Source organism: Rhopilema esculentum, chromosome 16 (assembly GCF_057945365.1).
Source record: "Rhopilema esculentum isolate cy_ngs chromosome 16, ASM5794536v1, whole genome shotgun sequence".
NCBI lineage: Eukaryota > Metazoa > Cnidaria > Scyphozoa > Rhizostomeae > Rhizostomatidae > Rhopilema > Rhopilema esculentum.
The window spans coordinates 15665787-15804350 of NC_142830.1; the positions used below are offsets into that span (position 1 = coordinate 15665787).

A 138564-nucleotide genomic window follows, 5' to 3' on the forward strand; every position below is an offset into this window, starting at 1 on the left:
GTAGCCTTGCTATTTCCTGATAAATAAGCTAGGGATTTTTAACTTTATACTGTAAAATTGATATTATATAGGCTAAATTAGAATCAAACTCTGTTTTTATTCAGTAATATTAAACTGAGATTTACCAATGAAATATCAATTTTGAGGATATTTACCAATTTATTGTGTCACAAAAATCAACAATTTTGATCACCTGGCAAGCCGACTGATTCTGAGACGGGAACTGGCGTGCAACAATTCAATCGACCATGTTGGCTTTCTAATTGATAGCGGTTGACTGAAGCTTCCACAAAGTAGGAGACAGTGCCCAATTTAGGTTGATATAATTAGAAATTATGACCTAATTGTTATGTTGACAAATTATAGATTTTTATCAGGTGGTTAACTGTTAGGTAGCCTCCGAACATAGCTTGGTTTAAAGTGATTCTTGAAGCCTTTGACAGGGGATGCTTCGCCGATTGTCTTTGAATTGGTCAAATAGGTTTTGCCTAGCCACTGTGTTAAAACTGAGAGAATCGTGAAGCTCTAGTTACTGTGGTACGTATTCTCGATGCTTTGTTGCTTTTTTCAGAGAACTTTGAGTCTTTTTGCTGTCAAATTATCGTACTAAAAGCATTGTTGTCAGTCTATAACAGGTTTCCTAAGAATGCAATCATAGCCCTTCGTTTATAAACAAAATATAATTCAGATTTTGCCCTGTTTGTTGGTAAATTGTAAATGTTACTGCCAGAGTGGCTATCCATAGACGGTATTTGAGATATTTTGAAAACATTACAAAAATCCAATTTAAATTGAGGAAAACCTTTTTTAACTACACATTTGATTTGAGAAATTTTTCCGTTACGTGATAATTGCATTGATACCTATAGTTAAAACAATAGATCGATCACAAGACAAACCTACGACCTTTGCGGTGTTTACATTAGGAAGTTAGGAGGTCTTGCCACGTCCCAGTCCATTGGCTAATAGCTGAGATCCAACATTTCTTTCACAATGTTATATCCTAGGCTCATAACATAGCATGCCGAAGTTCCCTTCTTAGCTGAAAAGTGTGGCATGCGTTTTTATACCTTGATGAACAATTTTACGGGTGTATTTAAAAAAGGGGCCTTATGCTCCAGCACCAGAAGCAGTCTCCTTAGGCTGCGTTTGCACTGGCAGGCCTCGCGTTCCCACGGACCGTACCCAAATGTGTCTACTTACGAATTAGATCCCCATTGGAACCGTACTCGTGAAAACAGGAGGAACAGTTGCGAGTGGGTACGGATTAGAAACGAGACATTGAAATATTAAAACGAAGGCTTAACAGGGAACGGTGCTTGGCGCCAGTTCTCTTCTTTTATCAAAAAGGTATCTAGGCCCATATGGCCTTTAACCTTATTACAGCAACAACAACAACATTTCCATTGTCCGTATTGCAGCAAAAATGGACCACAGCGCCAGATTGCGCTTTAAGCATTATAGTAATAGTATAAAGAAGTGGGTGGCTCCAAATAAGCTACAGGACATCAAATTGTGGTGCCACCATAGAGAAGAATGTCCTTGGTACAATTCTACAATTGCATTGTTATGTCTTATATCCAACCTCCATGAGATCAAGCGAATCAACCTGTTACACAGAATTTCAAATCATAGAATTTTGATAAGCAATAGTAAATTGCCAATGTAGACTGGGATGTGTGAATAAAGAAAAGGTCACGATAGCAGTCTGCTCGACGGATTTCAAGGAGTTCTTGCGGCGAAAAATCGATGAAAATGTAGCCAATAAGAAACGCCAAAATGCAACGAGAATGCACAAGAAAAATACACGTAAATTAGCGAAGGCTAATATTTCGCCCTGGCATAAGGGGCTTCATCAGAGCAAGACTACAAGGACTCTGGGTTCCAGAGCAAAAAGGGTTTTTAATGGGATGCGCCGAATCTTGGTTTGGGCTTACACTGTGCAACCCACCCCAAGAAGGTGTATCTTGGTGATAATATATAGAAAACAAAGAATTAAAAAAGGTTAAATGATTGCCAAGAATGAATTTTTCTTGGTAACTACAAAAAAGAGGCAAAAAGTGTTACAAACCAAAGTGCTTAATAGGTCTCCTAGCTTGTTAAATAATGCAACAGAGGTCGCATCGAGCAAAGTAAAGAGGGCATCAAGAAAAAATCAAATTTTTAATGAAAAATTTCGAAACAAATACTGATTTTTAGCCTTTTACATTGCTATGATTTTTCAATAAGGTTGTTTTGTTGAATTCTTTGTCTATTTTATAAAGTCGGATTATGCTTTACCTGAAAAATGGACCACAATCCTATTTTGGACCTTTTCTTACATTACTTTCTTACATTAAGCCTATGGCTCTAGCTTACAATGTGCTCCTCATAGCTCTTCATTCACCAAAATATCATTGTATATTGTTTGACAAAATCTTAAAATGAATTCTCAACATTTTTTGTTTGAATCAGTATAGAAAATCTATAATAAGACAAATTGTATCATAAAAATCCAAGTATATATCTGCAAATTAAAGAAAAAAATATAAAGCATAACCACAAAATAGCAAGTTTTTATGCAAAACAGGCAAAAGCGGGAAGGGAGAATGATGGGGTTAAGACACGCCCCCAAAATGCTTCTTTTAGATACTTCATTTTCAAAAAAGCTTTGATCATCAGTTTAAAAATAAAACGATGGGATGTAATGCAGATCATTTGTGAAATGCGGGCATAATACTACGTACAAATTCGTCACCACAATGTTGGTTGTTTATTATGGACTTTATTGCAAACATCAACCCATTATATCATTTGTTTTGTTTTTTCATTGCAAAAGAATTTCTGTTTGCCTTGTTTTTTTTGCATTGCTTTATGTCATATAGATTCATTTGTACAGTTTATTCAGCAGACTGGTGTGCATTCATTTTTGTCACATTGCAGATGGGGATAGGGCTTAACACAAAGATTATGTCAAAAATGGGGTGGGGTGGCCAAAGAAGTACGAGTGCAAACAAGGGAGAGAGGGAGTCAAAAGTATTAGAAATTCTGCGTATGTCTTTTGTGAAAGATCCCTGTATTAAAACTGATCTTTAAGTACTCGAGTGATGAAGAATTTCTATTTGATCCTTCGTTTTGTTAGCTTTCTCTTGAACGTATGCCTGTTGATTCCAAGGTAAATTTGAATTATTGATCAGTTATGGTGCTGGCTGAAGACTCTGGTTAGAAAAATTTTGCATCATTAAGAAACCCTGCATCAGTTGTTTCCGACGCTTTCAAATGATCCATCAAATTTTTCTCAATCAGCAATCCATTGCCTTTCGCTTGTTTTTCTTCCTGCATATGATGAAGCTGTTGTTCATTGAATCCTAATTGCTTGATTGTCCTGGCATTTATCTTTTCTGTCAACTTTTCCATAAATTTATTGTCTTTTTTCTTCACTTTCTGTTGTATCATCCTCAGCATTTTCAACGTTTATTTCCTTGGAAACAATGATGGCAGGATCTGTATCACAGTCTCCCTTTTCTATATCGACACTCGCAGTATTCATGATACAAGTTGTGAACAACCCTGCCACCTCCACACTACCTTAAACTGTTGATAGCTCTACTAACGCTTGTTTGGATTCTTGGAGCCTTGAGTTTATTCTGCTTTTCCAGCAAACTTCCTTCGCATTTTTTTATCTTGGAGAATCTTTTTTGTTGGCCTCTCAAACTGGGTACCGTTCTAGAAACAGTGCAGTCAAGTCTAAGTGAATTTAAAAATCCTTTGATTTTGAGTCCGGTTTGCGGACTTTTTCAGATGTTTAATGAAACGTTTGGATTCTAGGGTCTTTGCTTTGACCATTTCTTCCTTAAAAATCTTAAAGAACTGGCATTAAGCTCCATAACACCTTTGCTTTGCTTAACTTTTCTGATTATCTCCAAACATAAGCTAGAATATTTCATTGATTGATGCAGCTCTTTGACAAAAACTTGTTAAAGCATCAGTTATTTACCTAGCTCTTTAGACTTAACGTAACCCAACGAAACAACTTTTAAAAAAAAGATACAGCGTGTACAGGGTATCAAAATACGTAGCCTCCCTTTATTCGAGATTTTTCAGGAATTGATGACATTTGAATTAACTTGACGCCTGCCATTTAAAAGTACATTATATCGTCATTCATACGTTAGCCAGATTGGGCACTTTTATTGAATCATATACACTATCAGGACAAAAGTATTGCAACACCTGTGAAGGCGATTAATGGCGGATCACGCAACAAATTTGTTGTTGTCTGATTAAGCTATTGTTGAATCAGTCAATGGCGCGCAAATGAGACTGCAAATTCCATGAAGCGTAAATTTGAATATTCCATTTTTCAAAATTTTAACCCTATCCAGACTAGGCTTTTTGAAACTTTCGGGAGACTAGGGGGGGACACAAAGTGCCCCCCTCCGTAATTTCTTTGTCCCTCTAGCTAGGACAATGAACTTTGTTTGGATGGTACTCTTATCTATTCTTCAAATTTTAGTACTATTGTTTAATTTTTAAGTCACGTGGTTTAACGATGACGTCATCATAATGGTTGCCGGGTGGAGCAAAAATTATGAAAATTTTAGAAAATCTTAAAATATTCATAAATTCCAAAGCATCGGGCTAAGATTTTGAAATAAGCAAATATGATGCATTTTCTAATAGAAACAATCAGAATGACACAATTTTAATGTTATTTCTCAAAATTATTAACGTTCCAACACAAGAACTCAACATATTTTGTATTTGGCTATAGTTCTTTCTATATAACTAAATGATAGATACAACCAAATGTCATGTTTAACTTCATTTTTAATGCCTTAGCAGACAAATTAATCTAAATTTGCAGTTGTCTAAATATGTCAAAAAATGTGTGCGCATGCGCAGCAGAAAAATCATAGAAAAGGATGTTGAATTTATATTTTCTGGTCAGAATCATGAAAAAGGGCACAAATTAATGCCTAGATACTAATTTTCATGAATATATCTACTTTTGTTGCGAATCCGTGGCAGATGAAACTTTTTTCTACTTGACTTGTTTTGAAAACGCCCCTACACAACCCCCTGATTAACAAAAAAAATATTATCTTTTTATATGAACATGTGTCAGACAGTTTAAAACTAAAAGTCAGGAGGTCTGAGGGGTATTGCTTTGAAACTCATGAAGTTATTTAAGAAAAACCAACTAGGGGGCACTTTGAGCCCCCCTAGTCTGGATAGGGTTAAACAAGGAATTGAAGTAACTTTTAAGTAAAAAAAATTTTGTGGAGGTGCTTCTGGTTATATAAAATGCGGAAACTTACTCTGGAAATGGTGCACAAAATTTGTTGATTAAATGCACTGGAATTCTCCTTATTTCTTCATAAAATCTCTAAGTCAGTTTTTGTTTGGACCTTAGAGAACCTGGTGGATTTTAAATCAGATCATTTTCGTTGGCAAAAATAAATTTTCGTTTATTTTAAGATTAGGTCTTTGTGATTGCCGAGGAAAGACATAGAGTTTGCAGATTTTCAGGCAAATTTGTATCAAAATGGTCTAGTAAGGGGGATGTGTTGCTCTTTATGAAAAAGGCTGGCTTTCTGATTTCTCTAGCATTGATTTGTTTCCGTCCACCAAAGATACCTTTTTGCATCACGTAAACTCGCACGTCGCTTCTTGGTGATTTACCAATTGATACGGGCCTAACTGTATCCAAAGAATAACCCAAGTTGAGTTGGAAAATTTCGGTGCTAGAGAAGTCGGGAATAATGACTTCATTTGTTGTTTCCTGATTTCTCAATATTTTGCTATCATTTACTTTAAAAAAATTCGAAAGATTTAGAAGTAAAAGACCAGTTACACAAAGTTTTATCACAACAACTACAATCCTGGTCAACAATAGCTGAGAAATTTGAACAAAAAGGAATTCGCGTGCTATATCTTCATATTATATGCGCTGGTGACCTAAACCCCCTTCCCCCCGGGGTCAATGTTGGTTAAGATAGTTACGGAATAAGTGGGGATCACTACATCGGTTACCAATCCAATCACAACATTGATTCGAGGGGAAGGGAGCGGGTGATCTGTAAGTAGCTTCCTTCTTTGCAAGTGTCTCAGCATTTTTGGCCAGGATCGTAGCTCCTTATCCTATCGATATATTTACATTTACCACTGCAGATATTTTTTCTTTTAACTGTAAAATTTCTTACGTAAATACTGTAATTCTGAGTATTTCGAAATCCTCAATAAATTTCAAAGAGTTTGACTATTGGTCTAGCATGTTTATTTTCTCTTTTACGGGGAGTAATTCAGCATGAAGATATAAGTTTGGAAGGCAATTTTTTATGCCATTTTCATTTGGATGTTGCAACACTTTTGTCTATTTCTTCATATCGATACATTTGTTTATACATATCGATACATATAGTTAAATATATAATTATCGGTCTAAATCTTATCAAAATTGGAAAATACTTCTCTAGTTGTAAGGCCTTGTAAGCTTCATGTCTTGCTTCTATCTCAACTTGTTCCCTCTTGGTATTCCCTTCTCTTTCACCGCAAATGCCTCACTTGCTTTTCTCTATTATTGTGGTGTTTCGTATTCTCCCTCATTTGTTTCACTTAGGCTGTCGGTTGCGTTTTTGTCCCATGTCAAGGGCCTTTCTATATTCGAATCCTGCATTCTATATTCGATAACTGACAGACCTCGATTAAGCTCATCCAAATTGGCCCTATGCATCTTCTTCCTTTCTTCTTCTTTTTTTCCAACTTATTGCATTTGCCCGAAAGCTTAATGGGTCTGACACGGATGGCCTCATCGGCAACAAGGAATGCAGGGTTCGCCATTTCGTGATTTTCATCGAATATTTGGTATGCATGTCCTTGCTCTTTCAACTGTGGTTTGTGGGAATAGGGCCAAACAATCTATAACTTCCTAAGAAAACAGCAATTCCAAGCAAAATGCGCACTAAAAAGCGCAGTTGTCAACGTCGTACTCGAATTTGTATTTGAACCGGATCTAAACCTCTCTATTATTCCAGTCTCTGTACTTGCAAGTCATAGAACTTATGTCATAGAACAAGTTATAGAACGTATTGGAATGCTGCAGAAATCAATCCATCTTTTAAATTTCTTTCATTTAAACATCACTTCTTCCTTTTAAAAGTACAACTATGGTGCCTTGCTGAATATCTTGGGTAAAGTTTTCTTTATATCTAGTCTAGAAACATTATTTTTTTTCTTCTATCCTGATTTCTTTTGAGCATTCTTTTTATTTTTATTTCAATTTTGTTATCAAAAACTCCATTGTCAAATGCATGTTTCCTTTTCCATGGAATCAACTGTCTTTTCGTTTGGTCAATTTGTTCCTTTACTAACAAGGAAAAAACAAGAAAAAGCCAAGGAATTTGTAAATGATTTAAATTTTTTAAAAAAGAACTTGTATGAAGATAATGTAATAAAGAAATAAAAGTAGATAATGTATGTGATGTATGTTATGGTACTACCTTGATGATACTGCTTGTGCAGTATTGGTTACTTTTGGTTCATTTTGTAGTTGAAGCAATCAACATATTGCTAAAACATGTTGTTGCAAAAGATAATTTCCATTCCTCCCCCTCTGCTTCTCCACCCTTTGTTGATAGCATTATTGTAAATTTTCTGTTTGGGAACGTATGTCTGTATAAATCGTTATAAGTTTGGAAGGTATTCTAATGATACATCTGTGTATCTCTCCATAATCTTTAGTTTTACCAACGTTTTTCGATCTTGTCGATGGAATCTTAAATTTTGTGGGTTTTCTGAGATCGATTCTCAATAATTATCCAACATTCATAAATTGAAATAATATACAACGATTTTGGTTTAAGGAGTGTCGATCGAAATGCACTGTCTTTTATCTGCTTTCTAGAATAAAATATGTTTTTATGAAAACAGCGTTATGCTCTTTCATTGTTTTGTAGAATGTTAGCCAGAGATCGCTTACATGATAAAATCATAGCTTTTCCTGACTTTAAAAACATATTTTGGCATGGGGTTGTATTGTAATAGTAAAAAACTTGATAGGTTTCTATTCAAGCAAGCGATTATGCAAGAGTTTTTTCTGTCAAAACCACTAGATTATTCAAATCTTTTGAGAATCTTCACTTTTATATCAGTTTTCTAGAGCTAATCAAAAATAGCAACCATTATATAATCAGCAATTCAAGAGGTATGCTCTGCCCTCACTTCTTGTTTAGATGATGTTTCGAACACAGCAATGTATTATAATTTTCGTTATATTCAGTAGCACCAACCCGTTTGAGTAAGGAAAGAAGAGAAGGAAAAGTCTTCTGGAAAAGAATCGTTACTATTTATTTTATTGTGTCAGCTCTTTAACCTTTTCCATACCAAAATTACCTGAAACCTGTATCATATCTTGTACAATGTCTTGCTTTAATTTTCATTCTCTTGCTCATAGCACATCTTGCTTCATTTTTTCATTTGATCATATTCATCCACAATAACCATTCAGTTCTATAAAAGTATATTGCAATAAAAAGTTACAATTTCTATCTAATTATACATGCCAAAAGTACATGCCCTAAGAACATCATTAGAATTAATCTAAAAACTGATTTTCCATGGATTCATACATCTAGTGTCTGTTAGCTCAAAAGGTGATTTTGAAGCTTTTGTTTGAATTATAAAATGGATTTGGTATCTCTAATAGATTGGGGGATACTATTTCAATCTTTTGGACCTGTGTACCAGAAACTTTTTTTGTATGTTCTAAGTTTAGTCTTTAGTTTTTTGTATGTTCTAAGTTATGACGGACCTTTTTATGAACCTATTTTGTATGCTTTCAGGACAAAGCTGATTGACAATTTTGTAGGTTAAAGGTCATCAATTGATTTACTTTCAGGGAGTTCTTATTCCAAGCATCCTTAACTCTCGCAAAATCTTGCTCATCGCATTGCCAGCCCTGTTCTCTTTATTTTCAGCATTTTCCATCTTTCATCTGATTTTCGGGCGAATTGATTATGATATTTCTTTTTTACACATTCTCTCGACCTGTAGAATTTTTTACCCAACCCCTCGACTTGAAATTCACATGCGCCTTGAAATCATCCTTGCCAACCAAAAAAATTGTAATATGATTTCCTCATCTCACGGGCAACAAAATTTCTCCTCCCGGGCCAGATTGTAGGTTGTAGGTTGCCCACTCCCGGCCAAATAAAGACATTAATCACAGGTGCAATGAATTCAATCAACACTGAACAAATGATATTTGCTCATTAATATTCTGGGTAACGTTAGAAACTAGGAGAGACATATGTCTAATGGCCAATATGACCCTCCAAAGCTTGAAACTTTGCTTTGTATGCTTTTAAAAATCTAGCATAAAGACCCTATTATCCTCTGCGTTTCAAACGTAGTTGAAAGGCCATTGCAATTCTAAACCTCTAGCTAACATTGAAACGTTTAATAAGTTTGGTTGTGCTGGTCATTTATAATTACTCAATACAGTCTATGACGCTTAATAATAAGGAAATTTTCAAGATAAATCAATCTTTTCTCATATGAAAAGGTTTTGAGGTGTTTTATGGATATGAATTGTAAAAAACTGGCTATCATCGAATCTTGCAAATACAATCGTCTTTCAGGGAACAAGAAATTTGAACCCAAGAACTATCGACTCGTATGTGAAGAAATGTGAATGATTTTATTCAACAACTGCAGCAATTTCACTGCTTGGCCAAGTAAATTTGTGCCTAAGCATTTGTTAAGGCCGCACACTGCTACAAAAGAGTTCTTTCGCAATTTTTCCAGTCTCCCTTATCCTCTTTGCAATTGTTGATTGTCATTTTGTTTTTTTTCTATGGTGCGACGAACCAACATTTGTTGGCTTTTCAAAATCTTGTCGCATATGCACATGCGCAGTTAAATTCAAAGTCATTTTTTTCACGTTGCACAATATTACATGTGGTAGAAACATTGGTGACACTTATAGGAATAAGCCAATCTCAAATATAAAAGATGAAGAAAATTTAGTGAAAAATGAAATTCAAGAGAAAATTGGGGATGAAACTTTGGTGTTTTAATGATGCAATTATGATATACATTAGTTTTAATTAAGTGCTTTAAACGGCCATAAAATGTAGATTTTACCTTCGCCTTAATGCGCGTGCCCGAAGGATGCACTCTCTCATTGGCTCAGACAAATGAATAGAATAATACCCGTAAAGAATAGACCTGTCTCCCCAACAATTTCAAACCTCACTTTAAAATGTTTCTCGTGATTCGTGTCCTGTAGAAGCACTGCAAGTCAACAAACGAACAAATAGGACTTTATTATTAACAAAATGTGTAATCAATCCTCCCTCTTTCAAGAGAAATCCTTTGACAGATTTCTTTATCCTTTTAAAAAAGAAAGGATTATTTCTAATGCATTTATTCTAATCTCAAGCAATCAAATCGCTCAATTGATACTCCACAGGCAAATCGTTTCTTAAAAGTCATGCTTTCAGTATTCTGTTTTTCAATTTGTTTAGTTGCTTAAAGCTCTTTAGATCTGAGGTTCACCTACTTAATAAGGCTGCAAGTATTGGTCCCGCTTCTCAATAACTCTTTATTCTCTTTGCTCTCAAGAAAGCAGCAGCAGCTGCATAAGTTGCTAAACGTTAGTTACTGAAATTTGAGCAAAATAACAACAACCTATGTATTTCCTTTTTTCCCACCTCTGTCAATAAATCTAATCTATAGGTGCGGTTGAGATGAATATTCCTTCCTGACAGCTGAAGCATTGCTTAGATTATCACGTATTTTATCAAGTAAGCTCCGTCATCTGGAATCTTTGTTAAACGCGTACGTTGGACTTCATCATTCGATATGACGAACTTAAATATTCAAGTTGACGCTCTGTTTGTTACAACTTTAAATCTTTGATAACATGAAAAATCATGTCATTGGAAAATATAAGGAATGTTAGCGAACTGACGAGAAAGTAGCATCGGAATCTTGTGCGACAAAATGATCGATAATCATGTGAAAGAAAAAAGTCTTTGAGAATCCTGTATGGTTTAATGACTATTTTCTCTGGTTTATTTTCTCTGGCGGAAACTGTTTAAAAACTGTTTTCTCTGGCAGAAGACAGAAAAACAACTTCATGGAAGCTATATTTTCATATTTGTTGCTGAGTAACACACAAATGCTAACTTAAGAGGATCAATAAAACCGGCTTTTCTTTGGCTTAACGGGTTGTCCCATCATCTGTTAAAAATACTGCTATCATGTGTAAAAAAAGTGTTGTGAAAACTGTAATGATAGTGTTATTAGTTGCAAGGCAAAACAAATTTGGTGGTCCTGGATGCAGCTCTTTCTACTAATTCCACTTAGCTAGATAACAAATCTGCAAACATTGGCTTTTGGAGTAAATACTGACCGGCAAACAAAAACATGCTTCAGTGACACAGTAATGAGTTTTTCAAGATACTTTTGCACAAGATTTCGTAGTATTATATGCAAAGATCCATCAAATGAATATTTTTTTGCATGAAAGTATTATAGATGTAAATAGTCAGTATTTACTCAGGCCGATAAATTCAATGTGCTAAAACATACTAACGAACAGGAAAATATGCTTTAGTTAATATACCGCATAGAAAGTTTTGCACTTGATACCATCGCAAGAATGTGTTATCGTTTGTCTTGCATTTTTACTGGAACTGTAATTGTTCAATAGGAAAGAAAAATAAACAGATTTGTAAGTTGTTTTTGACGAAAATAAATACCTTTATTGCAAGTTTATGAATTCCGTTCAAATTAATATTTTTTTTGCTTACTCAAATTCTATTTTGGCAATAGAGTGATGCTTCAAATGATCTTAGCATGCCAAAGTGCCATAGCAACTTTCATTTTATGTCTGGTTTTACAAAATGAAAGAAACGTCTAGAAATTACAGAAAGGTTATCTTTTCAAACTACAATAGTCGGTGCTCCTCTGTTTGGAGGAAATCTGCTCGGCTCGTTCAAAATCACCTTCTTGACAAGAATATGGCGAGGTTCTGTCGTATAGTGTGTCGTATATGGCGAGGTTCTGTCGTATAGTGTGTCGTATATGGCGAGGTTCTGTCGTATAGTGTGTCGTATATGGCGAGGTTCTGTCGTATAGTGTGTCGTATATGGCGAGGTTCTGTGCATTGTCTAAACAGACTTTCAGTTTGTTTCAGAACTGTTGAGAAGGAGCTGTTTTACATTTGCTAACTCCCAATACTCTTAAGAACAAAAACCAAGTAAAATTCAAAAAGGAAATTAGCATGCTTTTGCCGGAAAAAGTTCTTTTCCCCAAAGAGAAAAGAAAGTGTCACGAGAATGGCCCTCTGTGCAGAAGGTAATATATATCTCTCATCGATTAGCTTCCTTTACAAAAAGCGATCTAGTTGCAAAGAAATCCCGAAACGGCCCCGTCCCTCTATAACCACTTGACCCTGCCTAGTACGGATAACAAGTTATTGTGATATTCCGCGATTTGACGTCCCCTTTCATGTATATTAATAAGATATCCTCTGTGTTGGATAATGTTTTCTGTTTACCAGAAGAAGCTTTCCATGGTCTAAGTAAATGAAGGAGCCCTGTCTTGTAAAAGTAAACAGGTTTTTGAGGACCATTGTCTTTCCAAAATATAGCGATTGTGACCCAGGATTTCCAAGGAACTATATTATTTATATTGAAAAAGCTTCGCCACGTGGAAATAGAATAAATCTTTACTGGCCCTTCAAGTTCTTCCTTTCTCTAAAGGCTTTGAAAAATTTCCCTCGTTACAAAAAAAATTATTGTCTAATAGAAAATATTCTACAGCATGTTACTCCGCGAATCCTTGATAATAACACCTTGGATAAGTTGACAGAAGCTACTCAAATCTTGAAGCTAAACATGAATTTTAATTTGATCTATGAAATAGGTTCAGATTTTACTCTTATGTTACTTTATGTTAACAAGAAAGCTAATGGATCAAAACGACAGTCCTGGAATTGTAACGAGAATAGAGAGGTTGGCCCGAAAAATCAACACCATACCACACCTCGTTTTTTTCACAAGATAACATCAGTGGGTGCATCTCAAGCTCACAACCTTGCCATTTAGCTGCACTTTTTTGAATTTAAGTCTGCACATATCGCCACAGAGTGATATCGTTCGTGAATAGCAGATTCAAATCATTTCTGTTTTATATTCCATATGTTTATTACTGCCAATTCTTATAAGATACCTCTTCGAGAATAGATTCGTGCATATACTTTGATTACTGATTAATAATTCCCTATTTCAAACGCCCCTTAATACGTTTCGTTTGTATGGCTGTTTCTTTTTTCGGTCAAAAGGCAGGGTTAGGATTTATGGGCAGGTACTGTCATTTGTTTAGACAAATAATGTTTGCACGTCTGTGTCTATATGAATGTTTCTTTGGTTTAAGTTTTGTTCCTTCTAATTCTTTGCTCTTTTCATCATTTTTACTCCTCTAATGCTGGAGTATCTAGCTCAATGCCAGAGACTCTGGGAATCTGCTTTTGCAACATCAGGAGATTTCAACACACAACATAACATTTCCCCTTTTGACAATTTAGAGCCAGTGTCAATCTTATGATGTCAGGGGTTTACTACAATTAGAAAATACTTTTTCTATTGATTGTTTTTAAATTTTTCAAAATTTTCAATAAAGATGTTATGTGCATGTTTCATTGGGTTATTGACGTAATACTAATAAAGAACGACTACGGCCAAGTCTTTCAATAAAAGTGCTAGAAAAAATGAATTTAAATTGGCGCCGTATAAAATAGAGGCAAAACATGTTTTCTTTCTCCTTTCCTTTTCATAGCAGTAATTTTCTTGTAATTTTATAAACTTTGATAGGTTTTCGTCTGTCTTTTGCTAGATCTTGCCCTCCTCCATCAACGCTTCCTTATCAAAATTACTGATATGGTCTCCGCACAGAGACAAAAACACCATTACTCGATGGGTTTGCGTTTCTGTGCTGTCACGAAGAGCAAAGTGAATGAAATGGAACATGCTTATTCAGATCACTCATGTAAATAATCGCATTGAGCATCGAAGTTGATTGTTAAAGCGTTCCCGGGTGTTTTCAGCTCCCTAACCATGCATTTGTGGTCCCAAAAGCATATTTTCTTTCCACCCTAGCTATGGCAGTTCTTATATTGGAAGTTTGTGATGAAAACAAAGTCTTATACTTGGAATGACATACAACCATCCACGTGGTTCAACTTGTTTTGTTTTGCTCTAGCGCACAGAATTAAAAACAACTTCTTTTGTTGTTGGCTCAAAACATAGAGGCTTCACGCTTTTGTGCTTCGGTTTTTATGTACGATTATGGTTTTCATTACTTAATTATCCTTGTGTTTTGATGCTTATGCACGTTGTGCGTTTGTCGTTGCAGCGAAATAACCTCGAATGCAAACTCCTAGCAGCGTCGATGCACTGAAGCAGCTCTTTGCAAGTTTATATTTGCAAGTATGGTACCAACTATCACGTCATGTCTAGTGTACGTCTTTTTTATCTTGGTTCTTCTCGTTGACCACAATATTGGACAGCGTATCAATATACGGTATGAGGCCCAAGTCAAGATTTTGTCAGAGACTGAAAGAGCATCCCTGGGCACTGCAAAGGCTCTGCGAACACAAATCTGGAAAAATAGGAGGCGAGCAAAGTTTGGAGGCGAACTTGATTTTACAACTGAATATTTTCTTCGTGCAAGTAAGTAAACCAGATATTTTTTCAGCTTCCTTTTCTATCTGGTTTTAAATTAACCTTGTCCTTGTTAGTTTCGAAAGTAGTAGGAAACATCCAACATTTTTATGGTTTGGATAGTTTTTTTTCAAATATTAAAAGCGTTTGAGTCTAGTGGCCTACAATCCATACTTTGACAACAAATTTCATGCAACATTGATCTTGCACAATACCAAAAGATAAACTACTCATTTTATATTGGCGGCAAGAGCAATGCACTTTTTTATATAACTAGGAATGGTATGAGTCGTGCAGTAGATCCAGCAATGCACGCATTTTATGTTCGAGACCGTCCTTAAAAACTGACCTCTAAAGCTGAAAATTTAAGAAACAATGGTACGAATCACCCTCAACTTCACGAAACTCCTTTAAAAAGATTAAATTAACAGTGGGATGAAATGATTCTTTGGGAAAGTTTCATACTTATTTTGTGGTTCAGCTGACATGAATAATTGAAAGAAGAAGTTCATTGCGATTGATTTGGTGTTTATTTTTATATTATACCACGTATATGGTTTCCTAAAAATTTTTAGGCAAAAAACTTTTAAAATAGATTCATATAAACTAGTTTCAAGAGTCTTCATCACGAGAGTTTTAAATGGAGTGTTGCGGTCACAAAAACAAAAGATCGAAGAATCACTTCTTTCTTTATTGTCAGTCTGCATCGGACTTACGTCATGTGTCTACGCAGCTTCATAATAAACATGAAGTCATCGTCAGAGGATTTCCCCATCTTTAAGTGGATCAAGTGACCTTCGAGAAACTGCTCGTCTTTCCTAATTTAGTGAAAGGACACATTCACATTGTTGGCTTTTTGAAAATGATTGGTAGCAAAATTTGGCAGAGAAATAATTGCTATTTAAATTAGCATGATTTTTTAAATGGTTATGTTTTCCGACACATTGCAGTACGGGCGTATTATCGACACGAAGTTATTCTGCTTTGTTTTAATCAATGAAAAAGAAATACCCACTTTAAATTGTCCAGTGTCTTTTGTCTGACCACATCAGGAAGTAACCAATTTACGACCATAATTTTAAGAAATTACTTCCTTTAGAAAGATTGATGACCTAGACTAACAAGATACTAAATAATTGAATGCGACCATAATGAATTTGTTTGAACGTTTAAGTGGTCATAAAAGTCGCATGATACCTTTTCATCATGATGTCATACTATAAATTAAACAAGTGAGCTTTGCTTCAAAAGTAAGCTACTTTTTAAAATGTTTTGAAAAACAGAGTTGGAAGCAGAGGGAATCAAGACTAGCTGAGTACCCCATTTATTGACCACACCCATCTTGAACCCATAAAAAATGAGGACGGTTTTAAAGTTTATTTTTCTCGGCCGGAGAAAGGTTGAAAACTTTTCTGGACTCTATCTATGTATACCAAATATATAGTTAAAAGTTGAAAAAACACTTCAACGTTTGAATCATAACTACAAAAGCATCGGACTTTTATAGTTATGATAGCATCGGACGGCTGATCAGATCGATTTCGATTTTCGAACTGGCAAAAAAGCCACCGTTACAAAAAATGCTGCTTGAGAAAGTTGCTTGTCCAAAAATTTTGCAATAGATAAAAAGTACCAATAAAAGGATTTTTCAGGAGTCTGAAGGGAGTGGCCGAAAAAATTTGTTTTTGTCCACCCCAGTTTTTTCGAGCTGGCAACGCCACTGGGTCTGTATTGAAATTTTTTAGTCTTCTTGTATTGAAAAAATTTCACACCAACAATGCTACACGCATTAAACAGCCATCAATTAATGAAACTTCAAATCTATTTGTATTATTTTTACAGAAAGCAATTTCCAAGCGCTTCTCGTAACTCACTTTTTGATTATCATATAGCTTCCATGTTTAGGTTTAAAAGCCTATAGAAATATTATGGTTGAAACATCAACAATAGTTTTCAAAAATTTCATGGAGAATTTTGAAAAGTCTTTCTAAATTTTTGGCATAAAATGTCTTCGAAATTTCGAAGTTTCTCCCAATACGTTTTGAACATAATTGTAGGTATTTTATTAATATTTAGGTGAAGAAATGAAATTATGGTGAAGGTCAAGTTGAAAAATACTCGTGTAAAAGTATTTTAAAATGGGCACAGTTCATGTTCTGATTGACACCCATGAGGGCTGGACAGGACTGCAATGTTCAGTAATTTTGAAATTTACACAATTTTATGTGACAAATTTACACAATTTAATCGACCCATTTTTTGGTTTGGCCATGCCAAAATTTCCTCGACGCTATCTTTTGATTGATTTATAAAATCCATGGATGGTTTCATTGCAAAAATATTCAAGATTTTCCACTACAGTTGCACAAATCTAGTAACATTTCATCGAATCATTTTTGAAAAAATATGCATTTCACTTGTTTATCATCTCCTCCTTTTTCAATGTTTATCTTTATTTTTGTGTAACCGAAGTAGAGATTAATTTTCATAAAGATCTTCTTCGCTCCAACCTTGCTTGGGAATCAAGCTATTTCTATTTATGAAGAAGCTATCTTTTAAAGTTTTTACTTTTTAAATACCGGATGAAAATAAGCCCGAATGTCCTCTATTGCATTCTGCGAACTGGTAATAACATTGTGGTTGTAAAATGCCTGCCGCAAACACTTTCTGCCAGAAGCGGCTTTAACATCGAAAAAGAATCAAAAATGTTTCGAAAAGAAACTGTTTCGCGATATTGATGGATGCCAAAACGTACCTTCCGGCTGTGTTTGCATGAAAATGAAAATTCTGTTGGCTTATAGACATGAATTGAATAATACATCTCTCCATAACAAACATTTGTATAAAGGTTCTCTTTAAAAGTTTCGAGAAATGGATTCTAGCCCTAAATACGAGCTCGATTAACTTCATGGTTATACTCATATAACTTCGCTATAGGCACAATTATTCTCAAGAGATGCCAAAAAAATTGTTGGAATTTGAATTTGTAATGGGTGGGCACCGCTTTTGGAATAAAGTGAGACTTCCTTCATCTTATATTGCTGGAAGATCCGACCTTTTATCACTTCAGTGAAACATCTTTCCTTTTGTAAATAATTTGCTAAACACACGCCTTTACACGTCACATGACAATGGCCTGTTTTTTAAAATTTGAAAGGTCCAGGTTAACGCATAGCGATATCAGATTCGTTTCTCAACAAAGAATAACAAATTTGAAAATTATTTATTATGCGGTCACCCATCATTTTGAAATATTATATAAATATTTAACTACCTCATTTGCGAAGGCCAATTTTGCAAGGTTACGTAAATTCACTTTGGATAAGCTAATCCCTTCTTGTAGAAGTGTTATACAAAAGCTATAAATGCACATTTGTGATTCATTGATACTTCTTCCCCTTGAAATGTTAAGAGAATTGCTGAGTAATTTTCAATCATTCAATTTTTTTATCTATGGTTGTACTCGCTGGTAATGGAAGTTGTTTGTGCTTGCTAATAATTGACATTGGCACTTAACACTAAAAAATATCATGATTGGTTTAATTGAAATGATATAAATGCAAATCCCTCTAAATTTCAAGCTATCTCAATCGGCAGCAAAGATAAATGCATAAGTGACTTATAAAATAAAGAAAAACGTTTCTTTTCTTGATGTTCAGATCGATGCAAATTGAAAGTTCGATGCTCATATCGAGAAGGTCTGTGAAAAACAGCTAAAAGTTAAATTATCTAAAAAGTATAGCAATATTTATTGGCGAGAAGGAAAAAAAGATAACTATGAATTCATTTATACTATCCCACTTCAATTATTGACTTTTATACAGTTTTGTCTTGTTTTTACGACAATGCCACGCTATTCACTGTGAATCATACTTCTTTTGTTTAAAACCCTGCGCGCAGTTATAAGCATTTGACATGCATAAGTACAGCGAATCCAAAAATAACTTAGGCCAAATTGATCAGAGCACGCGCGCAAGAAAGGAATTGAAAACTGCTCACGTGAAATCACTGCGCGCTGCTCTAGCATTTCACCGATTTGCAGAAAGGCGTAGCCTGTTCACGTGCTTTTCTCTGTGCGCAATTTGATTGGTCAACCGCTCGTGATCGAGTGGCTGTAAGCCATTTGCCTGTAAGTGATTTGTTTAGTAATCTAGAATTCTGATGATTTCGTTAAACTATACACCTTTTTTATATCCGCGCGCTAAGTTTGCATAAAGAGACTGGTGTGAGAAATAGATGGAAAAGTCGTAAAGAGTCTATGTTTATATAAGGATACTTGCGAAAGAAGCTCTTGGGAAATAATCGTCACTTTGATATCAAATTTGAATGATGGCATAAAACTTGAAAATGTACGCAAAAGGGGAAGCAGAAGCTTAATTGCAGTCGAATCGATAAAGGCATATGCCAGTGAATAACTTTTGAAGGAAAGGGATTGGAAAGTCGAATGATGACAAAATGAAATTATCTTTGTCAAGCGTTACCCGAAAGATAAAGATTTAGAATACGTTGATAGGGACTGAACGAGGCTCCGGAGTGAAAGCGTATCGGATTCACCCGTTTACATGAGGTGGAATGTGTTACTGGACGTATCGTGTCACTTTTCATACTACTTTCACAGCGGTGTGATTTCATTTCGCAAAAGCGGTACAGGACATATCGGATTGATGCGAAGCTGTGTAAACGCAACCCCTATCCAATATGAAAAGTAATTCGATACGTAAGTAATCCGGCATCGTGTAAACTCAGCCTCGGATCTTGGTTTCTCACAATATTAAATTATTCGCTGCAAAATTTTTCGATTTCAATTAATCCTTCAATCCGTTTTGTAATTTTTGCGTAATTTGATATGTCAGTTTGAACCAACTTTTTTATCTTTGAAGACGGTAACATAACTGGAGGATGCCGAAAGCAACGTGTCTCAAGGTTCATAGGAAACAAAGACAGGAATTGCACGAGCGCAAAGCCAGTCCGCTATTCTAGGTGTGGTGGGTTTTGCCTTCCAAAATTCAGACTGACACAGCTACTTTTCGGTAGAGACTACAACAGGGTACTTCAAAAAGCAAAGCATCGCTGGCGTTGTGTTGCAGACTCGTATCGATACAAGAAAGTCCGTGTTATATGTCCAGATGATGGTTCTGTAGTCCGATATAAAGTTAAGATCATAAACTCATGTGTTTGTAAGGAATTCAAAAAGCAGCACAACGAGGGAAAGACGCCAGATGAAACATTGGAATATACCAAAAGATTGCAACAACAAAATGGCTAATTGTTTGTATTTCTTCTTAAGGAAAGAAAGACCCAGAGCAAATTTGCAATGCGGAAGAGCAAGCAACTACAAGCCCTTACAATATTGTTCACCCGCTTATGGCAAAAAGAATTCCATTCTTTTTCCTATTGGAACATACTTTTACCAGGTTACTGTCCAAGGGATCTTGTATTAACGTCTTCAACAGCAATATGATAAGAAATCATAGAAGGAGATAAAATTGTAAAAGAGGGAACGAGAACTCAACTGAATATAGTTGCCACTGTTTTATTTGATTATGCTTATATTCTTTTATTTATGAGGTATCAATGACTTACCAAGACAACGTCTTTACTGTTGCTTTTTGGCTTTAAATATAAAATGAAAAAGGAATGTGAAGCAGCTACAGATTTACACTTTTAGGAACCGAACATCTCGCTTCAAAGTAGGGATGAAGAGAAGAAAGGAAAGGACAAATCCAAACAACTTCCCTTTTCAGGCAGACTCTGCCTAGAAAGAAAACCTTATGTTTTCAAATTTCCTGTAGTAAGGGAGATAATAGGTCACCTTGAGGTGAGCAGGCCCCCAGAAAAGCATAGGATTTCACGCTTTGCTGTTTATGATCAATATTTAAATTCAGCCTACAAGTTTCTTGACTAAACAAGTTAGCCTAAATAAAGAACATTTCATTTCCAGAAGCGTTAACTGTTGCCAAATGTTATATTACAAAATTAAGAGGCCCATCTCAGTTTTTCAGAAGGCCTTACGGATCCGTCGGTGGACATTCTTATACTTAAGTCGTGTGATCAAATTTTGTCCCTTGTTTTTAGAATTATAAGAACATTGTTTGTATTCAGCATGGTGTTTGAAAACTGGTACATATTCATTAGAAAGGAAAGGTCAGCTTTATATCTCATGCATTCGTGTAGGAAGATGTATCCTTGTGGGGAAGTTTGCACATGCTTTAAACGGCCATGAGCAAACTGGAACAAGAAAGTTTGCCTGTATTAGCAATAAAATGAATGTATTGTAGTAGTTGAGTTGAGTTGCTCTTATTCACCTAACGGCAGTTGTGTATATATTTAGAGTCAGAATAAACATATTTATGACGTAGTTTTGTAAACACACGTCATTTACCCACTTTTGTGTTAAAAACTCTTTAAATTTTCAATTGATGTGTGATAATTTCAGGGTATTTACCTAACCTTTTTATTTTGAAGCAGCTGCTATAGACAATGCCAAGATACATACAGTAAATATTGCTACCCTAGAGCAATCTAACAGCAAGCCAAGACCTTTCTATGCTTTCATAATCCCTTTCAGGTTAGTTGCAACAGACAAATCTAAAGAATTGTAAACATATGGTTGGCCCGAACCAGTTGCGTTTAGGCGAAAATGTATATTTGTATTTATTCATGTAATTACATTTATTTGTAAAAAGTTAGTTGCAAAATTTACGCCGTCTCGCTATTGAAACTAATAGAGAAGGACCATTCGTCATTTCTTTACTGTTTTCATGTTTCAATGCGTTAGTGACATATAGTTAAAAGGATGAAGGATTTGTTTCTGTGCTAGATTGAATTAACTACCTTATCAGTGATATGGCACAAAACTGTGTGGTGGCATGAACAAAAAGTCGATAAACATCCACATGGTCCGAGAGAAGAAAAGGCTTTAGAAATGTCTAACTTCTTTATCTTTATGGCCACATTCGTTTTTGTAACGAGAGTCAACGCCATGAGATAAGCAAACAAGGTTGAGAAAAATAGGTTCGTTAAAAATCATATGATGTTTACAAGAAATATAATACATCAATATCTTTAACCCTATCCAGACTAGGGGGGGGCACAAAGTGCCCCCCTGGTTGGTTTTTCTTTCATAATTTCAGGAGTTTCAAAGCAATACCCCTCAGACCTCCTGACTTTTAGTTTTAACCTATCTGACACATGTTCATATAAAAAGATAATTTTTTTATTATTAATCAGGGGGTTGTGTAGGGGCGTTTTCAAAACTAGTCAAGTAAAAAATAGTTCAATCCGCCACGGATTCGCAACAAAAGTAGATATATTGATGAAAATTAGTATCTAGGCATAAATTTGTGCTCTTTTCATGATTCTGACCAGAAAATTCAAATTCAACATCCTTTTCTATGATTTTTCTGCTGCGCATGCGCACGCATTTGTTGACAGATTTATAGGTATTACTTTAATAAAACTGCCAGTTTAGAATAATTTGTCTGCTAAGGCACTAAAAATGAACTCAAACATGACATTTGGTTGTATCGATCATTTAGTTATATAGAAAATACTATAGCCAAATACAAAATATGTTGAGTTCTTTTGTTGGGAACGTTAATAATTTTGAGAAGTAGCATTAAAATTGTGGCAATCTTCTTGTTTCTATTAGAAAATGCATCAAATTTGCTTATTTTAATATCTTAGCCCGATGCTTTGGAATTAATGATTATTTTAAGATTTTCTAAAATTTTCTAAATTTTTGCTTCACCCGGCCACCATTATGATGACGTCATCGTAAAACCACGTGACTTAAAAATTGAACAATAATACTAAAATGTGGAGAAAAGATAGGAGTACCATCAAAACAAAGTTTATTGTCCTAGCTAGAGGGACAAAGAAATTACGGAGGGGGGGCACTTTGTGCCCCCCCCTAGTCTCCCGAAAGTTTCAAAAAGCCTAGTCTGGATAGGGTTAAGGCAAAGCAGAACGAAATAGCCCTAAATATGATCTGATGCTAACAAAGTACCTGAATACACTATTTTATGATATATCTAGCTTTTAAACTTTCAAGTAATGGCAACCTTTTAAATAAAAGAATAAAATTGTTGCTCAGGCCCAATTGGACTGTATAAAAGATTCAATACCAGGTCGTGTTTACCTGTTTTCAAAGGCTTTCTTATACTCTTGCAATTCTTTGCTCGTCAAAGTAGTGAAAAAAATTCTCTAGCTATTGGTTGTATTCAAAAAAGACGTTATTAAGAGTTTGCAAAGCAATCTTTATCTATTTTTTTACTATCAATAATTGAATTAAGTGTTATATCATACCTTTGATCAATCCGTTAACAACTACTCTGATTTCTATCTGCTTTTTGCAATAGCAAAGACAAGTTTTAATATGGTTTTTTACATCAATAATTGTGTTTAAAAAGATAAGGCAAGCAGTTAAATAGAATCTAGATGCAATTTTCCTCTAGTGTGAAATCCGATTTACTTTGCGTTCTTGTTTTGACATAAAATACAACAAATACACAGCACGACACAAAGATAAGTCTTTAAACAGGTTATGGATTAATGGTTGGTACACCTTCGAAAAATACAAGCCACAGGTCGCTGATGCATCTTCGAAAAATTAAAAAGCTACCAGTTTTTATCGCTTTTAAAGGAGCCTCTGCTTTATTTGACAAATGTGTAAAAAACAGGCACTGTTTGTGTCTATTTCTAAATCATTAACTTTAATTTAAACGTAAATGACGGATTTTTCCACCAATCCCTCAGAAAAATTGGCAGTAATCTTGAAAAAATTTTTCTTTTTGGACTAATACAGCAGTCATTGCAGTTTAATCGGAAAGTTCAGTTTTGCTCTTGTTTTTGTTTGTCAGCTTACATCAGATTGCGAAGAATATAACTTGGAAACTTGAGAAAAATAAAAAATCATGAGAAAGATTTTGGTTTTCGAATAATGGTCAAACACAAATTTGAAAACAGAAAGAATGTTTATAAGTTTTCTGTTTTTAATCCTGAATGTAAAAATATATGTTGGAGATTTGAAATTTGAAAGTGGCATTGAAAAAAGTAGGCAACTTGTTGGACAACTATACCGGCCGTAAGTAAAAAGCAACCAGTTTTTATTTACAATTGGCATCGGCATGAAGAAGATTCTCAGTCAAATTGACTGTCTTTGAAACGTCTAGACGGCTGGTAAAATATTTGGGTATCAAATGATGTATTCCCCTCGATTTAGGTATCAAATTATGGTATCGAATGATAGATTTTGCATGTTGGACTAAAGCCCAAAGCCCATTTTTCAGTTAGCGAGACTCTATTTTCCAATGTTTTACAAAGAAATCAACCTCTCTGGCCTTGAAGACGAGATTCTTTTCGATTTAACTCGATCTCGAAAAATTGAGAAATTTAACAAAATATATTAATTTATTCTCATCAAATGGTAGTATATAAATCTTTGAAAGTTATGCAGCATAACTTTGAAATAAGTAAACTCGGCACCTTCTAGCCTAATGAATGTGTGGCTCCTGCCTCTATGCTACAGTTACAAGTCAATTACAAAATATATAATGCAAGTACAGGCAATTATGATCAGGTATTGAATATGTGCTTAAAACCGTAGACTTGTACGAAAGATATCTGATAACATATCTTGAACAAATGGATTCTGAGAGATACTGCTGCCATCCGTTTTGCGCAAATTAGTGATTTTGCAGATTGATAGGCTACTTCTGTGTGAGCAACTGTGCATAGACATGGTGAAAAGGATAAAGAAGTTTTTAAGAAAACGCACATTCTCTATTCCAGGACAAATGTTTGAATAAAAGTTGGATTACTTTAGTAGTTAGTTGTAAATTTGAAATCATTTTTTTTTTAAAACAACCCGTTTAACTTTTCATTAAGTTTTACTACAGAAGGCTCTAACACGAGGGCATCAATTCCTAACAAATTCTGCATACTTTTTTTAAAGAAGTGGTCAATAGTTTGCCTTCAGTTAGCCGTAACTTATTTTTGGTTCAACTCCTCGTTTTAACGTAAGCAAGATACCTATGAGTTTTTTGTTGAATTGAAAAATACAATATTTTTGCCACGGACAGGAGGACGTTCCGAAAATATTGTCCTCTTTAATACTTAGAGCAGTTTTTACTATTAAGGGATAGTTGATGGCCCAACGAAAAAAAACTTTTTCAAGAGAGGCAACACAAGGAATATGCACATATAACGTAATCAAAAGTCGGCAATATTTAAAAAAGCCCCTTTTCCCTAAAAGATTATTTAACAAGCGTTAACAAATAACCATAATGATAGTAAAGGTTTGTGCAAATCCTCTCTCCCCCCCCCCCCCTCTCTCTATTATGACGTAGTATCATGATATTATTTTCATGATAATAAATCCCGCGAGACTTGATTGCAACAGGCGAACGCCATTTTTGCTGTTTGAATCGAAACGGTTGTTACCTTCGTTGCGATTTTTTGATCGATTTAATAAAAAAAGCTTCAATGGTTTGGGCTTAGACGAAGAGTATGAAATAGACCAAGGATTAATTTAAGGTGCAGTGATGACCAATTTGTGCAGCGATGAATCAAAAATGTGCAGTGATGAATTGAAAAATGTGCAGTGATGAATTTCTTCACTTTTCACGTTTAAAATACTCAAAATACTACTGATTACACTACTGAGACAAATGAATACCAACTATCATCGAGAATCAATTGAGATTATGGAATCAAGCTACGTGTGGAGCTCAACTAAAACCAATATACAGTTAAAAATAATAATAATATACAGTTAGTCACAAATGCACTTCATAATGCCTTTGAATTTGAAATCCCTATGCTAGTTATACGACGTGGCAAAACTCAGCCAACTCAGTATGAGTTTGCGCATCGATATAACGATGTTTCAAGTAGAGGCATCAATGCTTGCTGTTAGGTTTCATTATTATAACCAAATAAATTATATCTTTATGTATCTCAGGCATGCTGCCACTTGGGGGCTGGGGGGCTAAAGCCCCCCTTTTTCAGAGATAAAAATTGTTTAACCCTCTTTTTTCTTATTTTTGAAAACGAAGTATGAAATAAAAAGAGAATAAACTGCTTATATGATGTTTGATTTTCTTTTATCTTTTTACTAACTTGTTCAGCTATATTTCTATTATTTTTCTATGATTTGCATCAATTCAGTAGATAACATTCTAGTTTCTATATTATTGCAATGTCTACATTTTTGAAGTGTAAACCTGGCCTACTGAAAATACTCGAGACAAAGAAGGTGCATATTTCTGTTCAGGAAGTAAAATTCTCTCAATCAATACAACAGCTTTTTGTTATTCACATCGACGTGCACTCTGAACCAAAGAGTTTTTGCGCATGATTCCTCCCCTCCCAAATTTTTCCTAAAAATCAATAATCGATGTTTTTCTGAGAATCGTCGAATTGTTTTATCTGAGCGGTAAAGTAAATTGTTAAATTTTAGTCTGGGAGATGCATTTTTAGCCGTTCTAGAAGGCCCAATTTGAAAAATTTTGGAAGTCCTCATATATCACTAAACTTCATTCTTAGCCGCCCCAAAACAACGTGGTTTGAAACGGAGAATGGAGGAGAGATACGGAGGTGTTGATCAGTTACCGCCGGTCTGCTATTCAGCGAGCGAATTTCGATTAGACATTCAGTTTAGTCTTACTCCAAGTCTATTTCGAGCTTGAGAGAGGAGTATTTGTTTCCCTCCCGTGGACTTTCACTCCCCCCCCCCCCGCCATCCATCTCCTTCGCAGAAGTATAAACAAACTATAAAATATAATAAAAAACCGTTCCAAATGGAACCGTTCTATTTTCTCTCGTGTAAACAAGGTCTAAAAGGCAAGGCAAAACTTTGAAAATTTTTGCACACGGCCTAAGTGTTCACCTAAAATAGACATTCGACGTGAAACATCACGACCTGATTCGAGGCGCTAAGTAAGAAACAAGTTAGCGAAAGCGAAATCGACTCAAAACTACATGAAACATACCTTTCCTTAAACTTTTCAGCAATTTGAAGTGTAAAACTACAAACTTCGAACATCCTTTCAACTAGCAACAAGCTCCGAGGAAACCCAAATTTGAAAACTTGCACAAACTATCTCCCTAAATAACGTCTGCCAGGCTGATCGCAATAAGTTGTACTTAACATGTTTTTATGGGTCTGGATGTGATTTTTTTGTTTTGTGCGAATTTATGAAACGACCCTCTATCGTGCTCCATACTGAAGCTTTTTAACAGCGATCTCGAATGTCTATCTCTCTGAATAACGTCTGCCAGGCTGATCGAAATAGGATGAAACTTGGTAGGGTAACTAGAAATAATGTACTTAACATGTATTTTAGGGTCTGGTTGCGATTTTTTGTTTTGTGCGAATTTCTCAAACGACCCTCTATCGAGCTCCATATGTAGATTTTGCAGGACCGCTTTTTTATAAGACAAATAAGAGTATGAGTAAGTGTTATATTGCATTATTCTCCTGCAGTATAACTAGGGCAGTTCATCTAGAACTTGTTCATGATTTAGGTACGGCTACGTTTATATGTTGTTTACGTAGGTTTTGTGCTCGACGCGGCACACCATCAACGATTGTTTCGGATAACGCGAAAACGTTCAAGGCAACAGCCAGATTTCTTAAAAAACTTAAAAGGAACAACGAAATAAGAAATTTCTTAGAAAATAAACGGATTCGTTGGTTATTCAACTTAAAGAGGTCACCATGGTGGGAAGGACATTTTGAGCGAATGGTAGGGCAGGTAGAAAGGTGTTTAAGAGAGGTAATAGGCAATGCCAAATCGTCATTTGATGAATTAAATACAGTCCTCTCAGAAATCGAAAACACCTTGAATTGTAGACCATTGACCTACGACTATGATGAACCGGGGGTAGAAGTTTTAACCCAATCTCACTTGATTTTTGGACGTCGCGTATCTTCATTATCTGAAGGTATAAATTATCAAGTAAATAATGATGATATGGATGAAGATTCACCTTTGAGTAAACGATTTTGCTATTTAACACGCAAGTTAAGTCATTTTTGTAATAGGTGGCACAAGGAATATTTAGTTGGACTTTGAGAAGCGCAAAAATCAGACAGGAAAGGCGCACAAAAGATTGGTAAAAGAGACATTGTCTTAGTACATGACGACAATTTAAAACGTGGCATGTGGAAGACAGCACTTGTGGAGGAGCTCATTATCGGAAAAGACGGCGTGACAAGGGGTGCAAGGGTAAGAAAGCCAGGGAAAGGTGAACCTGAATTTGTAGACCAGTACAAAAACTTTATCCTTTAGAGATTTTAAGAGACAAGGCTGTGGATGCAAGAAAGGACGGTGAGAAAAGTGAAAGGTGTGAGGAGGTGCAGGAGCAAGCGCAGCGTCCGCGGAGAGCCGCAGCTAGGGATGCGCAATGGAAGACGCGCCTCATGCTGGACATTTACTGATTCAAGGAGGGGGAAAAGTTGGGAATCCGCCATTTTGCATATAGCACGTGTATTTTTAAAATTAGTTAATTGATTTGGTCGGATTCTTTATTAGTCATGCAAGTATTTTCTTCTTGTTGTTTTAGAGTGGCATTTGCGCCGAAACCTCGCTTTAGGCTGAATCTGTCGAGGTTGTAGGAAATAGTTATACCACGCCCGCTGATTAAGTTAGTATGGTTATCCAGAATAAACACCTGACTAACATATATGCAAGTTGATTGGTAGTTATAATTAAAAGTTCGTGACTCAAAACTAATTAGCAACATAAGTAAACGTATATATTCTATAAATTTATAAGAAAAAGTAGAGTGTTCGACGTAGGAGTCGTCGTAGTGTTGTAATCGTTTAAGATTTGAAAAAGACGGAGATGTAAACCAAATAGTTGCCTTTTCTTGGATTCATATTTCTGCTCTTGGGTTCTCTAATCTGATACCAGCGAGATTGGATGTTTTCCTCACAATAACACGGTAGAAAACTTTTAACCTTAAGTTTACTCTAACCTTTAACTATGCTCTAACGTAACATTGGACAGTAAACTCCTACTCCTAAGTAGTAGCAGTTCTTCTTGACTGGAACCCTTTTGTTCATTCTCTAGGTTTTTTTCTTGATGGTTTATTATCCCCAAGCTAATTTTATCTATTTTTATAGCTATTGATATTTTCTCTGAACCAGATTGTTTAAATCCAGTAGAAATAAGCCAGTATTTTCTAAAAGGGGCATTTTTCGGTGTTCTAGAGGGCGTGGCCTCAAAAAATTTCGGTCACGCCCTTTTCAGCCCTCCCACATTTAGACTGGTGCGCGGTCCATGGATTCACCTGAATAAAACTGTCAGATACTGAAGGAAGGCTTTTTTAGATAACAGAACACAGTTAGATTTGATTCTTACAACATTACACAAAATGTCTAAATTGTTTTGCTCTGATATATGGCAAGATAAATACACTTTCGATGACCCTTCCCTAATTCCTTACTTAAAACTATTGTACTTACAAGTACAAATAGTGTTGTTTTTACAAATAAAAAAAATGCCCCCTAGTCAATATTAATGCTACACCTCATTTCTTTTAAATTCATTATTCTTAATTTGGCAAAACAGTATATAATCAGAAAAAAAGAGTTCTTCTCTGTAACAATCTCAATACTCGCATCTCACACAACATCAATAACAAAAAAAGCCATTATAAGATAAAGAAGACAGCACTAATTTCATGCTTCATTGTATCTCAAACTTGCATTGCATGTCTCTAACGAGCAACAACAATGAAGCATGTGTGTTTCTTCTACTAACAACAAGTTCTAGAAACATTCATTCTGTATATTGCAAGCTACATATTGTGGAAATTTAGCATGTAAGTCCACTAGCCAATATCAAAGCATGTAATACTTTGGGCTTGCCAATTATCAGCAGAGTAACAAAATGATATTAGAACCACGCAGTTTGTTTCATTGTTTTTCTTGAAATATAAGCGTTGCCTGCCTTATCGTCAGGCGCCGTAGGCCTAGTTCGTGCATGTCATATCCTCGTTGACATAGGCCTAAATATATGTGTTAGCAAACATAGTTCACAACAGGAAGAGTCTGCTCCACTACCAACTTTTATTTTGCTGCATCAATTCTTTAAAACCACGAAACTGTTGCTTTTCCTTATTTCTCTGCTGCTATATTTCTTGCAGGGTAACATTTCACGAAATCCCTTTCCTCGTGAACTAGCAGCATATTTCCTCTTCAGTCTCACTTTTTGAACACGAACAGGGAAACGATGCGATCAAGGTCATGGTCATGCCATTCCAAAAGTGCATGACTAAAACATAATAATCATCATGTTTTCAGGGCTCTTCCTATAGACCAATTCGACTTACGGCCTCATTTTGAAAAATTCTTCAAATTATTTTGTACAAAATGTTTGACCTCAGATTCGGATTGCGAGCAATGATTTTAGTATACTTGGAAGATTTCATTATGATATTGCTCGCGATATTGATTTTATGACGACAAAAAGATAAAAAGTTATAAGGGATTTGACCGTGATTTGCGACTAGGGGGGTAAAGTTTTGTTGTATAGCTATCATTACGTCATTGGACGACAAGATTACGAGAGATTGCACCACGAAGTGCAACTCGAAGAAAAACCTTATGATTGGACAAATAGTAACAAAAACCATTTTCGTATAACTAGGTTAGGAGAAATTTTCAAAACGAGGCCGTAAGTCGAATTGGTGTATTGCTTCGCATGGTTTTGCATGACAAAACATAGGGTTTTAGTCATGCACATTTGAAATTGGAATCCCTGTGATAATTGCATGACTAAATTGGAAACCCTAGAGCTTTATAGAGTTTCAAATGTAGAAATCCTATGTTTGCGCCCACGGAGTTACATATAAGTACGCAAAGAACCGGTGAGAAAAGAGTTGATTGGCTAGCTCCGTTCGTGACAATTCTAATTTACGAACCCACCGGTGCTCGGAATAGCATGGAACAATTGGATTGCATTGGAAGATGATATTGTCATCCGCAGTCTAATTGGTCAGCACTTTCATTCTACCAGAATTTCGTTCCGGTGAATATGCCACGATTGTAAACATTAACGCAACAAAAGAAAATTCTTTGGATAAAAGGATATTTTTCATGCAAAATAGATGAAAACATCGAATCAGTAGAAATCTTTAGCTTTTTTCGGAAACACGCACAGGAACAGGTACAAGAAACAGTACTTTGAAAATCTGACCGGTGCTCAAGCACCCTTTGCACCCCCTGGATCCGCCACTCTTGGTGACAAAAATATCCCCTTTATCTGCCAACATGACAATGCTTCTCCACATGCTGCAAGATACACCATGATTTTTCTCCAACTCTGTGAGATCCAGCGACTCAGATGGCCATCCCAAAGTCCAGATCTGAATCCCTTTGAAAACGTGTGGGGTTTTATAAAACGCAAATTGAAGGATAATCCTCCTAGAAATACGGCTGAACTCATCAAAAAAATATTTGAAATATGGGAAAATCAGTACATCAAACGCTTGTACCAATCAATTCTAGCCAGACGTGCTGCTGTGAAGAAATGCCGTGGCTATATGACCAAGTACTGAAAGATATTTCTGCTTATATGCACGTTTAAGAACTGTTGAAATGTTATGATTGTTTTACAATCGATCGGTGGCATCTACATGCAAATATTTTTCCCAACTGAGAGGAAACACGTTGTATTTCTTTTTTTTCGAAAATATTTGTTTCTCAAGAACGAATTTGTGAAAAATTACACTGTTTCATTGGTCAATTTAAACTTGACTTCTTACCACCTGACTTTCCTGCGCTTTGTGATTTGACATCAGTTGATTTGCGTTACGTTGTGGGGAATTTCAATTTTTTGAACGCTGCGTAGTAGCTTTATGTTTTTGGTTCTGTTGCTAGTGATTGATGTTTGATGAGAGAGACGGGAAGAACAAACGCTGAGACGTGACTTGTATGTACTTTGAGAGATGCGATTTAAGACCGTTTTAATTCTACTTATTGCTGCTACTTACCTGCTTATTATCATCTGTACTGTTGACTACATTTACCGAATTATTACCTTCATCGACTTGTGTGTTTATCTTTGCGAAGTTGGCTAGGCCTATCGCCGTTCAATTTAGTTAACAGCATTTACTGGAAAATATTGTGGGAATCAACAAAATTCACCACAACGTTTCTATCGCAATGGCTTCTAATTTGAATAAAAAACAAGAACAGCTGAAAAGAGCAGAAGTTTTGCAACATTTTAATGTCTCTGTTTATTTTGGAAGGGTTTTTCAAAAAACTATATTAAACTATATTTTCAAAAAACTAAGTTAAAAAGTGGTTTCGTTTTCGTCTGAAAGCGCAATCGATCTTCGAACTGTCCGGGTACTTTTTCGTGAGGGGAGTGTAACAGCGATCTCGAATGTCAATCTCCCTAAATAACGTCTGCCAGGCTGATCCTTTTATAAGGCTTCAGTATGGGGGTCAAATCTGGAACTTTACCCCAGGAATTCAAAACGTCAAGTGGCCTTAAAAAACATCTGAGATACGTTGTTTTAAGACATTCTGCAAAGTTTCCTTAGATTTTGTTCAGAACTCAAAGAGATTTTTAGTTACAAACACCAGTTTTTAGCCTTTTTTGAGGCTTCAGTATAGGGGTCAAATCTGGAACTTTACCCCAGAATGTCAAAACATCAGGAGACTTTCAAAAACACCTGAGATAAGTTGTTTTCAGACATTCTTTTAATTCAATTCAATGATAATAAATTCAAGCTTTTAATTACAGGCTACATGATTAAATATACTTATTATGCTGCATGCACAAAATTACATTAAGAGAAAATTAGAAAAAAACTCCAATATTAAGAAAAAATTTTCTGGATAAAGGTTAAGGTTAACAAATAACAAGTATTAATAAAGATTAAGTAAATTTTCCTCAAATTTCATTCAAAACTCTAGGATATTTTCGGTTACAAACACTCGTGTTTTTCTATACCGAAACTGTGGCGCGAGTGCTGTGGAAATTCGCATCTGTTTCTTAATAAAATTGCAATAGAATTGGAAAATATTTCAAGTGAGAATAGCTTGATAATGTATATGTTTACTTGCCTTTCATGTTTCTCCGATGGTGAGCTGTTTCTCTAGAAAAAGAGTTTTGTTTGCAAATGTGTGAAAGTTTTGGGATTATCTAATTGTTCAGTTCTGGGCCAAGTGTTTTCACAGACACATTGAAGATGTTTTTTAGAGAACCGAGAGACTCACCTTGAATTCTTTGTTTACTGAAACAAACTTTGATATTGAGGTTTTGATTTTGTGCAATGTTTAATTCTGTTACGGTTCTAATTTTCCTACATCGTACCAAAATTTTCCGAATGTGTAAATGGGAATGTGAATGTCTAATCGAATGTCTAATTGAATGTCGCATTGTAAATTGCAGACCCTAGCCGTGTTGGCTCCAATCAGCTGATTTATGTGAAGCGGATAGATTGCAGGCAGGTTTCAAGAGTAAAAGCGAATGAATGTTTGAGGATAATCAGAAAAAATAGGTTTACGGATTACATTATTAATATTTCAATTCTTTCATGGGAGTATTAATTTATTATTGTAAGCACTGTGCCAGGATTTTTCTAAAATTGTACAATTTTAATAGCTTTCCGATTGTTCAATTTTTTGTTTGTCTGCCTGTTTTTGCTTGTTCACTGGGTAGATTGAAGTTTGCCAATTTTGCATTGACCTGAAACTCATAGCTACATTATATCCAACTTTCCAAACTACATTTTTTACTATGTAAAATCCTTTTTATGTTTAGAATAAAAAAAGTCCACTGGAAGTGCTTATCATGTACCAGAAATAGCACTGGATTTGCCTGCAGTTGATGCCAGAGAACTTGGTGAAGATGAATCTGAGATTGATGGTTCTACTGAACATGAAGATAGTGGAAATTAAGAGGCACATTTGAAAGGGTATTGTGGAGGCAACCCCTAAAAGCCTATTCCAGCTCACAATGTTGCAGAAACTGGGCCAGTTATTGTCTGGGGAAAAGGACAAGAGCCGAACAAATCTCTGGACTTTTCTCTTCTGTTCTTTCCTTTCCAGCTAATGCAAACTATTGTGAATAATTAAAACTTGTATGCTGTTCATGGTGAAGGGATTGGCAAAAGACATGCGTCACTTTGCATGCAAGTGACAACACAAAAAGACCCACAAGGTCCATGTTTGCCTGTGTTGAGTGTGGCATTCCTCTGTGTATTGATGAAAGGGATTGCTTCCTTTTCTTTCATTCTGCAGAATTCAGCAAATACAAGGAACAATACTTGGAGCATTGTCGTCATAGTTGACTTTTTATTTCTTGACACTTATTTTATATCTTTAATTGATATTTGCTATAACAGGGGTTTATGACTATCTGTGAACTGTTATCATTAACATGTGGTTAACATTTTTAACAGAAGAAACTTTGTGCTTTTTAGATTTTAAAATTTTTGAAAAGCTTCGAATCTTTCTGCTTTTTGTTGACCTTCGTGTTATTTCAACTAATGAGTGCTATAAATGGTTACAAAAAATTGTTGATTATTTTCCTTCCTGGAAGTTAGAAAATGGATGCTTAGAAATTTGAAAATGAAATCAAAAAAGGGTATCTCAAACACATTCCAAGGTAATTTAAAAAATAGAAATAAATTCAATTAATTGAAAAGTTAAAATATGCTAATTAAAGGCCAATTGTCAATAATTGGCTTGAAATATTCTAGAGTGCTAACCAATATTTGATAGTTGTATCAATGTAGGGCTCTGAAATTTCAGTCTCTAGACTGTATCTTTCAATTTTTAAAAATTTTCAGAAGAGAACCCAAATTTGCATATATAGGCTTACCTTAAGGAAGCTAACAATCAGCTGTCCAACCCCCTCCACTACCGTAAACTAGAATCTGATGGAATACAGCTGCTATCCACCCAGATCACAACGTTCTTAACACATCTACTAGGTCAGAATCTTCTCACACAACAATGTTATGAGTTCCTTGAACCAAGCCCCCACCCCCGCACCCCCGAATTCTACCTTTTATCAAAAATACACAAACCAAAGATTAACGACCTCATACCGGGCAGACCAATAATCTCGGGGTGTGGCTCACCCACTGAGAAACTCTCCAAATTTCTGGACCATTTTTTAAAACCGATTGTTAAAACTATACCCTCATACATCAAGGACACCAACCATTTTCTCCAAATTATATTTAGAGAGAGACATAATTTTCCACCAGGTATCATCCTGTGTACCCTGGATGTTAAATCCCTCTATACTAATATACCACTGGATGAGGGTATTCTACACTGCATGATGGCGTTAATTGATTTTCATGCCACTGGACTACCTCTACCAGCCACACACCTACAACAAATGTTTGAGTTTATATTAAAAGGGAATTATTTCTCCTTCAATGGACAGCCATATCTACAGACACATGGCACTGCCATGGGTACCCCTTTTGCCCCAAACTTTGCAAACATTTTTATGTCTGTTATTGAACAATATATCCTCTCCACAGCCCCCGAGGGGAAGAAACCTCTACTCTGGAAACGATTTATCGATGATATATTCATGATATGGCAATATGATGAAGCTTCCCTCACTGAATTCCTTGCCCATACCAACAATGTGCACAACACGATTAAATTTGAAGCACAACAATCTAGAGCAAAAATAAATTTCCTTGACACCACAATTTATCTTAATAACAACAGTGGTCTCCTGGAAAGCACCCTATTCGTGAAACCCACTGATATATGCACCCTTTTACATGCTAAATCTTTCCACCCACCTTCGTGTAAAAAAAGTGTTATTTACAGCCAAGCACTTCGCTTCAGACGTTTGATCACAGACAACAATGAACTCCACAAACACCTCAAAGCACTCCAAAAAAACCTAATCATAAGAGGTTATGAATCTCAAGATATCACCACCGAATTTAGTAAACTGACATATGTCACCCAATACGAGCTCCTCTTCCCAGGAAACCCCGCCAACAATGAAACCACCCCTCAGCACCTCAACTTCGAGCCCCCTCCACCAAAACCACAAGTCCTACCTTTTGTTGTCCCATTCGACATAAAAACTATAAATATAGGTTCCGTCCTTACTAAACATTGGCACTTGATCTCAGCTGATGCTTATCTTAAACAAATATGGAATGACACCAGACCGGTTCTAGCCCTCACCAGAAGGCCTAACCTCAAGGATCGATTGGTACACTCTAAAATAGGCCATCAATACAAAGCCGCTTCTCGAAGCATCATGCGCCCTTAAAATTTACAATGTGTAAATATTACACTACCCTGGGTACCAGACTCACTATCTATAAAATAAAATAGAGAGTGTGCTGATATTAACCAATCAGAAGCGAGTGTACAGATTTCTGTACGTTCAAAGGTCACAGCGAAACAATAAACTTAGCTCTGGTGTAAAACATTGAACTACGGTGGCCCACAGGTGCCACGGCAAAACTTTCTTTCTCACGGCAAAACTTACTTTCTTACGGCAAAACTTACTTTCTCACGGCAAAACTTACTTTCTCACGGCAAAACTTTCTTTGAATTTAATTTATTAGTTAAATTAAACTTATTTTGAAAATTTGATCTCGTGACATTGGATTCTCGTCGTCGTATTGCTTTGTTCCTTTTGCTTTTCTAACATAGGCGTAGTAGACAAGGGTCTGGGGAGATAAGGGGGCTGTAGCGGCAACTGTAGTTTCTCAACATTGAAACGTTTTCAAAAAAGCGATAATCAGGCAGAAATCTACCATGATTCAGTCGGGCAAAATTTTTATAAACAATGGATGTTGTTTGTTGGGCAACCACTTTTTTCTCCCCTTATATTATGCCCATGCTTATTATTTCATTTCTTTATTCATTGTTTTTACTATTATTCAAAAAATTAAGTACCTAGCCATCAACCTACCCTGTGAGTAATACGATATGATATGATAATAAACACAATACCCAATTTATAGGTTTTTTACAAGCCACAATCGAGCGTGCCAAGTGCACGTACGAAATTTTTTTGCACGAATTTTATGTGCACGCCAATTTTCAACGAATTGATCTTTTTCACTGCTTTCAAAACAAAGGAATCAAAGACCTTGCATGCGGTACTGTTTCGTTGAGGTAGGCATATAGGCCTAGCCTAGCCCAACCTAGATAAATTCTAGAACATTTCTGGGCTGTCTTTCTGCAAGAATTATCAAGAGAAGATGTAGATATTCGCAAATTCTGCGAAGTTTAAAACGTCTAAAGCATTGATTAGATCTAAGTATCACGTACACAACAACACGTAAAGAAAGTTTTGCAGTGAGAAAGAAAGTTTTGCCGTGAGAAAGAAAGTTTTGCCGTGAGAAAGAAAGTTTTGCCGTGAGAAAGAAAGTTTTGCCGTGAGAAAGAAAGTTTTGCCGTGAGAAAGAAAGTTTTGCCGTGAAAAAGAAAGTTTTGCCGTGAGAAAGTAAGTTTTGCCGTGGCACCTGTGGGCCACCGTATTGAACAGAACACAACATAAATAAGTGCTAGCGACTGTAACGATTTAGTTTGAAGATGCGGCGCGTTAAAACTGTACTCAAAGAATATTTTCCGCATGTTGTGGAACTTAACACAGAACAACATTGAAAGCCTTGTTTGTAGAGAGAAGAGACACCTTCGCCATATTGCCAACTGGCTTTGGAAAGTCTCTGATATTTCAGGCAGTGCCTCTCATTGCAAAGAAATTAGGCCTTGTAGTGAAATGCAGTAAATAAGAAACACCGCAAGGCGCCGAGAACAAACAACAACTAACACAAGTAAATCAGTTATGGCTAATATTTCCCCCGGCATACGGGGCTTCGCTTGTCATATTGGCCATATTTGCTGTGGTGAACTTCCAACGTGATGATTCTAACCGCCGCGGTGTCCAAGCGCGCTGCCTGCACAGTGAGGAAGTAGACTGAAAGTACACACAATTCATGTGGAAAATTACAAAAGACTTATTTTAAGTTGTATGCGAAATTTAACAATGATTAACATTTAATAACTGCATTGTGCTAACTTTAATTTCATGCTTCGCATATGCTTTTTGCTGCCAAGACGTTTTACACCTGATTTGATTGGAATCTTGAGGCAGAAAAGTCTGTTATCACTGTATTTATAATGTCAACTTTACAGAACTATATAAAATACATTGGCTGTAAGATTTCCCAAAACTCCTCTGACTACTGAGTATCTTTGTTATTTATCCGACAGTCTTGTTTCACAGGCCTAGTCTGTTAAATAGACTTCAGTTCTTTCAAGTAAGTTCACCAGAACGAGAATGGGGCGCACTAGACCAGACTCTCTATTATTTTATATAGTGAGTCTGGTACCCAGGGTAATATTACACTAGAGGCACAGTTACACCTAAGGTACGGCATTCACTGATTATTAATTTTCATTTTTATTTGCGTATATATTTATTTTGCAACCGTGATCCTGGACGCAGGATTGCGAGGGGCGCCCACGAGAAACGGACATACCGAATTAAAGCCCCGAAATGTCCCTCGTGGGTTTCTGGCTGATGAGTTGCTTTTTTATCATTTTCTGCCCACTTACAAGCTTATTGTTTAAAACATATATGGGCACACACAACCACCCCCCATCGGGGTTTGAGGCTGTGACCAGGTGGTAGTGACTACTCCTTATCTCCTTTTTTCTCATTTTTCTATTTTGGATTTTATACTTTTATTCACATATTGGTTTTTTAGTTTTTACCTTCTATACCTATAAAAACAATGAAAGGGTTAAGATTAATATAGCTTAACTTAAAGGTGAAGCTAAACTTTTTATACAAACGTACTTTGGACAGTTGATGATTGTAATCAATTTTAGTTCTCTGCGAAGATTAGTTGCCTTTTGAAAGTTTTCATGTTTTTCCAAATAAAATAATTTGGCGCAAATGGCGCACCGGACAATTTCACGGTTTCCTGGTGGGCCAGTCCGCTTCTACGTCTGACACTCCTCCGAGCATAAAACGTCAGAATAAGGGTCCGAAAGAACACGATATAAAATATATATATACAGTTGTGGATCGAAATAGGCCAATCAGAAAAACGCAAGCACAAGACCGGTATAGTTGACCAATTAGTGCCGCGAGCCTAAAGAAAAATTACCACTGGAGTCCAAGAGAAAAAGAAATCTTTCTGTATACACAATGGCGGCTTTTTCGTTTGTATGTAGATCGATTCCAAAACTGCTAGATGGAAGGACGACCGGGCTCTGCCAATTATCCGAAACATGTCGTCATTATAGAGTTTTGCACAATCTGGGTTATCTAAAAGATGTTGACCGATGGCAGAATCACTTATTTTAGCAATGTTTCTAGACCTACAAGATCGAGGAGGCTGTTCTCTTTGAGGGGCAGTTTTGTTTCTTATGTTAGAAGGATTTCTTTGAGCGCGTAAATAAATAAAAAACAGAACTTTTTTGGTTGGTAGGAACATTTGGTTGGTATAAAAATATGTAACAAAATTGGGTAACTACATAATTTTTCATCATGTTTTTTCAGACCCTTATTATGACGTTTCATGCTCTGAGGAGTGTCAGACGAAAAAGCTTTTAGCCTATATGTTGGTTTTTTACAACTAGGTATATTTTTGCTATGGCTACCTAACATGCTACAATATTCATATAATATAAAATAATTGGAATAGAATCATGAATATTACTTTCATGGAAATTTAATGTAAATTAAAAATTTATTTGTTAGAAATTCTGATTGCAATATTATCAACCTTAGAAATGCCGAAACTGACTTGCTAGTGCCATTCATGAAAACCAGTAATGGACAGAAAGCGTTCGCCAAGCAAGGTCCCTCTTTATCTTCTTTTAAAAACAAGATAAAGGGTTTGTTGTAAATTTTTTGTAAATAGTTGGAGAAAAATTATTTATAATTGTAATTAGTTTCCTTTTCCCGTTATTAATTTCAGTAGATTTTTTAATTTGTAAAGTTTTTGGCACGGCCCCCTGAAAATCAGTCATGACTGACGGGGCTACCGTGCATAAATAATTTTAAAATGAAATGAAAACTGTTTGAATGAAGCAAGGAACTAAAGAACACAACTTTATAGACAGCCTTTATTGTCTTCCAAAGAGCGATAATTTTCAAAACATTATCCATTTTTGGAATAAGAGTTAACTTTGAGGTTATCTTTGAAATAAATTAACCTATAGGTCTCAGAAAATTTTTCTCATTCTTCAAAAGGGGCGCCAGATTTGCTTCAACTCAGTTAGAGAGAAGTAGCTGCCCCTAGTTGCCCCCCTTGAATCTGCCACTGCAACTGTTTTTGCTAATTGAACGGGAATGGACTACAGGGTTTATTTTATAGTCTCTAGCTAGAGGTACGAGACTGTCCCATAATATGTTTTAGACGCTTTAGAAAGTAGGTCAGCCTTCTCTGACAAAAAAAGTTGTTTACTTTTGTCATAGCTACCTCTACACCGACCGAGCGACAAAGTAGACTTGTAAAAAATATCCTGGTCTCCCTTTAAAGCGATTATCACTTCCCCAATAATTTGTTGACTGCTTGGCGATTGTGTTAAAACGAGTCATGCTCAATCCTCTTCCTCCTATCAACATAATGCTCTAGAGTAGATAGATAATAACATAGTAATTCAACTGAATTTAACGTTAATGAAAAATATATATCTTTCAATTTTAGACAACTTCTGATATCTTATGCCTGTAGTATATCTGCAGGCAGGAATTCGCTTCAATTTACGCTTTATGTATCATTTTGATCAAATCTTTCTAAATTATACTAAGCTAGGTTTTATTTCATTTCAATTGTTCAGTTATTTTAATATTCATCTCCAGCATCCTCCTCGCCGCCCTCGGCGTCAGCAGAATCAACTCCAACCTCTTCATAATCTTTCTCAAGCGCCGCAAGATCCTCTCTTGCTTCTGAGAACTCGCCTTCTTCCATTCCCTCTCCAACATACCAATGCACAAAAGCTCGTTTCGCATACATGAGGTCAAATTTATGATCAAGCCTTGCCCATGCCTCGGCAATTGCTGTTGTGTTGCTGAGCATGCACACTGCTCGCTGGACTTTTGCCAAATCTCCACCTGGAACAACTGTTGGTGGCTGGTAATTAATACCAACCTTAAAACCAGTTGGACACCAATCCACAAACTGAATCGTACGTTTTGTTTTTATTGTTGCGATTGCCGAGTTGACGTCTTTCGGTACTACATCTCCCCTGTACAGTAAGCAACAGGCCATGTACTTACCATGTCGAGGATCACACTTCACCATTTGGTTGCAAGGCTCAAAGCAAGCACTTGTGATTTCTGCCACGGTCAGCTGTTCGTGGTATGCCTTCTCAGCTGATATGACTGGTGCATAGGTTGCAAGAGGAAAGTGAATACGAGGATATGGCACAAGATTAGTTTGGAATTCAGTAAGGTCGACATTAAGAGCACCGTCGAAGCGAAGTGATGCCGTGATAGATGACACAATTTGGCCAATTAGACGGTTAAGATTGGTGTACGTAGGTCGGTCAATATCCAAGTTGCGTCGGCAAATGTCGTAGATAGCCTCGTTATCAACCATAAAAGCGCAGTCAGAGTGTTCCAGTGTGGTGTGTGTCGTAAGGACAGAATTGTACGGCTCAACGACAGCTGTAGACACTTGTGGAGCTGGGTAGATAGAAAACTCGAGCTTTGATTTCTTGCCATAATCTACAGAAAGACGCTCCATCAAAAGAGAAGTGAATCCAGAACCAGTTCCACCTCCGAATGAGTGAAAGATGAGAAAACCTTGGAGCCCAGTGCACTGGTCAGACAGTTTTCGTACTCGGTCCAAAACGAGGTCAACCATTTCCTTGCCAACTGTGTAATGTCCTCTTGCATAATTATTGGCAGCATCCTCTTTGCCACTGATAAGCTGCTCAGGGTGAAAAAGTTGACGATAAGTTCCAGTCCTAACTTCATCTACAATGAAAATAATAGATGCTTGTTGGTAGCACTGATCCAGAATTTTTTTTGAAAAAGGAGAACTTACATGCCCTGCAAAATAGCCAATTTTTTCAATTGTTCAGGAGTGAATATGGGTTTTAATTTCTGCAAAAGCAAATATTAATACAACATTATGTAATTACTGTTATAACGCTATTGCTAATTCAGTAAGCGAATTTCCTATGAATATGTTTTGCAGTATGCTTTCCGTGAGTGAAAACACAGATATCTGAAGAATCTTTCAATTTAAGACAACAGAGACACATCTCAAAATTTATGGGTTTGATCACTTTTGCAAACAAAACACATACGAAATTAGTTACTCATAGATTATATTGTGTGTTTTTTTAATTCGTTGGTTTGAACTAGCTTTAATATAAGATATCGAACAACTGTAAGTGCAGAAAGAAGGACACTTCCAGCGGGTAAAGTAAGCTTTCAAGGTGTTACTTTCAAATGGAAAGTAATTTTTGTTTCTTCCATGTTGGAATACTTTTTTAATTACCAAATAATTTTATAATTTTGGAATAATGTTGCCAAAAATAATTTTTTAGATTAATTGAGAAAATATCCATGATTCTCTAAGGACGACACAAATAAGAAATCTGATAGTAGCAGTAAATAAATGGAACAGATAAGATGATATCAACCCTATCAACAACATTTTGTTAAGTCTAAAAGATGGCATCCATAGCTCAAGAAAGCAGAAAAAGCTTTGGATAAGGTTTTGCTTTACCCCAAGCCTTCAACTGACAATCGAATATAAAAGAGTAAAACAAGGATTTGCAACATAGAAATTTATTGACATAGAAAAGAAAAACTCAATTCAGATTTTGAAGTAAAGCTTTAGTAAGGCTCACGATGTGGATTGTTTAAAACAATTTTGCTGGTGGACTACCCTGGGTACCAGACTCACTATATAAAATAATAGAGAGTCTGGTCTAGTGCGGCCCATTCTCGTTCTGGTGAACTTACTTGAAAGAACTGAAGTCTATTTAACAGACTAGGCCTGTGAAACAAGACTGTCGGATAAATAACAAAGATACTCAGTAGTCAGAGGATTTTTGGGAAATCTTACAGCTTATGTATTTTATATAGTTCTGTAAAGTTGACATTATAAATACAGTGATAACAGACTTTTCTGCCTCAAGATTCCAATCAAATCAGGTGTAAAACGCCTTGGCAGCAAAAAGCATATGCGAAGCATGAAATTAAAGTTAGCACAATGCAGTTATTAAATGTTAATCATTGTTAAATTTCGCATACAACTTAAAACAAGTCTTTTGTAATTTTCCACATAAATTGTGTGTACTTTCAGCAAATATGGCCAATATGACAAGCGAAGCCCCGTATGCCGGGGGAAATATTAGCCATAACTGATTTACTTGTGTTTGTTGTTGTTTGTTCTCGGCGCCTTGCGGTGTTTCTTATTTACTGCATTTCACTACAAGGCCTAATTTCTTTGTAATGAGAGGCACTGCCTGAAAAATCAGAGACTTTCCAAAGCCAGTTGGCAATATGGCGAAGGTGTCTCTTCTCTCTACAAACAAGGCTTTCAATGTTGTTCTGTGTTAAGTTCCACAACATGCCGAAAATATTCTTTGAGTACAGTTTTAACAGCATCTTCAAACTAAATCGTTACAGTCGCTAGCATTTATTTATGTTATGTTCTGTTCAATGTTTTACACCAGAGCTAAGTTTATTGTTTCGCTGTGACCTTTGAACGTACAGAAATCTGTACACTCACTCCTGATTGGTTAATATCAGCACACCAGAACGAGAATGGGGCGCACTAGACCAGACTCTCTATTTTATTTTATAGATAGTGAGTCTGGTACCCAGGGTACTGGTGGACATGAATGCGTTGAAAGATTTAAACATGTAGAGAAATTAACACAATCAATGAATAAATCAGTCAATCAATCAGTCAGTCAGTTAGTCAGTCAGTCAGTCATACCCATCACAGTCAGTCAGTCAATCATACCAATCAGTCAATCAATCAATCAATCAATCAATCAATCAATCAATCAATCAATCAATCAATCAATCAATCAATCAATCAATCAATCAATCAATCAATCAATCAATCAATCAATCAATCAATCAATCAATCAACAACTTCATTAATGTGTCTAAGAATATTTAGCTTAGAAGCTAAATGGGAACACAACTTTTATATCTTTTTGTCAATAAACTCGTTTAGTTGTTGCCTTCTATCAACAGACGATTCCAATCATTGTAATCAGAAATTGGTTAAAAGTTATGCTATTGTATACAACTGTCTTGTTAATTCATCTTAAAATTCTAAAACACAAATTACTATAGAATTAACAATATGAATAGTAAGAATCTCAATCTCAACCTGGCAGAGCATGCGCTGTATGTTTTTTCAATTATCAAAAAGAGGCTTAATTTTTCAGCCAGGTGGATATACATTTGCCAACAAATCTTTCGTGAGAATACCACAAAAGCTAGAATGTCCCCCACTTATCACAAAGGAATTGCGTGTCAACTCTTTATAAGATCTAAGTTTTATGAAGACATGTAAATCAAATCTTTAATACCTAGCATTATGTAAAAAAGTATATCCTTGAAAGAGGCATCCATTGCATAGGGTGGGGTCCAATTAAAGTCCCTTGTCCCGCTTTCATGATTACCGCTGCTAAAGCCACCGTTAACCTATTACTCTTCGGTAGAATTAGACATCCACTGGAAATGATTCGGACTTGGATAAGGACTTGTGCAGCTCCTAATTTTGAATTTTTAGAACTATCCCCTGATGTTTTTTTACCCAAAACAGATACCCCCTTTTACCATACAAATCTAATTTCGCAAATTTGGAATGCCTGATTTTAGTTTGCCAACATTTTCACACGATGAGCGTTAAAGCAATTTCTTAAGGACCTTCTTTATGGTAAAAATCCATCCAGATACACTATGTTACGACGATGAAGCCAAAATAGCTTTAACTAATTGTTAGCAAGCATCAAACAAATAGTTAGTAGCAGATCATCGCCCTTTCCTTTCCTTGGTAAAATAGAGGTAGAATACGAGATTTGCTCATAAACACAAGTCTTGCAGATATTGGAAAATTTAAGATATAGATGAAATTGCAGTAGAGATGTATGTTGGCACACATGGAGCTCAATGAAGTTTTGCCTTGTGGGATTTCAAAAAAGTGGAGCGAAGTCAACATAAGAAGTGGATGCTTTTAAGGACGAAAGTGACATAAAGGAAAAGTTTCCTTTTTCTCTTGCACATCTCATTTTCCTATGTCTCCAATTCATTTAAGGCGCTCGATTGATTCACTAAGTATTTGAATATAGGTGCATCAAATAAAACTTCAAGGTCTCTCCTTTAGTGAAAATCCTTACCTACTACAGTTGGCTCTAAGTCAATGAATACTGCTCTAGGAACATGTTTCCCGGCACCCGTCTCGCTGAAAAATGTATTGAAAGAGTCATCGCCTCCTCCTATTGACTTATCACTTGGCATCTGACCATCAGGTTGGATTCCATGCTCCAAGCAATATAATTCCCAGCATGCATTGCCGCATTGAACACCAGCTTGACCAACATGAATTGAAATACACTCCCTCTGTTGGAACATAGTTCAATAAAGATGATTTCAGACGATAGAAAAAAATCTAAGATCTCTTTATAGAAAATCTTTCATTTTATATCTTCATTGAGTCCTTTTATAGGTTCTATAACGCTATGATATAATTATTTTTTGAATAAATAAGATCCAGTTTTTAATTCAGTTCCAGACATTGCTACACGTGAGAGTAGTTTTTAGCTGAAGGCGGGACAGAAAAATGGTTAGAAATCTTTAGAGCTTCTAAGCTGGAAATATTTTCTTGGTAAAATCTTTGAGAAAAGTCTCAAAACCCCTAAAGCAAAACAGCTGTTATTGGAAAGCTTAAGCTTTTCTCGGTCAACGCACCCGTTTCAACCATTCTAAAGTTAAATTTTTCATAAGGTATTTTTCACAGTATATACAGTAAAAGACAACACAATTGAACTGCATAAATTTTTGTAATGTGAGCAAGACCAACAATAGAAATTAAACCAGAAAAATAGATGAACTAACGTTAATTGTACAAATCGAATCAGTTTAACCAGGTTTGTCTTGTCAATGACCATTTCATTAGAAATTTGTTAGAGGCAACTTTTAAAGGACATGAAGATACTGTCATTTACAGCCAAATTCTTAATACAAAGCACGCGCCTTTTAAACTTTTGTTAGTTCTCAGCATGAGCAAACAAAACGTCCTATGACACAAACTGCTCCGTAGTTTTTCTATTGACCAAAAACAAGGCTTCTTGTCACTTAAAATTAAACCAAGAGAGTCAAAAAATCAAACCAATTAAACCAAGAAAGTCACATTTTCAGCTGTTCTATTAAAAGCCGCCATGTGATATTTGAACAACGTTTTGGGCGTTTCCTTACGTATCAGTAATTTAATATGTTTAAATAGAAAACATTAATGTTTCTAATTTTCCAACATGTCTGTATTCTTTAAGTAGAGGTATCTTATGTTTATCGAGAGGTTACTTTGCACTTTCTATTTTTTCATGTTTCGTTGGTCAATAGCTTGTATGCCGTATCGCTGATTCAATCAGACTATAATCTATGCATTTTTAATGAGCAGCTGTAGTCTTATCCACGTTGCCTACCACACCTTGAAAAAATTTGCCTCCGAAAATATTGAAGATTCCGCCTGTCCTTGAAGATGCACTGTTTTTCTTTCTAAAATCATTTAATCACCTGACATCAAGGATATCATCTTCACAAACGTTTTTACTTCTAACATAAAATTAAGAAGTACTTTGTATGTCATGCCTTGATACTAAATAAGCAGTGGAAGCATACTAATAAAAATCCAAGACTCTCTAAGCCAATTCAACATGCTCAAAAAGATTTTCTAAGTGCACAATAATAAATTCATTGATACAGAAACAGGAAAATACAATAATTTCATTTAGGGCGTATCATCTCAATTCTTTCAATATCAAAATAATTTTGACACTTTGCTAACATTTGATTTTAGAAGAAAAGTCAGTTGAACTAATATCAATATTTAGCAGATAAATATAATTTCATATTGTTATATGGTTAATAACGAAACCATGTTCAAACCTTTCTTTCACTCTGAAAATTGGATTAAAAATAGAAAGAAAGATATCGAATATGAAAGAGACAAAATGCGTCAAGTAAAAGTGCTAAAGAAATTGTTTCCCCTTACCATTTTGATTTAGTTTTCAATCTTCGGCTACAATAGCGCTGCTTTAGGTCTAAAAAAGGCGTGTGACGATCCCTTCCAAGACTCCAAATAAACTATAAGTTGTACTGTTCACTGTATAAAGCCATACGTTTGAAAGGCCTCTCAATTCTTTAGAGCTTATCTATGTTTTGATTGGTCAGTTTGTAAATGATGACTCTTGCATCGACCAATCAAATTATGGAGGTAACTCCTACAATATTCTATATCCATAATTTAAGGGATTTAACTCACTAAAATCCACCTGCTGTTTAAAATTGACCTCATTTTGAATGGATATTTGATCCATCTCAACGTCCATCTGTTCCTTTGAAAATGATTGAGCTCAAAGAAAAAGCAATATTTGAGACCCTGAATAATTTATCGATCGTTGGATTCTGCAATAAGAATTTAGAACAGCCTTGTTTGCATGCACTTCGATTCTCTTCATGGGGCTTTCTGATACGACAGAGCTTGGAATAACTAGCAATAACAGACCCCGAGGCAACTTTCAGTCCGTGTGCAGAGGAGACTGGCACTCGCTTAGAAAATCGAATTCCACATATTATAAAAGTTGATATGAGTATTGCAAAAATATAATCCATTCGTAGCGAAGAATCATTGTAGACTTTGGCTTTTTTGAGCTGGAATCGATCTCAATAAATTTGGCAGTTCATCAGTTTTGTATACTATTATAGTAAAGTAACTAAATTTCTACAGTTCTAGATACTTATTAAACAGTCTGCAAATGTTTGTTAAACTGTCAACAGTGTTCAAATAGTTTTGAAATGTTTGCCAATTTGTCGATGATATGATATGTCGATGTTTGAATTGAAAGTTGAAAATTTCTGGGTTAGGCCGCCTTGAGATGGTCTGCGCGCAGGCTACCTTAAGATTGATCGCAACCTATTATTCAGTTTACTGAATAGTTTCTCACCGGACAACTTAATATCATCACCACATTTTAGGCCATAAACAGTGTCGAAAAATTATCACAAATAAGTTATACAGCTACAGATTTTGAAAACACACGGTATACAACGCTTACATGAGACTTTCATCTGTTAAAAGGAATATACTAAATTCATTTTTCTTGCCTGTCCATCATTTTGATCTACACGGTCCAATTGTAAACAGCACAGTATAACAGGCACCGCGGTGATGGGGGGCTGGGACCTATAGCCTTTCTGAATATCGCTTTTGGCATTAAACAAATTCTGAACACTCAAAAAATCGTGGAACTTGGACGGCACTTCAATCGATCAAAGAAAGACTAAAAAATATATCAAACAATCGCAAAGATGGTCGAGGTGTCACTTATTTCTATGACAGGTGGCACACGAATGAATTTGCAACACAGTGAATTTTTACCACAGAAGACACACCAAGTATGTTATATCCTAAGGAACTTTTTTAGAAGGGTTGCAGAAGAAGTACGCTATAATCGAAGTTGTAAACGAGTATGTTTTAAGCGGGGAACAATCTTTATGTTAAGAACGGACTTTTTGCCGGGGCCGATTACACCAGTACGCTAGCAAACTGCAGCTCACCTTCAAAATTTCTTTTAATGAGGAGTAGGCCCGGTAGATATATTTCCTTTGTGTCTGTCCGAATATTGGACGATAAGGTCAATGCAAACTGAAACTTGCAATGTCTCGCTCCAATATTAACAAAACCACCCCCCCCCCTTTAGCTTGGATGTCCTTTGTGAATGGTCCCCCTACAACCTCTCTCTGTATAATGAAACCCGAATATAAAGAACTCTCCCCTTATTACAAACTTAATTCTAGGTCCCTTTATCATAATTGCCCTCGATGTAACGAACTTTTTTATAAAATTTTCATCTGTTTAATCATAGCTGATATTATTTCTGTATAATAAAAAGTTTTCACTTATTTCCAGTGTTCATTTATCACTTTCTCTTGGGGAAGATCACTTTTGTAATCGGAAAAATGCTGATGATACATTTAAAGCGCTGGCTCATAGAGCATGAGATGAAAGTTTGATTGCGTCAGAAATATCTGCAAACGAATACATTGACACTGATGAATACCTTCATACATATCATACATTGAAAACGAATGGAGACAATATTTTACTGAGTAGCCCATATGATGGATGAGGACAAATAAGAATGAGAAGTAATCAAAGACATCACCCAAAATAAAGGAGGAACACAAAGATTTTTATTTTCATTGATCAACTAGTAGTAATATTTGAATTCAGCTTTGTGTAAAATGTGCACAGAAGTTGGAAATTGCCGAAACAAGCCCATCGAAGGATTTTCACCCGTGAGCTGCGAAAAGACCTAGAAGAACGTTTTATTCGGTTCTTTTCAGATTTCGCTATATCGGGATCCCACTGAATCAGAAAACGTGACTGGTTTTTCATGCAAATCGAAAACATCAATAGCTGCATGAAATTATTCTTAAGGCAGGCATCCAAAAGCTCAAAGCTTCAAAATCAACTGCTTCAAAACCTTGACAATCTCAGTCTTTGCCACTTATGCCACTCTCACTGTAATCGAATGTGACTGGTGCAGGTAAAACACTTCTGATAAGCGGGCTTAACATATAGTACTATAGTATGAAAAAGTTTATTACTTGCGGTAAATTTTTTTTTAAAAAACCTTATTGGTCTCAAACTTGTGCAGCACTGGTTGCAAAGTCAGAGATTCACTCAAATTCAATTGTAATTAACAACACATGCAACCACAAAAAGTATTGACTGTTCAAGTCTGCTGAACTTACCATTTCATATTTACTTTAGAATTTCAGAATATTTTCCCTGAAAGTTTCCAAATATAGAAAACGAAACTGTACCTATGAAGTAGAGCATATGTGGCTAGTTTTTGGCGTATGTCTATCACTGGTATGTGTTAACGAATTTGATATATAACGTTTTTAGCTGCACCCTTCTTTGACACTTTGCTAGGCATTATAGATAGAATCAAACAGAATGGAGAAATAGACACATAATTTTATGCATTGCGCAGGGCCGCGCGAGAAACTTCGGAGACCCTGGAGAAAAAGCAAAATACGAGGCTCTTTGCTTTTGCGTCCAAATCCTTTAGAGTAGCTTAAATTCATTCATTCATAGAAAATGTTTTACTTTTTCTAAATATAAATTTGTTACTTTGAATAAACTCCATTTTAAAACGGAATTTATTACTTTATCAGGTTCCTTAGACCTCGAGACTCTTGGGCGATTTTCCCCCTTGCCCCCCCCCCTCTCGGCGGCCCTGGCATTGAGTATGTTCAAGTTTGTCCATCAGCATTTGATTCTAGAAAAAGATTTTTCACACAGATTTTTCATTGATTTTCTTGCGGAGAAAACGCAATCAAATCACCTTTGCAATGGTTCCCTATCAAAGTGAACCCAAACTCTTAAACAGAGCAATGCTGGAGGATATTTCACATAACGAAAAAGATATTGATGAAATACCGCTAGGAAGTTTCGAATTAAGGTTGGCAAAAAGAGCTCCTGTTAATAACGGTAGATTTTTTTTGAATGACGAGAAATCTTTGAATATCCAATCCAAGATGCCTGCAATGCAGTCAATTTAATTGCAAAAAAAGAAAGTTTTTGGTTAGTGGCGTGCTAGGGATGAGATCGAACCGGGAAAAAAGGTCAAAAGGGCGCCTCTTACTTAGCTATCTTCAAATTTTCCTTTAAAGTTTTGGAAAGGTGCAGAAAAGTAAAAGAGCTCGGAAGCACGCAGTATCTTTCAAATGAGAGGTGGTAGAGAATTTTGAAATAGAGTGTGTTATTCTTTGTAATATCTAACAGAATTTTTGAGTATCGTTAACAAATTTGCCTAATTGAAAAAAATTACCTGAAATTCTTTAGTTGCTGACACCATCCCGCCGCAAAACATTATGTCGATTCACAACATCTACTTTCATAATGATATGAGAACTTCCAATCTTCCTACCTTAATTTTTTAAGGGTGTCCCAACAAATTCTCCCCAGATGTCACGTGATCGATGACATAAATTTAAACGGTCAGGAAAAATGAAAATCGTCAAATTTGAAAACAAATAACATTAAGTGAAATCGCATAAAAAATTGAACAAAAAATGCTCAACATGTATTCTAAAATCAACAAGTTAAAAGCTACCACTTATCAAGTCTCTCGAATTTTCATGCTTCTAGTTTGTTGGAGAATGCACTTTTTGAAACAATTTTCAAGAAAACTTTCTCTAGAATGAATATCTACAGACTGAAAGCTATTTGATGGTTTTACCAACTTTCTGGTGTCGTTGTTTGATGTTTTAGTATAATGAGGTTCAAGGTCAAATTCTGATACGCTTGGCATGTTTTGGAGGCACGGCCATTTGTTTTTATTTTGTTGTATGTGCTGATCAAACGTTCAACGTCTGCAGAATGTGGCTTAGCTGCTACGATCCTTGCGAGGGCTTTTCGAATTGCCATGTACTCATCATAGCTAACATAAAAAACCCCATTCCACAATTTTGTATTTCCAAGACCACATTTTGAATTTCCAAGACCACCAAATTTGGGAAAACCACACTAAAATAGGCCCTGGAACAACATGCCCTTCAAAATTCAAACCACTTTTGTGAAGACATTAGGCTTCATTCCATGGTTAAAACTCAATCAAACAAAACTTCAAATCATTGGCAATACTTTTCATTTTAGTTTTGGGAAAAATGTATTTTTAAAATATCAAAAAAGACAATTTTTCATTGGACAGTCTCGGAAGCAGACTTAATTTTTCAAAAATCTTATAGCCCCTGCTCTTATTAGAGCTCCCCGCTTTTCAATTTTTTTGGCTCAGCATGTCCTTCAATATTAAGATAAGTATAAATTTTAGAGCTTCTAGCAATATTAACCCTGAACTACTGTTACTGTCGGAGTCCATAAAGAATAGGCTATAATAGAAACATATTTGTAATCGTGTTACATTGAATATTTTTGTTTTACAAGAAAAGCGCTTTTTACGGCAACGGTCGATATTTTGAAATTCCATGCTTCATACACAGCTTTCTTTTCTTAAAGTGTGGTTTTGGAAATGTTCCATAAGATAGGCTCTGTGTTGTTCACAACGCTGACGCCATTATTTCTTCGTCGAAGTGGTACATTTCTTTTGTTCACCTAATATATATTACTGGTATAATCAGACACTCTGGATATTTTCTGTAATTTATTAAAAGTTGCATAAAGAATTAAAGTGGAATGAAATAAATTGATGTTTATTTAACGCTGGACATATAGTAACAGACGAGAAATCTACGCGGACATGAAATTAAAGGGGTTTTAGTTGACACGGAATTTTTCAATTCGCGTTAATCAATACGCCGCGTTATTTCGTGTAATAATTTAAATCCATATAGAAGCTTATTTCAAATACAAACAATGGATTGACAGGATAAAGGAAAGGTTGAGGCTGGGAGCCTATATAATCGAAGGGGAAGGGAGGTGGGGGCAATTAACGGCCCATTTTTAGGCTTATCAGATAAGCAATTTGTAATATTACCATGAAAAATTTGATCAAAAAACAGCAAAACGAAATAAATGAAACAAATTCTCGCGGGGATTACCAGCGGGGATAGAGGCAGCGTAGGAGCGTAGGAGCAGAATTTCAAATCCTGGACGAGGTTGCAGATTTCACATTCGAGGCTCCTGACATTTCCCGCCAATTTGTTCATGGTGGATTGTCTGAGAGGGAGGAATGTACATTAGGACGTACGGAAAAGGTTTAGAACAACTTACCCACCAGGTTCGTAATAATTTGCAATGGTGTAAGTTATAAATTTTCATCAAATTCTTCTTACAATTCCCTGGATTGATTAATTCAAGTACTGTTTTTACCCCATCGGGGCGCTCTCGATTAGTCTGGCGAGTGGGTTAGTCCGAAGTAATCACTATTTATCAGCACGGCCTCCCTCACTTTTTCAGAGATAAAATTTTTGGTTTGTCTTGGGTCTTGGTTTGTCTGTGTTTTGTTTTTACAACAAAAATATAATAAATAGTAAGAATGGCTATTATTAGTGACAACTGGTGAACATTGCTTGATGCGAGCTTTGTTTATGATCTGAGCCATCATGGCAATTTGCTCTAAGGTACCTGAAATATTCTAGATGAAGCCTTTTTGTATTTCGTGCTCAAATAGACTGTCATGGAAATTTTGTCACGGGGACATGGAGTGGCAGAAGATTTCATACAACAAATTACTGATGCGATTTTCTGCAACAGGGACGTTGGAGAAGAAAGGGTTCAGGGGGTCAACTGCCTCTGTTGCCTTTTGATTGGAGGGACAAGGGGGCCATAGTGTCCTTTCATAGAAGTATCCTTAACACCAGCCATCTGTAATTATCAAATTATTCATATTAAATTCTGACAGTACTGCCTTATTCATGACAACATTTCACAAGACTTGTAAATAACTTTTCTTATGCCAAATGTTAGCCAATTTTCAAGATATGTACAATAGATTGAAAAAAAGAATTGTTAGTTGCTGTGAATTATTTTTTAATTAATGCCATTTTACTCAAGCCTAACCTTCCTTGCCCCTGCTCTGCAAACTGGTAAATGACTTCGGCATCATTGCAAGGCCTCGTCCCTTTCCATAAATTGAGAGGGTATCATATTAAAACAGTTTATGATTGCTTGCCTTTTTTCTTTCAAAATTTACAGACTATGAAAAACCAGCAATCTTTTGAAGGTGTTTCTTAAAAGAAATATTGTGAATGATCCTTAGTAAAGGGGCAGAGTAAAGAGAGTTTCTTGTTCTCTCTTTTCCTTCATTGGGCATTCTCTCCTACAAAAAAGCTTTGTAATGGAATTTTTCTTCTTTTTTGCCATTTACAAATGCATGTTTTTGGAGTTTTGAAATATTTCATTTCCATTCTTGAAACAAGGCTGCTAAAGCCACTGTTTTATCACCGCCAAAATTGTAGTCATATTAGTATTTGATTAATGTTCATACAGATCTTGAACTATTTTGCAGGATGGAAATGAATACAGAGTTGGTGTGTGTTATGGCCAGTCTTGGCTATGGTGATGGAGAAGATTACTTCAAAGGCATTGACTGCATAGGTATGTTTAAAGTGACTAATTATATTGTTTTTCTAAGTGAGCTAGGTATTTTGTTCTGAATGGATATATTGAAAGATTTAAACTAGAAAATTCAAATTTCTTCTCTTTATTGGATTTCTTTCAGAGAGCCTTAAAGATATGATCAGGTTCCTGAGACACGAAGATTTGCAAACATGCGACATCAGAAGGCAAATGGGACATGCAAAGGTTCTGGAAAATGTGGGTCCAATTTTCTCTTTTTGCTCACCACCTTTACCAATAGAGTAGTGCGATCGGTTTACCAAAATCTATAGGTATTAGGCTTTAGGCTTTAGTATTTAAATCATTCAGTTATTAAAAATTGCATATTTTTATTCTAAAAAGTTGTCTTTAACAAAACATTAACATGAATATATCAATCAAACAAAGTTCTATGATAAGCAAGAGTCTTCAGTATGGGTGTGAAGATTTTTTAACTAAAGCCTAAAAAACCATTGCAACACGTCTTCAAACAACTCAAAAGTTCTTGGATTTTTTGTTGGGCATTGTTGGATGGAGGGATGGCCAGACCAGTTTAAAATGTTATTCAATATTTTTATCCAATTTGAGGTGCAACTACCAAAGCACCATAAAACCAAACCAAAAAACTCAAGCTGATGGAAACTGATCGACGATTCAATTTAATTCAAAGTCCGTGTATACCTACCAAGTCTCACACATTTTACGTGAATCTCAGGCATTTGTAGGGAGTAGGGAAAAACAATGGAAAGAATTTAGAAGCAATAGGACAATATTTTATACAATATTAGAAAATTTTAAAGATTTATGGATGACTGCAAAGAAGGGCATGAAAACAGAGCAAACTGCATCAAGATTAGACAATAAGAGGATATAGATAAGAGGCGAACATTGTTCAATGTCATCCATTTATTCAAACATTGATGGCCAAAGTAATGCAACATTTTACCAAACACTTTTGGACTTGGTTGGACTAAATGTTGCACAGGGACAGGGCTAAGGGTTGAAAAGAAAAATAGGTGGGGTTTATTGCCTCGCAATCGACTGGGAAGTATTAATTTTTTAAATTTTCTGTTATTTATTCACGATATCCATTCAGCTACAAAAATTAAATGTTAATCCTAATTACAAATAAGGGTAAGGGTAGTATATATAAAACAATATGAAAAAATTATCAATTATTGAACCAATAAATGTTCTTCCATGAATTTATAGGAATGGCTCTGTAATCAGACACGCTAATGTGTATTTTGCACTGTAGTCCTAAATTTAACCTTTGGAATTTGAAATCAGTCTTTTTTCTTCTATCATATTCGCTTATTGACAAAATTTTGGTGAATTTATCAAGTGCTTTCAGTATTTTTGATCTACGATGAACCACAATATTTGATCTAGGCCTTTACGAATATCATTTGTGTCTACACATCTTGGATCTAACTTGGAAACTCCGTTAAATATGTCAAACGGCTACTCTCCAGCACAACTGTTTATTCTGAAAAAAAACCCGAAAAGTTTGGCAGATAAAATGTCTGTTAGCCATCGTTTTCCTCTCGCTAACAAATTTTCAAGGGTTATCCCGAAGCGTTTTGCTTTTTCTGAACCCAAGGTTACAGCTGTGTAAGAAAATATAGGTTCATTCCCTTTAATTAAATGTTTTTGTTCAAATAGTTTAAAAGGTACCCCAAAGCTCTTCTGTTTATGCTAAACCCAAGATTAGATTGGTGTAGGAAGATTTCTGTTACTCCATATTGATTCAACTCCCTCATCTTAGTACTTCTAAGGTTAACCCTCAAGCTCTTCTGTTTATTGAAAACCATAGGGGATCTTCTATACATAAACCAAATGGAGAAGACAAATTGATTTCTCTTGGTCGTCTAAATGCTTTCATGTCGAAGAAGCAGTGACATAAATTGCCGAAATAATACCCGCTAAATGTGTCTTAAAAATCGGAAAACAGTTTGAAAAAATCGTTTTCTAAATTATGAAGATAAACTATTCTCAGCTATCCGACTATAGCAGAATTAATTTTTTTGCTCCCAAACATATTTTTCTAAGCAAAATTTCAGACTCTCTTATATCAACCCAGACTCAGGCATTATTTTTTAGAGTGCCCCCCTGAGTGATGAGACCAAAATAAATGCAGCGCGTGTAAACATTTGGACAGTGGCGTAGCTAGCGGTCATGCTTGTCATGCCGGGCATGACCATCTATTTCCAGAGATAACATTTTTCAAAAAATTATATTTTCGTAAGAATAAAGTCCTATTCTCCTGATGAAATAGCTCAGGCCATTCGCCTTTGGAGCCCTATGGTTCCACGCAAGAATATGGAGCCCTCCGAAGGCGCTCTTCTATTGTCGGGCATGACTAAAACAGAGGGGTTCCAATTTAGTCATGCCCATAACTATGAGCATGACCAAACCCTGTGTTTTAGTCATGCCCACAACGCTGGTTCCCTATGTTTGGTCATGCCTAACAATAGGAGTGACGCAGGAGAGAACAAAGGCTAGTCATGCCATTTCGAGAGGGCATGACCATCATTATAATCATCAGAACCGCCCTGTGTTATTTCGTGAACGCGAATGCGAGGCATCGATGGCGGCGCTGCTATGCCTAGTTCCACGAGATGGGAGGTAATTCCAGTAATTCTCTGTAATTAAAATGCAAGCAAAAGCTTATTGCCAAGCAGCCACCACTCATGTTAATCTCCAGAACATTTCATGGCAATGACAGGGTTTTCAGCCTTAATGGTGTTGCACTATGTCGAGAAGTGAAAGGCACGAAAGGCCATTTTTGGACATAAAATCAGCGAGCAGGATCATTAAATGCAACCAAACCAAACTCTCAGCCTTTTCAGTAATCAATTGTTACTAGCTGAACATTTGCAGAGAATCTTCTTGATTTAATGAATGCCAAATCTTGGTGCTGTTCGCTGGAGATGGATGGAGGAGATAGCAGTGTTATTTTCCAAACCAACAGATTTGAGAGCTTAAACTTTCCAGACATTTAGCAGCATATTCAGAAACTGTTAAGCCCTTTAAAAGCATTGTTACCATATTATGATTAAGACAATAAGATTGTAGTTAATGGGTAGGGAATGCCAAAACTTGCTTAAAGTTATTCTTCAATTTTTTGTTTATTATCACATGCAATAACACTGTTTTTACATACAATTAAAGTCAAACTCAAAGCTCTTCTTACTTCACTTGTAGTTGAAAGTACCTTTTTACTACTTATAGCTGTTGAAATAAAATGACCAGAGACAAGTCAAGAATGTTACTGATCTTGTTAGTTAAACAGTTTTATTTCATTATTAAAACTTGTGTTGTATTTGAAAATTTACAAGATCAAATTATTTCATTTACAACCCTTGTTTGCTAGATTTAGTAAGGACAATCCAATCATGTGGATATTTGCCACAAGTATATGTGGAAACATCAATGTTTTTGTTAAGCGAAACTTATTTTGCAAGGTATTTTTCTATTAAGTCTAACTTTGCAGAAAACATTTTTCAACTAGGCCTATCCATTTTTTAGCTTCCTATATTTCATATCAATATTTACATTGCATATTAATTTGCCAATTTGTTTTATTCATCTATCAGTTCTATTGAGGTTGTTAATTAATCGTGATGGCTTTAAAATACCTTCAATAGATTGATAATAAGACTATTTGTGGAAAAGATGACCAAAAAGCTCCCATTCAGTTTCATGTGATTTATTGTTTCATTTACAAATTTTAGCTTGTCTCTAAAATTTACAAATGTATTTCAGCCTGCAAATTGAAAGAAATTAGGAGAACAACACAATTTTTGATTTAAGCTAAGTTTATCTACTATACTAAACTAATGTTTTTTAATGTCTTTTGTACAGTTCTGTTTGGAAATTGTCAGAACTCTGTCTGTATAAATTACCAACAAACCAAAACAGTGTCACAGCTATAAGATAAAGGTCATTCCATGGTGTAACATGATGATTGCTATGAAATAAGAAAAGCTCATTCCAAAAGTAAATCATAATTTTTTTTATAAGTCACAAGCCTTAAAATAAAAATTTCCAAAAGGAACTCATCAACTAAAAAATTGGGCATGGTAAAATTTGGCCACACCCATATTTTTTCAAATTTGAGGGGAGGGCATGACCACTGCTATTTGGCTAGCTACGCCACTGCATTTGGATACAATTATTCCCAAGATCTTTTGTTCATTCTGAACCCCAGATAAAGCTGGGTAATTACATTTTTACTAACCTCCGTTAATAGAGTATCCTCATTTAGATCTTTTCGAAGTTCACATTTTCATAAGAGGGGCGGTAGGATCGAAACGATTTCACAAAAATTATCGGTCTGCTTATTTATGACATAGACAGGGAATTTTTAACAACAATCGAGGAAAGTGCCTTACCTTAGTTTTTGCTCTTGATTTGGGTACTTTCAGCCTTGCTGAATATTTTAAGCCTTGGATACATTTTTGTAACACAATAGAAATCACATGAACGATGACGTCATTTTTCAAAATTTTCAATTCTCTTTATTCAAAAATTGCTCCAACCATCTTGTTTGGCAATGTTATAGGAGCAAAAGGCTTTAAAGAATAAACTCTATCAGACCTGTAGATAACGAGTTATTGCTATTTAAAGTTTGCATGACGTCATCAAAATGGCGGTTCTGCAATTTTGAAGCACATGGAATTCAACGGCTGGTTGTCGTAATTTTGGTCGCTTTATCTCGATTTTGAAGTTTTTTGACATTCGTGTTAATCAGCAACTCAAGAATGTCATTTGAGCTGATATATTTGCCCGCCTGGGAAACTAAGTATCGAGCAAAAATGCAAGCAAAAGGAAAATGTTCTAATAAAAATTTGTCTTCAAAAAGGCAATACTGAAGAGGAGCTTTCGTCAGTAATGAAAGACCGTCGATTCGTCAGCATTGTCGCTCGACAATGTACTCCAACTTTTGCAATTTGAAGTTTTGCTGAGATGTGATCTGGCATGAAGATGCTGATAGTGTTGGAGAATATATAAGTACATACTTAGCTCATGTACTTGTACTGGGCTGCCAGAGGGGGACGGTAGTGGACAGGAAACTTATTTTCTTTGCAAGGATAAAGACCACAAACCCCAAAATCTATCTTTTGACTGGGGTACTCCGGTCAAGACCCCTAACTGTACCTCTGGTCATAAACGGAGAACGCCAGGTCATAGAAAGTTGAAATTCACAATAAAAAGACAGTTTAACAAGACAAAAAAATTTGATATAGACCCAATTCATAATTTGCCCCTAAATTCTATTTTTAGACTGGGGTACTCTGGTCCAGACCCCTGATTGTCCAATTGGCCATAAACAGAGAATGCCAGTTCATTGAAAGTTGAAATTCACAATATAAAGGCAGTTGAGCCGAAAAAGATGTAAAATAAACCCAAATCATATGATGCCCCCTAAATTCTATTTATAGACTTGGGACTCTGGTCCAGACTCCTGGCCATAAACGGAGAACGCCAGGTCATAGAAACTTGGAATTCTCAATATAAAGGCAGTCTGACATGCAAATAAAGATTGGATATAGAACCAAATCATACCTTGCCCCTAAGTTCTATTTTTAGACTGGAATACAGACCCCTAATTCTACCATTGGCCATGAACGGAGCATGGAAATGGAAAGGCAGTTTGATACGCTGAAAAAGACGTGATATAGTTCCTATTCATATCTTGCACTCTAAAAATAGAACAAGGGGGCAATTTTCAGTCGGGGTCCATATGAGAATGGTAAATTTCGCTGCATAGGCACTTTAAGCCATCCAGCTAACTCGCCTACCTTCGAAAAAGTGATCTTCAGAACAAATCCTACGATACCTAAGTGCCTGGCCTAAGTGCCTGGCTATAGGGGATCGCTTTTTTAGTGTGCCATGGATGACAAGACTTCTTATGCAAGTACTGATGTATATCAGTAGGCTTGCAAAACAAGGCTGTCGACAGGACTCCCCTCACTTAGAACAACCTGTACATCTAAGAAACTTATACTATCCCTTGAGTGTTCGCTAGTAAACTTGATGGTATCATGGCTACTGTTGAGATGGTCAATGAACTCTTTCAGCTTCTCTTCCCCATGCATCCAGATGAAGAAAATATCATCGATCTATCTCATCCAAATGAGGGGCTTTTCCACCGAAGATTCCACTAACCTCTCCTCCAACCGGGTCATAAAAAGATTAGCATAAGCCGGAGCAAACTTAGTACCTATAAAAGGTATACAGAAACAAAGCAATACGACGACGAGAATCCAATGTCACGAAATAAATTTTCAAAATAAATTAAATCTAAGAGTATACTAATATCCCCGACGCACCCATACTTAGTTACCGCAGACCGAAAAACCTCCGGGATTTACTGGTTCGTGCCAAAATTAAAAATGCCACACCCAGCGATCCCAGTGGTTCATACAAATGCCACTCGCGACGTAACTGTTTAACATGCCAACATATCACAGACGGGACTACAACATTTAATTTTTCTAACACTGACAAAAACTACGACATAAAACAACGACTGGACTGCAACTCCACCAACGTCATATACTCATTACAATGCAAACGCTGTCTACATAACGGAAACAAAAACTGCCAATACATCGGACAAACTAGCAGACGACTAAAAGACAGATTTAACGAACACCGACGAGACATTATCAGCAAAAAAGAAGAAAAGTCTGGTGTTGCAGAACATTTCTGCAGCTCAGCACACACCATCCACGACCTTGCCATCACACCACTACTTAGACTTAAAGACAAACGAGAGAGTGTTCGTCGAGCTAAGGAGCAATATCTCATTGGCCTGGCGAACACCCTCACCCCCAACGGCATGAGCAGAACCACCGACCGTTAACTTTACAAAACAACTTATCACCTATCACGCCGCCCTCACAACCCACACCATGTTTTCCCTACCATTATAATCATCATCACCACCATTACTATCATCAACATTCCATTATTCTCAGTTCCATCACAATTATTATAATTATTATTATTATATATATATATATATATATATATATATATTTTTCATGTTTATAGTCATCATATCATCCCATTGCATCTATCTCCATAGCACCACCCACATCCCCTTACATCACCCACCACCTTTCCCTCCCCCACTTCCATCATCCCATTTTTTCTCCACTGCGCTGCATTCACACCATTCAACATCCACCAATCCGGCACCACCATCTCACATTTCAAATCCATTCACTCGTTCGTTTCATTTACTCTGATGAAGCCCTGTATGCCGGGGCGAAATATGAGTATACTCTTAAATTTAATTTATTTTGAAAATTTATTTCGTGACATTGGATTCTCGTCGTCGCATTGCTTTGTTCCTGTATACCTTTCATTTTAAATCTCATTGCAAGATTCACAGAATCCGGCGGACAGCCTATCCTGCGGTTCTTCCTTCTCACACTTAGTACCTATAGCCGTGCTTAATTTTTGCCTATATATCTTATCGTTAAATTCAAAGTAGTTGTTATCCAAGACCAAAGATGCCAACCCCACTAGGGTATCAGTAGCCACTTCTTGGTTTTCCCTTCTATCCAGCGCCTGCTTGATGACCTCCCGACCCTCCCGATGGGGGATGCTAGGATAGAGTCCCACAACATCGACAGTACACAATAAAGCCCTAATCTTACCTATTTTACTTAATTTACTAAGTTTGGCCAAGAAATGGTTGGTGTCCTTTACATAGGATGTACCCTGGCTAACTAGTGGGTTGAGGTGGTGATCTAAATACTCAGGTATATGCTCTGTTAAATTGCCACAGTTGGAAATGATTGGTCTCCCCTTAACATTATCAAGACCTTTATGAATCTTGGGCAACAAGTAAAACCTAACTAACTTACAACTATCCTTAGCCTGTAAATATCCAGTCACTTCCGCTATACCCGGGTCCGCCTCCCTTAGTTCTTTCAACTTAGAATTAATGGTTTTACCCAATTCTACAGTGGGGTCCACCTGAACCTCCTCATAAATTTGCTTATCATCTAATTGTCGATTAGCCCATATGTAATGTCTATGTCTATGATGCCCAGATGTCTATGTATACATATAGGGATAACTGTTCTGAAAAATGCCGAGGGTTAGGGTACCATGATTATTATGAGATAAAGACGATACCTGAATGATGAATGTCCAATGACCAACACCATTTACCATGCTAGGCATTTTGGAAACCCTTAAGCCAACTGTTATCCCAGACCAACCAAAATCCAAAATCTTCATATTAAGACTCCAATTGCCAACAGTCTTTGCATACACTAGCAATCGTTCCATCCGATATCAGAGTCAAGAATGCTCTTTCTCATAGTTTTGACAGTTTTACGTTAGCGTACCTATATCTCCGTATTTTTGTTATTATTCTTCTCCTCTCGTGTTATTTACATTCTCAGTGTTGTTGCGAAAATTTACGGCAAACTAACAAGTTATTTATTTCATGTCGAAAACTTCTGAAATCCTAGAAAATAAAAGTTTTTTTGAAATCATTGTTTGCTTTGTAATTTGATAAAAATTACTTCAATTGTTCAAAGTGTTATTTTGTTGATATTTTCTTTGGAAGGATCTGGTGCCCTTGCTTATTTCAAATTCTGATGACAAAGAACTAACTGACATCGTTCTTAGGTGAGTAGCCTGTTGTTCTATGTCCTAGTTATCAGCAGTTCATCAGGTGTAAAAATCAAATAAATGATACTAGGTTACCATTTATCAATATTTTATAAAAGCGTTCTAGAGATATTTGGAAATTTACCTTGGATGAAACTTAACAAATATTCTGAAGCTAGAGGCGTTGATGAGAAAGAATATAGATGCGACTTCAAGCGTAACGACTTCAAGTGTAACGACTTCAAGCGTTATAGCTGAATGCATTTTTGCGTTAAAGAATTTACTGTGTCTATCAATCTAGAAGTTTTGTTAATTTTCATCTGGAAGAAAAATATGCATATATCGCTCCCACCCTATACACAGCTGCAACAGTCACTATCAAGACGAACAAAAGGAACGATTTATTTGATGGTTGTTTTAAGGCTTTTATGATGAAGGCAAAATTGCCCAGCTGAAACTACCCAGACTGTATTTTAATTGTGTTGAAATACAAAGTATTTTTCGGCTCTTTTCACAGCATCAGTTGCAGCAGTATCGGCGCTTGTCTTTCAAAAAGTGACCTATTCTTACTTTCTTGATTTTTTTCAAAAAATGTTATTAAGATTTCCTTTCTTAAAATTTGAAAAAGCCAGTAGACCTGTTTAATTTATGGTTCTAGTCTGTAACAATAGAATCCCTTTTCGTTCTTTGCTTTAAATATAGTTGAAACATGAATCAAGTTAAAATGTCTTTAAAAAACAACAGAATTCCTAAAATATTTGCAATTGGCTTCATTTAATTGTGCTTTGATAAATTTCATTGTCGCTGCCAGCAGATTATGAAATCTTCTGAGTACTGGACCATGTATAAGGATATTATCTCAGACAAATAAATTAATCCTTTTATTCACTGCTCCTATGTACATGTGAATTTAGGTTACTTGTCAATTTGACTTCTGCGCCACACCTCTGTTTTGAACAAAATCCCATTGATGAGGCAAAAAACCTGTCAGCCGAGAGAAAAGCACACGAGTTGCAACTGACGTCATACTTACAGTCATACAAAGAGGTAATCTGAAGCTTAATTATTGGCTTAATTTATTTTATGGATGCAAACTATTTATATCAAGAAACAAGTGGAATTTCTTTTTCGTTTGAAATCAAAGTTGCTCAGCCTCTCTTTCACTGTGAAGCGCCTATCAAATCTTTCATAATTCGGTGTTTTCTTTTCTAAGCTAAGTTCAACATGAATTTTTGAGCTAAATTCACTATTAGAATTTTTGTCTTAACGTTTCACAGAAAGTAAACCATTGTCCTTTAAAAATTGTGATATAATCCATCCACAACTGCAGCCTTTAAAAAATTTTATCTGGTGTTGCATAAGCAATAATTGTTTATATTGGGAATCCTAAGGAACTTGGTTACTTTGGGAAACATAAAACAGCACTAAGCAGTAGCACCCTGTTTATGGATGCCAATCTTGAAAGATAATGTCTGTGAACATATATATATTCCGGCAGTGTTTGTATGTCGATCGTTTTTTACTTGGCAAATCCTTTTTTTCAGGCATTTACAAACAAGCTTGCGATGTCTGCAGTCAGTAGTAATTTAGGTGGTATTCTACAAAAGGTAAGCCCATGCTATCGTTTAATTGCAATATTAGTTCAATTTCAGTTTATTTCTTACAAAATTTAATCATTTTTTCCTACTAAATATTCTACCTAGGCTTTTACAAGAGCTATGATTTTCATTTTGCAGACATTTTTCTGTGATAGTCTATAGTTTGCAGACATATAAAGAAATATCATCGATAATTCTTTTAAAAAATGGCTTTGGTAAAAGCAACTATTTCGTGTCATACCAAAGCTTTTCGTGTGACACTCTTGAGAGTAAATAACGTCAAAACATAGGTCGAAAACTTTACGCTATGAAATATGTATATCCAGTTGTGGATCAAAATAGGCCAGTTTGGGAACGATCCGGTCTCCTGTTAACACTTGAAATGGGTGGGATCGATCCCAAATTTTCACGGATGGGAAACGAGGCTAATAAAATATCAAATTGGAGGTGCTTTGAACATGGTGCTTCAAGCTTTTCTTTATCAGATTTTGCGCGCCTACTCTTTCTTCACCAAACAGAAGAAAAAAAACGTTTTTGAGAAAAAAGATGGAGGAAGTTTTCTACTTTTTACAAGTTTATTGACACATTTAGCATACAGGCTTCAACATATGGGAATGATTTGTTCTCGACATAGATTGAGGCAACGTCGCCTGTTGGCCCAGATATTTAACGAATAGTCTCCCAGTCCTGGCCATCGGCTAACTTCAAAGTTTTGTACTCCAAGCGTGATCTTGAGGGCCGTTTCTGTGTCACTCTAAGTAAAAATTTTGTTGGCATTTCTCGAATTAGAAGCCATTTTGTTGTCAATCTTCCTACAAATTTGGTCCTATCAGCGCTATCTTCCTTTTGTTGTTAATGACATAAGAAAACCGCATGCGCTGCCTCAACCGCGACGCTGCCTCAACTGCGACTCTGCCTCAACCGCGACGCTGCCTCAACTGCGACTCTGCCTCAACCGCGACGCTGCCTCAACTGCGACGCTGCCTCAACCACGACGCTGCCTCAACCACGACGCTGCCTCAATCGTTTGTTCATTGTTTCCCCGTTACCAATGATACTCTTGCTTCATTTTAAATTATAAAACGTTGTTGTGTTGTAATTGAGTTTTTTTCTGGCAATAAGGACCCCGTAGACCGAGAAGAGGAAGACAATTTATTGCTTGAAAGAATCCTGCTATTGATTCGAAATTTGCTTTACGTTCCTGCTGATCCAGACAACGAAAAGGTACAAACTTTACAAACAGTATATCCAGTGTACTTTAATTTTGAATAGAATTAGAATAAAAGTTTACATTTGGTTTTCGGTGTTATGCAGGTCTGTTTACATTGATATCAGCACCTGTCCATGCTAGGTTGGGAGAAGGGATAATAAAATTATCGAATATATCATCGGTTTTTTAATTTTTTTTTGTTTCTCAGCCTGCGTGCAGTTTATGCAAAAAGAGGAAATTGAAATTTTCTCATATTTGTAACGTCTGCACACAAGCTACTTCGTTCCATTTTTTTAAGTTTATTGCCTCTCTAATTTTTATCCTAGCGCACAGATGATGACGTTACTGTCCATGATCAGCTATTGTGGTAATATTATCAGTAGATTATTCTTCTCTTCTAGATTCAATTCTGCATGACTATTTAGTAGATTCAATTCTTGCTGTACTTGATTTTGTTATCAATCTGCCTGGAAAGCAGATCAAATTTATGTTGGATTCGAGAGTTATGTGCTTATTCCACATACGTACATCCATGCATATGCACAAACAAACATATATCATTTATTTTGTAAGCCAGGTTGAAAAAGGACGGCCTCGAGATGGCTGAAGTTTACCTGCCCATAATATCGATAAATAATTTAGGAATCATAGGATTAATAGATTAGTTAATCAGTTTAAATTACAAACCAGCTTATGAAGAATGAAAGGTTTTATTTACAAGTTTAAACCTTAATGATAAATTAATCTGCATTCCAGTTCTTTTAGCAAACTGCCTCTTCTGTGAAACTTTCTATATATTATTTCATCTGTGATGCCTGCCAACAAAAAGTTCCGAATACCAACATTTTCTAACATTTGCGTGTTTAAAAGTGAGGCATCTTTCTAGCGCTGCTGTTTATTTGCGATTGTGAAATTTAATTTCGAACGTTTTCTCATTGATGCGTAATCACACTAGGGTATCAAAAGTATTGCACCACCTCGATGGAGGAGAAATGGCGCATGAATGATCGAAAGCTTTTGTTATGCAAATTAATTCTATTTTTAAGTGGCGAATGGCAATTGGTCGAAAGCAAAACAATCACCAATCAAAACTTCACTCTATTTAGAGCATTTGTTTGAAAAATAACAGTAGCAAACGTCTTTTAACAGTTTCAAATATCTATATTTTGATGGGTAGCCGCAAACTTTTGAATCCGTAAAAAGCCTCCTTGAAATGGATCCATATATTTGGGAAACGTATTCTTGTGGAATTTTGCATTAGACCTGTAAAATTCTTACAATTTATGATTCTCTGGTTTTTGGACGACCTTTTGGATCATGGTTTATAACGTTTTTCATTTGAAGTCAAACTTCTTTAGTGATGTTAAAAATTGGACTTGATTCTGGCTATGCCAAAGCTTTAATTTCTTTTGTATGAAAATAAATTATTGTAAAAAATGGTTTCCGTTTACTTAGGTAACTTTTTCTTCTCTATTTGCGCAAAAGACTCATTATATTTTCTCTGGACGGATTTTGGGCTGCAAAATCTTGCTCAGCGTCGAGTTTCATGTTTTTTACTTTCCCTTGGTGTAAACGCAGTATGATGAAAAACAGACAAATTCTCTCCACTCTGATATCAATTTTTTGGTCGCCTAATTCTTTGTTCCTATGCTACTGGTATATTCTCGAGATATTTTTTCTGCTTTCTCGCAGATGTTGTGTGGCTACATCTAACTTGGTCAATAATTTTTCAAAAATTAAAGACCACTTCCCCGTAAATATTTTGTAGCGACTTGCCTCTCATTTGACAATTTTTCTCCCTTAGGCATGGTCCACATTTTTACAAACAGCAATTTTTTCGCATAATTCATACAGTTTTCTATGGTGTGAGCGAAATTTGCAAACCTTTTCCACCGAAATTTGCTATAAAATACCCCTATTCCACCCAATTCATGCACCCAAATACTTTGTATTGTCAAAAAGTTGACAAAAAGTGATGCCATTTTGAACAATACTTTCGATACCCTAGTGTATAATGCTTGTTAAATTGTAATATCGGGGCTTGACATCTTGTGATGTACTAGTTAAAAAAAAACAGAAATTGAATGTATATTAACCTTCTAGGAGCCTGCATGAAAACGGAATTGATGATTTGTTGATTTACATTTCCGGCGCTGAAAATGAGGTACCTATTGCCTACAATTGCTCTGTAACTTTTAAATGTTCGCTCAGCATTCGATTATGAGGTTCCATTTAAAAGTATCTGCAATTATATGGCGTTGATGTTTGAATGACATATCTCTTTTGGTGAAATTATTAATAAATTTTTAGAATTTGAAACTTAGGCGTCCATGCATACTTGTATTATGAGTTTTTCCGTTGAGTTTTAAACAATTAAATGCTCCCAAATTTTCCAGCAAGTAATTCGGTATCTTTTTGGTCAAAGCCGGACATATTAGAAATAATAAGAAAACATCACAAGTGAATTGTGTTTCATTTGCAGACCAATTGGTGTATGCATGCTTGCGAAATCTTTTCTTACATGTTCAGAGAACAGGTTTGTATTTTTATTAAATTCAATAACTCCAGAACTACATAACATTGGAAGTTTGCAACTAGTTTGCCTTGGTTTATAGAAAAAGACTTTAATAACAGTTCTAAAGGAAAAAGACATCACCTCTTCGATTATTATGGATGTTTTTCGTAATTTCAATTGTTGAAATATTTGGCAAAATTTGTACTGAATAGTTAATGTAATCATCAATTGTCTTTGCTGAAAGAGCTTTTATAGGGATTTTCCAACAATACTTTGTAAAATAGTGTGTTTTGCAGTTGTTTTTCTCAAAATCTAAATAAAATGTTATCAATATGCTGGTAAGAAGGTATGAGCAAGAAAAGCTAAACGCGACACCACAGTTACGGGAATCCCCCTTCGTGTCCCAAGCGCTTACATAATTAGTACATAAGACCGATAATTGTAAGACTAATTAGGATTGTTTTCCATTCAAAATTTCTAAGTATCAAGGTCAATATTGTGAGAATTTTGCTAATAAAGGCAATCTATCCCTTAATGTGCTAAACTTTTATTTTTTCACTGTACCATAGTTCAAATCCACTAATTCAGTCTTTTTGTCATTTCTGTAGCCTTTCGCTTGCAGTTTTAATTTTTTTCATTTCCGCTGCTAGGCCAGCCAAAGAGAGCAGTGTTATCCATTAAAGCCTGATTTAACGAGACGAATTTTTTCGTGCGAAGCGAACTTTTCGCCGCGAATGCGCGAAAAAAATGCGCAGAAGTAGAGATTAGAAATTTCGCAGAAAATTCGCAGCGAAACCATTCCTACTTTTTCGCTGCGAAATTTTTCCCCTTGTAAAAAAAATCAGAACAGCATTTGAAGACACCTACCTTTTGTTTTGGTTTCAGATGGCCTACGTAACACTCTCGCCTTTAAAATGTCAGAAAAATAGGTTGATAATTATTCATTTCCTGTTCCTCGTACACAATCCATGTAAGTGGATTCATATCAGATTATTATTCAAACATTTGAATTTCAAATTGATGAAAACTGGCTTGAAAGTTTCATCGTTCTACCAATATGTCAGAAATATAATAAAATAGGCATGAATTTCTTCAGATTGCTGAATCGTTGGCTGCAAATTGGCCTGCTCAAAATCAACAGTTTCAAGCAGATGCACTAACAGGATCTCGCATGCTCTTGCAAGCTTCGATAGCGACCTTGAAAGTATTGAAGAAGTTATACTGGTCTTATAAATGTAAATATAAACCTTTCTTACCGAAAGATGGAATTCCCCCTTCTGAAGACGTCGTGAATAATTTTTTCTAATCCAGTATCGCTTTTTGCTGTTTTGCTCGCTTTTTTGATAAATTTAAAATTTAAACTTTCATTTCATTTCATTTCATTTTAAAATTATTTACCCAGTGTACAAATTCAGTCTAAATACTGTTTTACAATTGCCCTTGCAAAAAAAACTACTAAATTAAAAAGTTATATACAATAAAATTTACAATAAAAAGATCGGAATATGGCTAAATCAAAGATGTATATATAAAAAATGATTATGTAAAAAATGATTATTTTTCCTTGAGTTGCTGATAAGAGCATCCTTCGGACAGCGGACAGTCACCATATTCTTTTGAAAAATTCGCAGCGAATTCGCATAAAAATTTCTGCCAGTGTAAATTGAACTTCGAATTCGAGAGAGACAATCGCAGATAAAAAATTCATGGCGAAAAATTCGTCTCGTGTAAATCAGGCTTAAGGCGGAAAGACCAATTGTTTATATTAGCGAATCATTAGGGGACAGACCGCCTTTAGATACATTAGTAAAACAGTTTTCTTTAGATCGACTCCCTGAAAAGGATCTACAAATTCTTCTATTCTGTTGATTTATCCGCCTCTCCTGTATTTGCTATATTGTTGATAGAAAACTGACATTGGTCTATTGGGGAACAAGGGTCTTTTCAGATTCTATGGGATGTTTTATTTCTCTTCCATTTTATTAATCCATTCCTTAGTAAATTTATGCTCTGAGCCTCTTCTAGAATGCAGAAGAGTTGGCAGTTGCTAGTGAGATGAGATCTATCAAGGAAAAGGAGGAAGATGCAGAGTACTGTATACTTTTCTTACCTTTTAGCTACTTTTCTATATTGTAGCAGCTTTGTTATACCCTTTTTTAACTCTTTTTAGTTTGTTTTTATTGATGAATTTTTTTGTCGTGAACATAGATTTCGTTTTGATAACCTTAAGTAATTGTTTATAATTGTTTACGTTAACATGTTGTGTTACCTCTTGTAATGAACTTCTTGAATAACAATCATTTGTTGAAAAAACACAATAATTGTATTAGCTTGAAATCTTTGAAAATTTCCTTTTAGTGTACTAAAGACTACACTTGCAAAAGAAAGACAAGCAAAGCTTAAAATGATTGAGCATCGTGGTTCTAGGTATCTTATGAAAATTTGGTTGAAGCATATTTCTAGTGGAAAGAATCTATACCAAATTCCAAACCAAATTCAGTAGTGAAAAGACCAAATTCACTCTTCAAAACCGTTAACTACATCATTATGCAAGTCAAAAAGATGAGGGTGAAGATTCTATACGAAACCAATGGAAGATCCTTTGCAAGGAGATTCTTTACTAAACTTCTGGAAGATCCTTTGCAAGGAGATTCTTTACTAAACTTCTGCAAGATCCTTTGCAAGAAGATTCTTTACGAAACTTCTGCAGGATCCTTTGCAAGAAGATTTTTTACTAAAATTCTTCAAGATCCTTTGCAAGATAAAATTGTATACTAAACTTCTGGAGGATCCTTTGCAATAAGAATCTTTACTAAACTTCTGCAAGATCCTTTGCAAGAAGATTCTATACTAAACTTCTGCAAGAAAATTTATTTCTAGATTTTTGCAAGAAGCTTTTTTTTCCAAACCTCTTTAAAAAATTCCATTACTAGAATTGTGCAAGAAGCCTCTTTACTAAACTTCTGCAATAAGCATTTTAACTAAACTTTTGAAAGAAAATTCATTACTAGATTTCTGTAAGAAGCTGCTTTTCTGAACCTCTGCGTGGAAATTCATTGCTAGAATTGTGCAAGAAGCCTCTTTACTAAACTTCTGCAATAAGCATTTTAACTAAACTTTTGAAAGAAAATTCATTACTAGATTTCTGTAAGAAGCTGCTTTTCTGAACCTCTGCGTGGAAATTCATTGCTAGAATTCTGCAAGAAGCTTCTTGACTAAACTTCTGCAAGAAAATTTGTAACTTTGTTTCTGTAAAAGCTTCTTCCCTGAAATTTTGGAAGATAGTTCCTTTCCATGTTTTCTGTAAGAAGCTTAATTGCTAGATTTTTGCTAGACAAGTTTCATTACTACAATTTTGTATGAATATATATAACTCGATTTGTGTATCAAGCTACATTTTTAGACTTCTGTACAAAGCTGCATTGATAGATTTTTGCAATTAGCTTCATTAATAGCTTCGTTTCTTAATTTAGCCACAAAAATTTTTTTGTGGCTAATCTAAAAATCGTATTGAACAATTTGTTTTTCGTTTCCAGTTAGAGATAATTTGGTCTGTATCAATTGCTTCCTTACTATAATGCTATTTTTTAAGGCATTCACGATTTGGTGGTTCTTTCTGGGTCAAGGACCGTAAAGCACTTAAAGACGATGAAGATCTTGTTTACCACAGAACATTACAAAGTAAGTTTTTCACATATATTGGCCAGTCAATTTGACGGACTTATGGCGTCATTGCGCATTTTTGTGCCTGATTATTGGCACTTTGTGACATTTTGGAAAGTAGCTTTTCTTTAATAAGCAGGCCGTTTGCAATATATATGATATTGAATAGAGAGTGCGGGAAAATAACCGACCCGAGCGACGCTCGAACTCACGACCCCTGACTTTGTACGTCAAGTGCTCTACCGCTGAGCTATCGGGTCGTGCTTTCAAGCCAACACCCAAGGTCGAATCATTCACCCGCATTGCCCCTCTCTTTTACCAGTTACACAGAGGAGCCATCTCAGCTCCATGACAAAGTGCAGAGGACAGCAAAGAATATTGCAGAAGTTTAGTATAGAATCTTCTTACAAAGGATCCTGCAGAAGTTTAGTAAAGAACCTTCTTGCAAAGGATCCTGCAGAATTTTAATAAAGAATCTCCTTGCAAAGAATCTTGCATTAGTGATATATGATATTATAATTTCTTATAGTTCGAATCATTGTTTACAGAATTCTCAGCGATCTCAAAATGCAATAAAATCTTTTGTGTTACTAACGGACAACAAAGACTAGCCATTAGATATGTTTATTGAACAAGCAGCGAGTAATTTTACACTAGATATCTAATGCATCCTATCAATTGGAAGAATAACAGTGATCGCAACACTTCCTCTGTTGCATTGATGATTGTTTCTATTATGATCAAGAAGCGAAGCACAATTTAATGATGCTGGTTGTTCATTTTCTTAAGCCAGTTTCATTTGAGTTTTGTACCTTTGCCATGCTCAAATCATTTTCCCGGTTATCACATTTTTGTATAAGCATATTCTGAAAAGCTTCCTGTCCCATGGCCAAGTGCGTGCTCTCAACTTTGGTTCGTATAAAGAGTATCATTTATAATGAGAGTGCCCGTATTCATTCATGATACTATGAATGGCCATGCTAATTTGTCCTTGTTTGAGTCCAGTTTTGTTTTTATTTTAGTTTTCATGCTGATAAGTTTGGTTTTCTTTTTAACTGTAGGTGTCAAAGACATGACTTACGATTTCGACAAGACCCCCGATAAGAAACGTAAGCTAAAAATGCCTTTGATAGAAAGAGATGAAGACAGGAAGTCAACTCTCAGTGTCAGGTGCTCATATTTTATCAGAGTAGACTTTTAGCTTGTGGTGCTCTTCCTTTGAGAATTCGTATTTTTGATTCATTTATCTTTCAAATACGGCTGCGTTTTATTAAATACATTCCTTGCTTACTTTTAAGACTGTTTCTTAAAGAATTCTGTACCAAGTTCCTGGAGAATGGATATAATAATCTAATGAGTGCAGTCAAGGTTCGTTTGCTATGATTGTTATTTTTCTCTCGATTTCTACTTAGCCACATTTCAATTTCTTATTGTTCAAATTTTCAAACATTCTGTCTTTTCTCAGAGTAGTATAGATTCCGGAAAAACGCAGAAAAATGACGAATCCTTTTATCTCATCGTTATGAGGTTAGTGTAGAACTTGGTTTATTGTTTCAATGTTGACGCCTGACAGTTTACAATGTCTCAGTTCGTTTGTTACTTTCATGTTTAAATGCATGAATGATAAGCCTTGAAAATTATTTTGAAACTCAATTCTACCACCTGGTTCTTCTTTGAAATGATTGCCCTCACCACAATCTCAATTGTTGATCGAAATAGGCCAATCAGAAACGCGAGCACACGACTGTTGAGGTTGACCAATCAGTCAAGCTTAAGTTTACTCCAATGTTTGCTTTTTTGAAAGCCATTTTCAAGTTTTGTACCATCAAAAGATTGTCTACAATCTCAATAATAGTCTTCCCCCTTTTTTATCTAGATAAGCAATTCCAAGCTACTTACACACCGTGGATTTTAACAGCATTTTTTATACGATTTCTTATATTCTTGATTTGTATCTGTAGGATCATTCTTAAATCTTCAAAACGTTTCTACTCGTTTTAATGGTTGGTGTGAGCGAAGCCTTTGCGTTCCTTTCAAAAACATAGACAAATCTAAATAGAAAATTAACGATGACCTGCAGAGACCAGACTTCAGTCCCCCTGAATGATTACTCGTTTGCCTTTGACAGGTTTTTCATGATGTTCAACAGAATTCACGAATTTAGAGTTGACTACGTAAGGTATGGATCAATTCCTACATATTGACTCCTAAATATCAATCCTACATATCATTTCCTATATATCAATCCCTACTTATCAATTGCTACACATCAATTACTACATCTTGAAAAGAGCCAGCTACCATTTTCAAGTTTAACAATCGATGGCATTTCTATTATTCGGATAACTAGACTGTTTTTTGGCATATTTTTGTTATTCGATGAGAGAGTCTTTAAGTCAGGTTTACTTATGTCACCCTGCCGACATACAACAGACAGATGGTTTTTTAAGACATTGATACAGCACCAACGAACAAATGTAATTTTTAACAACTGTACAAATGTGTTAACAAGCTATGGTTAAATTTTATTTTCTGTCACACCAATAAAAAAAATATGTAAATTAAATATTATCACATTTTTTAAACGTTACACCCCGTTAAACAGATAGATGCCGAGCTGGCAAAAATCCTGTAGATCGGCGCGTATGGATGTCATAGGTCAGAAACCCGCCAATTTCCCAGCATTGCGAACGCCATACTTGTGACTAGAAAGAGTTATACAGCTCTACAGAATAGAATGTTTTGTTATAAAATGACAAACTGTTGTTAGACATTTGGTATCGATTCGTCCGCTAATTTCGTTATTTAGAACACGAGCTTTATTCCAAGATGTATTTCTCTTTGTGTTGTTTTAGAGACGTTGTGCAATCTGCTTGTTTTCACAAATGTTTCTTTGGTAGCTAGAGTTTGGCATTCCTAGCTCACAGTGGAATGATATAGAACAAAATCCATTTGAATGCTAATGTAGTCCAGTTTTAATTGAAATTTTGAGATTTTCCTTTTTCAGTCAAACATTTGGCTTGCAGCTGTTTAGTTTTATACTAAAGATACTTTACAAGAATATCGACGAATATGAGATGCATAAACCAACCAAAGGAAGAGATGCAAAGATTCAATGCAGTCGAAGGTGACTATAGAACACGCTCCGTAATTTTCAGCTAAATCGATGTAGATAAGTTCAAATTATTCAGAAGTTTTCAATGGGCTCTTGTTTCTACACAATTCTGATATTGCTTCTCTAGGATGTCCAATTCTTTTCTAGAATACATCTGGCTCTGAAGGCTTATAAAGAGCTTCTTATGTATGTGGCCGCAATGCTCAAGAGCAAGGATACAAACCTTGTGTCAGCCGCTGAGGTTATCGAAAGTAAGTAGGTTGTTGATGATACGTAAGTTAATAAAAGTAAGAAAGTCATTGAAAGTAAGTCATTGAAATAAGGTAGGTTATTGATGGTACGTAAGTTATTGAAAGTAAGAAAGTTATTGATTGTACGTAAGTTATTGAAAGTAAGAAAGTTATTGATTGTACGTAAGTTATTGAAAGTAAGGAAGTTTTTGAAAGTAAGTCATTGAAATAAGGTAAGTTATTGATGGTACGTAAGTTATTGAAAGTAAGAAAGTTATTGAAAGTAAGTCATTGAAATTAGGTAGGTTATTGATGGTACGTAAGTTGTTGAAAGTAAGAAAGTTATTGAAAGTAAGTCATTGAAATTAGGTAGGTTATTGATGGTACGTAAGTTATTGAAAGTAAGGAAGTCATTGAAAGTAAGTCATTGAAATAAGGTAGGTTATTGATGGTACGTAAGTTATTGAAAGTAAGAAAGTTGTTGATTGTACGTAAGTTATTGAAAGTAAGAAAGTTATTGATTGTACGTAAGTTATTGAAAGTAAGGAAGTTTTTGAAAGTAAGTCATTGAAATAAGGTAAGTTATTGATGGTACGTAAGTTATTGAAAGTAAGAAAGTTATTGAAAGTAAGTCATTGAAATTAGGTAGGTTATTGATGGTACGTAAGTTGTTGAAAGTAAGAAAGTTATTGAAAGTAAGTCATTGAAATTAGGTAGGTTATTGATGGTACGTAAGTTATTGAAAGTAAGGAAGTCATTGAAAATAAGTCATTGAAATTAGGTAGGTTATTGATGGTACGTAAGTTATTGAAAGTAAGGAAGTCATTGAAAGTAAATCATTGAAATTAGGTAAGTTATTGATTGTACGTAAGTTATTGATTGTACGTAAGTTATTGAAAGTAAGGAAGTCATTGAAAGTAAGTCATTGAAATTAGGTAGGTTATTGATGGTACGTAAGTTATTGAAAGTAAGAAAGTTATTGAAAGTAAGTCATTGAAATTAGGTAGGTTATTGATGGTACGTAAGTTATTGAAAGTAAGGAAGTCATTGAAAGTAAGTCATTGAAATTAGGTAGGTTATTGATGGTACGTAAGTTATTGAAAGTAAGGAAGTCATTGAAAGTAAGTCATTGAAATTAGGTAGGTTATTGATGGTACGTAAGTTATTGAAAGTAAGAAAGTTATTGAAAGTAAGTCATTGAAATTAGGTAAGTTATTGATGGTACGTAAGTTATTGAAAGTAAGGAAGTCATTGAAAGTAAGTCATTGAAATTAGGTAGGTTATTGATGGTACGTAAGTTATTGAAAGTAAGAAAGTTATTGAAAGTAAGTCATTGAAATTAGGTAAGTTATTGATGGTACGTAAGTTATTGAAAGTAAGGAAGTCATTGAAAGTAAGTCATTGAAATTAGGTAAGTTATTGATGGTACGTAAGTTATTGAAAGTAAGAAAGTTATTGAAGTAAGTCATTGAAATTAGGTAGGTTATTGATGGTACGTAAGTTATTGAAAGTAAGAAAGTTATTGAAAGTAAGTCGTTGAAATTAGGTAGGTTATTGATGGTACGTAAGTTATTGAAAGTAAGGAAGTCATTGAAAGTAAGTCATTGAAATTAGGTAAGTTATTGATTGTACGTAAGTTATTGAAAGTAAGAAAGTTATTGAAAGTAAGTCATTGAAATTAGGTAGGTTATTGATGGTACGTAAGTTTTTGAAAGTAAGAAAGTTATTGAGAGTAAGTCATTGAAATTAGGTAAGTTATTGATTGTACGTAAGTTATTGAAAGTAAGGAAATCATTGAAAGTAAGTCATTGAAATTAGGTAGGTTATTGATGGTACGTAAGTTATTGAAAGTAAGAAAGTTATTGAAAGTAAGTCGTTGAAATTAGGTAGGTTATTGATGGTACGTAAGTTATTGAAAGTAAGTCGTTGAAATTAGGTAGGTTATTGATGGTACGTAAGTTATTGAAAGTAAGGAAGTCATTGAAAGTAGGTCATTGAAATTAGGTAAGTTATTGATTGTACGTAAGTTATTGAAAGTAAGGAAGTCATTGAAAGTAAGTCATTGAAATTAGGTAGGTTATTGATGGTACGTAAGTTTTTGAAAGTAAGAAAGTTATTGAGAGTAAGTCATTGAAATTAGGTAAGTTATTGATTGTACGTAAGTTATTGAAAGTAAGGAAATCATTGAAAGTAAGTCATTGAAATTAGGTAGGTCATTGATGGTACGTAAGTTATTGAAAGTAAGGAAGTCATTGAAAGTAAGTCATTGAAATTAGGTAGGTTATTGATGGTACGTAAGTTATTGAAAGTAAGGAAGTTTTTGAAAGTAAGTTATTGAAATTAAGTAAGTGGCTAAAAGTGAGTATGTTATGAAATGTAGGGAAGTTATTGATAGTAATTTCCTTAGTTGAAGTAAGTTTATGAAAATGAGTAAGTTATTGAAAATAAGTAAGTTATTGAAACTAAGTAATTTATTGAAAATTATTAAGTTATTGAAAGTAAGCAAGCAAGTAAGTAAGAAAATGTTTACATAAGATAATGCTGAGTAAAACCTAGGTGCCTCTTTCCTCGCCTACCTTTGGAAAGATCTTTCGGTAAAGCAAGAAAATTCTCATTAACTGAAAGGGGCGTATTTTTTATTGTTTCACGTTAAGATATTTTTGAATTTTTTATGTTTGGGGACATTTTTTTTTCATTTTGCAATCCACACGAAGCATCTCAGTTTTGATTCTGTGAATCGATAAGAGTATTGCTACAAAATCATATTGAATACCAAAACTTGTATCATATTGTTATAAAGTGTAATCTTAATTTGAAAAAAAGGTTTTTCTTTCATTATTTATTGCGATAAGAATTCAAGATTATAATAAAGCACTGGAAGGCTCGATCAATTTCGGTTACCTTTTTATCCAAATTTTGAACCAGTCTGTCACCGTATATCTTCCATAGGTTTCATAGTAACTCAGTTTATCGTCATCAGTAAATTATTTATTAGTTTTTTAATGCTCAAACTTTCTTCACTTTTTTACATAGATAACATATTCTACATTGAAGAATACAGAAATATCTTTCTTTCTCTTCTGAGGACATGGAATGTTGCATTTCAAACGAGGTAGGTTGCTTTACTTTAAAGCAGCGGTACTTTAAGTATAATTAGGCATCGATGCAATGCTCAAAGGAGATTTGCATTTTTAGATGTCAAAGATAATTGGAAAATAAATAATTATATTGACGAAACCTTTAATATCTGTTTTAACCGTATATGTTATTTTTCAGGCCGCATCTGAAAGATCTCGTTGAATCTTTCCATTTATATCTGAAGCTGTTTGACTGCTTTTTGAAGGAGAAAGGAACATTTTTAACGCATGTATGCTTGCTTTCAAAATAATTTCTAGACTCTTTGTTTATTTCCACATAAGAAACCTACCTTTGGAAGCCTCTTTGTATACATTTGCAAGTATAATTTTCTAGTTTTTTCCATATTGCTCTTAGAACATTATACATTTTGTTTTGTTTCAGTCGTATCCTATTGTTTTCTCTCTTCTGATCTTTCAATCTTGGCTTTCTTGCATCTTTGAAGAATCTTGTCAAATTCAAGGATGTTCTTGTTTCAGTCACCTCTATTTACAGTATTTTATGGCCTAGATCACCCTTGTCGTTTTCTTTGATACTCCAATGGGATTAATTTGCAAATCTTAAGAGTATTTTGCTGGTGTTCTATACAATTTTGAATTTTGTTTTTTATTAAATTGAAGATCTACTTTCTGTTAAATCTTTTATTCCTCTTTATAGAAGAAGAAAGTTCGAAAAACAGTTAAGAAATCCAAATCAACACTGAATTCAAAGATATGTCCTATTGAAATCCCATTGCAACAGGCGGAAACACTTTGGGAAGATGAAATTTCTGTTTCATTATCTGCACGCATGCAAGGGCGAGATGGCGGTCTTCCTGATCTAGATGCAATACCCTTCGATGCCATATCTGAAGTCCCCGTAGAGGAGCAAATGTTTGTACTTTGTTTTTGATAAAGAAGTTGTTTGTTTCGATTTCCCAATTTTTGTTTCGTTATCTTAGGTCTAACTTGTTATTCCCCAATTAAGGAAATATAAAGGTTCATTTTATTCAATAGTTTTGTTTCCTTTAAAAGTTTTACAACCGTAAATTGTTTCATTATCAAAACAGTTACTAGGTGATATAATTATTTAACATGTACACCCAATAAGGAAAGCACGTTGCATCCATTATTTTTATGTGTACCTCATCAATACGCTATTTTGTATTTTGGCCGCCTTTTCAAATAGGTCAATGATTTTCCGGTCGGCATGAAATAAATTGCTGTTTTTCACATTAACTGGAGACTTCTAAGTTAAGTCAAAATCATTATATCAATTCAGAATTCAAGCACTGGCGGTGATTCAAAGACTTCTGCGATGCAATCAGACTGGAGAAGCAGTTGCGTATTTAAGAGCAGCCAGGTTCATTACCTTAATTGTTTTTAACCACCACATCTTTTGCATTCCCTTTCCAAGAACTTTCAAACTTCAGAACGCATCATATCGATTTTTAAATCCTGCCTTCTTTAAAACCTAAAATAAGCAGTCTTTATATTATCTTCTTATGTACCTATCTTTTCCTTTGTCAGGTTTTGCTTTTAGTCCCTCGTGCCATTTGTTAAACAGAGGGTTTTTGAAACGAGGATTGTTACTCTCGTGTAAACATTTTTCCCACAAATTAACCAGTTGATGAGAAAAAAGCAATAGTAGGTTGTTACACCTAATTCTTTTTTCTTTGTCTTGTGTAGAGACTCCTGGCCAGATGAAAACAAGTTTGGTGCAATTGACATGTCTATCGAGGACGAGTTCATGTGCATCAGAGACATTTACTTCACCGAATTTCCAAGTAGGTTAATAATGATATCGTCCTGTATCATCCAATTGAAACTTCCTATTTTACAACCTCAAGAATGAAGAGCGTTTTAGCTTCAATTTGAGTTATGCTTTCACAGTGATTTCTCTTTGTTCAACGTTAAGTAGTTAAAATTGTCGTTTATTTTTAGATGAGGTTCTTCAAGTGGCTGACGTGAAAATGAATGAAATGGAGCCGGAACAACACGAAGGTTAATATTTTGTTGTGTAGCTTTTCATTTTTATTTGTTCATATGCAATTGAATAATTTAAGAATTTTTCAGATGACAGGATATGTTTCTGAGCTATTAGAGAGGACCTCTCTTCATCGCTGCAAAATATTTAACCAAAAAGTGTGCTTCTATATGATGATATGCACAATGGCAATATTTCGTTGCTGCCTATCGATGCTTCAAGTCATATCTTATACAAGAGACAGAGGAACAAGCTTCAAATAATGACTGGAAAAGAGGGAAAGAGAAGCAAACGAGCAATACAATAATCGTATAACTGTTAAAGATATTTTTTTGAATTAACTTATCCTTGGCAACTTGTTTTCGAAAAGATTTTCAAATCCAAGCAAGCAAATTTGTACCGAATGCCAAGGTATTCCCAGATGCCAATTTGATGTCAGAGATAGGAAACATCAGTATCTTCATCTATGGAGGGGACCATGCAACCATCATATCAGCCCTTTTTACAATTGGGTATCATAAATGGACGTTTCACAATAATTATTTGTTTGCTAAATAATTCAGTAACAAGCATTTAGAAATATAGTTGATTAAATAGGCGGTTATAGGCCTCTCAATCAGAATACTACCCTGACCCCTGACATATTAGCAGCTCCACCATAGCACTGCTGTCTAAAGTCACTCATCTATAATTCAATCCTATAACGTTTTACCCATCTCAGTGAAACATGCACAACATCATCTACTAAAATGGAAAAGAGCTTTTGAATCTTTATTAACAGCAGCGATCTGTTTATCCCCAACTGTCAAGTTTAATCTCAGTATACAATTTGTAAAGTTTGAAAGGTGGCATTTTTAGATTCGTTTCAAGTGTTCGGAAAACATTCTGTTACCTCTTTCTGCCCTGAAACCAAAAGGGGACTGGAAATTGCCCTCTTTTCCACTGCCACGATGTAAAGAGTCGTTTATTTAAACATGAAATGGTAAATCTATTCCCTCACGGGGCACAACAGTTCTAGCTGCAGACCCCACAAACATATAATCTCGAAGCACAGTCGAAATAACGAAGAGTTTCGAATCTGGGTAAATTCTTTATTTGTGGCAGGATATTGAGAATAAGCAATTGGGAAAATCTGGCCTTTTTTGGATGTTGGAAATATTTCAATTTACCCCTTTTTCGAATTAATAGTGTAAATACTTTTTGGATTAGTCCTAGGCAATCATTTAAAATTACACAGGGGACTTCTTTTTTTATTTTTTGAAAATTTTGTAGAGATTGTTGAAGAAGAAATTGAGGAGCAAAGCAGAATTGTTCAACAAGGCGAGAAGGTTTTTGAGCTAAAGTCCTTTTTAAAAATGTAGGATATACTTTTTGTTTGTTCAAAAGTTGTTTATACCCCTTTCGTTGCCCACCAAAGTGTAATTGCACTGCGTGTGATTGCATCTTTCTTTTGAGTAATTTCAAGCAATTTCTCGTGCAGATGGTTTGATTCCTGCCTCTTTAATTATCTTTCCACTAATGTTAAACATTCTTTCCTTATTTTGCACGGATAAACAGCATATTGAAAATAATTTGCCTCCAAATCAAAACACATACATCTAAATTGATTTATTTTTAGTTTATGGCATTGATTGCGGCCTGTCGTTTATCTCCCCTTCCCGATTTTTGCTCCAATTTCTCATTGAAAATTGTTTTTTTGCCATTCATGAAAAATTTTACTAAGCTTTCAAGATGCATTGCTGAATATATGCTGGTGTAAGGTATGAAAATGGAAAATGAAGACGATACGGTAACCAGGAGAATAGAAATTGTAAGGAGTTGTTTTGTCTTTAAATTTTACATTCGTCGAATTTACAGTCATTGCCTCTTCGTTTCCAGGTTAGCGCGTCCACATATAGTTGCACCGTATTGTTATCTATTGAAATCTTATGATCAGAATAAAGAACACAGCAACCATTGCATAATCAAGATGTTGCATCGTATAGCTGTCGATCTGGAGGCATATCCTATGCTCTTTCAACTGTCTTTGTTCATGACATTCAAGAAGATTCTTAGTGAGCCAAAACTAGACTGCTACAAGGTATCGCTATAGTTCTAGAAAATATCTTTTATGCTTAATTTGTTTTCAAATGATGTGGTCATTTGGCCCTATGTTTCACTTTAAAATAAACACCAAAGAATACTTCTTGGTTGATGCTCATGCTTGCATACATTTTTATTCCTGTATGTTTCTTCTATTCCTCTGTGAATGTCGCTGCATTTGTTTATAGGAGATCCAAGGCTTCGCAAAGTTTATTCTTTGCAAATTCTTTGAAGTGTATAAGTCTAACCCAATGGTTGTAGTTGAGCTTCTTTTTTGGAAAAGCAACACAGAATGTTACGAAATTATTGAAGGCTATGGATCGCTCGAGAGCAAAAGGTATAGTCGTAATAATTCGTCGGTAACCATCGTAATAATGTTATAATTTGCTTATCAATATATGTGACAATTTACTTGCAAAGCTATAGAGACATGTTAGTTGGACCAAAAGTTGGAGGCATGTAGGTAATGATGCAGGTGAGAAGATAAGGTATTCTGAAGCCTGCATCTAAATATATGGTGTAAAATCTTTTTTATGTTATAAAATTCTTTTGAAAAACAGATTGAAATTGTTTAACCAAAAAAGATAACTGCTTAATAAATTTTTGATAAATGTTCATTCGCATCCAAATAAATTGCCAAACAAACATCCAAACAAACAAAAAACAATAAATGATATTATTGTTTGATAATATCAAATTTATACTTACGTCAAAGTTTAACATTTCTGTCACTATTTCACATTTCTATCAATTTTTTACATTTCTGTCTATGTATGACGATTCTGTCAATGTGTGACATTTCTGTCACTATTTCGCATTTCTGTCAGTATTGGACATTTCTGTTAATGTTTGACATTTCTGTCTATGTATGAAATTTCTGTCGTTGTTTGGCATTTCTGTCGTTGTTTGGCATTCCTGTAAATGTTTGAAATTTTTGTTTGAAATTTCTGTCAATGTTTGATGTTTCATTAATTTTTTTAGAAATAGCACTAAGCATTCAGAAGTTGGAAAGTGGACCTTTGAAGAGGAGCAAGAGCTCATGGATTTCTTTGAAGAGTTTAAAGAAACTGACGGTAAAAAAACTTTCAATTTTTATACCTTTTGGTAAAAGCCATAAAAATGCTACTTCTGATAACTTTTACCCTTCTTTGGGGATTGCACTTAGTCAGCGTAAACAAGAATCATGGCTATTTCAAGTGCTTATGATAAACTGAAAGTTGTTTTACCTGAATGTTAATAGCTAACTTTCCCGAATTCGTAACATTTTTTATAGATTTTTGCTATTTTGCAGAAAACCCAGATTTAGAGGTTTTTAAGTTCTGAAGTTGGTCATGATTTTATTCTTTGTACGGATACGTTTTTAAACAATATTCTGGTGGTACAAATCTTGAAAATGGCTTTGATAACAGCAAACATTTGAGTCAACTAAAGCTGTTCGTCTGAAACTCTTCAGAGTTTAAAACGTCAGAACATAGATCTAAAATTCTACGCTAGGAAACATATATATCCAGTTGTGGACCGAAATAGAAACAAAAGGAGTTTGTTCTCACCTTAGGACTCCATTAGTAACATTCTCAATAGGCAAGCGGCACTGATTGGGTAACTTCAACAGTCATGTGCTCGCGTTTCTGATTGACCTATTCTGATTTCTGAGTGTCAGACAAAAAGGTTTTAGTTTACTCAAACGTATACATTTTTCTTTGTATTTTCATTGAAGATGTTATTGAAAAAATCTCGGAACGTCTGATGGAGAAAGGACGAACTACCAAACAGGTATCAACATTTCTATTATTGGATAGTCTCTAATGAATCTCGCTACACGGGCACCCTATAGCCGCTGATTAGAATAGTAAAATTAGCATCGGAAAGACAAGTAGCATCCTAGCCTTCATTTCAAGATTCAACCACGCGCCTCCGCTGAGGGCCACGTTAAAAAAATTTTTCTTGCTACAAGTTTCTTGGTTAACAATTTTAACTAACACTCCTGTGACTATCGCTAGGAACGAGGAGCCTCCTCCCCCTTTCTATTTCAGGCTCTTCGATGTTTCCAAAGTAAATTATAAAAACATATTGTCTCAGTAAAACCATCGTGATTGTTCAAACTATTAATCATGTACAGTTCGTTTCGTTAGGAATTTTCAAAGGATGAATGAATATCAATAATTAACCGAAATCTGAAGTCTCTTTAAATAGTCTCAATTTACAGTCATGCTTTTGTTGCCAGTTTCACTTAGTCGGTTACCAAACATAGTGGAGCTGCAAGGCCACATTGGAATTTTGAAATTGAGATTTTAAATCTACAGGTAGAATTTTTGAAAAAAATTAATTTGACATGTTTGATGAATTATCTTTAAATACTGCATTCCTGCTACATTCGACAACAGTGTTTGCAAGAGAAAGGAAACTCACGATGCGAATTTCGAATAATAACAACATGGCGTAGTACTTCCCTCCCCCTTCAATCCTCGCAACGAGAAGATTTCCCGCCAGGCATTTGGTTTCCAAAGCGAATATCTAAAGGATTAACGGCATTTCGCCGCGACCAGTAGGTATTGCTGTCTTCCTTCGACTGCAATGGCAGTTCACTTTGGGACGTTTTTCGAATCTTCTAAAGCCGACTCTTTCGTGCTTAGAGCTTCGTTCAAAAGTGATATATCATCAAAAAGCTCATAAAAGCTTCTCGTGAGATTGTTTTGACAACAAATGACGAATCTTGCTTATTGCAAAGTTTCTTCTTCCAAGCTTGCCCTCCTTCTGCACCGTCAAGCGAGGTGCTGCATTCGGACGATCGAGCGTAGGTTGATTTGTCAAATTTTGTGCCCATTGTCTTATTGTCAAGTCTGGCTAATCTATTCACGTGCCCCTTTTTCGAATGTAAAATCTCGTGGCAAAATTGTGGTGAAGATTTTTTTTCATCAAAGACCGATTAGGCGTCAAAAAACGGAAATAGCCGAGGAACCTGGGCTCTGGAAGACTAGAACCTAGAAAGGTGGAAAGATCAATGATCTGGCGAAGCTCATAACAAAGAAGGAGAAAAAACGGAGCAGCCGTTTAAGACGAGTTTAGCCTCCAAGCAGGGCTAATTTCTTACCATTGTTCGCTATAGTTCTGGGCTTATTAGCATATTGCAATTTTAGTTTTAGAGAATATTTTGACAGTTTCCAATAATTCTTTAGATCATAGCACTATGCTATGTAAATTTGAAGCTTGATTGCTATGTACTGTTGTGGAGGGTGGATGATCAGAAATGGAAAGCAGATAGAGTATTTAAGGTTAGTGTTTTGATGTGTAACCGATTGGAGGAAAATGACAAGACAAGGTAAAGAAATGCTGTCTGTAAGAACAAACCCAGAACCAGATGATGATGATGTAAATTTTTTAAATTTTTCATCAATATATTTTAAAATTTTATGTCCTTTCCAGTAATAAAACTTTTATATTTCTTCCTTGGATGTCCTGTTGATACATAGTTGTCCGATCCTTTTCGGATTTTCCCTGTTTTTTCTTTGTTTTCTTTATAATCTTTTTTATTTTTTTACAGATACGGAATAAGCTTGTTCGCTTGCATCTCATTGAGAAGTATGTCCTTTTTACCCATGTCATAACAGAATGCCAGCTGGTAGATTTTATATGGAAATGATTTGTCGAGTGTCATGAAAATAATTTATTTCTTCACTTCTGCACACCGTTTTCGCTGTGACGCTCGATTGATAACGACATTTAATGTTGCAATTCTTTATTTTTTTGTAAACTGTCAACGAAGTAGTCTTATATTGCAAATAGAGAAAAATGTTCTGCTCAGTGCAATTGTCTTCTTATTTTTAAGTCTATGGAAATTTCGTAGATCTAAGTATCCTTTCCGTAAGTTTCAATTGTTAAAGAAACCTGTTTTTCACTAGCACTTAAATGCTTTATCTGTAAATGTCCCTTTCCGCATTTTATTACCGGTTTGGATTTTACTTACGGCTAATCTTATAATTTTGATCCAATTTGATCAAATTTCAAAGGATATTCGTAATAGGCAGCTATGCCCTGATTTCATTCTAGGGCTCATAGACGAAAGGCAAACGAATGGACAGAAGACGAAACGGACGAGATTCGCAGACTTTATGAAGAATTTAAGGAAACTAATGGCATGTTCTTATCCTTAATAAGCTTTAGCTCTTCGTCTATCGGCCCACAACTTCGTATTTGTTCCACCATATTTTGATTGCATACCATCTGAATGTGATGGCTAAGTTAAGCGAGTATGAATTCGTCGAGCAACGCATTTTAACATCGTTTTACTAATGCAGAAATGGTAATTCGAAAGCGATAGTTCTGATATCAATTTAAGCGTTTTTGATTTTTTTGGATTTTTATTTAGATTTTTAAGCGTTTTTGGATTTTTTTTAAGCCTGGTATTAATTGTTCTTTATAAGAATTTTCGATTGTTTTCAGATTTTTATATACACTTTCTCTTTAAATATATTTTAGATTTAAATAACTTTTCAATTCAGCAAGAAGTAGGGATGTGTGAAGCAAAGCTCGAAGTTTGTTTTTCTCTCCTTTTCTTAATGGTTTTTTTGCACTTTAAAGGTAACCAACAACTCTTTCCTAAAAGTGTCAGTATATTTATTTGTAAACGGAGGAAAGGGGGTTCATTCATAATAGTGTCGTTTCTTCTCTTTGTAGAACCAATCACAAACATTTTGAATTCGAAGACATGCAACAAGTCAAAGAAAGCGGTGTGTTATTATAGAATTTACTAGAAGTGAATGTCTTGCAATAACTGTTAAACGGGGCTTTAAAGCGAAAACAGAGCAAGAAAAATTGTATCTAATTCATAAATGAATTCGTTTGAACCTCTGATACTCCAATTGAATCTTCTGCTAGTACTAAAATAATGTTTTGCCGAATAGATCAATGTTTTCTTAAATATTTCATCTCCATCTTAGATAATATCTCACCTTCTTGAAATTGGTTTAGTAAGTGACAGGAAAGACTTACAAAAAAAGCGAAAAAAGAAAAAAACAGTCAATATTGAAAAAGACGTCGATGCAAGTGATCATGAATTAATAGTGAGTAAAATACCAGAGCGAAATTTTTTCCAGTCTAAATTTAATTGATACAGGACACACATTGAAAACAGCTGTTTCACACGTTGAAGTGCCTATCCTGATATATTATTATTATTATAATTTAGTGTAGTTTATTCTCCTCAGTTAAAAAAAATTCTTTATTATCCTTCCAAGGCAATTTCTCATTAGACTCTTTTTTGTCGTTATTTTTTTAGCAGTTTACAGCGGCGGAAATATATAAAATGCAACATTTCTTTTAGAGTTATTTTTTACTAAATTAAAAGATATTAAAAGAATTGCGCAATGAATTTGATTAAGAGCTATTTTTCGGACATTTACAACTTGTTTATTGACTTTTTTATCAATTAAAGGTTGACGAGCAGCATGTTAATAGCAGGGAAGGTTTGTGATACCTTGTTATTTCGCAAATATTTCTTGCTTGGCTGTTAAAACACCAATCGTTTCCAAATGATACCGAACATGCATATTCTAGATAATATTTTCATTACCCCTAAAATTACCAGGCATGTTTATAATTACCTTGCCAAACCAAAAAAGCTTCCTACCTTGAAAAATGCAGCTAGCAAAAATCATTCCTATAAGACAATATCCCTTTTGTCTGTGTTTAACAAAATTATAGCAAAGCAATGTAGAAGTAATGATTTCTTTGGACGAAATCATATACTATGAAATAAATGAATTATGCACTGATAAGTTAGACTGAAACTATGAAAAAAGCTTAAGATAATAAAAGGTTTTTATGTGGTATTTTCCTAGATTTATGTTACCTGTGGTGATGCACAAGGATCTTTCCTTGGTCTACTACTTTTTCTTATATACATAAGTGGTATTTCTAGGTATCTTTTAAATTTGAATTTTTTCTCTTTGCGGAGGACACCAGTATTTACATCGATTCAAGAAATTCATTGCAACGTCAAAAAGCTTAAATTTTGAACTGAAGCATGTCACAAAGTGGCATGATCCCAATTTAAATAAATGACATTGTATGTAGTGGAGTTTTAAAATGAAATGAATTGAGCAAGCAGTGTTTGCATATTCGTACTATGGTTTTTTATTTCATTTAGAACTATCAGACTTGGAAGGTGACGCTGGATCTGATAGCAATATGGAAGGTGATAACGGTCCTTTCAGAGATGACAACGCTGGAGCCGAACAGTTGCCATTCTTTTCGTCATTATCTCAGGTTTTAAGAAAACTTAGGGATGAAGGTAGCCTTTTTGTTTCTAGTAGATTCTTATTTAGCATTTTCTGCGTTTCATCTCTGCACTTAGGCATCAGCATGTTCTATCACGTTCTATCGGTTTACTCGCTCAACCGACACTTTTGCCCAGGAGTTTTGTGCAAGATTTTGAAGAAAATTTTTTAAATTGTTTCGTCACAGTCTTTTGATGCTTGGTCTTAATGAAAATCTGTTTTAGGTTTTGCTAACGAGATTGACTGGATAAAAAGTCGTTTTACTAGGCTGGCAAACGAGCGAGAAGTTATGGAAGAAGGTATTATAAAATTTAATTAAAAAGGAATTTGTTGGATGAGTTACGTTTTGCTTTTGTATGTAAGAGTTAAAGCATAACTAGCAGATTATATATCATTGTTTATTACCTGCCGACAGGCGCGGATCCAGATGGATTCAAAGGGGGCAAGTGCTCCAGTCAGAATTTTATATTGCATGCCAATTTCCCCTTTTTGGAAAATGATCCTAATAATATTCGGATGAAAGTTTTTGAACAACTGTAAATTTGTTGTCACTTAATTTACTTGCATATTTATATTGTTTATGGTATGCCTTTGACTTTCCGGCTCGTGCATATTGTTCATTGGTATTTGCAATCTTTAATCAAGAAGTCAAAGTTATGCCTCTGGTTTTCTATGGTTTATTCTGCAGACCGCCACCAACTGAAAATCGTGTTGTTTTGTGTGGGGCTAAAATAATACATTCTGCTCTGCTCCATTGATCTGTATTTTATCATGCGAAGTTCCTTCTCTGGCCAATCAGAAAACGCATGTGTGTTCCACTCACGTGAAATTTGTTCCAGTCAAAGAGAGCTATCCAATCAGTGGCCATACTGAGGGGAACAAAACTTATGGCGCGAGTTAAAAAACCTGAAAATTTAACTTTCGGGGGGTTTAACACTTCTTTTTGAAAATATTTAGTTTCTGCAGCACAGGATGAATAGATTACCTTCTCCACATGGCAGGTTGTCACGGCGCGTAATTAGAGAAAAACTCCTCAATTGTGAGGGGAAAAATGGGTAGAAATAGAAAAGGAATAAGAGACTATTCGAAACAAAACAAGAACTTATGGCGGTGACTGTGCTGGAATCGAAAACGGTCAAGCCACGGCATTACAAGTAGACGTGTTGCCAAGTAAGCCTCATTGTTGTAGTGGTGTAGTGCTATTAAAGAGACAAAATGTAGCGAGAAACAATAGCAAAAGTGGAAATTTGGCAATTTTTGTCATTAACAAGGATGTAGCCCCCTCTAAGCTCCCTAGCGATAAACCTCTGAGTCAGCCCCAAAACATTGCCTTCCAAATTATAATGTTCTGGTTATGTTCGAATGGGTTTGGTCATGTCTGGCCTAAACTCAAGTTTATTTATAAAGAAGCTCCTTGCGAATCAGTGATCTTAAATTTAAACTCGGCAAATGATGACAACCTTTAGTCAAGATAAAATTATAGAACTTTCTTGGTTTACTTGATGGGAGCCTCTTTTAACTCGAGTTAAAGAAATATTAGCAAATTTGCTGAAAGTTCAGGGCTTCTAGTAAACCATAGCAAACGTAGTGAGGTATAACGCTGAAAACTAATTATGCCTAATTACAAGCAAAGCGAATACAATGAAGCGACATTAAACAGGTACAACTTTCAACAGGTACATCATTTGCACAAAATCAACAGATCTTGCTCAAGTGAATCCATTGTACAAAAACAATGCTGTGCACAAGACAATGCACAAGTGTTAACAGATTATGATAGAGCACATCCAGATTCTGTGTCCAGAGAGCTATGTAGTCAAGCAGAGGTAGCCAAGTACCCTGGTAGCCAAGTACCCTGGTAGCCAAGTACCCTGGTAGCCAAGTACTCTGGTAGCCAAGTACTCTGGTAGCCAAGTACCCTGGTAGCCAAGTACCCTGGTAGCCAAGTACCCTGGTAGCCAAGTACCCTGGTAGCCAAGTACCATGCTTCGATAGAGCACGCACGTTTAAAAATGTTGAAAAGCTATAGGATTTCAAAAAATTTTGATTAAATGAAAATGATAAGTACAGGACGTGACCTTCTTCAAAAGGTGCGATCTCTGCCATCCTCAAGGGTGTTCCACAAACATTTTTTTCGGGAGTTTAACTCCAGACTCCCATTATTTGCTCCAGTCACAATTGTTTCTGGATCCGCGCTTGTAAAGTTAGCTCTAATTTCCATATGCTTTTTCAAGATGATTGGCAGTCTATCCCTCTTGTACCAATCACTGAAGACCACGAAAATGCATTGTCCAACAAGCTGTTTCAGAAGATGCTGAAGACAATTGGTATTTCACCTCCAGCTAACGAACAGGTGAATTTCATTCTAGCTTTATTTCTCTTCTACCTGTTTGAAGTATTTTATACACGTTGTTTATCAGTTTAAATTTTCCCTTGTATCTTTTATCAGTATAGTTTTTATTTTGGATCCCAATAATTAATGCTGCTTTGTATATTTAGAAAGTATATATCTGAAAATTCATTTAAAATTTCGATCAAAATTTCCAGAAATGGACAACAGTTGTTTTAGGTGCTGCGCTTTTGATTTGTTGTATTCAATGTAGAATCTTTGCGTTTTTCAATTCTATATTTTCATTTATCACACTGAAATACAAGCTATCTGTGCTTCGTTAAATGCTGCACATAAAAGCTAATTTATTTGTTCGTTCTAGTATGCTTGTCTCTTTTCGTTAAATCAATTTTTTCCCGTTTAAGTTAGCTCATTTTATGTTCTATGAAATTGTGACACTAAAAACAATGCCCGCCAAGTTTATTGTGAAAAAATGACTATAAAATATGAACACTTTGAACAATTTTTTGTTTCAATTTTTCTTATTAATGATACTGCAGTTTGCAGATCTCTATGGGAAATAATATCCTGTTGATTTGCCTCTTCTTTGTTCACCCACTGATATTACGTTTAATTGAAAATAAGTTAAGCCCTGGTCAAACGATCCAACATTTCGCCCAACATTTCAATCAACGCCCAACATTTTCTCGCGCAGATCGAAAAGGGAATGGGCAGTAGGTAACATTTATGTTGCTTAACCACAGTAGGCACACCAGACGCTCATGATGACAGCCGCACATAACGATGCGCCACATTTTGATCCGAGCAAACGAAGGGCAATCGCCGCCATAGCTACAAATATTATCAATTGTCAGCAAAATCAAGAGTCAACCCGAGAAGTCAACAACAATGCTATGATTGAATTGTGGCGGTCTTTTACCGACTACGCGTGCGCAGAGCCAATAATGCTGGCTGAGGTGGTCAAACGATCCAACATTTCACTTAACCCTTCAAACAAAAGAATTGTTGGACGTCGGCAGCCAAAATTTTTGACCTCAGTCAAGTTTCGTTCAACATCGAAATTTACGATGTTGGGTGACCCAACAAGGTGGTCGAGCGATCCAACATTTCGCCTAACAGAAAGGATATGTATGCTCTGCTAATCCAGAAAAGAGAATTTGTTACTTTCCTTGCATGAGTCCTTTTTACAAAACAAAGGAATGTAGCTTTAGCTGAGCATAATTATTTGATGTTTACTGTTTTGTAGGAAACATTCTGGCGAATATCAGCAAGTCTTAGCCCGTCAGAACTTCGAGACTTTGCGGATGATTTAGGTTGGAACTCGACTAGATTGTATTTTTTTCTGATTTTACTCCTAAGAATCACGAAGTTTTCTTTTCTCTTTGCCTGAACCAGTCTTGAGTAACCTGACCTTTGGTGAAAAAATATTTTTGCATATTTAGAGAAATTTATTCCATCAAAGCAGTTTCTTTAGGAACCGTATTACTAAAATTTATCCAGCTGTAGTGGTAAAAGTATTTAATTAATATTAGGGTAGAGAACTTCCATGAATCACTTTCACCAACTGGCATTCCCAGGGCTCGCTTTTCAAAAGCTAAATCTTTATTTTCAAATTGTGATATGAAAACAATGACTTTCAAACGAATATTTTCACGCCAATCCATAACTTAGAGAAGTTTAAAAAGGCTGTTTATAAGAACAATTTTGAGATTTAAAAGAGCATATAAGTTACAATATTTTGTTCCCGTGATTTAGAACGTCGTAATCTACTTAACTTGGTTTTCGATATTTGTTCCTAATAATTTTACTTCTTACTTGATTTCTTCATATGACTCACTATTTAATTGTTTTATAATTGGCATTTTGACTTTTTGTTGCACTAGGAAAATTCTTAAAGCCGGATATTTCTTTGGAGGAAAGGCAGCAAGTACCAAGAGCCGCAGAATATTTTATCAGTGAATCAAATAGCAACAAAAAGGATGAAAGGTATACTGCATAACTTGTTATGTCTGTCTCTCTAGAAGCAGATCTGCTTTCATTGCAGCTCTCTAAAAGCAGGTCAAACTTTGAGAAAGGCTCACTTGCTTTGAAACAAGACTCGCGTAGAAGGTTGCAAAGAGCTAGAATCACCTCAAGCGCTTTAAGTTGCTATCAAAATAGGTCGCCAAACGGTAAAATTTGTTAAAATCTCCAGCCCCAATTTGTCAATCATTTGCTTATCTGTATTTTTGAACGACGGGTTTAAAACGATTCTTTAAAATTACTGTAATATACGTATTTTCCCTTTGTTGTACTGTTCCTTTACTGCATAAATCTTTTCATAAATATGTTTAGGTTTTACTTGTGGATGTTTAATTTATATTGTTTCCTCTGTATACCGGGAAATATGAAAAGCCAATTTTATATTCTTCAAATTTCATTCAGTTGTTCAGTTTTCACCCGTATGATGTTGTAGAAATTTTGGAAATCTAACTTCATTGTTGTTCCACAGTTCAATGTTTTGACTCTGAATTATCTTGTACCTCGCTTCATTGAAAACTATTTCCTGCTCATTTAATGCTTCTTGCATACATTTTGTTTCCCTTTAAAATATGATTTCCTCCAGCATTGTCAAGTAATTTGGTTAATGGCTTTGAAAAAAGCAAACATTTAGTAAATAGAAGCTTTTCGTCTGACACTCTTCAGAGTTTAAAACGTCAGAACATAGACCGAAAACTCTACGCTAGGAAATATATATACCCAGTTGTGGATCGAAATAGGCCAATCAGAAACACAAGCACATGACATTTGAGGAACAAATTTTACGTCAGCCGAGAAATTACATCAACGTAAACTGAAATAACATCCTCTGGATAGCCGTTCTCCAGAAAGATTTTAGTTAGTTTTTCAAATTCCGAGTCGAGTTTAGACTTGGAACAAATCGTCAGTGCCCTATGTGTAAGCGTCTTGTATAAGCACGAAAAAACCGCTACTGTGTAGACAAAAGGAGTTTGTTTTCACCTTAGGACTCCATTGGTAACATTCTCAATAGGCAAGCGGCACTGATTGGTCAACCTCAACAGTCATGTGCTTGTGCTTCTGATTGGCCTATTTCGATCCAAAACTGTGTATATATATTTCCTAGTGTAGAGTTTTCGGTCTATGTTCTGACGTTTTAAACTCTGAAGAGTGTCAGACGAAAAGCTTTAGTTTACTAAATATTTGCTTTTTCAAAGCCATTTTGAAGTTTTGTACCACCAAAAGATTGTTTGCATAATTTGGTTAAGTCCTGTTGTTGGTTTTTTGTTTCTTTTGATAAATAGAAACGTTTATAATTTAGGTTTTCACTTTTTCTCGTGTCTTTCTCGATTGAAGTGATGATGACATATTCGAGAATTTTGTTGCTGTAAACAGAAGAAGAGATATTGTCGCAACAGAAGTTGATACTGAAATACAATCCAAATCTGACAATGTAAACTTTGGCAATTCCGAAGAAGAATTTCCTGATGCGAATTTGATTACAAGTGAGGAAAAACCTGTAGAAAGGGCAACTAGCCTTCCAGCTACAGATGAAACATGCTTTGAGGTAAATGTGGACAGCGTCAATTGGTCTGAGAAAACGTCGATCAAACGTAGCAGAGATGCAGCTTTTGTTGAAAGCACAGAAGGGACTGACATGGCTAGTGATGGCAGTAGTGATGAAATTGTGAGAAAAGAGAAAAGGAGAAAAAAAGTTTACATAAGTGACGATAACGAAGACGACATTGAAGAGTAAGGTATTATTAGCATTAATTTGTGGCAGAAATCTCTTTCAAACATTTTGCTTCAGTAATTTACTACACTCAAATAAAGCGTTTTTTTAAAACTCTGTTGCTTCTTCTTTCCTCTCTAGAGTGTTGATCCAGTTTCAACCTTGATTTTTTAATTAGAAGAATACCTGGCTGAATATTAGAAACTTTTAGAATACCATATATATTCGTAATTTTACAGCACAGTGTATTTATTTTTCTTTTTAATCTAAATTGGCTAAATTGTTTCTTTAAATTTAATGTCTTTTAGTCTTAAACTGTTTTGTTTTAAATTCTGTCTGCGTTTATTATCGCATTAACACCATGCTCGAATTAAGGTCATCGTATAAATATTTTTTTTCCTGATAAGTGTTTTATTGTTTTTTACAAAGAGGCTGAGTTGTACCGTAAATTTTTGAATCGTGCAACCGGCGGTATGGGTGCCGATACAGGTTGGAAAATGGGGGGAAGGCAGTAGTGATGGCAGTAGGGGGCTAGGGAAAATTTAAAATTAATAATAAAAATTTTGAAGAAAGCTCTATTGTTTTGCAAAAAGTTGGGGTTATGGCCCTCCTCCGTCGTCGGAGACCCTAGGGTGCTTGTTAATTTTAGCACTTTTGAGACTGGAGCTTATTCGAGGGGACTTGTAGAGGGGTAAGCTTAGGAAAATCTTAAAATCATCTCAAAGTTTCCTTGAAATAGCTCGTTTTTTGGATTTTTTTTCATGAATCTAAAGTTTATTCTATTTGCAATATCATTGAATACCTCTTTCCAAAATATGAAAACCAAAGATAAAATCAGAACACAATAAGATAATTTAGTTCTAATTAATGATTCGTTCTCTGTCTCGGATGGTCTCATGAATATCTTGTTTATGTTATCATTCATGAATCAAAATGATGTATCTTTCTGTATTATCTCAATTAAGATCCAATTGAGTTTATTAAAGCTCAAATATTGCCAGTTTAGGGTGAGCGTGTATATGAGGGGAGAGGGCATTTCGAAGATTGACGCTAAGAAAATTGAACTTTAATTTGATCTGTTTGTTTGCAAGTTTTCCAAAGTACACTGGTTTTTCTGACTACTTTGTTCTCCAGTATACTTTCCCCGTTTCATCGACATAAAAAGACTTTTTTTATGGTGGAATGGAGACAAAGTAAACGCACTAGCCTCTCCTCAACGACTGTTTAAACTCTCAAAACACAAATGGTTTTGCAGCTTGAAGAGGTACCCGGTATTTTACTGCCCAACTTCTCATTATGATTGCTCACTTTCGGCTAAAAGAACTCCTGTTGTCAATATTGCCTCCTGCGAACTTTTTTAGTGCTGCGTTTACATAAGAGATTAACTCAGCTTATTCGTAATTGAAATAATATCAGTTAGAATCTGCATGATTGAATTTAATCAATTTAGGTAATTTGAAAATTAATTGGAAAACAAGCTGTGCTAAGCCACATGTTGAGAAATTAAGATTTACAAAAATTCGAGGGACCTTTACCAGAGATGGTCCGATTGTCAACGGAACTGTTCACTCTCGTTCTACACGAATCTTTTCGGGGGAGAGGGGGGGGGTGCTTTGTTGTATTATATTCCCCCTTAAGTGTTCCATGCTTTTAGCCGACGTTGCTTTTAATCTCTGATAACAATGATATTAGAAGACTAAAACTGTATAATATTTATTATACAATAGTTTAGTAATGAAGACAGTTAAGAGCGTACGAGTTTTCCACGAAAAGAAAAGTATTTCCAGAGATTTTCAAATAGAACGATAGGATTTTCTGCAAAGGTGTGCGAGATTTTCATTATGTCTTTTTCTTTTGGCATTAGCCCCTAGATGTTCGTTTAAGCTGGAAAAGATCAGATTTGAAAATTAGGATCAAACCTTAGTGCTGTAAAATGACTTGATAACAAAGGCATAACCATTTGATACAAATTCATTCCTAGCTTGCAATTCATGCACCTTTCAAACACAGTCATGTGAAACTGAATTTGCAACTTCATTGAACTCATCATGGCAAATGTTAAACATCAACAAGCTACAAGAAATGAAACCTACAATTTCCTTTAAAGTATTTTTCAATTGCTGGTAAAAAGTTGTGGAAAATTTAAACAAACAAATTTTAGCTTTGTATCTATGCATCATTCATGATGACGCCACATGCAGATGACTAGTCAAAAAGATGTTAAATTTTTGTTTGATGATGCTTCATTTGAACAATTTCATAAGCTTCACTTTTTTTCAATTATGCCTAAGGAACGATCAAAACATCTACGGACAAAATAAGCAACGGTCGTAACGAGCCACCAAAAATGACTAAAAAAAATAATAAGGTCTAAAAATGTATGTGAACCATCATTCAAAAAATATAGTTCACTCGATTTTAGTTCATGTTATCAACTATAACGACAATTTTTTAAAATTGATCTTTTGACAAATTCAGTCTATAACCTTGTCTCTTACTCCATGAAGTCACTGCAGTTTGCTATCTGTTCCTAAACTTGTGTTTCGGACCAAAATAACAGTTATCCGTTAGCAAGCTTTTTTAGTTATTTTCTACATCTCATCAAATCTTTTCATATTTAACTGGTTTTCCTCAGTTAAAGGTAATTTTATAATAGCAATTTTATTTTCATTGTATCACACTTGAGAACTCGATTGTCTTTTGTATTTGCTTTTTTCTCTTAAAAGACCTGGCATGACTCCTATTTTATTGCTGGATTTTTTAACAAAATACAGCTAATAAATATAAAGTGAAAGTCACGGTTCTTAACGTCGCTCACAACAAATTGAAAAAAACCAAACAAAAAAAACCTTGAAAGAGTTCGAAAGCATTCCCTCACTATATGGATTAGGTTTGAACATAATTATAATAGAAGCATCTCTATAAATTTTGAAATTGCATTTTTCAACACAAATTTGTTATTTTTGCCTTGAAAATAGCAGCTGCTTGGCCCAATCCTTTTGAAACAAGCATGTGGCAGGCCGTACCATAAAATGCTGTCAGCATTAAGGCATTTCATAGATTAGATTAGATCTTTGAGGTCAGACAAGGTTTGAGGCAGGGATGCGTAACGCCTAAAAATTTTCTGCTCGCTCCGCTCGCAGGAGAATCATCTTTCCATTTTGCCCGAAAGCCTTTGAAACCTCTCGGCAGCCTTCCAGCCATATTTGCCCTTTAATTCTTATAAAGTTTTATGCATTAGAGGACATTTTATGAGCTTAAATTATTGTTATGAGGAGCTCAAAAGAAGCTGCAGCTCATTTTTGCAGATTTCCTTGAAATTGGTTTTTCGCAAAAGGATGCTCATAGACTCACCCAAAAACGCGAACTCCAGAAATATTAGTTTCCTCAAATTTAATTTCCTTATACTTTCATGCCATCATTTGCTCTTACTTGTTATCATTAAGTGTGTATATGATCATCTTTTTCACTGTTAATGAATTTTCAATGGAGAAATTATCGGTCAAAAAAGTAAAATTGGTCACTTTTTCTCTGAAAGTCCTCCAACCCCCCAACCCCCCCCCCTCCTCCAAACAAAATTGCCTTGGCACATTATTGGTTCGAAGATTATACACAAAATATTCCTATTATTCGGTTGAAAGAACCCTTCATTCAGCTTCCACAATACTAGTTTTCTGGGAAGGATGAAGCTGCTATCAGTAAGATAAAATCCGGTTTATCAAATAAAGTTTGGAGCAATAACATAGCCAAGCTGGCTAGGCAATCCTCTTTAGGTCAAAGTGCCGTGAATGAAAAGTTAGATGTTCCTCTCTTAGTCTTACTCTGGATATATGCTGGTAAATCATCAAACAAAGTGCACTGCCGTCTTTTGTGAGAAAATGCTTCTCTCCAGTGCTATCAGGAGAATAATTCAGCATTGTTGTCAGGCCCCTCCCTCGTCAACAGTTCTTGTTCAGAAACATTTCTCCGACAGCTGTGCTTTGATGGAACACATTACCCGCCTGTTGTTTAAGTGTCGTATTATTTTGAAAATGGACTTTGGCTGTAAAATAGGTCACTCTATATGCTTGTACTGTTGCGATGCCATGAAAAGAATGGAGATGGAAGAAGGAATTCCCTTTACCTTGGAAGCTATGTTCAGAAATACTTCTTTCAACTCATTTCGACTGTCAACACATGAATGGAAAGAAGCAGTACAAGAAAGATTTCGAATGAGAAGTTGGGAAGTCCGTCCAGGCGGCTACAAAGAATTGCAAGAGTTTGAAAGGTTTATATTTTCTGCCGGTATGATCATTAACCCACATTAAGATTTATCATTCATACAAATTTGACCCTCTTTTCAACATCACAAACTTTGTATCCTAATTAATAATTTGTATCCTCTCATTTTTGCATAGAGTTTGCAGCTGTCCCTCTAGTTTTCTTGTTTACGGGAAAGGTATACGCAAACTTCACTTTTTCATGCTCCCTGAAGCTTTTCGTTCATTATTGACAACAAATTTTTTTTACAATAGCGACCTCATATTAAAAGCCAGTCTCTTTTTTGTTTATTATCTTCACATCGCTTATTCCTTTACAGATCGCCAATTCGCCCATGATTAAGTTGATCCTTTACAGATAGAAAGCAAACCAAAAGAAAAACGTTACTTGGCATGGCATATTACTGCCAGATCGTCTTTGTGATTTCACTTTCATGCAATTATTCATTGAGATGCCCTAATTTTTAGAACTTCAGGACTTGGTAAAGACCAAGAAAAAGGGAAAAAACAGACGACCACGAACTGTTTTCACGATGAATCAAATGTTTTTTCTTGAAGAAAAGTTCTCCTTTCGGCCATATGTCTCAAAGAAAGAAAGGATTGAAATTGCAAAGAGAACAAATTTGGACGATAATCAAATCAGGGTGTGGTTTCAGAATCGGAGAGCAAAGTATAAAAAAATTTCAAACTGAATAAGCGAAACCATTTGTTAAAAGAAAGCATGATTTGTGTTCTCTAATGCTCATGAAAGCTTCTACCTTTAACAATTGCACCATTTTAGTTATTTGTTTCACCATGACATTAATATCTATCTTGTATATCTCGACCCATCGTTTAAACTTTGTGGGCATCGATAATGCAGAAATTGAGAAAATCTCGTTATTAGTCGATTATAATGTCTAATAACCGTTAATCGGTATCTTCAAGTTTATAAATATATAGTATTTTGCAATCTAGACGTGCACTAAAAAAGGTACCTGGCGCTTTCTTTGAAAACATATATCTTAAAAAAGAGCAGCAGATGATATTTTCAAATGAGTTTACTTGTTCTGTACTTTGTAGTTTCACAGATCTTGACAGACCCGACATCAATCATATGAATTGAGTTTGCTCCATCGCATTAACGTATTTAGCAATTTCAACTACTAACGTTGAAAAAGGGAACGTGCAGATTATCTTCCCAGAATATTGACAATCCAAAGCTTTAATTTTGGCTTCATTCTTCTTCTCTTTATGAAAATGCACCGGTCCTACCTTAAAGTATCAAAATCTGAAAAAGCATTGAAGATACCTAAAGCTATAAAAACGTCAAAGGTGGAAAAAGAAGAACTGTGTGATGTAAAATGCCTATGATTAGTCAAAAGACATTTTTATCTATCAACAAAGACAAAAAAAATAAAACGAGGAAGAAAGAAAACACTTAAGAACATTCGCTTTTGATTCGTCAGTAACCATGGTAATAGAAATTAGAAAGCAGAAAATGGAAAGTAGAAAGCAGAAAGTAGAAAATATTAAGTAGAAAGTAGAAAGCAGAAAGTTGAAAGTAGAAAGCAGGAAGTAGAAAGTGGAAAATATATAGTAGAAAGTAGAAAGTAGAAAGTAGAACGCAGAAAATGGAAAGTAGAAAGCAGAAAGTAGAAAATATATAGTAGAAAGTAGAAAGTTGAAAGTAGAAAGCAGGAAGTAGAAAATATATAGTAGAAAGTAGAAAGTAGAAAGCAGAAAATGGAAAGTAGAAAATATATAGTAGAAAGTAGAAAGCAGAAAATTGAAAGTAGAAAGCAGGAAGTAGAAAATATATAGTAGAAAGTAGAAAGTAGAAAGTTGAAAGTAGAAAGCAGGAAGTAGAAAATATATAGTAGAAAGTAGAAAGTAGAAAGCAGAAAATGGAAAGTAGAAAATATATAGTAGAAAGTAGAAATCAGAAAGTTGAAAGTAGAAAGCAGGAAGTAGAAAGTAGAAAATATATAGTAGAAAGCAGAAAGTTGAAAGTAGAAAGCAGGAAGTAGAAAATATATAGTAGAAAGTAGAAAGTAGAAAGCAGAAAACGGAAAGTAGAAAATATATAGTAGAAAGTAGAAAGCAGAAAGTTGAAAGTAGAAAGCAGGAAGTAGAAAGTAGAAAATATATAGTAGAAAGTAGAAAGTAGAAAGCAGAAAATGGAAAGTAGAAAATATATAGTAGAAAGTAGAAAGTAGAAAGCAGAAAATGGAAAGTAGAAAATATATAGTAGAAAGTAGAAAGCAGAAAGTTGAAAGTAGAAAGCAGGAAGTAGAAAGTAGAAAATGGAAAGTAGAAAATATATAGTAGAAAGTAGAAAGTAGAAAACAGAAAATGGAAAGTAGAAAATATATAGTAGAAAGTAGAAAGTTGAAAGTAGAAAGTAGAAAGTAGAAAGTAGAAAGTAGAAAGTAGAAAGTAGAAAGTAGAAAATAGAGAGTAGAAAGTAGAAATTAGGAAAATGTCTTCAGGTCAACTATTTATTGTTATAAGTGCTAATTAGTGATTGAAAAACAGACAAAACCCAAAAATCCAACATTAAATGTCAAAAAAGATACTGGGAAAAACATTCTGGAGAAAGAATCAATTTTGTAAGCTGTTGTTAAGCCCAGCCTTCTAAAAGAGCACTTTGTCTTAAATTTTTGCTCCGGCAAACATCCACAGCAAGGAATTGACTGACATTCTTCCTCTTCTTGTTTCTTTTCATTCGTAGAAAATTTTTCTTCTGCTGTTGGCTATAAATAAACCATTCAATAATGCCTGAATATTCTTAATTGCATTAATTGACCCAATGAAAATATTCTTAGATTTTTCTTTATGTTTAGATACATACAGTCTTTTAGCTTTTAATAACACAAGATAGATTTTGAGTAAGAATAAAAACTCGAAAGTTTCATCAGACTTTATTTTAAATTTTGTAGTCATGTCTAAAAGAACCGTATTCTAGAGCTAAATTGATTTATTACTAAGGTGTGTTTTCCATGTAGCAACTGAATATCCGTGTATAAACACAATCTTGTGTACGCTAAAAAGTGTCATTATTTCTATCCTAGCAAACATCTTGTCTACCAAAGTCGATAAAGAAAAATTGTTATAAATGAAAAAGAACAATTCCAGCTTCTTTTTGATAGCGCAGATTTTAATACTTATAACAAAATTTGCTCAAAATTAGGATATCAGAAAATATGAAATTAAACACCAATAACGATAAAATAGCGGATATATTTAAATGCTAATGTTGCAGCATATATTGTAAATTTTGAATCAGTTAAAGGCATTAAATTAAAGTGAACCCACTCAGGGTAAATTGAAAACTGAGGGTTCTAATATTTTGGGATTTACTGAATTGTGTATATCAGGATTTTATCTATGCCAGTCAGTAGCATTTAATTCACTATATGTGGAAGCTATTTGCTTCTGCATTGAGAGATTTGAGAGAAAGAGATGTTCAGTGTTAAAGATGACTAACCTGTTCTCCGAGGCCATATTTTTGGCTGCATTTCTTGGCTCCTTTTTCAACAATAATTAACACTAAGGCATACTCTGTCATCGCCAATAGAACGAAAGTATACGAGACAAAACTATAAACATCAAGTGTTGTCATGTAACTGACCTAGAAAATAATCAAATACAATTTATGCAGAAAATTGGAACCATAGGATCTAGGTAACAATGACATCGTTTTTGCAACGATTTGATTAGAGAATTTACCAAGTTGTGAGAAAACAAAGATATTTGAATATTTAGTTAATTTTTAAATGCTTTAGCAATGATTGTTAAGCTGTTGTTACGAACAATATTTTACCTAAAATTTGAACGAATTATATTTGAACGTATTGTAATTCAGCTTATTGTCTATTTGAAGATAGCAAAATATAACGAGACTGTTATATTAACCTTTGGTAGAGAGCTTTCAATGAAAAGCTGTATGGCTTCCATTGTGAGTATGGACGTGATACCGAGGCTGACTCTAGCAGGGTGCTGATCATGACCAATAAGAAAAGTTACCCATGAAATGCAAACAATGATCAGAGATGGACCCATTACCAGAATGACGTAAAGTCCACTGTATCTCTCTAGCTTGAAAGTTATGATTAATGTCGACCAATTTCCTGTCAAAGGCAAATAAGAAATGTTATACTTTGAATATAAAACCTTGCCGAACACATTTACATTCCATACGTCATTCTATATGAATCTTGCAATAAGTGATGAAAAGTAATAGGCAGGAACAAAGCAAATAATTTCAACGTAAAACTGATTTTTCATCCCGGCATTCATGGCTTCATCGAAAAAATTTATAGGCTTCGCAGGAAGAGAGCAAAAAATGACTTCTACACCTTCCTGAGTTACACCAACACTGAATTGATATCACATGAACCACACAATATCAAGTTACAATAATCATTAATTTTTTACTTGATGCATTACAAAATATCAATATCTTTGAGGACGGTTTTGTCAACGAATATTCGTAGCTACTGTTAAAATGGTCAACAACTCTTCTCCCGTGTTTCCGTTTGTTGATATATATCGTGTTATACATGGAAACACTGACTTGCTCCGTGTCATACCAAGGTAACAGCGTCATGGTGTTGTTCATAACGCTGTTACCTTGGTGCACTTGTACAGACATGTAATGGCTCGAGCGTGGAACTCACAACAAAAAGAATAATAAACTGAAACAAAGATAGTGGCCAGTCTTCAAGAGAAGATCATGGCGAAGATTTTCTCCAGTTATATTTTCACCGACATTCCACTCGATAACGCTTGAACAAAATCAAGCAATTTATTGCTTTTTCAAAGACAGGTGGCGAAACGCTTTCGATTTTCTTTCGACTTGTCACGCGAATTTTCACAAATAAGACACACAATGAAATTTTCTTGTCTTTATCGTCAAGGCTCTCGGATTCTTCTTCATCGCTGCTTGAAGATTTAGCATTAATCTGCTCCTTTATAGTAGATATTGCAATCTGAACCAGGGCCGTCGCGAGGCAAGCTTTGTTGGAGGGGGGGGGGGGGGGATAGACTAAAAATTTACCTGATTAAAAAAATTTTGCCTGAAATTCTTTAGTTGCTGTCGCAAACCTCTGCAATGCATTTTGTCAATCTAACTCTGCATATAATTTGCAACTTTTATTTTTATATGAACGAACTTTCCTAATAGTTTGTCAAATCTCTATATCGGAACGGGCAAAGGATATAGTTACTACCCGAGGTGGCACCATGGTTGCCGCCGAAGGAGCAGGAAATTTTCGAATTTTGATGCTTCTTGTTCGCTGGAAAATGCACTCTTTTAAGCACATTTCACTAAAGCAATTGTCAGTTACTTCTAAAGCTAGATAACAAGCAGCACTGGTTGTCAATTTGAATCCCTCTTTCCATCTTAGCATCCCTTTTGAATGGTAAAAAAATTTGGAGCTCATAGTGAATTACAGTTCTCGCTTCTACCGAGAAACTTTAGGGGAAATGGACACAAGACACAATTTTACCTAAAGAGGGGCTGGAATTTCCGATTTAGTGCCAACAAGAATAGTAGTAATGTGTTGCGTAGCTCATAAATTTTAAATTTCAGCACTGAATTTCACAAAGCTAAAATTTATCTAAACTTGCACTTCCTTTCAGGTATGCTTACCGGTATGGAAGACAAATTGAGCAAATGGCATTTGTGCAGGGGTACCCCTGAATTATGATAGAAACAAGAAAGATATTAGGTACCTATAGCGTACTCTGATACCCTCCTGCTTAAGGAGACATCAGTCACTGCATATTGTGACAAGTCCTTTACGTTTGGAGCCAATAATTTTCGGTCTGTCATCAAGTCTTCTGCCCAGACAAACTCAACGTCTTTATTGCCGTATGCATCTTAGAGAAAAATATTCAGAAATATTACTGTTGATTTATAACCAAAACTACCTGAAATTTGGAAAACAGTTCAAACAAAAATGTCGTAGTCATCCATTTTTCTATGTCATTATTGTATGTACCAAGGTTTGTCTGTTTTCATAACTGTTGTATGATTAGTAATGAAAGTCTTAATTATCTTAACTCGTTAGGCTGGTGGCTTCTTTAGAACACCATTAAAGCATACCGTCAACTAAAATATCATTTATGTAAAATTAGAAAAAATTGTGTTAAACCTGTCTATCATAATTTGCCCGAAGCTGTAGAGGCACATATACACTTTTATTGTAGACAACAAGACATTTTAAGTTGCTAATCCGAGTTTCACGCTTAATCCGATCATCCGACAATTGTTCCCATTACGCGCCTGCTTAATGAGCGCCTGATGATTGCGTTCAGCATGAAAATTGGAGTAGCAACTTAGAATTGTCCTGCCTCATACGAAAAAGTCGTTTGTGTAATATTTAATATTTATCTATTCCAACTTACAGCTTTCTAGCACAAGAGAACAGTGCTGAACATCCCATGGAAAATTGCGAAGATCAGCTGGGCAAGAAGCTCGTGCAGTTAGCCTAAAAGAGTAAGCTATTTCGTAGAGTAAGCTTTTATTTCATTATTGTTCAACTGAAACTATTGCTTAACAGAGACAAAAATTTACTTAATTGAATAAAAATTGTCATTGATTGTTCACAGCAAAAGCAATGGTGTGTGAAAATGCCAAACAAAATAATCATGTCAAGTCAGTTTTCTTACTCAAAACAATCTATTGTGAAATGTAATGGGAAAATTTGCTTTGTGATATTAAATTTGAAAATAAATTCACCTTATTCTCAACTTAACAAGCCCATCCTTTGCAACTTGCATCTTTTTGTTATCTAGTATAACACTGTGAAAGTGTGACTGCTTTGAATTTACAATGTAAGTGTCTGGCACCCAGATTTTGCTATGCAGGTTGACATCAAGAACAACGTCTTCCTCGCTGCAATGTACAAGCTTGCTATCCTTCCATTCGTGGTACAGATAAAAGTCAGTTTGATAGTCCTGCAAGCAATAGCAAGATTGCATAACTTGGCTTATAGCTGTATCTTAAAAGAAAAAATTGAATGAAAAGATGCAAATGTCAATAAATTTCTTTCAACTTGGATGTAAATTGTACTAACCATTGTTGTCAGGTCCAGATTGTCCATTGAAACGATGAAAATTGAAGTTAAAACCGAAATCGGCTTATCTACAATAAGGCATAAAATTTTCTTCGTTCACAAATCTCAAAATTCAAGTGGTCTGATAAAATTAAAGTATTCCTCAAAATATGCTGTGATAAAAAGCGTTAGTCACAGGTTGATTCAAATTTCTTTTTAATAAACAAACTTTGTATTCGATTATGCGAAAAATCCCTAAGGAAAAAAATATGAAGCTAAAATTGCTCGCTATAATCAAAATGACTCACAATTTGAAGCAAGAAAACATTCTTGACTTTAAAAACAGAGATGAATAGAAATGATTCTATTATTAGAATTGAGCAATACAGCAAATTAGGAAGATTAAAGTTCTATTCTAATTTTAGGAGCTAGTGAGTCTAGTTTAAGGAGGCTACCGATTTTAAATTTTGATTGATTTGACTGGAATAACTGCTTACCGTTTGTTTTTGGTAGGATTTCATTTTCAAATTCGTTTGAAACCTCAAGTATTCTCAGGAGCAAGGGTCGAGTTTGGTTACTTGCGTAACTGTTCATGAATAAACTTGAGAAGCAAAGCAAAATTCTGCAATAAATTTTATAGATAATTTATACTTTTGATAATTTTACTTAGATACTTCAAAAGTTTCAAAAGATTTTTCCAGACCAAGCTTCGAATATTTTTCTATCGATTGTTTGAATAGGTAACCAGTAAACATAGCTTCTTGCTAGCTTGCATTAAAAAGAGAACAAGACTTCCAACTAAGGATATTTTAAAAATGATTTTCTTCATTGGGTCATAAAGTCGTTTAAAAACAAGCTATTGAAGACCAGCATTCCGTCAATTTAAGATCATTTGGGAAAATCTACTCCTAAAATTGATGTAAAGGAACTAAATAGTTAGCTTGATATTTATGGCTGTTTATCACAGCATCTACTCGATACTCAGCAAAATTCTTAATGGTTGTAACTGACAAAATTATCAACCCGACATTGCATCTTATTTGAATCTCCATTAACAACCTTCATTTGAAATTTTACATTTTGTTCGCAGATTTTACAATAAAACTGGTCCTTTATACTTCATCAATTTATTTTTTATCTGCCTGTCATGCATTTCTCTAAAACATATTTAGAATATGAACATCTACCTTGCAAAATGATGGTTTTGCAGCATGTTGTAAGTTTCTTTCAATAGATATTCTCTCAGTCTTTCTCAGCAATAGTGTCCAAATAGCCGCTAATGGTGAAGAGACGAAATGTGTTCGTTTTCAAAACCTTTGGCCTAAATTGGACTGATTATGAAGTGAACAAAGCAACGGCTGTTCAATGCAACTGCTGTTCAACGCAACTGCTGTTCAAAGCAACTGCTGTTTGGCTGCCAGCTTATGCCCAACATCTTGTTTTTTGTACTAAATTATGTAGAATCAACATTATTAGCTGCCTGCTGAGACATTTACAGCAGTACGCAATATTGATAGCATTCAATTTTGAAAATTTTGCTTGATCAATATGAGAGAATAAAAAAAAACTTATAATTAACAGATGAAATATATCATAATTGTTAAGTTTGAGCTCTTTAGAGAACTGTTAAGTGAAACGCTGCTAAAACAAACAGATTGGGTCTTTTTAACAATGGATTCTTATTTGGAGGTTGGAATTTGCGAGTCTCTCAAATTTTTTAATAAAAGTAGTTCATCTTTATTAATAATGCATATTGGCTGTTTTGAAATTCACCATATGCTCATTGACTGGGATGATCCGATAAATTGATAATCAACGCCCAAGAATGTTTCACTACAGAGTGAAGATATCATAATTATAGATTCTTCCCGACGGGTAGCCATGATTACCTTAATTAAACGAGGCATTTCAAAACACTAAACATACTTGACCTACACAAGTCTTGATTTAGTGTATCTTCCTACACGGCTGTCGATTCATCTGTCTTTCCAATGCATACATATAGCGTTTTGCGATTCACCTGTTCAGTGTATAGTAGGGATTTGATGCTAAGTGTATCTATACTCTCTATTTTGTCATGATTTTGATATGCTGAAATGCCCTGAAATCGCTTATCTTTTCTTCGTAAAATAACTAAAGAACTCATGTCCTAGTAAGTAGTGGTAAGGAGCGAATACCTAGCAAAGTTTTAAGCAAAACCCCTTTGTTTCGTAGAAACACTCTCTGCTTGCACTAAGTGTTTCCTTTTCCAAGTACTTCCTTTTCCCAGACACTTCATTTTCGAAAGTGCAAGACTGCTATCTAATTGTCAATTGCGAGCACTTTTGTAACACTTCTGACACAGATTAATCGTGACACAGACAGAATGACAATACGTAAAATCGGGAAGAATCGGGCTGATCAACGTGTCAAAGCTTTGCCTCTGCCTTAAGCTTAGGTAAAAAAAAAAGTGCCCAATCAGAACAAAACTGTTTTTTTATCTCTTGCATTTTAACCGCTCTTTTTCATGGGAGCTAGTGTGGATGGAGTTTTGGAAGTTTTGTGGATCTGGAACTGGAGAGCATTCAGTTTTCATCCCATCATCTTCATCTCTTGTACGGGCAAAGTCTCCAATCGCATAGTTCTTGAAAGAGCTGGCACTCTTTGGATGTGCACCAGCAGGGCCGTCACTAGAAAATTTTAATGGAGGGGGGGGGGGTTGGGTGCAAAACCAGTGGTTTGCCGACAAAATGGGCGTGGCAACAGATACGGGCGTGGTTCTCAAACAATTATAGTTATCATTGATAAAACTCGCGAATATATTTTCTCGAACTGCTACATTTCAGCCACACCAACTAATGCAAAAAGAGGCTAAAATATGCTCAGTTCAAATCAATTATTGACGGTTGTGGTTCTCTATTTAAATCAAGGATTCTATGTATGGAGTTAAACTCTGCACAATAACAGCAAAACAATGGTTCTATTTGTAACTCTAAGAAACTCTAAAAACAGTTCAAAATAACAATCCTAGTCTGAAAATTTTTGCAGTATTTTCAAGCGAACCTAATATACATATAGATATATAGTATTCTGAAATTGAGCCAAGAAAATAATCGAAAATTCAACCTGCATGTTCTTTTCTTTTATGTGTCACCTTTCATTTGTCTAGGTTAGTATCTTGGCTACAATTTGAAATATAGTGACCTACAAACTTATTCACACTAAAACATCATTGAGAGAACTTAAAACGATACAGATTCCTTAGTCTGTCCCAAACTTTATTATTCTAAACACGTTGTTCATTTAGCAATTACGAAACAGAAAAACTTCATTATAACTTTTAAGCATGCACCTTGCAGAGGGTTTTAGAGAAAGAAAAACTTAAAGGGCAGCAGGGGAAGGCCTTTAACTGTTGCTTACTACTTTCAAAGAAGAAACTTTCGCGGAAAGAAATTTTCACGGGAAGAAACCTTTGCGTTTTTAGCGTTTATGGCTTAAAATCTCGGATGATTGATAAACAAAACTTCCTGAAATACTGAATTTGCAAAAATTTATTTTTGTGAAATATCCAGAAAATTTTGCTGTTGATCCTCTTGAAAACTTTGACGAAGAATTATTCTGTTGGACAAATTTTACATCTTTTTCGTTGTTTTGCTGGTATCATGTAGAATAAAAATAGAAGGAAACCTCAATTGAATAGAAATGTTTTTCACGGAAAGTCCATGATTTTCGCTAAAACGCGAAAGTTTGTTTTTGCAAAGCTCCTATTTCGTTTCTTTCGCAAAGTTGATTCCAAAAATTTCCCAATTTAAGAAGCTTTCTTCCTGCGCAACTTTCTTCCCTTAAAGTGATATGACCCTAGAGAACGTTCGATCATGTGGGGAAGGTCATTATTAGCTAGAAATGTAACAATGGCGACTCTAGACAACTAACTAAATACAACAGCACTTTGATCTCTACATACAGTTTCAAATTATTTCTCTAGGAAGTAGGACAAATTTGTCTTTGTGCGAAATTTGAAATAGAATTTCTGTATAGTGGATGTTAGTCATAGTGGGGACCTTTAGCCTGCGCGCAGACTTCATTTTGATGCTTAGTTGTGAAGCCAGCACGCATGTTATGGGCCTTGGCTATGACTGTACGTAGTTTCCAGTTTATGAAAATTATCTTCTCCACTCCAACTTTTGCAGAAAGGGCCCGGAATTTTTTTTACTTTACAGGTCTGAGGGCCCGGTGGGGATCGCCACTTTGTCACCCGGTTACAGAATAGGGCCAGACCTCGCCTGGCCTTTAGCACGAGAGAGTTTGAACGATCATCAATTATTCTCGTTAGGTTTCCATAAATTTCAACTGTGACTGGTGCTGTCATCAACAACCGATAATATCTAATTGAAAATGGCAAAATTCTCTGTCTTTCTTCTGAAAATTTGCCAGTTTCCAAGAAGTTGACAACAAAACTTCCATTTTCGAAGATTTGCCGACAAGGCTAGGGTCTGGGGGGTGTCACACCCCCCACACCCCCTCTCGTAGCGATGGCCCTGTGCACCAGCTAGAGAAAGCAGTGCCATCAGGTGCCATGTCTACCGCATTGAAGATAGTTGTATCCAAAGAGTTCTAAAACAGTAAGCTGCAAATTGGGTTAAAGGCCCGGTCACACGAAGGAATATCCAACAAGATTAAAAATACAAAAATATACTCTTTGAATATTCTTCGTTGTGTTTCGATGATTATCCACTTGCGTTATCATCCAATTGCTTGATTTTTCTTGTCAAGATGAGCCCGGAAAACATGGCGGTCGTATGGTCAATGATCGTGAGAAAGGCCAATAACAACAAAATGAATTAAAGTGCCTTTCCCGAACCCTGCCACTTCTTTGATCTTTGATGAAGGTTTTTGGTTTCTAGTTGTCCAGAGGGAGACCTAACCAACCACATAAACTGGAATCGAGGGGGCGTTCACCGTACAAAATTGGCAAAATCTCGAGCAAATAATTGACTAGTTTGCTGCCTCTTCTTGCATTTAGATGGCTATCGCTAACTTAAGTCACTAAAGAATCCAAAAGATAATCTTGTCGATTTTAACAAGAATGCAAGCAGAGTCTGTAAAGGTTGAACATTCTGACAATAACAAGGAATTTGGAAAAAGTTGTTACCAAACTATGCTGCTTGCAGACTTGGCTGTACGATTGAGACGTTTTGAATCTCGAAAAGTCTATTAAACCAACAGATTTTGCTATGAAGATCCTTGCAAGACATCCGCATTTAAATCTTTAAGACAACAATGATATGGCGACATAGCTAGGTGACTTACGCTGTTCAGCACAACATGCATATTGAATGGGTGTAGAGATTCCCATATCAATGATAACAAGATTCAGCCATATATTTATACCTTAAATGGAAAAGATAACGCCCATTTCTGGGACCATAACCGTTATCTTAAAAACGTATAAATTTCATTAGTGAATGCAAATCTTTCAAGGCAAGAGTTTTGCTAAGGACACCTGTTCAGTATGGATTTAGCAAAGGTGGTTGTTATCATATTTGCAATTTCTATTCTGTGCATTACCATTATATTCTCTGGATTATCAAATGTTGGACGCGTTAGAAACATCCAAACGAACAAAAACCTGTTTCCTGATGGATTTGCAAATAATAATCAACAGGCACTTATAGAGCCAGTTGATGGAATATACGCAACTTGGATCGCAGTTTACATCTATCAGGCTATTTGGATTTTTTATGCTGCCTCGTTGACTCTCAAGTGCGATTCGCCTGAAATAATCAACAAAAAGGTATACGCAACATACCTTTTTGCCTTGACTTGCAACATCGTCTGGATGTTCATCTGGTGTCGAAGAATTTTTTCACTTGGATTTGTATTTTACATTCTACAAGCAGTTTCTCTAGACATCTGTCTGTATTTTGCTACAAGTGCTTGCCTTCAGTACCTGGAGAATTTTCCACAAGCAAGACAAAGTCCAGTTGTCAGTCATTTATGGGCATTTCGACTTCTTGTTATAAACGGCATTTCCTTCTTTACTGGTTGGGTTTCAATCACTGGATTAGTAGATTTGGCAGTGGTGCTTCAGTTGGACTTAGATGTCCCTGCAATTCCAGCTTCCAAAGTGAGTTTATCCTTGATGGCCATCGGTATGATTACTTGGGCAGTGATTCAAAATTCTGTTTGCAAAGAGCAAACTCGCTTTATGTTTGCTGAATATATCCCCATCATGGTTGTTCTGGGTGGAATGATAGCAAAGGAATGGAACCATGAACACGAAGTTATCAGGTCTTTTGCATTGGCTCTTTTCGTTATTTCGTTGATGCTGTGCCTCTTCAGGCTTGGAATGATTATCACCCAAGAAGCTAAAAGAAAGGCGCTTCAGTTTGGTAACCAAGAGGCAGGCGAAAATGTAAAACTTATATAACGCAAACATACAAGCTACACATGCACATTTCTATTGAGTGAGAGCCCTTCATTAATTTCTACGTATTTTTTGATAAACTTTATATTGATATTTACAGTTTTCTCGAATTTCAACCCTAAATTCAATCATATTGGCAAATTTTGTAACTGCTTCTTTTTCTTTAGATGATTCAGTGCTACTCTTGCCAATGATACATATCTATACGCAACCTTAAACGTATTCAAACGACAGTATTTAAAAACATATCACAGCAATTCTCGCAATAAATTTATCTCTTCAAAGAACAGGTATCCCTGTTACATTAATTTAAACTCAAACTCAGACTTATTTCCATTCAGCAGCCTTTACGGTTTACAGAAATACAGTTTAATTGAAATTTATTGAAATTTGTAAATGAAACAATAAATCACATGAAACTGAATGAGAGCTTTTTGGTAATCTTTTCCACAAATAATCTTATGATCAATTTATTGAATGTATTTCAAAGCCATCATCATTACCTAACAACAACAATAGAACTGATAGATGAATATAACAAATGGGCCAATGGATATGCAAAGTCAATTTGAGAAATAAAGGTATCTAAAATAATAGAAAAGACTAGGTGCAAAATGCTAAAGCAAAAAACTATTTGTTTAACTATCAAGATCAGAAACATGCTTGACTTGTATCTGGTCATTTTATTTAAACAAGTACTTTCCACTACATAAAGCTCTGTGAGTCAGTTGACTTTAATTCTGTGTCAAAACAGTTTTATTGCATGTGATAATCAACCAAAAAACTAAAAAGAAATGAAAGAAAGTTTTGGCATTCTCTATCTATTAATCACAACCTTATTGTTCTTATCATAAAATGTTTTTAAAAGGCTTAACAGTTTCTGAATATGCTGCTAAATGTCTAGAAAATTTAAACTAAAATTCAGTTAGCTCGGCAAATTACACTGCTATCTTCCCCATCCATCCATCTCCAGTGAAAAGCACTACATCTTGAAACAATTGCTTACTGAAAAAGCTGAGAGTTTGGTTTGGTTGCATCAAAGTCCGCTGAGTATCACTTTTTCCCTAGCCTAAAATTGAAAAGATTGAAAAAAATAAAAAATACCAGTTTGTTCACTATTTGGGTGTTTCCGTACATTAGAATTTCATAAATCTATCACTGCAAACTGTTAAAGAGAACGGTCTCCGCATTCAGTGAAGAATTATTTCAAAATTTCGCTGATTGTCACCTTTCCCGGGCCAAAATCGAAAAGTTTGAAAAAATAAAAAATACCAGTTTGTTAACCTTTTGGGGGTTTCCGTACATTGTTGTTGTAGTTGTCTTCAGGTCGTTTGACCCCTAGTGATGTTATGAACCTGACGTCTCCATTCAGCTCTATTTTTAGTTTCTTTGTTGAGCTGATAAACATTTCTTGTTGTCATCGTCTTAATGTTGTCAAACCACTTTGTAGTAGGTCTTCCTCTACCTCTTTTCCCTTCAATTTTTCCTTGCATTATCAGTTTTTCTAAACTGTTGTCTGCTCTATTTATGTGGCCAAAATAGGTTAATTGCCTCTTTCTGATGGTGTTGAATAATGATCTTTCTGTTTTTATATTTGGCCTAGTACCCATTCATTCGTTCTTCTAGATGTCCACGGCACCCTTAGGAGTCTTCTCCATACCCAAAGTTCAAAGGCTTCAATCTTTTTCATTTCTGCTTTTCTTATTACCCATGTCTCACTTCCATATGTAACAACAGGAAATACTAATGCTTCGATTATTCTTATCTTGGTATTTAGTGTGATGTTTTTGTCTTTCATTATCGTTGTCAAATTGGTCATAGCCTTCCTACCCAGCATTAGCCTCCTTCTAATTTCTTTTGTGTGATCAGAGGTTCTGGTTAATGTACAGCCAGGAACATTTAATTCCTGTACTACCTCGATGGATTCCCCATCGACTTCAAAGTTGGTATTTTCTGTCGTCGTCATTACTTTTATTTTTTTTAAATTTAGTAGTAGCCCTTTTTCCTTGCTTGCTTTTTTAACATTTCTGATAAGTTCTTCCAGATCTTCTTTGGTTTCGGCAATCAGGGTCGTGTCATCTGCATACCTTAAGTTATTAATGAGTCTACCATTTACTTTTATTCCGATGTTGTTTTCATATAGTCCTGCATTTCTCATAATAATTTCACCATATAAATTAAAAAGGTATGGAGATAGAATACAGCCTTGTCTCACTCCTTTGCTGATTTCAAACCAATCTGTTGGCCCATACATTGTTCGTACATGCGCTTCTTGTTTATGGTAAAGATTCTTAATCAAGATTATTAGATGTTCTGGAATTCCCATCTTTCTCATCACAAACTACATAGTTTTATAGTCCACACAGTCGAATGCTTTGCTGTAATCAATGAAACAAAAATATATTTCTTTCTTTACTTCGCGTACCTTTTCCAATATCCATCTGAAGTTTTGCAATTTGGTCTCTAGTTCCCCTTCCTTTAGTAAATCCAGCTTGCTCAATTGATATTTCTCTGTCAATATACGGTGTTAGTCTTTTCTGGATTATTTTCAGAAGTATTTTGCTCATGTGAACAATCAAGGATATTTTTCGATTATTTGAACATTCTCTAATATCGCCTTTCTTTGGCAGCGACAAGAAGACAGATCTTTTCCAATCTACTGGCCAGTCAGTGGTTTTCCAGATTAGCTGACACAGCTTGCATATGATGTTGAGTGTTTCTTTGCCAGTATTTTTTACCAGTTCAATGGGGATGTTGTCAATACCTGGAGCTTTATTATACGCAAGTTCTTTAATGGCATGTTCTATTTCTGCTAGAGTTGGATCCGGTTCTTCTGTAAATTCTTCTTCTGTGAAATCATTTTCACGGAATAATCAAAACAAATTCCGTACATTAGAATTTCATAAATCCATCACTACAAACTGTTAAAGAGAACGGTCTCCGCATTCAGGGATAAATCATTTCAAAATTTTGCTGATTATCACTTTTTCCTTGGCCTAAAACCGAAAAGTTTGAAACAAATCAAAAATACCAGTTTGTTCACCTTTTGGGGGTTTCCGTACTTCTTTAAGTTGTCAGTTGAAAGTCTGCTCCAAAAATTCTTATTATCTCTTTAGTTAATAACAGTTTATTTTGAGAATTGAAACAGGTTGTGTCCTTAGACAGGGTAGTGATAAAAGCGTGGGGAATTCTGGTCACTCAGCCAATCAAAAACTTGCTTTCCTTGTCACGAAACTTCAAGTTCTTCTCAATATCAGTAATGTCATTCGACACATTGGGAGGACAATGCCAAGAAGCCTGGCTTTAGTTCCTTACACAGTGGCTTTAAGGTTGACTTTGTAACCTTGGTATAAATAATATGAACAAAATCTCCATCAACTGATCACATCTTAAAAGTGAAAAACGATCAATACTCACAAATAAAATGTTGAAATTGTTTACATAGATGCAAACATACATACATTTGCATAATTATCACTGGTCGGTGTTATAATGCAAGAAGAATCGCTAATTGCTTTGATCAGTTGTGGCGGTATGATATAGATTTATTTGTTAGAAGAATTTGCTACTCAGCTATTTGATGTTGAAAGTTTTCGTTGTGACACTTCATTGGTTCTGACCTAAACAGAGTTTAAAGGGGCTGTGGGCCAATCTTGCTCATTTTACAGCGGTTGATGGGATCTACTGCAGCAATCAAAGTATAATTGGCTTGGCAAGCAATCGATTTGCTTTGAGTAGACATTTAATTTTGCATGGTAGAAGAGAGCTATTTACTAATTTGTCTTGAATGTAATGTAAAGAATGATTTTTTGGGACAAGATCTGGTGTATTCGATAACGAAAAGCATGACTTTCGGAGTAGCGATAAGAAATTGAAACCAAAAAGTAAAATAGCAGTAGGCCTAGGCCTATGCCTTGTACGTTTCATAAATTATTTTCTTCGTGATAGCGATTGTTTGTTGTTTGAGTTGTTGTTTGAAATTAGAAATTCTGATGTTTAAAAATGATTTTTTAACGTTCATCAACACAATAGAAAAGAGTTATCAACAACATGCGTGTGTTTTAATAAAAATTAATCTTCAAGTTTTTGGAGTGTTTCTATTTTCGTGCCAGGAGACAATTATCTAGTCGTCATGATATATTCAAGCCTTTCAAGCATCATTGTGAAATGATCTTACAAAATAGAAAGAAACTTTGAATTTTCACTCATTTCTTTTTGCTACTTGAATGCGTGAACTGCCCCGGCAAACTACTGTTCACGCTGTTGTTCAATTTAGTCATATGAATGACGCGTAATCCTTTGCATAATTCTAGGAAACGCTCATACGCGATTTTGCTCTCGGTTACACAGACCCACTACTTTCAAGTCAAGTCGGGACAAGGCTTATTTAGGTCGTTTTTTCATCTAACAGTTTTGTAATCCATCTACATAAAAACAATGAAGCAGCTATTGTGTAGACAGAAGTAGTTGGTGTTTCCTCTTGGACACGCAGTACTGACAGGATACCGGTCATGTTCTCACATTTTTCTGATTGGCCTATTTTGATCAGCAACTGGGTGTTGTTTGACTTTGCATTGTTTAGCGCAAACTGAATTTTAACATACGTACTGCCCGGTAAAAGTTGACTTGCGATATGACTAGCTATTCAGAAAAAGACGAAAATTCTTTAGACGCAGAAATGCATATAAATAATCTCCAGGAATGCCAAGAACAATAATATTGATAACAAGATGATCTCTACGTTGGGTAGCAAAGCTGATTAATAAACAAATATATTTTTTAGTCTACAACGTATTCTTTCTTCCATGTTTGGTAGTCTGAATCCTCTGCTGCTCCGTGCGTATCGACATTTCTTCCTCTACCTACTGATAATTTTGTACTGGTTTCCTTTTTACCTGTTGCTGTCAGACCCGCCCGCTTTTGAGTCTGTGTCTTGAAATACCTCTCGCCAGAATTCATATTGATGACTCTTTTTTCTTTCTTTTTCTTTTCGTCATTTACTTGTCGACCTGGTCGAAACCAGCACATTGGTGAATCACAATTATCTTCTGAAACCTGCCTTTGAAGCTTTTTATGCCTATGCATCACATTATGCAAGAACCTTTTCAATGCTGGTTTTCTGAGTAACAGCCTTTTTGCGATTTCCCCAAAATCAAAAGCCCTCTTTTTACCAGCTCTAAACCAGCACATTGGTGAGTTACAGGACTCTCCATTTCTATCATTTGATTTTCTTTTACTTGAACCTAGCGTGAATCTGGGAAGCATCCCTCGCTTGCCAGGTCTGAACCAACACATTGGTGAAGTACAATCGCGCTTTCCTGATCGAATTGCAGCCTTGTATATATCAATATCGAGGTCGTTTTCAAATGGTTCTCTCCGTTGGTCGATTGTAAGCTCATTAGCTTCCGCGTCTACTGTAAAAAAACAAAGAAACGTAAACTTCTAAATCCCATTGATAAGTGTAAAATGTCGAAGCCAGGTTTGGTAGGATGGTCAGGCTCAGATACGGATATGCCACGCTCATTTGACCACGCTCGAAAATAAAACGCTTACTTCTAATTTGTGAAACTTATTTCTGGTTAATCAACCATTGAGAATTGGAACATTTCATTTTCATATGGTTATTTTAAAAGGCAGCCAAAAGCATGTAAAGTTTGCAGAATGATTGGCTTCTGACTATTGACTAGTACAGCATTTTCATCATTTGCAAGCAAGCAAGAAATAAAAGAAAGAAAAACACACAGGAAAAATTTTCTTATTACTACTACTCTGTCTCCCAGGTTGTCAACAAGTACAGTACAAAAAAGATACCTTCTGTTTATGATGATTCATTAGTGAACAACATACTATTCACACTGTTCAAGTTGATATTTCCACACATTAACTTAAATCAACAAAATAGATGTTACTGTAAATTGTTCAAAATTTGTACACTGCAATGTACTAACACATTTTAGCTCCACCTCAAATATCATCAGCCTACAACGAAGGTCCAAACAACGTTAGAATGTAAATACAGTCCACTTTGAATATGCGGCATATTTTACAGTGATAAACTTGACAAGAAGCAAATAAATAAACAAAGTTCCTTTTCACACGACTGATGTTCTTTGAGGGCGAGTACAACAAAGTCATTTGTGGCGTCATCGTAGCAGTCATCTTACAGTACCTCCCTCTTCGTATTGCAATTTCTGGACATCATCCTATCTTACCGTTCTGATCGATTGATAGCCTTAACCAGAAAGTTTCACAGACAAATGTTCGGGGGGGGGGGGGGTACCTTAACATTTTTGAAGGTACGAGGACCTGTCATTTTTTAGGGGTACCTTTTTTCTGAAAAGTGCAGAGTTATCGGTACTAGAAAAACATTAGCGGCACTTTCCAATACAATGTAAATGGTTTTTTTCATTTGACCAATCCTGACGAAAGCATTCAAAGTACTCATATTTATTTGTCTCTTTTGGCCACTTAGAATATTTTGTCTTTTTTGTTTTTCTCTCCTTTACTCTCTTTTTGTCACTCCACCATGACAAAAAATTCAAAGTAAAAAATTCTTCTAAAAGAATCCAAGAACTGAAGCAGGGAAAATTGTAGTAAAATAATAGAAGTAGTTTAGTGGTGCAACACATAATATTATGTTGTTTAAAGCCGAACTGGAGGGTGTGGTAGCAAAAAATTCCCAGGCCAATTTCCTTCTCCATCGGAAAAGCCTTTCGTTTTGTTCTCATATACCTCCAGCATCCCTTTGTTAACCCCAAAATATCAAAGACTTTAAACTATTAAACCAATCTCAACTCATTAGTTTCAACTCTCCACTTTTAAATTTGTGGCGTTGGCCGTATTTCTTCTCTAAGCGACACTTCTGATAGGAAAAATGACTTTCAGCGAATGCCTGATAATCAACCTGTTTGATATTTTTCACTACAAGAAAGTGTTTTGCTTCCTATTGATATTTCAATGTTTTTATCACATAAATTATTGATCGCTGATTTCTTTTTTCCTAGTTATTAAAATTAATATCATTGTTCAAGGGCCTCTAACAAAGTATTCCTAAGGGTCGCGAACTGTTTTGTTACGTCACTGCTACAGATGCAGTTACTAATGAACAAATGTCGTTTTTTTAGATGCATTGGTTTTGCTGTGGGATCCTTCGTGTCAGCGTATTTCAGTGAATGAAGGAAAGAGGTTCCTTTTTACACAAAAATCGACTTAAGAATTGTATTAAAATTTCGCAAGCAAAGCAGGCCTATATTATGGAAGGCAATTCCTCCAGGATTTTCATCTTAATAACCATGTCTAAAGATTGCTTCGGGGGAATTTTGAAGTGAGTTTTGCATCTTCTCTTATTCAGCATGTAAAATTACGCCAGAATACTGAGTTTCGGGATAATAGGTTGCATAGTAAAAGCTATGGAGGAAGACCCGAAGGAAGACTAGGTACAAGTAGCCAAGTCTGAAAATAGCTTTGGGGCGTTTTTGAAGTAGAGCCTACATCTCATCATATTCAGCATCTCAAATTACGCCAGAAACATAGTTTTGGTTTTAAACCCTTTAAGTTTAAAATTAAACATGGAAGACTCAAAGTAGGACTGGGTACAGTTACCCCTGTCTAAAAATACCTTTTGGGGGCGTTTTTGAAGTAGGGGCTGCATCTCATCTATTTCAGCATGTCAAACTGTGTAATTGTACCAGATGTCATGCTTGTATCATGGAAATGCACAATTCAACTGCTAAGCGACTGCATTAATAAAGTTTAACAAAATTAAGTAAAACGTAAGGCAACGTTGGACATTTTTTTATAAATTCAAAGCCAATGATTTCATATTTCAATATCTGCATAAAAATAATAGTAGAAATAGATTTTCCCACTTTCATTTTTACTTTCCTTCCTTTACCGGGACCACATTTGATCAGGAAATTAAATCGGTATACTTAAAAAACGCTCATAGTTTTTATAAAGGGGAGCACTTAATGCCAAAAAATTCGCTTATCACAGCTATTGGAAGAGTATCTAATGTACTCAATCTTGCTGATACTCAAATCTTAGAGGAGGGAAGAAATCTCATATCAGTGAAGGCCAGAAAGTATTGAAGCGTTTAGAGTTCACGATAGGTATTGCAGGACGTTTATGATCGTGAAAATGTTGAGAATCATACTTACCTTGCTGTTCGGATACTAAACAATAAAGCTATTGTATAGTCCAACCAATAGGAATTTTGTGAGGCTAGCAAAATGCGTTGGAAAATAGTACCTTTAGGCATTTACAGCTCAAACTGCAGCTATGATGATATAAGAACTCTTTTAAAATATTGTCATTAAGACCCCTTATTTATTTTTTATGAATTATCCCTGCCTCATTATTTCTTTATCTTTGATCCACCAGTACCTTATTAGCATACGCAAATTACTACTACTATAATAAATGAATTAACCATTGTTTTTTGATAAAATTCAAATAAAAAGATGATGTTGTACTTTTGGAAAGCTATCAACTTTATAAAAATTCCTTAAAGATTCTTTTGACCATGGAGATTATGGGGCTCATTCTGATGTAGCTTTGATTTTCACTCCATGTTTTGTCACCAAAGTAAAGAAACTTCAAGTTGAGGACTTCATATTTTACCATGGGTAATCTATATGAAGCTGGCAACTAGAGGAATAACTAAATATCTCTGACCTTGTGAAAAATCTAGCTCTGAGGCTGTCCGGGAAAAGTCCTTAATCATTTCAAATGTCATTGTGGCTCTGTCACATTTCATTTTGTTCGAAAAAACCATCCAAATACGATTTAATCCATCCCTAAAGCAAATATTCTCTATTATTGCCTGATCTTTATTATGGAGACGCTGAAGATGTTCAAGCTTTGCAGTGGACAGACCGCTCCATAATTCATCGCAATATCTTAAATCACTTCAAAAAAGTCCCCTGTAAACCTTGTTTAATTCAAATTATAGGAATGTGTTTTTATGTTTCCTAATGAAGAAAGATTACTTTTGAGCTTTGTACTGCCTGTTCCAAGTAGGGTTTTCATCGAAATTGATTCCTAAATATTTCATTTCTTGTTGAATATTTTTTTCAATAATTTCAACTTATATCATCTTCTCCTCCTCGTTGGTGAGCAATTACCATACATCCTGTTTTATTGTTACTAAAGCTTACTTAATTTTGCCTCATTCAACCTCAGTTTTAAGATCATTGCAATTTCCTACGAGCCTTCAGCAGAGCATGTTCTGCTAATGTCGTCTACGTATATTTCTGCCCAAATTTTTCACGTACAGGATGAGCAGAAGAGGTCAAAGTCACAAACTCTGCCTTAAATGCGAGAGTGCAAAATATGTTTGAATGGAGGTGCACCCTTTTAGGCAATAAATCTGTCTTGAAACTGTCATTTTACAGAGTTTGTTAATTATTTTGAATTTCTAAATATGATGAAAAAGCTAAATATGATGCTAAAAAGCGTTTTAAAATGGCATTGAGGAAAAACAAGATTTTTGAAACTTGCTACTAAAGCTTTTAATCTGACACTCTTAAGAGTATAAAACGTTATAGATCGAAAACTTTAGGCTAGGAAATATATATACCCAGTTGTGGATCGATCAAAAACGTGAGAAAAAGACAGTTGAGGTTGCCCAATCAGTGCCGCTTGCCTACTAAGATTGTTACCAACGCAGTCCTAAGGTGAAAACGAAGTCCTTGTTCCTACACAATAGTGGTTTTTTCATGTTGGTGTAGATAGACTCCAAACTGCTAAATAGAACGACGATCGGGCTATACCAATAGTCCGAAACATGTCGCCATTACAATTTTTTGCACAATCGGAGTTTTCTAGTAAATGCTGACTGTGAAAGCACAACAGTCGTGTGCTCGCATTTCTGATTGGTTGGTCTCTTTCCATCCACAACTGGGTATATATATTGCGTAACGTATGGTTGAAAAAATAAAAGATGAATGAAATAAACCTTTTAGGATTCCACAAGAGGCCAAGATGAATATAAGAGATGATTGTTTCAGCCGGTTTTTGCTCGTGGCAGAAAACCTTCAAAGCCACAATTGGCCCGTGAAAGTGAGGCTTTATAGGTTTCCAGCCATGGGGCATGAGCTACGAGCCAAATTCGGCTAAAACATCTTATTCCAATCTTCAAAGTTCAAAATGTGACTCCGAGCATCTCGTTAGCTATGGGGATATTGATCAAATTGAGAATGATTCAGTTGTTGAAAAATCTGATGGAAAGAACATTTTTGAGGATGTGAGCAAGAACTAATCGGCATATTTGTTCCTTAGAAGTATCATAAAAAAAGCTTTGTTGTTTGATTATCTCGAGCATCCATTCATACTAACTAAGAGAAAATCAAAATATGATTATTAATTCTATCGAAATTTATTTTGACCAGCACACTTTGAAAGTTGTTCAAATCGAGAGTCTTTCTTGCAAAAAGTACTCTGTTACCAGAAAAATTCAAAAAAGATTTTTTAGAATAATATCACAAAATTACAAAATTCATCTTTAGTTTTAAGTTCTTTTGTTGATTTTTCAAGTTAATGTTTTTTTATAATACGTGTTTCATTTATTTTTTCCTCCATCTTTTTTTCATACCTTTACAATACATAAAAAGGTTATTCAAAAGTTTTGCAAGGCCTTTCCTATCTCATGTCAACATTTCAATAGACAAAACTATGGTGCATAATGATGAAAAAAGCATGAAAATATCGCCCCAGATTTTCCACCATTCAAAATCAGTTTTAGATATAGTTTCTAGCTATCCTAATATACCATGTTTGATATTTTTCCCTTTTTGATTCGTTTCTCCGGCCTTGGCAATATTTTATTCGCCGATTTCTTGACAAAATGTTTAAACTGGCACTTCTTAATAGAACTAGACACAGTCAGAATAATATATTTTACTAAAAATTATGATAAGTTGTGCATTTTTAATTGATTAATTTATTGGCCTCTAAATACGGCTTAAAGATGCAAGCGAAGAGAAATGTATATGGTATACTGGATGTAATTGTTGTAATTGATAATAATCTATACAACCCCCTTTCCAATCAAAATTTGAATGTGCGCCCCTGCCAGTCTTCCATGTAGATATGTCACATCTGTGTAGCAAACTTAATTTTTGATTGAAATAACTTACTCTCTGTTCTTTTTTCTGTAGATCTTCCGTTTGCAAAGGACACCAAGGTAACGAAAACCAACGCCAATTTTATGACACCCATTCTTGTTTTAAAGTCTTTTTTTATTTCCTGTGAAAAAAGAGTGTTTTAAACAAAATCTGACATACAAATGATTGTACCTGACATACAAAAAAAAGAAATCTTGACCATGTTTCCGATTGACATTTCAAAAACATTGATAATGCTTACACTAATCCCTATTGTATTTTCACAGCTTTGCCAGCTATTTGTGTAGGCTGAGCCTGCTTCAAAGTTTTAATACAAACCTTTTTTTGGCAGTACCAACTCAAAATTGGCTTACGAAAGGCAGCCCCTGACCAGCCACTAATAATGCCGGTCAGTGCTCGCATTTCTCTGATTGGCCTATTTTGATTCAAAATTGGCTATATATTTAACATTGTGTTCTTTCGTACCCTTATTCTGACGTTTTATATGCCGAGGGGTGTTACACGAAAAAGTTTGAAAAGTTATTATGTAGTGAAATTTTTCAAAGCCTTTTTCAAGTTTTGTGCCGCCAAAAAGTTATCGACATCATTCTGTCAATTATTTTAAATACCAATTAAGGACCGTAGAATATAATCTGAAATATAATTCTAAAAAGCAACGCAAAAGGCCTGATAGAAATCGAGAGATTGGTTGATCTTCTTAAACCTAAGTATAAATTGGCCTGTGGTACTATACTGCACATGACGTCTTTTCTGACAATTCTGTGTTTGAGCTATAGTAACTGCTCCAAAACGGAGATTTTGCGATATAAAGGGCCCCAAATTTTCCACGGCATGAAGTTACACCAAAAAGAAACCTAAATTGCTTATCACTGATAAACTCAGCTTGAAACCCAAACATAGTTAATGCATTGAAGTAGACGACCATCGCGAGTTCACATCTAGGAGAGAGATTTTATGAATTTTTTATTTATAAACCAGGGCAGCAGAGTCCCAATGCATATATAATCTATTCAATTCTAGATGCAAAAAGTTACCAAATAAATCAACCAACTAAGCACACGTTTGAGGCAAAATACCATATCCACCTCTCGCAGCTTCACTCGCTTGGAATCAAATAAAAGGGACATTGGGTATTATCACTGTAACTTTGGCAGTTATGCTGGCTATACACAATCTCGAACGGAAAAACGTAAATCTGGGCCTAATCACATACAGTAAATGAAATCGCATCATTATTTGAGTGATTGAGCAGAGCTTCAGTGTAAACCAGAACTTTGATAATAACATAATTGTCCATCAAAGCCCAGTTGCTATAAGCATTCATTAGACAACTAAATAACGCCCCTGCCCTGCTTTGGAATTATCCAAATTTATCTCCCCCCCCTCCCAGTAAGTCTTATTGTTAAGAATTTACACACACCAATTTTGTTGCAAAAGTTTATCTAAAGAGGTTTATAAATTCTGTAATGTTCTTGTTTGTTGACAATGAAAAAGGCAAGGAACAGAGCTGATGCTATTTACTAAAAACCCTAGCTCTTTTTATAATATCATAGTCTGGTCAACATGGAGTAATATTTTTCATAAAGTTATTTGTCACTTATATTAAAAGATGTGGTACTATTTCATTATGGTTAACAGAGTTCTGAAACCATGTCTTTTTAATGATAAAAAATCCATTTGTCTGTATTGAATGATAACATATAAAGGTAAAAAAAATTGATGGGGTTGGATTAACCAAGTGTTATGTTTACAGTTTAAGTGGTTGCATACCTTTGAAAAAAAACCTTTTTTTGGACAGGCAACTCAAAAATTCACAGTTAAACAAAAATCCCCTGTATCATATTCATACATTTGCTATGATTTATTGGTTCTTATTTGTTTTTAATAACTCAACTTATAAAAATTACATTAAAAAGATTGCATCTTTCCTTGATACCACAGAGAATGACTGACTAGACTTAAGATTTCTGCCTTTCTTTTTTTAAACTGGTGTTACAGTGTTGCTGGGACAAAATCTAAATGGGAGAGGGACCGCGTGTTGTATTCCTTTCTACACAGAAAATGGCCATAAAGGAAGTGTAGTGCTTCTACATTTTCATATAGGCAAAAATTGAGAATTTACTGCTTTTATAAACACTCCATGCTGTAGTTATAAAAGGATGTTGTGAAGTGGATAACGATCAATGTTGAATCAAATTATTTACAGCTTGGAAAAGGATGCCTTAAATTGACCAATTTAAAATAAATAATGCGGTTGGAAATCAAATTAATTATATATATCTTGACAAGTGCAAAAGATATCTTAACGCCTGTGCACATGCATCCCATGGTAATTTTATAAATGTTTTCTAGAGTTTTCTTTTTATTAGAAATCACAAATAGTGGGTTCCTCTGGACTAACTTATAAATATACCTTGCAAAAAAAACTAGCAAACATACTGTTTCCTTCGAACAAATTGAAATGAACTTGTCATTTTCATGACCTTTGCTTCTTGATATTCGGAGTTTGGTTAAAAAAAGACATTGGGAAACATCAGTGTCGATAGATTGTTTTGTGCAGCAACTATATTGCCGTGTCTAATAGCAAAAACAATATCAGGTTATTTGCTGCATTTTGGACTTATGGCGACTTAAAGCATAGAACTTTAGAGATGTTAATCTGGATACCAAATCAAACAAATCAAAAATAAATAAAAGAGAGAGAGCATTAGCACCAGAATTCTAAAGCTTGATTGAATACATCAATACTTCTGTCCATCTTTGCCGAAAGGCAAGCTAAAGCTAAATGATTGATATGATCTTCTGAAAAGATCTTGAAGGCCCATTCCTGTCACCTTTTGCTTCAACTTGCTCTTCATGACATTGAGCGCAAGAAGGATTAAGAAAATCAAAGTATCTGCACTACTTTGCACTGCTTTGCACTGCTTTGCACTGCTTTGCACTGCTTTGCACTGCTTTGCACTGCTTTGCACTGCTTTGCACTGCTTTGCACTGCTTTGCACTGCTTTGCACTGCTTTGCACTGCTTTGCACTGCTTTGCACTGCTTTGCACTGCTTTGCACTGCTTTGCACTGCTTTGCACTGCTTTGCACTGCTTTGCACTGCTTTGCACTGCTTTGCACTGCTTTGCACTGCTTTGCACTGCTTTGCACTGCTTTGCACTGCTTTGCACTGCTTTGCACTGCTTTGCACTGCTCGCACCCAAAGATGGCTCCATTACAAGGAGCTCCCTAAATTATCAACTTTCTAAAGTCGGGTTGCCTCATTGTGTACGGATTATTGGTAAGTGGCCTAAAGCATACTTGAGCCTTTCTTTGCTGTCTGTGTGACGTCAAAGCGAAGCGTTAAAATTGAATATGCAAAATTTTGTCTTTTTTCTTCATTTTTCAAATTAGCTGCCTAAAGATAAAGCCATTTATTGTCCGAATCACTAATCATTTGCATAACAGCAGCTAGGATTCGATGAATGTGCATTTATAAGAAGAATGATAACTTTCTTTGTCATGTTGATAGGCCACAATTGACAATTGATGTCCAATCCGATCTAGCCAAATGGTTTCTCATCGATCCCACATTCTGTTTCAAGTTCTTTTTCTAACATAGAAATCACTTTGGCAGCTTCAGTACTGTTCTCCCTACCATTCCCAGCTATGTATTTTGTCTTTTCTTCAAGTTTCCTGGCAAATTTAACAGCAAGGTCTATCCATGTGCCACTTCTTTAAGTTCAATTTTTAACACACAGGTTTATTTTTCCTTTTCAATTCTTATATATTTCAGTTTGAAAAGTTAGCTAGACAGGCATCAAAGAATTATCGTCAATGCCAGGAAACATAAAACGAAAACATGAACATTGTCTGTCATTCACATGAAATTCAATTAGGTTATATATAGCTTTTTCTTTTCTGTAGAAAACAAGTTATACTCATTGGTTGTCAAAAAAACATTTTTTGCAGTTGCGACTAGTGGTTTTGCAAAAATTTAATGGAGCTAGCACTATCCAGAAATTCTTTCTGTTTACAAAAGAATGGGAAAGGAACCCAGATCGATTTTGGCCAGTGGGGTTGAAGTGCTGATTTTTTTCACTGATAGGACAAGAAAAAGGACCCATTTAGGAATCTTCCAGTGATGCATAATTAAATGCCTTAAAAGATACCTGTTTTAAAATTATGTTTTTTATGTAATTAACAAAAAGCTTATCATTTAGAATCTCATATAAAGATTGATATTGAAAGAAATATGTAATGTGTCAGTGAGGAGCCAAAATATATTAATACTATTACCTTTGCAGTGTTTTTTTTAAAGTTTTGGCAATTGCAGCTCTATCAGCTCTAAATATTTTCTTTTCACCCGAAAAAAATTTCCTGCCAAATCTGGCTTAGTTTGCAAGTTACAATTTCATCTGAAGCTTATTCATGCACAAGAAACATGCTTTTTCTATTGGCAAGCAAAACATCCAGTCAAACTTTTTTGTAGATATAAGGAAAGTTTCCTAGACTGTTAATTATCTAAAATCAGTGTCCCTTTCTTTGTAACTATGTAATTCATGTAACCTATGTAAACATCACAAATTGAAAAAGCTGCAGAATTGGAAAAGGTACATTTTCTTTAAAATGATGTTGATTGATGATAAGATGCAAAGGAGAACATTTTCGAAAAGAATTTGTTTTATTCAATCCTGTCTGCACGCGAAATGGGATTTTGATCAATACAGTCATGGCTTACCTTAAACTTAGACCTATTAAAATTCAATAGAACCCAAACGGCATGACGCTTCACAATGAAAAAGTTTTAAAAACTTGCGAAAGTGCGTTTAATTAATAGAACCAAGTAATGGGAAGAAGGTAATGGGCGCAAGTACGGATCGCTATTGAGCAGCTGCATTTACAAAAAAGTACTTGACATTTCGTTCCTATGAAAAAGAAACTGACTTATACTAGAAATCCAACTTGATCGGACTGAAAATAACTGATTGCATAAAACTTAACTTTGTAGCAATATTCAGCCGCGAAAATATATTTTTTATTGTTTATTGATAACAATTAACTTTGAATGTTCGGTATTATTTTCAGTGAAGGTGCAATGAGCAGGTGGCGAACAGAAGAAAAAGTAGAACAGATCTTGTTGTACCTTCACAACCTTGATTGCAAACTGCCACCAATCGGTAACATCATTGATCATTTGAACATTTCTTAAAAAAAACTTTTAGAGAAAATGCTTTGACTTTCCAGTTTATTCATGTTATTGCTGTTATTATGTTTTGTATTAGATTTATTGACAATTTCTTTCAACTAGTGTTCGTAATTTAGCTTACTGATTTTTGGATAGCATCAAATAAAAGTAAAAGCAGTTAAAAAACTTTGCAGCACATACCTGACTTATTTGAAATACTTAGAAATTTCCAGTGAAAGAATATACTGCACTTCTTTCTAGGAAATTAAGGTTTTCAACGATCAGATGTTATCGCTTGACCTTGTGTTCATTGAGAGATCGTACAAATAGTATCATTTAAGTTACAAAATATTCACTTTTAGATAATATCAACTGTTCTGTAGTGAAATTGTTATCTACTATTTGATGGTTTTGATGGGAAAAGGTTTGGATCTGGCAAAAACCTTCGCTGTTCATTTTAGGTTTGCCGAATCTAATAATTTATTATCGTCAAGTAATATCAAACCCCCTCTGAGATAAAAAGGAAGGTAAAATCCACTCTGGATAAAACAAATAAAAAGGCTTACAATGCAATTGTATTTTTTTAGAAGGACTTTAGTTTTGAAATTCTTACAGATATAACAAGCCTCAGTATTTCAACAAGCCTACTTTATAGAATTCAAAATAGCACAATGTCTTGTTCTTCTTTATAATTTCATTTATCAATGAGGCAAATTTTACTGTACAGTTTGAGAGATTAACCGAGTAATCAGATATTGATTAAAGCTGAGAAATAATTTATCTTATTCAAATGTTTTTTGAATAGTGTCTCTTGCTAGGCCAAACAGTATCACTAAGAACATGATACTACTGTTGAACTAAATTTAATATCAAGCAAAGGCTCCACCTTTAGGCTCCATCTTCTTGGCCACCTTTAGTTTGACGGCTATAAACTGTGCGGTACGAATCATCTATAGATTTAAGAGTTTGTTATTGTAAATACTATAAAGGGTAGAATTAAAATTTTGTCTAACTTTGTCTTGATTTCTTGGTAGATACGAGTTTTCAAATTTAACATTTTTTGCTTACCTGATGCTAGATATTGGCAGCTTTGTTCTTGGCCAAATTTCTTCTTGTCGTGCGTCACTTTGACCGCATCAATGTTCGTGCCCGAATGGCTGATAAAGTGTGCAACTGGTACATTTATAATGAAATCAGGCTACGGTCATCAATTATTTATCAATGATTCTCAATGATGAAAAATCGTTTGGATGGATCATAAAGGGGCCTCATATTACCAAATGACTCAATCTTTGCATTTCTCTAGTTAAGCTCATTACCCCTTAGAAGCCTGCATTAAATATTGATTAACTACGGCATGAAGTCACCTAAGCTGAGCTTTGACATTTTGCCGTTTATGATCGCTTAGCGATGTCTCATCACTTTCCAATAGAACTTTGCAAATCATATTCCAAAACCATGTGCGCAGCCAGTTATTAGATATAACCGTTTCTGAAGCCATGTTTGCCCCGTTGTTTTTGTTCTGTAATCTAGCATAATTATGCTGAACTTACTGATTTTGTATTAAAAAAGCTATTTCAAATGATGATAAAAGCTTTTAAAAATTTTTTTTGCAAATATTTATTATAAATATGAAATCCAGAGAATGCAGTTGTTTAGGGCTTAAGGTTGACTTTACTGCTTTCCGTCAATTTAAAGCAATCAAAGCAGCAAATTTGGAAGCCAAAATTCCTTATGGGACAAGCCAGGTGGATTTCTAAATAGAATTATGTTGCAAAATATGACTTTAACTCCAATTATCATGTATGAGGATTGATACAAAATACAGGCACAACATTTTTACGTGATTTGTGGAATAAAGTGACTAAAAGAAACCTGATGAAGCAGTGTATGCTGGAGCGAAATATTAGTATCTATTGAATCAATTTTGTTTCGAAGTTCTATCTCAATACATTGAAATTTTGTCCTCGTTTTCCTTTGTTCTTGATTATTACTCGTATTATTAGCCATTGCAAGATTCACAGGATCCGGCGGACAGCATATCCTGCCTTTCTCTCCGCCTACATCTACAAAGCAAAGAAATTAGATTTCCGATCCACTTTCAAGGTTCTTTTCTAAAAATGAGACAAAATAGGAAAGGAGCCTTCCAGTATCGCCAATCGAATTCGCATTGCCGATACTGGAAGAATTCTTTCCGCAAGTATTTTTGACAATATTTATGTAATAATCATTAAAAATCTCACCTAAATCATAGTCATCAGTGACTATTTTGTCATCTTTAATCAGGTAAATATCGGTACCAGCTAGAACACCCTTATTTGAGAGGAAAGGTTTTACCAGGTCCCAGAAAGCATTATTGGACATGAGACCATTGCTTGTAACTCTCTTGAAGTGATTCTTTATGGCTTTTTTACGGAGAGCAACGCAGCGATTTGGTTGTATCTTGAAGGCTACTTCATTTTGCTCTGAAGGGTGCATCGCTTTTTCAGCTCTGGGTTCATGAAGGGTGCATTGTTTCCCGTTAGAAACTTCTTATTGATTGAAGCGTGTTTGTCCACTTTATTTCGGACAAAGTTTGTCAGGTGGTCGTAGGATTTATCCGGGCTAGTCCCGTTGCATTCACAATTGGGCATGCTTTACATCGCTCAAGAAATTCTCTTTGACAAACTTTTTGAAGCTGCGATACTTTATTTGTTTCGGTTTTAACCTAGGAACTGTTGATTTCATAGTGGTAGCAACAAGACTATTATAGTCACTTAGACCTGTTTCGAAAAAATTCTTATTGATATCGCCCATTACAATAATGTTCTGAGAAAAAAGAGATCTAAGAAAAATGATCTGAGAAAGGATCCATTACAAATAGATCTGAGAAAAATGTTTCTATATTAGCATTTGGAGGGCGGTAAATGCTATAAATTATCAATTTATTTCTTGCAACCACGAGTTCAGAACACAATAGTTCAAGAGAGGAGACTTCAAAATTGGGCAACCTATTTCAAATAATGCTTTTCTTTGAGTATTGCATAAGACCTCCTCAAAATTCAGACCTATCCAGGCGTTGTTGGTTTTTTGTAATTATTAATGAGAAAAGATTCCGTTGAAATCCGAGTTTAATTTTGTTTTTTCTATGACTAATACACCAGGTAAACATCTTTCAGCGATCATTCTGAGATCAGTGATTTTATTTCTAAGACTGTTTATGTTTAAACCCTATGAGCAAGTTCCCGGCATATTCAGCCCTTAGACTGAAAAACTTATCGATATCATTACTGTCAGACTCGCTACTCGGTCCTGATGAATTCTCTGCTGATGAAACTTTGCTAGAAGTTGAATTGGAAGAATCAGACCCTGCTAATTTATTTACATAGAATACGGGCTTGCTTTCGAGGGTTTGCTTAATAGCGCTGCTACGATCTTCTCTGGAAACTTCTTAACCTGTGAGGAGGTTTTTACCGGTATAATTTAGGTGGAGCCCCCAACGATCTAAGTTTTCGTCTTGTACACTGTAATTGTTAATAAAATCTATGTCATGCTTTGGTAATTCCTGTTCTAATATTGTAATGACATTCTTTCTCTTCTCATCCAAACCCAAACTGTCTGTTCTCCGTACAATGCTCGATACAGCAACTTTTTTGTGTTGATGGCCAGCTCAATGATCTCTTTTGCAACTTGGTTTGAGTGACCATTTCGGAGATTATTTGTCCTACACATAAATATTATTTTGTCAGGGCTCATGTCAAGTGATGGTGTGACATGCCACTTTATATGTCCCACCGTAGCACCAGGAAACGTCTTCACATAAGTTTTTTTCGTTTCACTTCTCTGTTTATATCCTGTCTCCCTATCCCTCGCAGCATCGAGTCTCCAACAATTGCAACCTTTGTTTTGCGAGGTCCTCTAGGGTCATCATTGGATTGAAATTATTTGTTACTTTGCCATTCTCGAGGGTCAGCAGTGAAAGCGGTTGCATTAGGAAATCTTTTTTGTACAGCTTCAACGTAGGATTGCTCACCTTGGACAACATTTCTAGCATTTCTTTGATTTCGCCTCTGTGTAGTGTTATTTGCAGATGTATGATAGTTTCTTGTTTGTGGTGCTACTGCAGCATAGCTATTGGTATTTAGAGGTCCCTCGTGATTTTTCTTCTTATGATTTTCCAAAGGGTTGCATTTTTCACTTATACTGGGTACCTGCTGCCTTTGCCTTCTTTGTCTCTTGTTGTTCAAATGGAATAACCTTTTGGTTTTTCTGACAGTCCCCACGGATTATCCACTGAATTACATCCTCTGTTGCTAGCAAGGGAGCTAAAGTGATTATTTGTTTTAATAACAGGTTGCGCACTTGAGGCAGTCTTAGACCTTGCTGCATGCAACTTTGGTACTTGCCATCCATCTTTGCTGGCCGATGGTGATTTGAAATATTCACTTGGGTATTCTGACAATGACCCAGTGTTTGATAATTCTCTTGGGCGCACCTGTCTTTGATTTTCATCTGGTGATGTTTTTTGTGGTATTTTCGTCTGTAAACAAACTAGGCTCGTTGCAAGATATGTTTTTGGTATTTTGGTATTGTTTTGTAAAATCTTTTCCAATTTTTTGCTCTTTAAGTTTCAAAGCTTAAATTTTTCATTTTTAATTTTCTGCTTGGATATTTTGATTCTCTCATTGATTCAGAGCCTGTTCAATATTTTGTTTAAAGGTAAGTCATTGTTTTTATTTCCATTCTTCTCCTCAAGTTCTGTTAAACGTTTTGCAGCTAATGCTAAGTTTGTCTCTAACATTTCCAAACGATTTGATGCGTTCTCTTGAAACAAAAAACTGGTGCAGCAAATAGATCCTTCGGATTCCTTTTTCTCCGATGTCTTATCTTCATTTTGTGACTTTCCTTCGCATTCCTGTTCAAGAGATTTTCTCACCAACGCGAAATTCCAAGGTCATGGCTTCATCGTTTGGAGGTCTTGGTGAATCCTTATAATGTCCTTTATTCTTCTCTATCAGCTTATCTTCATCAAGTGATATTTTTTTTCAGTTCCTTTTCCTATTTCTTTTTCCGATTCTATAGTACTTTCATTTGTTTCTATGCTATCCGGGATGCTGAATGATTCGTCTCCTGCATGAAAAGGCTTTTCAGCATGCCATGTTTCATCATGAAATCTACGGCAATAACAACGATGTTTTCGGTTAGGCCATGCTTTTCGAACAATGCCTTACAGATAGAAAACGTGTCAGCTCGCTGTTTGCTCCCTTTTAATTCTCTCTATTTCATTTATTATCAAGTTCTTAATATCATTACTTCAAAACAAGATACCAGAATCTGACATGATACCACCATTTAGATCCAAGCCTGTAGAAAGTAATTCGACAGAACCGGTCTGGTCGCCATTGGCCACCATGCGATGCTTGTGAAGCTTTACTCTTCACTTTTAAAGTTATTGTATTTGAAAATGTGCTTTAAGCAAACATACGGAGAAACATAATCAAATAATTTTCTGTATTGCAAGTAATGATCCTTTTTTACTTCATTTTAAGAAAGAAAGATGCTTGTAAGAAGGATTGCGAGTTTACAATTGTTTTCTTATAGGTAGTGAGGCTTTCAAAACGTGAAAATATCTTGCGAGTAAATGTAAAATTGATATAAATTTTGCACTTAATATTTGTGCAAATAAATATGATGGTTCTTAAAAGTTCGAAGCAACGTCAGGGCAATACCTAACCGAAAATGTGCTATAAAGAATGAATGAATAAGGATGGTGACTTAGCATTTGTAGTTTTTTGTTGACCTTGTTCAAAGGTAAGTAAGGTTACTTCAGTACAAAAACTTTTTCAGTTAGATATTATCATTGTTATAGGTCATCCCAAGTCCTCTTTCTCTAATGTTTACCAATGTTATTTTATCAATTGAAATGTTAAGAAGTGACCGGATGATGCAGTTAGCAAGTAAAACTCGATCGATCTTTTACGTCACATGTCTGGCTTTTATTGATATCAAAATAGCTCTATTTGAAAGGCACAATATATATATATATAAATATATAGAGACAGTTTTTAATACCATAAGACAACTTTCCTTCAAAAAATCTATTTTTTGTGTATATTATATGTCTAACCTAATAGGCTATTGCAGAACAAAAAATGTTTTGCATAAATATCATTTAGAAAATGAATGAATTTATGAAATTGCGCTGTAAAACAAAGACAATAAATCGTTTGTTATTTGCTTGTGCAGGTGCTGCAAGAATTACCAAGCATTAACGATTGAGAAAGGTCACCTTTACAATATCAGTTAACAAACCAAACACATTAATTATCATACTTGAATCATTATGCATGTTATTTTAGCCGCTTAATTACCGAAAAAATCTGCAGACAACAATGTTTGCCTTGTCAATTTAAAATCTCGTCCCATTAGTTTAAGTCGGCTTAAATAATGGTTTTATTGCCGCCTCCCTTGTCTCGCCATTTTAAATTCTATTTTGTCAGTTTATTTCTTAGTCTGCTGTTTGCAGCCGGTGTTATAGCTCGAGGCAACATAAAGCAAACCTTGCAGCGGTATGTTAAATGCTCCTGGCCACTTTAAGCATGGAACAAACGTTAGCGACACTATAATATACTGTAATTCCTAAAAACTGACAAACAAAGAAAACTTTTCAAAGTAGGTAAGGTGCACTCAGAAAAGTTAATTAAAGTATTCCAAATGAGTTTTTTCAAATTTTTCCTTGCTGAAGACAGCATTTTCTAGCGCAATCTTTTCAAATGCTGTTAGCGTTAAAGAAAAGAGTGCATATAATGGAAAGGAAGAAATGGTCATCATAATAGAAGTATTTTCACTCATAGCTTGTCCAAAAAAATATATTTCCGTTTACTGTAAGAAATTGTTTCAGCTAAATAACTTTAAATGAATGATCTTTTTTGGAAAATTTAGTTAAATTAATACAGTATACCTTACCAAGTTTTAACGACTATCTAATGATACCTTACCAAATATTAGCAACTATGTCACCCAAAATTAAATACTTTCTGTAGATCGGACTTTAGATAATTTGCATCTTGACTTGAAATCAGAATTTGATGTCTATCTTCTGTATCTATAAATATTTTGATAAACCAATCTGTAGATAGCACGGAACTGCCGAGACATGGTGTCCTTTTACTAAATTTATCGGTTTGCATGATGCACCATTAAATGTAAGATTCGAAATTTTTTATTCATAGTCACCATCTAAGTTTTCTGTCATACATAATAGGTTGCCTGATGATCGCAGTATACATGAATCTTGGAGTAGCAACTTAAAACCATCGTGTTCTATAAACCAATTAGCGAAAACAGCTCTGCCTAAACCGTTTCGTGCACTTCATGACACGCCGGAAAAGTACAATTTTAATTAGTTTCTAACTTGTGTTCTAAATTTTGCACCTAAATATTTCGTTTAGATTAAATTACTAAGGAAAGTATCGTTTTCCATCTGTTTATAAAACAAAATTCAGTTTGAATTAAAGAGCTGTTTCTGAGTCGAAATCATCATTGAGGATAGAGAAGAGAAAATGTTGAGGAACTTCATCAGGCTGGCAGATGTTGGGCATATTCAAGAAGGCCCAATTAATGCACAAAGCCGCTTATCAGCCTAATTCATGTTTGCTATACGCAACCGACATCAGACTCTTTTAAAAATGGCTCCGTCCCTGTTTGTAGCGATGAAATTTCCTATGCTTTACCTCAGATTAAGAACAGCGAAAAAAGCCTAATTTAAACATTTATCTGAAACGGTAAAATAGAATAAGCTCCGCTAATCTAGGTACCAATTATTGTTTAATATCTGGCAGATATTTCTACCTCATTACATGAACAAGTATTCTACATTTTAAATGAAAACAGGCATGAATAGTCGGCAAGAAATAAGCAAAAGAAGTAGCTTTAATTGCAGCAAGTTAAGAAGAATGCGCCTAAAAGTAAATGACTCTAAGGATAAAGAGATGAATTTTTGAAATGGTCTACAATATTTGTGTCAAATAAAAAATTGATTTAGAGCATATAGATATTGCAAGAAGCAACAATTTTTGACATTGTTATTGATGATCAAATTCAGAAAAGCAAATACAGAAGTTTTTCACGAAAGTCCTTGCCGTGAAAAAGCTCTTTTCAATAATCAGAACCATTTTTCAATGCCAAAAAAGCTCTCCTGAACGCACAGAAGAAGATTTTTCAAGGCCACAAAAGCCCTTTCTAAGCCCATATAAATCACTTCCCAGTGCCAAGAAGTTGCTCTCCCCGAACCGGATGATACTTAGGGCCCGTTCACACTACTCCATTTTCAAATGAAAACGGATTCAAACTAATCCGTTTTTGCCTTGCATTCACACTACTCTGCTTAGAAAACGGAGTCGTTTGAAAACGCTAAAGAAAACAGATACTTTCGAATACTGTGCATATTGAATACGCTCCGTTTTCAGTGTGAACATCAAAAACGGAGACATTTGAATACGCTAACATCGGCAACAAATTACGTGCTTTGTAGCACACCAAATCTCAAAAATTTTGAAATTGAGAATTCACAATGGACTGGTAGCTGTTACAACAAAGTTTTTCACGATTCACTTTTATTTAAGTTGAGGATTCATGAACGCCTCTTTCCAAAAATGAGGCCACCAACAGCGTTTATGTTGGAGTAGTGTAAACACCGATCGTATTCACACCGTATTCATACGAAAACGGATTAGTGTGAGCGGACATCTTTTTCATCAACGAAAACTGAGCGAAACGAATACGGAGTAGTGTGAACGTAGCCTTAGAAGCGATTCTCCATGCCAAGAGACCACTTTTTAACAATAAAATCAGCAAATAAATTGAGTACCAGAAACTAATGATTTAGTTTGATTGTTAAAAATGTATTTGTTAATTAAAGAATCTTTATTTTGGAAACAGTACACAGAAAGCACCTCTCATTGCTCAGAATGCACTTCCCGATGACCAGTAAAGCAATTCCCAGTGCCCGCAAAACACTTTGCAATGTCAAGATAAAGCACTTCTAAATGCTCAGAAAATGCACTTCCCGAAGCACTTCCCAAAAAGATGAAAGCTAACAGACCTGAGATCATTATCAAGGACAAGAAAGAAATGACATGCATTATGATTGACATGAGTATGCCATCTGAAAGAAGTGTATACCATCTAAAAGAAAGAAGTGAAAGAAGAATATGAAGGCCTTGAGAATTACGCAAGTGAAATCCCTGTCAATGAAAGCATTGACAAATTCCAGAAGATTTCTCTCCTTGGAATTGATTGGAAAATGTTGCAGGTTGCAAAATGATGGGGGACACCAATTAGCGGACACCGTCGGGGCCAGAGCAAGGTTTCCGCTAATTGGAAGTGTCCGCCTTTTGAAAAGTTTTGCAATTTAAGTCCAAAAGTTGAAAATAGACCCAAGTTTTGTATTTAAAGGGTGAAATCAGTGGTGGCGCCAGGGGAGGGCTAGGGGGGCTACAGCCCCTCTGTCAGAAGCACCTAGCCCCTTCCCTCCCCCCATCGGAGGAAATTTTAGGTTACTGTGGGAGAAAATTTGACAAAAAACGTACGAAAACTGCATTTAATTCATTTTTATTTTAAAATCTTTATACATGAAATCCCTATCATCTATAATACAAATATAAATAAACTGTTTCTATTACAATTACTTCTTTAATATATATAAAATAAAGATGCTGTTTTATTTTGGGAATTTATTACCTTTGTAGGAATCCCTTCAAGTTTCTTTAAAACATGGAAATTGTGGGGCTCATTCTGATGTTTCTTGGAATCTATTTCCATGTTTTGGCCCCCGAGTGAAAGAAACTTCTCTTTGAGAATTCCAAATTTTGCCTTAGGATGTCTATATCAAGCTGATTTTTTGTCGAATACCTGAATATCTCTGATCTAGTGATAAAAGGCTGTCAGGGCAAAGACCATTCATCATTTTGTACGTCATTATGACCCTGTCATTTTTAATTAGATTCGAAACTGAAAGCCATTTACAAATCCACCCGTCCTCAAATTT

The 138564-nt window shown here is 35.2% G+C and overlaps 7 protein-coding genes and 1 long non-coding RNA gene across 17 annotated transcripts; 4 read left to right on the top strand and 4 right to left on the bottom strand.

Annotated features, from left to right (window-relative positions):
* The first annotated feature begins 381 nt into the window (after positions 1 to 381).
* Positions 382 to 21508, top strand: LOC148958399 (sclerostin domain-containing protein 1-like). Of its 2 annotated transcripts, XM_089113075.1 has the most exons (3): positions 382 to 537; positions 14404 to 14720; positions 19592 to 21508. In XM_089113075.1, the coding sequence occupies exons 2-3, from the start codon at positions 14480 to 14482 to the stop codon at positions 19975 to 19977; spliced, it is 627 nt and encodes a 208-aa protein (XP_088969201.1). In that variant the 5' UTR covers positions 382 to 537; positions 14404 to 14479; the 3' UTR covers positions 19978 to 21508. The 2 variants fall into 2 exon arrangements, with proteins under 2 accessions (XP_088969201.1, XP_088969200.1); XM_089113074.1 differs by lacking the exon at positions 382 to 537 and having other exon boundaries at positions 13998 to 14720.
* LOC135682910 (uncharacterized) lies at positions 8308 to 26812 on the bottom strand. 2 transcript variants are annotated; one of them, XR_016144680.1, is made up of 2 exons: positions 26705 to 26812; positions 8308 to 8490 (listed from the first exon to the last, which is right to left on the bottom strand). It is a non-coding gene; the product is annotated as an uncharacterized LOC135682910 (long non-coding RNA). The 2 variants fall into 2 exon arrangements; XR_016144681.1 differs by lacking the exon at positions 26705 to 26812 and adding an exon at positions 10126 to 10779.
* A 7899-nt stretch (positions 26813 to 34711) lies between these two features.
* Positions 34712 to 35993, top strand: LOC135690337 (uncharacterized). The gene has a single exon (XM_089113057.1). The coding sequence runs from the start codon at positions 35024 to 35026 to the stop codon at positions 35990 to 35992; it is 969 nt and encodes a 322-aa protein (XP_088969183.1). The 5' UTR covers positions 34712 to 35023; the 3' UTR covers position 35993.
* Positions 35994 to 40362: 4369 nt separating this feature from the next.
* Positions 40363 to 47104, bottom strand: LOC135682907 (tubulin alpha-1 chain). Of its 2 annotated transcripts, XM_065197999.2 has the most exons (3): positions 46947 to 47104; positions 45073 to 45295; positions 40363 to 41674 (listed from the first exon to the last, which is right to left on the bottom strand). In XM_065197999.2, exons 1-3 carry the CDS (start codon positions 46947 to 46949, stop codon positions 40539 to 40541), a joined length of 1362 nt encoding a protein of 453 aa, XP_065054071.1. In that variant the 5' UTR covers positions 46950 to 47104; the 3' UTR covers positions 40363 to 40538. The 2 variants fall into 2 exon arrangements, with proteins under 2 accessions (XP_065054071.1, XP_065054070.1); XM_065197998.2 differs by lacking the exon at positions 46947 to 47104 and having other exon boundaries at positions 45073 to 45307.
* A 5486-nt stretch (positions 47105 to 52590) lies between these two features.
* On the top strand, positions 52591 to 97661 carry LOC135682906 (protein timeless homolog). 3 transcript variants are annotated; one of them, XM_089112885.1, is made up of 43 exons: positions 52623 to 52704; positions 53098 to 53293; positions 53935 to 54023; positions 54148 to 54242; positions 62623 to 62684; positions 63581 to 63713; positions 64211 to 64273; positions 65387 to 65488; positions 65801 to 65841; positions 67578 to 67638; positions 67957 to 68010; positions 70015 to 70079; positions 70348 to 70416; positions 71582 to 71670; positions 72714 to 72822; positions 72951 to 73020; positions 73118 to 73179; positions 73781 to 73831; positions 74660 to 74779; positions 74915 to 75018; positions 78031 to 78109; positions 78274 to 78364; positions 78790 to 79004; positions 79393 to 79473; positions 79800 to 79897; positions 80055 to 80114; positions 81370 to 81454; positions 81976 to 82177; positions 82368 to 82516; positions 83161 to 83252; positions 83897 to 83952; positions 85721 to 85758; positions 86227 to 86312; positions 86854 to 86906; positions 87117 to 87239; positions 87611 to 87641; positions 88325 to 88468; positions 88679 to 88753; positions 90689 to 90807; positions 92051 to 92117; positions 92688 to 92790; positions 94159 to 94554; positions 94676 to 97661. In XM_089112885.1, the coding sequence occupies exons 3-43, from the start codon at positions 53936 to 53938 to the stop codon at positions 94698 to 94700; spliced, it is 3906 nt and encodes a 1301-aa protein (XP_088969011.1). In that variant the 5' UTR covers positions 52623 to 52704; positions 53098 to 53293; position 53935; the 3' UTR covers positions 94701 to 97661. The 3 variants fall into 3 exon arrangements, with proteins under 3 accessions (XP_088969012.1, XP_088969010.1, XP_088969011.1); XM_089112886.1 differs by lacking the exon at positions 53098 to 53293 and having other exon boundaries at positions 52591 to 52704; positions 94159 to 94559; XM_089112884.1 differs by lacking the exon at positions 53098 to 53293 and having other exon boundaries at positions 52591 to 52704.
* Positions 97662 to 101153: 3492 nt separating this feature from the next.
* Positions 101154 to 107385, bottom strand: LOC135682908 (gamma-aminobutyric acid receptor subunit rho-2-like). Of its 3 annotated transcripts, none has more exons than XM_089112888.1 (9): positions 107024 to 107385; positions 106334 to 106458; positions 105858 to 105925; positions 105521 to 105738; positions 105187 to 105269; positions 104512 to 104658; positions 102841 to 102905; positions 102263 to 102406; positions 101154 to 101528 (listed from the first exon to the last, which is right to left on the bottom strand). In XM_089112888.1, the coding sequence occupies exons 1-9, from the start codon at positions 107047 to 107049 to the stop codon at positions 101289 to 101291; spliced, it is 1116 nt and encodes a 371-aa protein (XP_088969014.1). In that variant the 5' UTR covers positions 107050 to 107385; the 3' UTR covers positions 101154 to 101288. The 3 variants fall into 3 exon arrangements, with proteins under 3 accessions (XP_088969014.1, XP_088969013.1, XP_088969015.1); XM_089112887.1 differs by having other exon boundaries at positions 102691 to 102905; positions 107024 to 107379; XM_089112889.1 differs by lacking the exon at positions 105858 to 105925 and having other exon boundaries at positions 102691 to 102905; positions 107024 to 107384.
* A 3942-nt stretch (positions 107386 to 111327) lies between these two features.
* On the top strand, positions 111328 to 112245 carry LOC135682537 (uncharacterized). Its single transcript, XM_089112963.1, has one exon. The coding sequence runs from the start codon at positions 111328 to 111330 to the stop codon at positions 112243 to 112245; it is 918 nt and encodes a 305-aa protein (XP_088969089.1).
* A 4699-nt stretch (positions 112246 to 116944) lies between these two features.
* Positions 116945 to 129755, bottom strand: LOC135682538 (uncharacterized). 3 transcript variants are annotated; one of them, XM_089112890.1, is made up of 4 exons: positions 129606 to 129691; positions 128739 to 128794; positions 123381 to 123489; positions 116945 to 117656 (listed from the first exon to the last, which is right to left on the bottom strand). In XM_089112890.1, exons 3-4 carry the CDS (start codon positions 123460 to 123462, stop codon positions 117022 to 117024), a joined length of 717 nt encoding a protein of 238 aa, XP_088969016.1. In that variant the 5' UTR covers positions 123463 to 123489; positions 128739 to 128794; positions 129606 to 129691; the 3' UTR covers positions 116945 to 117021. The 3 variants fall into 3 exon arrangements, with proteins under 3 accessions (XP_088969016.1, XP_088969017.1, XP_065053543.2); XM_089112891.1 differs by lacking the exon at positions 128739 to 128794 and having other exon boundaries at positions 116945 to 117653; positions 129606 to 129755; XM_065197471.2 differs by lacking the exon at positions 128739 to 128794 and having other exon boundaries at positions 129606 to 129755.
* Positions 129756 to 138564: the final 8809 nt, after the last annotated feature.

Coding starts and splice junctions, on each gene's coding strand:
- LOC148958399 (XM_089113075.1), top strand. CDS start 14,480: ATGGTACCAACTATCACGTCATGTCTAGTGTACGTCTTTTTTATCTTG. Junction 14,721..19,591: donor TGAATATTTTCTTCGTGCAA/GTAAGTAAACCA, acceptor TTATCTTTGAAG/ACGGTAACATAACTGGAGGA.
- LOC135690337 (XM_089113057.1), top strand. CDS start 35,024: ATGATGGCGTTAATTGATTTTCATGCCACTGGACTACCTCTACCAGCC.
- LOC135682907 (XM_065197998.2), bottom strand. CDS start 45,307: ATGTTCCAACAGAGGGAGTGTATTTCAATTCATGTTGGTCAAGCTGGT. Junction 41,675..45,072: donor CTTAGAGCCAACTGTAGTAG/GTAAGGATTTTC, acceptor TTTTCATTGTAG/ATGAAGTTAGGACTGGAACT.
- LOC135682906 (XM_089112884.1), top strand. CDS start 53,936: ATGGAAATGAATACAGAGTTGGTGTGTGTTATGGCCAGTCTTGGCTAT. Junction 71,671..72,713: donor TTACCACAGAACATTACAAA/GTAAGTTTTTCA, acceptor TTTTAACTGTAG/GTGTCAAAGACATGACTTAC. Junction 86,907..87,116: donor GCAACAAGTCAAAGAAAGCG/GTGTGTTATTAT, acceptor TCTCCATCTTAG/ATAATATCTCACCTTCTTGA.
- LOC135682908 (XM_089112887.1), bottom strand. CDS start 107,049: ATGCTGCAAAACCATCATTTTGCAAG. Junction 104,659..105,186: donor TTCTCTTGTGCTAGAAAGCT/GTAAGTTGGAAT, acceptor TTTTTCTCTAAG/ATGCATACGGCAATAAAGAC. Junction 101,529..102,262: donor AATATGGCCTCGGAGAACAG/GTTAGTCATCTT, acceptor GTTTATTTATAG/CCAACAGCAGAAGAAAAATT.
- LOC135682537 (XM_089112963.1), top strand. CDS start 111,328: ATGGATTTAGCAAAGGTGGTTGTTATCATATTTGCAATTTCTATTCTG.
- LOC135682538 (XM_065197471.2), bottom strand. CDS start 123,462: ATGGGTGTCATAAAATTGGCGTTGGTTTTCGTTACCTTGGTGTCCTTT. Junction 117,657..123,380: donor TACAGAAAAAAGAACAGAGA/GTAAGTTATTTC, acceptor GTTTTTTTACAG/TAGACGCGGAAGCTAATGAG.